The following is a 141882-nucleotide window of genomic DNA, read 5'->3' as shown; positions in this document are numbered from 1 at the left end:
ACTTCAGATGTGCCTACCATGCCAAAATGCTAATATGGTTACCTGGAATTTTAAGCTTCATTATTAGCATTTTAAAAGGTGATATTAGCATTTTGAACATGGCAATCTAGGCCTCTTTTTGACTATGGAGAAAACATGTTTTTTTTTTCTCTTGGCCAAGGCCATTTCTTTTGGTATGCAAGAACTTGTCACTTCAATACTAAACAAAAGAGAGCGCTATTTTGAAAGTCATTTGCAACACATTTGTATTCAAAGTTAATACATTTGCAAGTTTTAAAGAAAGAAACCCATCTTACTGCTGGTTCGAATCTCTCCAAGGCTCAAGGTTGATGCAGCCTTCCATCCTTTCTAAGGTAGGTGAAATGAGGACCCAGTTTGTGGGGGCAATAAGCTGACTTTGTATAAATATACAAAAGTATGAAGGCTATTGCTTAACACATTGTAAGCCGCCCTGAGTCTCCGGAGAAGGGCGGCATATAAATCAAATTAAAAAAAAAAAAATCTGGGAAAGAGTAATGTAATCCATAGATTTGCCTTTATAGATTTGACTTTATCCACCTAATAAATGAGTTTTGCTTTGCCTGTATTACTAGGTTAAATATATTTTTGGGTGGGCAACAGACCTCCAAGTTCCCTTGTCAATCTTAACAAACAATCCATCTCTGCCCCCAACTCATATTATTTAGTAATCACTAACATTCAGCTCTCAATAGGTGCCATCTTTAAGTTATTCATAGCCAATAAATGATTCCCAAGAATCAAAAGTAGTTTTAACTCTGTCTTGACCAATACAGTAATACCAAAAAAGATACAGATTTCACTACAGCTTTCTAGAAGGCTGAAATTCAACAGGTAAGAATGTGCAGAGAAGTGGGGGGAAAGTGTCTTCCCCAACCAGATGTGAGCACAACCACATCATTATTTTGAGAGCCAGCTTGGTAGGATTAGCCCTCTATCCCTCTATCCATCTAGCAACAGAATTCACCACATGGCACATGGGAAGATTACATCACCCAGCAAAGCTCAACCAAGCTTGGGACTCAGGACAGACCACAGAGTTGCCCCTGCATAGCCCCATGGGAGTCTGACAACCAATCAGAATACAAGCTCAAATTCAAAGCCCAACAGAGAGCATAAAACCTAGGCACTCTCAGCATCTCTGCCCTTTTTCTGCCCAGGAACTCAAGCCATGTGTTCCTGTTCATCAGTAAACCTTCATTCCAAGCAACTTCCATGAATCCAGTGTCTTTTTCCCCACTTGGAACTGAACCCAGAAGAATATTTCTTCCAACAGTATAACGCATTATGATAGATATTTGCGGATCACTGTGGATCAAGGCACAAGTACCAGCCTTTTCTGCCTTAATATTTCAAAAAGCAAAGTTTTAATTAGTTGTCTTTCTGGTATTCAAATCAAATCTGGTCTAACATCAAATCTGAAATGTAAATATAAATTTAAATACATTTGTATGTGCAAAACAGTAATGACAGCATATCATTGTAGGAAGTTAGCACCCACCCCTTTCCTGGAAGAGTGAAATATTTTAGGAAATATGAAAAAGGCAGAATATTATATTTCCCTGGATGAGAAATATGAGAAGCATATTTTACAGACAAAGCAGCTCCCACCTTCCTGCCCCCCCACCCTTTGTCAATGGGTCATTAAGGCCTGGGCCAGTCTATTCTACATAACAAAGATCTGCCTCCTTCAGGCAGAGACATAGTAGGAATTGCCAAAGATAGGATTAGCCCTCTACACAATAGCAGCAGAAACTCACATGTGACCTGGGAAGCACATGTGACTATCAGCCAGCAACGCCCCCTGGGAGTCTGACAACCAATCAGGATACTCTTTTGGGGCCCCAAGAAATGCAGAGCCAGAGAGAGCATAAAAACCCGAGGATTTACTGTATCTGCCCTTTTTCTGTTCAGGAACTCAAGCCATGTGATCCTGTCCACCATTAAACCATCTTTCCAAGCAGTCTCCATGTTTCCAGTGTCTGTTTTCCCCACTTGGAGCAGAACCTAGAAGGATGTTTCTTCCAACATCATCATTGGTGACGCAGTGGTTAGAATGTAATATTGCAAACTAACTCTGCTCATAGACTGGAGTTCAATCCTAACCAGCTCAAAATCCCTTTGCGAACTGGTAGTAAAGATAAATAGAACCCACCCCTGGAGCATAGGCTTCACTCAGGTCCACCAATCCAGCAGGAAAATACTCAAATCCCATTGGCCGACCTGTCTGACTGCTCTCTATAAAAGGGCAAGCAGTCAGACGAACCGGCTGCTGGGTTATACTGATCTACTAATAAAGAGCTGTTGTTACTGTTAGCACTGAGTCCTGTCTCTTCCATCGCCCGATCTAACACATGTGATCCTGTTCATCAATAAACCTTTCCAAGCAACTTCCATGAATCCAGTGTCTTTCCCCCCACTTGGAACTGAACCCAGAGTTAATATTTCTTGCAACAAAACCATATAGTCCCTACAACGCTGGTATACAGGCACTCCTGGACTTAATGACAACAATTGAGCCCAACATTTCTGTTGCTAAGTGAGACAATTGTTAAGTGAATGACTGCAGTTGTTAAGTTAGTAACACAGTTGTTAAGTGAATCTGGTTTCCCCATCGACTTTGCTTGTCAGAAGGTTGCAAAAAAAAAAAAAAATGAGAACAGGATCCCAAGACACTGCAACCGTCATAAATGTGAGTCAGTTGCCAAGCATATGAATATTGATCACGTGACCATGGAGTTGCTGCAATGGTCATAAGAGTGAAAAACTCTCATAAGCCACTTTTCTCAGTGCTATTGTAATTTGGAATGGTCACTAAACAAACTGTTGTATGCTGAGGAGTATGTGTAAATGAGGGGTCCTTGGTGCTCTCTGAGCTTGCTTGTTTTCTTGCAGAGACGTTTCATTACCCTAACTAGGTAACATCATCAGTGCTACTTGTTAGGAAATGGTTATTTGTCTAACTAGTTGGTCAGGCAATATATAAACCAACAATGTATGTTTGCAGTCAGAAAGGTATTATATTGCTTTAAGACTATATTGCATTATCCTGTATCCTGATTGGCTAAGCTCTGTAGCCAATGTACTTAAGGGAAGTCAGGATCATGGCTTGTGTGGATACTACACCATTTTACCTGCTTATTTGCTGTTAACTCTCTACCTGATCTCTCTGCATGATCGCTGTTTGATCATAGCTACATGTTGCTTTCTACTATTTATTGAATGTTTTGATATTGAACTTGTTCCTGTTTTGAAACTCAAGAAGAACTGTTTTATTGTGTATGACTACAACTGGTAAGAAGACTTTGTACTTGAAATATCCCTGGATTGATCTTTTAACTCTCGTCTTATCTGTGTATGACTTGGATTATTTTTTGGACTTTGCTTTACTTTTTCTAAAAGTAAAAGACTACAACAACTCAGTGTGTTTGTATGTTGACTGTGATTGTTCACAACCGCTCCCAGTCGCTTTTCATGCGTTTACTCAAAGGGTACTCTGATCAATAACCTACAACATCGGTTATGAGCCAAGAATATCCTTAACATTACTATCGTAGCTACTAGCACTAATTTATTTATTTATTTATTTATTTATTTATTTATTTATTTATTTATTTGATCAAATTTGTATACCGCCCTACTCCCGAAGGACTCAGGGCGGTGAACAGGCACAAAATAAAACACATAGTTACAAAAGTTAAGAGCAGAATTAAAGCCAAATTAAATATTTGAGCCCAAGACAATTTAAAACATCCCAAAAATTTAGAACAAATCTAAAATTTAAATTTAAATTTAAAAATTTTAAAATTAAAAATTAAAAGGGGGGAAAGGTCAGGCCAGGCCGGCTTGCTGAAATAGAAAGGTCTTTAGAGCGCGGCGGAAAGTGCGCAGGTCCGGGATCCTACGTATCTCCGGGGGGAGCTCATTCCAGATAGTAGGTGCCCCCACAGAGGAGGCCCTCCCCCTGGGGGCCGCCAGTTGACACTGTTTGGCCGACGGCACCCGGAGGAGCCCCTCTCTATGAGAGCATACCGGCCGGTGGGAGGTTGATTATGGTAGTAGGCGGTCCTGTAAATAGCCAGGTCCTAAGCTATGGAGCGCTCTAAAGGTGGTAACCAGAACCTTGAAGCGCACCCGGAAGACCACCGGGAGCCAGTGCAACTCCCGCAAGAGATGTTACGTGGGAGCGCCATGTCGCTCCCATAACTACCCGCGCGGCCACACTCTACGCCAGTTGGAGCCTCCGGGTGCTCCTCAAGGGGAGCCCCATGTAGAGAGTGTTGCAATAGTCCAGGCGGGAAGTGACGAGGGCATGAGTGACTGTGTGTAAAGAGTCCCGATCCAGAAAGGGACGCAACTGGCAAATCAGGCGAACCTGATGGAAAACCCTCCCGGTCACAGCCGTCAAATGCTCTTCTAAAGACAGCCGTGAATCCAGGAGGACGCCCAAGTTGCGAGCCCTCTCCGTGGGGGCCAGCGATTCGCCCCCAATAGTCAGCGATGGCGTCAACTGACTATATCGGGACGTCGGAAACCACAGCCACTCGGTCTTAGATGGGTTGAGCCTGAGCCTATTCCTCCCCATCCAGATCCGCACGGCCTCCAGGTACCGGGACATCACTTCAAGGGCATCGTTGGGGTGGTCTGGGGTGGAGATGTACAGCTGGGTGTCATCAGCGTACTGGTGGTACTTCACCCCAAAACCACGGATGATCTCACCCAGCGGCTTCACATAAATGTTGAACAGGAGGGGTGAGAGGACCAACCCTTGCGGCACTCCACATATGATGATGTTACCTAGTCTGCAAGAAAACAAGCAAGCTCAGAGAGCACCAAGGAAACCCTAATTTCAACCCTGAGCTACAAATTTTCTCCTTTATTGGCAAATTAGTACCTGTAAATATTTGCGCAATTTGGTTTTGGAGACATTATGCAGGATTGGGCCTAGGAGATATTAACAAAAAAGGGGAAGAAAACCTGAGCAAAGGGCTGAAGAAACTTTAACAAGAGGAAATGGTACCTATTGCTTTAAATTAGCCAATTGCTTTTTTTTTTTTTTTTTAATCAGATGACCTAGGGCAGGAGAAAACCAAACTAAAATAAAAAGCGCAAAGCTCCTACTGTGGACAAAACCACTTCAGAAGAAAATCCCTTTCTAATCCAATATTAGCTTCCTACCTATAAAGGAACATTACAGGACTCGCTAAATGCACCTCCTCGGCTTGTCTGCTTTCCAGCCCCCTCCCCCTGGCCTTGCTTGGGTAGGATCTTTCTGGATTTCATTTTCACTCATAGTCTAAAACACACAGCAACGGACTCTAGACCCTGGAGGGCTAAACATTTAACAAGCTGAGGGCAACGGTCAGCTGTACAAAATCTACCTCCAGAGCCTGATTCTCAGAGCAAGCCATCAATAGCTCCAAGCAATGGAGGGACTGTGGACTTACCTGCTCTACCTCTATGGACTCTTTGTGGATGCCGTGTTCCCATGTGAGAATCCAGTGAAGTTGCATGCTAATGAACTGAACCGGGACCAGGTAACCAAAAATTTAAAAATCCAGGCAGGATGCCACGGTTAATAATTGCTTTTTGTTGCGGAAAACCACCTAAATCCAACAATTTCCAAATGGTGCATCAGGTGAATGGCAGGCACATAAAGAGATGGAGGAAAAACATACAAATGTACTGTGTATTATTGTTGTTATTCTTTCATTACACTTCTATCTCATCTTTCTTCCGTATCAAGGCATATGTAGCCCTTCCTTCCCCAGCTTTTCCCCACAACTGATCTATGGGGTATATTGGGATGAGAAGGAATAGCTGGCCCACATCACCTAGTAAATTTCCAATAGAATGGAATAGATTTATGTTGATATCGATTGTTTCCTGATTGCTTATTTGTACCCTATGACTTTCATTAAGTGTTGTACCTTATGATTCTTGATGAATGTATCCTTTCTTTTATGTATATTGAGAGCGTATGCACCAAGACAAATTCCTTGTGTGTCCAATCACACTTGGCCAATAAAAAAATCTATTCTATTCTATTCTATTCTATTCTATTCTATTCTATTCTATTCTATTCTATTCTATTCTATTCTATTCTATTCTATTCTATTCTAATAGAATTCTTTATTGGCCAAGTGTGATTGGACACACAAGGAATTTGTCTTTGGTGCATATGCTCTCAGTGTACATAAAAAGAAAAGATATTATTCGTCAATAATCATAAGGTACAACACTTAATGATAGTCATTAGGTACAAATAAGCAATCAAATCATACTAGGAAACAGAACAATATAAATCGTAAAAATACAAGCAACATGGTTATAGTCATAAGTGGGAGGAGATAGGTAATAGGAAGGATGAGAAGAATAATAGTAATACAGTCTTAGTAAATAGCTTGACAGTGTTGAGGGAATTATTTGTTTAGCAGAGTAATGGCATTCGGGGAAAAACTGTCCTTGTTTCTAGTTGTTCTGGTGTGCAGTGCTCTATAGCGTCGTTTTGAGGGTAGGAGTTGAAACAATTTATATCCAGGATGCGAGGGGTTTGTAAAGGTTTAAGAATAGCCTCAAACCAAAATCTCCCTTTACCTAGTCCAGACTTAAACACTATAGTTGGTGGACCTAAATTTTATAAATCTCAATGCTCAAAAATAAATTAGTCTTTGATGAGTTTTACTAATATGTACTGTGTATTTATACATTTGATCTACCTCAATCCTCAATAAATTCAAAGTTATACCAAGAAGAAGTGAGTTGAAAATAAATAGCTTTCTGGTGACTGGAAAGCCCACTTTTTGAGACCGGTTTCAACCTTGGTTAGAAAAATCCTTTGCAAATGCAACCTAGTATTGGTATGATTTAAATGTCAAGAGTGGGGTTTTGGAAAGAGGCATGGGGAAAAAATGTCCCCAATGAAAAGCAGTTTTAACCGAAGCAAGACCAGTCAAGACCAAGATATTTGCTGCCTGAGGTCAATATTGCAAATCCCGTGTACTTTTCTAGTAACTAAAGCAAACCATAATTTATGGGAAAGTTCTTTTGTCCTCTGTCTTGTTGAAAATAATATGGCCTCAGACTTTCAGGGGGAAAAAGAGCAAACCAAATGTTTTTGCTTTCAGAGCTGCTATAACAAAAGCAATGAACAAACCAGAGTTTATCCTGAGTTCCACCTCTGGGACCTGAGAACTCCTGTCCATGATTAGAAAGCTTTCTGTTTGATCATTCGCAGATTATAGTTTGGTCCAGAAATATCTATACCAGTTTTCTCCAATCTTATCACCCCAGATACATTGGGATTACCTAGAATTCTCAACTAAGCCATCTCGTCTAGAAAGCGGAAATGAATATGGAAATACAGAGACAAATTCCTTGTGTGTCTAATCCAGGAGTGAAATCCAGCAGGTTCTGACAGATTCTGGAGAACCGGTAGCAGAAATTTTGAGTAGTTCGGAGAACTAGCAAATACCACCTCTGGCTGGCCCCAGAGTGGGGTTGGAATAGAGATTTTGCAATATCCTTCCTCCAGGAGTGGGGAGGGAACGGAGATTTTGCAGTATCCTTCCCCTGGCACGCCCACCAAGCCACACCACACCACACCCACCAAGCCATGCCCACAGAACCGGTAGTAAAAAACTTTGGATTTCCGCACTGATCTAATCACATTCTCAGCCAAATAAAGTATTCAATTCAATTCAAGCCACAATTTGGGAAGTTTCTTTAAATCACAATGAGTGAAGATGGTTTATGATTGTGTGTCCACATTCATAAAAGTTAACTATAGCTGGATTAATCTATGGGGAGAAAATTCTAATCAATGGAAGTCTGAACAGAACAGAACAGAACAGAACAGAACAGAACAGAACAGGAATAACAGAGTTGGAAGGGACCATGGAGGTCTTCTAGTCCAACCCCCTGTTCAGGCAGGAAACCCTACACCACTTCAGACAAATGGTGTCCAATCTCTTCTTTAAAACTTCCAGTGTTGGAACATTCACAACTTCTGGAGGCAAATTGTTCCACTGATTAATTGTTCTAATTGTCAGTAAATTTCTCCTTAGTTCTAGGTTGCTTCTCTCCTTGATTAGTTTCCATCCATTGCTTCTTGTCCTGCCCTCAGGTGCTTTGGAGAATAGCTTGATTCCCTCTTCTTTGTGGAAGCCCCTGAGATATTGGAACACTGCTCTCATGTCTCCCCTGGTCCTTCTTTTCAGTAAACTAGACATACCCAGTTCCCGCAACCGTTCTTCAAATGTTTTAGCCTCCAGTCCCCTAATCATCTTTGTTGCTCTTCTCTGCACTCTTTCTAGAGTCTCAACATCTTTTTTACATCGTGGTGACCAAAACTGGATGCAGTATTCCAAGTGTGGCCTTACCAAGGCATTATAAAGTGGTATTAACACTTCACGAGATCTTGATTCTATCCCTCCGTTAATGCAGCCTAGAACTGTATTGGCTTTTTTTTGGCAGCTGCAGCATGCTGCTGGCTCATATTTAAATGATTGTCCACTAGGACTCCCAAGACTGCACCGGCTTTCAGTTCCTCTGATGATTTTTATCAGATAAAAATATTTTTTAAAAAGAACTAAAGATAGAGAACATTTAAAAAAGGATAAGTAGTCTATCGAAGAGGTATATTAGGAGTGGCTTGATAGCTGTCTTCCATGACTTGAAGGGCTGTCAGAGAGAAAAGAGAATAGACTTATTCTCTAAAGCCCCAGGGAGCAGGACAAGAAGTAATGAGTGGAAGCTTTGTCAAAGAGAGATCCAACCTAGAAGCAAGGATGAATTTTCTGACACTGAGAACAATTCATCAGTGGAATAGTTTGCCTCCTGGAGTTGTGGGTGCTCCATTACTGGAGGTTTTAAAGAATAGACTGAACAACCATTTGACCGTGATCAAGGGTGGAATTCAGCCTGTTTGGGCGAATCGGATGTTAATTTTAATCTGGTTCACCAAACCAGTACTTGCAAGGACTGATTGATCCCGCCCACCCCACCCTGCCCCTCCCAGGAGTCTCCACGCGGCCCATTTTAGATGCCAGGCAAGTGCAGGGCCTGCACGGAGGCTCTGGGAGGGTGAAAAACAGGCCTACCGGAAGTACCGGAAGTCCAGAAACGGGCTGTTTCCGGCCTCCAGAGCCCAGGGGAGGCCATTTTCACCTTCCCGGAGGCTCGAGGAAAGCCTCCGGAGCCTGGGTAGGGTGAAAACACCCCCACACACACCATGGTGCAGGAAACCGACTAGGCCATGCCCCCATGGCCATGCCCCCTCCCCCAGCAACCGGGCAGGGAACCGGTTGCTAAAATTTTTCAATCCCACCCCTAACAGTGATGGTATAAGATCCTCCTAACTTGAGGAAGCAACTGGACAATAGAATAGAATAGAATAGAATAGAATAGAATAGAATAGAATAGAATAGAATAGAATAGAATAGAATAGCTTTATTGTCACTTGGAATGTACACTAATCAGCATACATTAAAACAAAATTTTCATTGCATACAGCTCTCAAAGGGTCACCACCTCCAATATACACTACATAACCATGAAAGAATGAATAAATAAATACAAAATTATGTATATTACATGACACAGAGAAACAACACAGTCTAGATGACCTCCGAGGTACCTTCCAGCCCTATGATTCTATATTCTAGATTCTCTAATATAGGCTTGATGTTTATGTATGCGGTAAATCTACCATATAACTTTGACATTATTAGATAGGAATCTTTTTTAGTGAATCCTTCAGTATATACAGTGCATGTGAGAATGTTGATTTAAAAGGATTGTCCAAGGAGCGAATCTGTCATTAACAAAGGCCAAATAGGTTATTCTTCCTGGGGAAAAGCAATGTTGGGTAGGGACTATTTCAGGGGTGAAATCCAGCAGGTTCTGACAGGTTCTGGACAACTGGTAGCGGAAATTTTGAGCAGTTCGGAGAACCGGTAGCGGAAATTTTGAGTAGTTCCGAGAACCAGCAAATATCACCTCTGGCTGGCCCCAAAGTGGGGTGGGAATGGAGATTTTGCAATATCCTTCCCTTGCCATGCCCACCAAGCCACACCCACAGAATCGGTAGTTAAAAATAATTGGATTTCACCACTGGACTATTTTGCTTATTTCCCTCTGTTGCACTGACATACCATCATTCAATTTGTCAAATTACACAGAATTCTACATTTAGTAACAAGAAACCCGTTGAAACACTTAGTTCTTTCCTCACCCACTCTTTTCTATTTTCTCTTCCAAGCCTGAACTGACAATATTTTGTATTCTGGCAGTTGACAATGTGTCAAAAGACATGATTGCTGGAGAAAGAACTGTCCTTTTCTAAAATACAGGTAGTCCTCGACTTATGACCACAAATGAGCTCAAAATGTATGTTGCTAAGCAAGGCATTTGTTAAGTGAGTTTTACCCCATTTTACAACCTTTCTTGCCACACACAACCAGTTGTGAATCTGGTTTACCCATTGATTTTGCTTGTCAGAAGGTCGCAAGAGGTGACCATATGATCTTGGAACACTTCCATCATCATAAATGTGAGTCAGTTGGCAATTGTCTGAATTTTGATCAAGTGACCACAGGGAGGCTGCAATGGCTGTAAGTGAGAAAATCATAAATCACTTTTTTCAGTGATGTTGTAACTCTGAAGAGTCAGTAAATGTTGTAAGTCGAGGACTGCCTGTAAAGTGTTCCAACCTAGGCTCCCTTAAAAAGCAGGAAGCAGGAATTGGTCCCGGCAAAACCTCTTTTATTTACACGACTGCGAATTACTTTCATTCATAGTCAACAAGGTTTCTCCAAAAAGTTTTTCAAAGGAATATTTATCAACATACCTTATCTCGTTTGGCAAGCTGCCACGTAACTTGTTTCCACATTCAGAGCAAGGCAAAACTCAGCAGAGAGTCTCTTAGAGTCATGAACAGAACTTTCCACCAGCGGTGGGTTCCTCCTGGTTCGGCCCGGTTCTCCCAAGCCAGTAGCAGTGACGATATGACATCACCGAACTGGTTCTGCCCCCCTGCCCCCCCGCGCCCTCCCGCCCCCCACGTTATTCTTACCTTTTATTTGGCCCCACCCTCAACTATTGCTGCCTCCTGAGTCCCAGCTGATCGGCTAGAGGGGAAAAAACTGTTTAAACTCTTGCCACAGGGCTTCAAAGGGCTGCCCTACAGCTGATCAGTGTTAAAAGAAAACAAATGAGTAGACCGGTGCCTGCAAAAATACATGAGTAGATCAGTGCCTGCAAAAAGACATGGGTAGATCAGTGCCTGCAAAAATACACGGGTAGATCAGTGCCTGCAAAAATACATGGGTAGACCAGTGCCTGCAAAAAATAAATGGGTAGATCGATACAGTTCTGCAAGCAGTTAAAAGCCTGGTAGACCAGTACCCCTGCTAAATCCTAAAGAATTGTCACATGACCATCAAGCCATGCCCATAAAATAAGCCATGCCCACAGAACCGGTAGTAAAAAATTTTAGAACCCACCTCTGCTTTCCGCTCTTGAAATGACCAAAAGAACGAATTGTTTCCTGCAAAAGCCCCCTCCCCGTTCGCTCTTCTTTTGTTTCCTATGGGAGGGGCCAATCATCTCCAAGATGTGGTTTTACTCCAAGGTTGACCCTGCTTTCTGAGTTGTTCTTGTCTTCTGGCAGCTCTGCACATGTGCACACTGGGAACAGGCTCCAGCTGTTCCTCTACCTCGCTGCTGTCTATCTCCCTCTCTGCCTCCGACGCAGAGCCCTTATCCAAGCTTTCCCCAGCCCCCAGGACTGGCCCAAGTTCCTCCCCAACCTCCTCACTGTCCGACTTTGCTGCCAGCTCCTCTGGTCGCCGCTGGGCCACAACATAAAAATTATGCTTAAGAATAAAGCTTGGGGATTTAGAATCACCTCTACTGCTCTCTTAATTTATCCTGAAGTAACCAAATCCTCATTTTTGCAGTATCTTGGCAGGTGGCTCTTCATCGCAGCTGCATCATCATCATCGTCATCATTGGAGACATTTGCCTATGTTGACAGCACCCTGTTTAGTATGAATCAGAGTGAGGGCCCAGAGCGGTTGCAACTACGGGCTGCCATCCGACTGTAAGTTCAACTTTTCAAAATTTAACACACATAGACATTTTTAACCAAGGATGTAGTCCTTCAGTCTCCGGGATATCTCTTCGGGATCTATACATTATCCCAGGATAAGATCTGAACCAAGAATCTCTAGAATATATACAGATAATCCTCAATTTACAACAGTTCATTTAGTGACCGTTCGAAATTACAAAGGCACAGAAAAAAGTGACTTTTGACCATTTTTCAGAGTTACGACCATTTCCACATCTCCATGGTCATGTGATCAAAATTCAGATACTTGGCTCACATTTACGATGGTGATAGCATCCCGGGGTCATGTGATCCTCTTGCAGTCTTCTGACAAGCAAAGTCAATGAGGAAAGTAGATTCATTTAACAACCTTAACACCCGCAGTGACTCACTTAACAACTGTGGCACGAAAAGTCGTAAAACGGAGCCAAACTCACTGAACAAATGTATCACTTAGCAACAGAAATTTTGGGTTACATTATGGTCGTAAGTCGAGGAGCACCCGTATTGCATTATTAATGAAGATAAGAGCCTCTTATGTGCACAGGATGTGTAGAGCAGTGTCTCCATGTTGGCTGGGGAATTCTGGGAGTTGAAGTCCACAGGTCTTAAAGTTGCCAAAGGTTGAAAAACATTAATGTAGAGACCAGGGGGGAAATCTACTTACCTTCCCTACCGGTTTGGAAGTGTGTGCTCCATGTGTGCAATTTTGGACCCTCTGTGCATGCACAAAGCCTTCTGCGCATGCGCAGAGGGTAAAAAACAGGTTTTAACCAGGAAGTAACAACATCCGGGTGGATGGGCGGAGCCTCAAGCTGCTGCCGCTTCCGGTTCTCCAAACCACCTGCTGCCGCCACTACCGATTCAACCGAACCGGTCTGAACCAGTCGCATTTCACCCCGGTAGATACTCAATAATTTTGCTATGCAAATCCATGTCACCATCTTGGGAGCCTTATTGGGGTTGAGCTAGGACAGAGGTCGGATTTTATAGTAATTTAACTTACAACACTTTGTTTAGTGACCATTCAAAGTTAACGTAGCACTGAAAAAAAGGAACGTGGTCATTTTTCACACTTACCACTTACATCCCTACGGTCATGTGTTCAAAATTCAGATGCTTGGCAATTGACTCATATTTATGACGGTTGCAGGGTCCCTTTTGCGACCTTCTGACAAGCAAAGTCAATGGGGAAGCCGGATTCGCTTAACAACCCTGTTTCTAACTTAACAACTGCAATGATTCACTTAACAATGGTGGCAAGGAAGGTTGTAAAGTGGGGCAAAACTCACAGCAAATATCTCGCTTAGCAACATAAATGTTGGGCTCAATGGTGGTCGTAGATTGAGGACTACCGGTATAAAATTCGATGAGGCCACAAGACGGAACGGAATGTAAACATTGCCCTTGGGCTTTACTCAGAGCAAAAAGAGGTATAATCATAAGCACAAAATAGCTAGGATTCCTTCCATGCAGCCCGAGGTCTAATAGAAAAAGAGAAATTTAAGTTGCTTTCATTCACAATTTCAAGGTGAAAAGGTCATTTGTCTGTAACAGCTTTATTGCAGAACTGTAAAAACGAGAAGCGACCCTTAAGGCATCTGGTCCAACCCATCCCTTGATACAGGAAATGAAAAGAGAACATCTCCAAAAGCAGAATGTTGGTCTTTGCCAACAGAAGAGAATATTTGTAGCTCAGGGTTGAACTGTGGGGTTCTTGGTGCTCTCTGAGCTTGGTGGTTTTCTGGAGACGTTTTATTACCAAACTAGGTAGCATCATCAGTGCTAGGCTTGGTCTTTGCTTTGAGACCTCCAATGAAGGGGAGAGATCTCCCCTTTCTCTGGGAATTAGTTCCCCTGTAGAAGAGATCCTATATTAGGATGGCTTTCCTAGCATTCAGCTGGCATTTGTCCTGGCATAAATAGAAACCATTGAAGGTAATTAAAAAAGGAACAAGTTGTTAAAGAAAAAAAAAATGAAAGAAAAATGTCACCTGAACTAGACAAAGGAACCTGGGTCTGAGCACATGGGAAAACTCAAATCCCATCAGCACAAGGACTTGGGGGGAAGGACAGAGGTGGGTTTCAGCAGGTTCTGACCAGTTCTGGAGAACCGGTAGCGGAAATTTTGAGTAGTACGGAGAACCGGTAGTAAAAATTCTGACTGGCCCCGCCCCCATCTATTCTCTGCCTGCAGAGTCCCAACTGATCGGGAGGGAATGGAGATTTTGCAGTAATCTTCCCCTGGATTGGGGAGGGAATGGAGATTTTACAGTATCCTTCCCCTGCCACTCCCACCAAGCCACGCCCACTGTTGTGTATGTATCTATTTTGTGCGGGAAATTCAAATGCATAGTGAATCCTGATTGGTTCTTGGTTGCCTCTGGAAAGTATATAAAGAGGACTGTTGCCTGTGAGTTTTTGCTGAAGTCTCACCCTGAATTAAAGAGCTGTTGTTACTAGCCTGCTTGTGCCTCTCGTTATTCCGTGCTACAACACCCACCAAGCCATACCCACAGAACCAGTAGTAAAATAATTTGAAACCCACCACTGGGGAAGGGGGGGGTGTTATAAGAGGTCCTGAAGTCACTCTACTCCAGGGTCTTGAAGGCCAGACAAGGAAAAATGGATGGAAACTGAACAAGAAGAGATTCAACCTAGAAATAAAGATAAATTTTCTGACAGTGAGAATAATCAACCAATGGAACAGCTTTGTCTTCGGAACTTGTGGGAGCTTCATCGCTGGAAGCTTTCAAGAAGAGACTGGACTGCCATCTGTCAGAAATGGTGTAGGGTCTCCTGCTTGGGCGGGGGGGTGGACTAGATGACCTACAAGGTCCCTTCCAACTCTGTTATTCTGTATCCAAAACTGGCAGCTTCCATCCATCTAGCTAGCAGCCTAGTTGAGGGCCCAAGTCTGGAGAAGTGTGCATGTGCATGTGAGAAAGAGCAAATGTACCTTGTGTAACCAGTAACATTTTGCTGCTACTTTCAATTCACATCTCCTCCATGTATTTGAAAAACCTGATGTGTCTCAGTATTCGGTTGAAAGTGATTTGTGTGTGTGTGTGAGAGAGAGAGAGACCCTAATAATTTCTGGGCTGTTGACCAGGAGCTGTGTGTCTTGTCTATTCTAGACACACCTATTTGAGGTAGAAAGCAAGGGAAGCTTAGATGATCTGCATGCCTCAACAGGGTGTGCGTGAGTGGGTGACCATAAAATAACCTGGGAGTGCCTGTAACAATGCTTAAAAGCATTTTGTGAAATATAATTGCCTCGTGGATAAAGACATACAAAAGTGGTTCTATTTTTCATACTGCTTTTCCTCAAAACAACGGACGTTCTGTAAGTCTTTTGAGAAATTACAATTTGCCAAACTCACTGCTGCAGTAGTGGGTTGCCCCTCCGGTTCGCACCGATTCTATAGAACCGGTAGTAAAACCGGCGGGAGACCCCGCCCACCGACCCCGACGTCACTAAAACGCTTCTGTGCATGTGCAGAAGAGCATGCACGCACACGCGGCCCCGCTGCGAACCAGTAGTAAAGGTAAGTAGAACCCACCTCTGCACTGCTGCCATTATTCTGACCTAGACTTCCCCAGCAGCACGAAGCCGAGGCCTCGTCCCAATAAACCCCTTTTATTTAATTTACAGTGAATTCCTCTCCAGCAAAGTCTTTCCTCTCCCACAGTCTTTCAAGATAGTTCACAATTACCGACCTTTATCAGGCTTGGAGAGTGGCCAGGCCGATATCTTTCAGATGCCGCAATACTTGGCAAGAATGCAGTAATGAACTCATTGTCTCCTGCAAACTCCACTCCCCTTTCGCTCCTCTTTTATTCCCTCTGGGAGGGGCCCTTCATCGTCCACCTGTGGCCTTACTCCCAAGTCGACCCTTGTTCCTTAGCTGTTTCCTTCATCTGGCAACTCTGCACATGCGCACACTGGGAACAGGCTCCAGCTGTTTGTCTGCCTCACTGATGTCTGACTCCGAAGGCAGCTGATAGCTGGCATACGGCCCCATCTCTGCCTCCGACGCAGAGCCCTCGTCAGAGGCTTCCCCAGACTCCAGGACTGGCCCATGTTCCTCCCCAATCTCCTCACTGTCCAAATCTGCTGCCAGTTCCGCTGGCCACTGGCGGGCCACAATAGTAGTCATAATTAGCTTTTATGTGTTGAACCCTGACAGAGAAAAATTCACTCCACAGATAGTGCTCAACTTACAACCACAACTGAGCCCCACATTTCTGTTGCTAAGCAAAACAGTTGTTGAATGAGTTTTGCCCCATTTTACAATGTTTCCTGCCACTGTTGTTAAGTGACTCACTGCAGTTGTTAAGTTAGTAACATGTTTGTTAAGCGAATCTGGTTTTACCCATTGACTTTGCTGGTCAGAAGGTCGTAAAAGGGGATCACATGACTGCAACTGTCATAAATGTGAGTCAGTTGCCAAGCATCTGAATTTTGAAAGCGTGATGCTGCAACGGTTGTTAAGTTATGAAAAAAGGCCATAAGCCACTTTTTCCAGTGCCATTGTAACTTCAAACAATCCCTAAACGAACAGTTGTAAGTCACAAATACCTGCCTTTCTATAAGCAGGGAGGGAATTCCATGTCAGGATTGTGAAACTGAAATGGGAGATTTTGAAATGAACTAAAGGAGGTTCTCCGATGAGATTAAATTGTGAAATTGACTACAGGACCAAGAAAGTACAGGTAGTCCTCAATTTATAACAGTTTAGTGACCATCTGAAGGGGCCATAAATTGAGGACTACCTGTATCAAGAGAAGGAGGTGCTTATTCTCTACTTTAAGAGACTGGTACTCAAGAAAAGATTGAATTCTTTAAAAAGCCCACTTCCGATACCTAAAATTAGAGGAACTAAAGTTCAGATCTGCGATCAAATAGTAGAATACAATATAGTAAAGCAACAAAATAGAACAATAGCTGGATTGCAGCTGCACTGCAACCGCAGTGCTTTCGGTTCCCAGAAACAGGCACTTCCCTGTCCCCTATTATTGCCTTCCCAATTATGTAATATGCATTCTGCAAATATTATACACTGTGTGTGTGTGTGTGTGTGTGTGTGTGTGTATACTGTGTGTATTATACACAGCCCGGAAATAATTACGGTCACACACACACATAAATCACTTTCCACTGAACACCGAAATACATCATGTTCTTCAAATACATAGAGAAGATGTGAGAAAATATATATATATAAACCAGGGGTGAAATGTAAAATTTGTTACTACTGGTTCTGTGGGCGTGGCCAACTTTTTTTAAAAAAAACTTTTCAAAGCATTTTTTCTAATGCTTTGAAAAGCCTCTGCCGATCAGGCAATTCAGCTGGGATCTTCAGAGACTTTTCAAAGCATTTTTTTTACCACCTCTTCAGCCAAGAGGTTGCAGAACAAAATGCTTTGAAAAGCCTCTGAGGATCCCAGCTGAGCTACGCAATCATCAGAGGCTTTTTTTTAATACTTTTAAAAGCATTTTTTCGTCGGAAGAGGTTGTAGAAAAAATGCTTTTAACAGTTAAAAAAAAAAAAGCCTCTGATGATCGTGCGGCTCAGCTGGGCATGGGGGTGTGGGGCGCAGAGATTTTTCCTACCGGTTCTCCGAACCACCTGCCGCCATCACTACCGGATCGGGTGATCCGGTCCGAACGGGGAGTATTTCACCCCTGATATAAACCGATATAAATATATATTGAATATCCTGTATGTTTACTCAGTACCTATTGTATTTTTATAGAAAGTGCCATATACAGGTAGTCCTCAACTTATGACCACAATTGAGCCCAAAATTCATGTTGCTACGAGAGACATTTATTAAGTGAGTTTTGCTCCATTTTATGACTTTTCTTGCTGCCGTTGTTAAGTGAATCACTGCAGTTGTTAAGTTCGTAGCACGGTTGTTAAGTGAATCTGGCTTCCTTGTTGACTTTGCTTGTCGGAAGGTCACAAAAGGGGATCCTGTGACCCTGGGACACTGCAGCCGTCATAAATATGAGTCAGTTGCCAAGCCTCTCAGTGTTGATCATATGACCATGGGGATGCCGCAATGGTCACAAATGTGAAAAATGGTTGTAGGTCAGTGATGTTGTAACCTTGAACGGTCGCTAAATGAACTGTTGTAAGTCGAGGACTACCTGTATATCAAAATCTCCATCCTGTCATCGTTAAAAGTCAAGTTTAGAATTCCACCTTGCGTTTTCTATCACCATCACACACATCTCCTTTGCCACCACCTCAGAGATGCACCCAGTGGTGAAATCCAATTTTTTTTTACTACCGGTTCTGTGGGCGTGGCTTGGTGGGTGTGGTGTGGCTTGGTGGGCGTAGCAGGGGAAGGATACTGCAAAATCCCCATTCCCACCCCACTCTGAGGCCAGTCAGAGATGGTATTTGCCGGTTCTCCAAACTACTCAAAATTTCCGCTACCACTTCTCCAGAACCTGTCAGAACCTGCTGGATTTCACCCCTGGATGCACCCCCTCCTACAACTGACTTTTTTAAAAGCGCATTTAATGTGTCAGGTTCTTCCCCCAGCTTTCTCAAGTCACAGTGATTCTTTCCAACCACATCTGAAACTTGTCTGTCCTTCCGCCCATTTACGGCTCACCCGTATTTTTTCCCCCTGCCTCTTTTCTTCCTAGGAAAACAGGCCAATGCGTTCCCAAATCGTGGAATTATTTGCTTAGGGAAGAAAGTGCTGATCTGGCTACCGAAGGTAAGGCTCCAGTTTTTTTTTCCTGCCAGTTTTGCTGATAATTTTGTTGTTGTTATTTTGTCTTTTAATGACCCCGTAATCCCTTGCATCGTGGTGGACTCAGGGCAACTAAATGGAGCTGAGTGTTTATTGGCCGGATGCCCTTCCTCTCGCCAATGCAGACTACACAGCTGATATTTATTCATTGTGCCCAGAGAGAGAAATACCTGCTGCTACCTAGGATCGAACTCACAGCCTCCTGATTGAGAGGCGAGCCATCTTTGCTGATAATGTTACCTTCAAAGCTGATCTTAAAAGCAATATATGTTATATAGCCAGATTAAGATTCTGAAGCATAGATGCAGGGAATAACTGCACCACAAGGTAAATAGGAATTCATGGCTTTGACAAAGGTGTCAATTAATTTCCTACTGAAATCAATAAGATAAGTTTATCTGCACTAGTATTTCCCACTGGCATCTGTGGGAACTGGAGGGCTCACCTACAATTGCATTTAATGTAGGACAGGGCAGTCCTTGACTTATGAAGGTAATTGAGCGAGCATGACGGTTGTGAAGTAGTTCCTAATGTGACCGTGCCTTTTTTACCAATTGTGTGTGTGTGTTGATTGTTAAGCAAATGCCATGGTCATTAAGCAAACCTGAAAGGACAAGCAATAAGAATTAGTTTAACCTTTGCTATTTTGCTTCTGTAAGAAATGCTTCTGCTATGAATCTAACATCTTGTTTTTCTGTACAACCCAGTGCTTGGTGCTTGTCTCAAGCAAGCGGCTGTGCATGCCATTGCCTTTCAGGGTTCAGACATCAGGCAAATATGGTGGTGTTCTGGCTACACTTTGTGTTGCTAAGCATCCAGCCTCTCTCTTCCTTGCTGCATTGGTGCCAGTAACAGATAAGGATGGTAGAACAAAGAGCTACCCAGGGATGAGTTAAGATTGATGAGGAGAGCACGGACACGCAGGGTATAAGGAATGCTTTATAGATAAGGAAGGCATGGGCCAGGGACCAGGGTTGGGAACCAAACTGTTGTCTCTGATTGGCTACATGGATGTATAAGAAGTTCACCATACTGACTTCTGGCTGATGTCACAGTGGTATCGGACATGAGGAGCGGGTCTCCATGCTCCCACACCAAGTTCTTCCTGTTGGAGGGCTCCAAAAGGAGCTAAAGCCACCATGTAGGTGGTGAAGAAAAGAGGGGCACCCTGTGGTTCTGGGAGAGCAGCAACTTTCTTGCTGGACTCAGGGTTTCTTCCCTTTCCCTTGATGAGAAGATGCAGCCATCATGGCTGCCACAAAGCTGGGATAGCTGAGGCAACAAAGAAACGTGCAGGAGCAGTGCAGATGAACAGTGATTGGAGCTGGATAAGAAGATTCACCCAGCTCCAATTTATTTATTTATTTAGACCCTAACTTTAAAAAAAAAAAAGAAAGAAAGAGGAAAATCCAGGAAAAGAGACTCTTAGAACTATTTTTTTTTTAAAATAGGGCATTTAAAAAAAAAAAAAGAACTTCGCCATACTCTTTCCAAGTGTGGCTCTTCCTTGCATATTTGCGGCATGCTATTTCTTTTTCTTTTTCTATTCAGCTATTTTCTTTTGCAAAATAAAAGCTGTTACTTTTTCCAAGCCTCTGCTTAAGTCTCTCTTTGGCACTTTGACTTGAGTACATTTTGGACCTCCCAAACCCATTGTTTGCTGTGGGGCATTGTTTGAAGCTCGGAAACATTGTAAATTGTGGTCAGGTGTCTGTGGATGGTGCCGTAAAATACAGCTGCTTGCCAAGCCCCCAAAATATGGTCACGGGGCTGTGGTGGAGGGCCCGGTTGTCAGAACTTCAAGTTCAGGTCATAAGTACCTTTTGGGAGTCCATCGTAACTTTGAACGGTTGATAACAAATAGGTTATAAGTTGAAGACTACCTGCATTTTCATAACTTCCTTATTTGCTCAATGAAAAAAATCCACTTTTGATCCTACCCTATTTTAATCTCTGTTGTGGCAGTAAAGAATTTGACAAGTGTTTGAAGGCACTTGTCTGCAGGCTTTTTGCATTATAAGCTATTCTGCACCTATGTATTAACAGCTGTGAGTAACCATATAATTTTTTTAAAACAATATTTGTATTTCTGCTGAGTTGCACTTATAGAATCTCGCCTTAGGCTGAATATTTTCTAGCATCTGGGGAAACCTGTTGTTATAGTTGTTAAAAAAGCCTAATTTAAAAATAACAAAGCTGTGGATTTATTTTGATGCATTTTGATGAAAACCAACCAAAAATATAAAAACGGGGTACTGCATCTATTAGGTAAAGGTTCCCCTCGCACATATGTGCTAGTTGTTCCCGACTCTAGGGGGCGGTACTCATCTCCGTTTCAAAGCCGAAGAGCCAGTGCTGTCCGAAGACATCTCTGTGATCATGTGGCTGACATGACTAAACGCCAAAGGCACACGGAACGCTGTTACCTTCCCACCAAAGGTGGTCCCTATTTTTCTACTTGCATTTTTTAGGTGCTTTCGAACTGCTAGAGTGGCAGAAGCTGGGACAAGTAACGGGAGCTCATCCCCATTATGCGGCACAAGGGATTCAAACCACTGAACTACCGAACTTTTGAGTGACAAGCTCAGCGTCTTAGCCACTGAGCCACCACATCCCTAGTGCATCTATTAGTCCGATATATATGGCTGAACTATCACTCCTGCATCAACCTAAATCAATTTTTATTTTTTAAAAAAAGATAACAATTTAATTGGCCAAGCAATGTCATTTGATACATATTTTTACATCATTGATATTTTTTCTGGAAGTTCTTAAAAATATATTTTTTTCTGGAAGAATAAAAGATGCAACATCAATAGCTCACAGCTATTGCAGTTTTTTAATGTAAAAGTTTTCCCAAGGAAATTATTTTACGTGTGTCAGATTTATGTACAGGTAGTCCTCGACTTACGACCACAGTTGACCCCCAAAATGACTGCTGCTAAGTGAAACAGTTGTTCAGTGAGTTTTGCCCCATTTTATGACCTTTCATGCCACATTTGTTAAATGAATCATTGTAGATGTTAAGTTAGTAACACGGTTGTTAAGCGAACCTGACTTCCCCTTTGCTTGCCGGCAGGTTGCAAAAGGGGATCGATCACATAACCCCATCATAAATATGAGTCATTTACCAAGCATCTGAATTTTGATCATATAACCATGGGGTTGCTGCAACAGTCATAAGTGTGAAAAATGATCATAAGTCATTTATGTGCCGTTGTAACTTCAATCGGTCACTAATGAAGTGTTGTAAGTTGAGGACTACCTGAATTGTAGTCTTCTGTTTCTCTATCTGCTTCATTAAATAAGGAATTGGATTTGACCTTCTGGATATTAATGCATGCTGCACCCATTTCTGCATTTAGTTATAGATTCACCTTTGGTTGTTGATACTGTTTACGTGTGAATTCCATAGATTAAAATAAGAGCACACCCTGACACACTAGCTTTCTACCTGCAGGGATGTGTTTTTATAAATTGAGAGAGGCAATTCTCTTGCTCACTTTCTGAAGGCAAGCAGATCAAGAGCTTTGTTGGCCAGTATTGTTCTCCTGGATATGTATGCCAACCTGCTGTTTTTTTTCCCCTCTGGATTTCCTGCAACAGGCCGGCCTCACATGAGGACAGAATTGTTCTCCGCCAAGTGTCCCAACACCATCATTGTCCAGGAGACAGATCAGGATTATCAAAGGATCCTTTTCTACTGTAAGTAAGATCCTTTTGCTCTGATCCCTAAATCCATTTTTTTTCCCTTCTTCTTAAGAGTTAAGGCAGTGCAGCCCTCTCCAACCTCATGACCGATACCTCACACGTCTTTTATTCGTTTTATTGTTTTTACACGGGGTTTTATATTCTGTAAGCCGCATTGAGTTGCCATGTGCGAATAGGTGGCAATATAAATTCCCTAAATAAATAAATCTCTCCAACCAGAGATATTCATGGCAATTTTCATTTTTGCTGAGAAAATAGGTTCCCCAACTCATAGGTTGAGATCCAGATTCTTTCTTGATCTTGAACTGCTTTTTCCTTCTCTCTCCAGCCCGGATCCTCCATCCTGAAGAACACTGCGTTGCTGATTTCTGGAACAAAGCTTCTTGCCTTGATATGAATGAATTCCTCCTTATACCCAGAACTCAAGGTAGAGCCTCTCTATGGACCAGCAGCTTGTCCACTGTGAGCACAAGCACTGTATCCTGGCAGAGGGCAAAACCGTAAAACAATTCCTTTGCCTCCCAGAAGGTTCCCTGACTTGGCATCAATTTAATGAAAATTAAAAGTTCAACTTAAGGAGAGTGAGTTTGGTCCAGCCGGTTAAAACATCAGGTTAGAAAGCAGGAGACGGGAGAGTTCTAGTTCCATTTTAGTGATGAAAGCTGGCTGGGTGACTTTTGGCCAGTCCCTCTCCCTCAGCCCATGGCGTCAGGGTTTTTTTTTTTTTTTTTAATTTGATTTATATGCCGCCCTTCTCCAGAGACTCAGGGCGGCTTACAATGTGCTAAGCAATAGCCTTCATCCTTTTATATATTTATACAAAGTCAGCTTATTGCCCCCGCAACTGGGTGCTCAATTTACCTACCTTAGAAAGGATGGAAGGCTGAGTCAACCTTGAGCCTGGCGAGATTCGAACCTGCAGTAATTGCAGGCAGCTGATCTTAATAACACTGTACTACCAAGGCTCTTACTACCAAGGGTTGGGCAACAAGCTGGCTGATCAATTCCAGCTGCAACCAATGGAACCAGTCCTTGCACTTACAGGAAAAGGCTAGGAAGAAACTGGCATGTGACAAGGGCCCAGTGCCAATCTCTAGCACTATCTTTATTCACAATAGCAGCAGAGGTGGGTTTCGCATCATTTTACCACTGGTTCACCGCACATCGAAAATGTGAGTGCTTTCCGCGCATGCGCTTTGCTTCCGCGTGCAGCTTGCACACATGCGTGCGGCTTAGAAAACGTGGCTAAATAGGATGGCATAGTACCGGGGGGGGGGGGGGGGTGGGCAGGCCCACCTGCAGGTCACCACTACCGGGGAGAGAACTGAAACCATGTGAAAGAATAAAGAGAGAAAAATAAGAGGGGACCTAAGGAAGCATAGAACATAGAATAATAGAGTTGGAAGGGACCTTGGAGGTCTTCTAGCCCAACCTCTTGCTCGAGCAGGAGACCCTATACCCGTGATGGTGAACCTATGGCACATGGAGCCATATCTGTGGGCACACAAAGCATTGTCTTAGCTCAGCTCCAGCGTGCATGTGCACGCTCGCCAGCTGATTTCCGGGCCTTACAGGCCCACCAGAAGTCGGGAAACAGGCCCTCTGGAGGCCCTCTGGGGGGGGAGGGAAGGCTGTTTTCACCCTCCCCAGGCTCCAAGAAAGCTTCTGGGGCTTGGGGAAGGCGAAAAACAGGCCTACCGGGCCCACCAGTAAACGTTTTGCCGTCGCATGCCAAAAGCGGGGGGAGCGCACGCATGCGCGGGGGGTGGGGTGCAGGGGGCATTGAATAATGGGTGTGGGCACACACACGCGTGACCCCCGCTTTTGGCACTTGACGGCAAAAAGGTTAGCCATCACTGCCCTGTACCATTTCAGACAATTGGTTATCCAGTCTCTTATGTCTCTATTTGTTTTCTTTTGCATCCCCTCACTTACTGTCAACTTGCCTCTGCTTCGCTTCTTCTGACTCTTTTGGAGGAGAGTTTCTCAAGCTTAGCATTCTGGAGAGTTAGAGGATTTTGATTAAATGTCTGATTTGTTACCGGCTATATCCACCAAGGCAGCCATTTTGCAAGAGTGCCATTTCAACATTCCAAGATGTATACCTGCAGTACTTGCTTGTGCCTGGAAGACGATCATTTCATGTTCTCCGGGCGAGTGCTTTCCCTCTTTCCAAAAATAGTTGGTTTGTCCTTTTCTACGTTAGTCTAACTCAGAGGTCTTCAAACTTGGCTTGTGGACTTCAACTCCCAGAATTCTCCAGCCAGCTGGGAGTTGAAGTCCACAAGTCTTAAAGCTGCCAAGTTTGGGGACCCTTGGTCTAACTGATCTTCTAGGACCCCTGATTTCAGGGATCTTCCTTAATAGAACAAGAGCACCATTTTGAGGGCCCACAATAATCCAAACCGTGTTACATTGGATACATTCTGGGGAATCAAAATGGTAGATCCAGCACGATGTACAAAGGATAGGCAGAAGATGTAAGGTGTTCTAGGGATCCACTCTGTTGCTGACCTGGTCGGGATGCTAGAGAGATCCAGGTGTTGATGGTGGCTTTGTCCCCCTCTGAAATCAATAACCCCTACTCCTCACTGTTGTACCCAAACAACAGGGCATCTCACAATGCATTGAAAACTTTTCTTATGGCATTATTTCTTTATCTCGTGTAATTCAACAAGGGCAGTTGTTCCTTTTTTACCATGAAGATATTTTCTGCATCAGACGCTATAATGTTTTCATTCAGTTCTGCACAGATGGTTTAGCACCACCTTAAATTCGATCCTTCGGCCTCAAAAATTAAATCCCAGAACTGGTTATCCTTTGTTAAAGAGGAGTTACTCATGGTGTGTAACTAGATATATGTAAAAGCTTGGCATATTATGACAGTTTTGATCTCTTGTGACAATTTAACTGCATTACTCAAAATGCATTTTGGATTCCAAAGGTTAGAATCACAACTAACATGGAGGGAGGGAGGGAGGGAGGAAGGGAGGAAGGAAGGAAGGAAGGAAGGAAGGAAGGAAGGAAGGAAGGAAGGCAGGCTTTTGTGCAAAAGTAACCATTTCTTTCTGTCCTTTGTCTTAGATGCCTGTGAATTCCAGGAAACTTGACCTCTTTGGTAAGATAAATCTACCCCATACCACATTCTACTACCCAATAAGAGAATATTTGTAGCTCAGGATTGACATGAGGTGTCCTTGATACTCTCTGATCTTCATGCAGATCTTTCATTACCCAAACTAGATAAGATCATCAGCACTGACAATGTTACCTAGTTTGGGTAATAAAACATCTGCAAGAAAACTACCAAGCTCAGAGAGCACCAAGGACCCATTCTACTATCCATCTTCAAATCAAGTTCACTGTCTTGATGATTTTGTGGCTTTATCTTGCAAATTTTCCATAAGGTAAATCCTTCCTTCCTCTGTCAGCTTGATTTTATGCAGCTTTGAGGGGGGGGGGGTTCTTTCTTTCTTTTGCCTTGTTTTATAATTTTGTGTCTTTTCATTTTTGCGTTTAGTTGAATTTTTAAAAAATGTTTACAAATTATTTCAGCGAAAGGGGGTGGGGATGAGAGAGATGAGAGATGAGCCTGAGTGGCGCAGCAGACTAATGCTACTATTAAAGGTAGTATTTAGCTTCCAGCTGCCTGCAATTACTGCGAGTTCAATTCTCACCAGGCTCAAGGTTGACTCAGCCTTCCATCCTTTCTAAGGTAGGTAAAATGAGAACCCGGTTTGTGGGAGCAATAAGCTGACTTTGTATAAAAATATACAAAAGTATGAAGGCTATTGCTTAACGCCTTGTAAGCCACCCTGAGTCTCCGGAGAAGGGCGGCATATAAATCAAAATAAAATAATAATTTAAAAAATGATTGGAGTAGGGCTGGGCTTCAAAAATTTTAGCAAGGGGTTCTCTGCCTGGTTTTGGGTGGGCATGGCCATGGTGGGCGTGGCCTGGTCGGCCTCGTGCACCATGCAGGGGGGCGTTTTTGTCCTCCCCAGGCTCCAGAGGCTTTCCTCGAGTTTCCAGGAGGGCGAAAACGGCCTCCTCAGGCTCCGGAGGCCCTCTGATGGCTGGAAACAGGCCCGTTTCTGGCCTTCCTGAACTTCCAGTAGGCCTGTTTTTCGCCGTCCCCGAGCCTCCATGCGCACCCTGCACTTACTTGCATCCAAAACGGGCCGCATGGGGACTCCTGGGAGGGGCGGGGTGGGCAGGGCCAGCCAGGAATGGGATTTGGGGGTTCTCCGAACTACATAGAATTTTAGCTAAAGGTTCTCCCGAACCCCTGCGAACCCCCAGCAGCCCACCCCCGGATTGGAGTGACAAAGAGAGAGAGAGAAGGCAGATAGGATAGAAAGCAAGCTGGAGGGTCAGGGAGGATGATAAAAGGTGAGGAGATGAGAGAGAAAGCCACTGGGACAAAGAGAAAAATATGGTGTGATGGGAGAAAGTCGATTTCTTTGTTCAGCATCGTATTTCCATGTATAATTAATCTCACGTTAAGTCTTTTGGACATATTAGAAGACTCCCCAGGGCAAGATTTCATGTTGTATCTCTGGATCCTGGCGATATATCCTGAACCTTTGGGAGGGGAAGAAGCACAGTGAACTGTACACAAAAAAAATTGTATTGTCTGAATGAGACAATTGATGAGATCCCAGACAGAGAAATAGGAAAATTTATGTCTGGTTCCAGCCACTCCCAGCTGGAGTTTTAAAAAATGAGAATTAAAAATGACGACACAAGAAAATAAAGCATCTTTTTCAATAGTCCTGCAGCAAGGAAAGCCATTTTCTAGCAAACACGTGAATTCCTCGAAGGGTTGAAAAAAGCTGCTGTAGATGCGCAAAAGGCAGGCAAGGGGAACCTCCTTGGGTTGATTGGCAAACTGCTGAAGCCTAAGAAATTTGCCAATTCTTATAGCCTGGTTTGTTTTAAAAGCAGGTTTCTAGCCCTTAAGACCGCAAAACTGGGCCTGAGCATGGACAGCAGACATTGGTGAGATCTCAAAAACTAGTTGGGAGAACATGATTAGCTGCCTTTCTCTTATCAGAAATAATTAAACTATGCAAAAACTGTACATTTGCATATTATACAGGTAGTCCTTGAGTTACGACCACAATTGAGCCCAACATTTCTGTGGTTAAGACATTGTTTAAGTGAATTTTGTCTTATTTTATGACCTTTCTTGCCACAGCTGTTCAGTGAATCACTGCGGTTGTTAACTTAGTAACCTGGTTGTTAAGGGAATCCGGCTTCCCCATTGATTTTGCTTGTCAGAAGGTTGCAAAAAGTTGACAACTTTTTTTTATTATTGTTCTTTTTCTCCCATCAGCTTCACATCCAGCTCAGCAGAAAGGAATCGCCCCCTTGAAGCTGATTTGACTCATCTGCTTGGAGAAGCAATTACTTAATAGTTTTAAATAAAATTTATTTTCTAACGAGAAAACACTCGCTCTTCCTTATTTAAAAACAAAGCAAGCCCGTGAAAATACAGGTAGTCCTCGTCTTACAACAGTTTGTTTAGTGCCCGTTCAAAGTTACATCAGCACTGAAAAAAGTGACTAAGTCTTTTCCACAGACTTGGGGTTCATATTTATGACCTGGGGTGAGATGATCCGCTTTTGCGACCTTCTGACAAGCAAAGTCAGTGGGGAAGCCGGATTCCCTTAACAACCCTGTTACTCACTTAACAAATGCATTGGTTCACTTAACAACCGAGGCAGGAAAGGTCGTAAAATGAGGCAAAACTCACTTAACGAACGTCTCACTTAGCAATGGAAATTTTGGACTCAATTGTGGTCGCAAGTCGAGGACTATCTGTATAATGTGGAGGCCTAAAACACATTTGGACTCAGGAAAACTGAATCAAGGGGACGGCACATTTGAAGAAAATCAGTATTTGCAAATTCCAGCATGAAGTGATTAATCCACCCATCTCAAAGGAATGTGCAGATAAAAGCTTAGCCCTTTACTGCATTTCTCCAATTCTTGCAAAGATGTTTTTCTGGGCACTTCAATCATTTCAAAAGAAGCATTTAAGCATTTTAAGTGTTTCTTTAAATGTTACAGGATAAACAGATTAAGAGTGGGAAGGGACCTTGTAGGTCATCTAGTCCAACCCCCCCCATCCAAGAAGACCCCACCTACACCATTTCTGACAGATGGCAGTCAAGTCTCTTCTTGAAAGCTTCCAGTGATGAAGCTCCCACAACTTCTGAAAGCAAGAATTCCATTGTTCCATTGGTTGATTGCTCTCACTGTCAGAAAATTTCTCCTTGTTTCTAGGTTGAATCTCTCCTTGATCAGTTTCCATCCATTATTCCTTGTCTGGCCTTTGGGTGCCTTGGAAAATAGCTTGACCCCCTCCTCTCTGTGACAGACCCTCAAATACTGGAAAACTGCTATCATGTCTCCCCTGGTCCTTCTCTTCACTAGACTAGCCATGCCCAGTTCCTGTAACCGTTCTTCATATGTTTTAGCCTCCAGTCCCCCTAATCATCCTGGTTTCTCTTCTCTGAATTTTTTCTAGAGTCTCAACATCTTTTTTATAGTGTGGTGACCAAAATTAGATGCAGTACTCTAGGTGTGGTCTTACTAAGGCTTTATAGAGTGGTATTAGTACCTCACTTGATCTTGATTGAATCCCTCTGTTAATGCAATTTAGGATTGCATTGGATAGAAACAGACCTGAACAGGAACTCTTTAACTTACAACCATTTCTTTAGTGACGATTCCAAGTTACAACAGCCCTGAAAAAAGTGAGTTACAACCAGTCCTCGCATTTATGACCGTTGCAGCATTCCCATGGTCACGTGATCGAATTTTAGGCACCTGGCAACTGGCATGTATTTGGGATGGCTGCAGCATCCCGGAATCCTTTGATTCCCCTATCTGCGATCTTCCTAGCCAGCTTCTGATAAGTGAAGAATGGAGGAAACCAGATTCGCTCAATGACCACATGATTCACTGAACAGCTGCAGGGATTCCCCTAATAACTGTGGCAAAAAAAGTTGTAAAGTCGGGAGCAACTCACTTAACAACCACCGTGCTTAGGAATAGAAATTCTAGCCCTAGCTGTGGTCGTAAGTCGAGGACTACCTGTAGCCTATATGTGCCATCAAAGGCAAGATCCCAAGAACAGCTTCACTTCAGCAATAAGTTAAAATCAGTCTTCTAAAATTGGGCCAAACATTGCCCAAAAATCTGTCATCCACACGACACACAGGAAATCAGAAGGGCACCATGTTTAGGAAAGTGGTGCAAACAACATTGAACTCATTGGGCCAGCATTGCAGATTTTGTGACTGGGACCTTGCATTAATCCATCGTTTTTAATTGTGGTTTAGAAAAAAGCACACATCTGGCTGAATTCAAGCTGCCCACACCACCATAATTCTTCACATATAAACTGCAATAGTTAGTTTATAACATGGTAGGACAAGACCAAACAGGCCACAGGCTGACTTAGCAAGATATATGATTTTAGTCAGCACAGGTAGTCCTCGACTTACAACAGTTCATTCAAAGTTACAACAGCATTGAAAAAAAGTGACTTTTGACTATTTTTCAGTTACGACCTTTGTCGCATCCCCATGATCATGTGATCCAAATTCAGATGCTTGGCAACTGGTTCATACTTGTGACCGTTGCCGTGTCCTGGGGTCAGGTGATCCCCTTTTGTGACCTTCTGACAAGCAAAGTCAATGGGGAAGCCAGATTTGCTTAATAATTACTAACGTTATCAACTGCAGTGATTCACTTAACAACTCTGGCAAGAAAGGTCGTAAAATGGACCCGAACTCACTTAACACATGTCTCACTTAACCACAGAAATTTTGGGCTCAATTGTGGTCATAAGTCGAGGACTACCTGTACTGTTGGCCCTGTAACTAGGACTGGTATTAAGAACTGAGCACAGACCCTATTCTTGTCATAGAACTCTTGGTCTTCAAGGAGACCGAGAAACATTTCTTGTGGCTTTCCAGGGCAAAACCCAAAGGCAATTAAACCTTTCCCTCATCTGCCAGTTCTGCACTGCAAATGCCTCACCTCCTATCTCAACTCTCCTAAATAATTTGCTTTTCCCAGCTCGAAAGGAATTGAGTAAAATTGTGAGTGAAAACTACCAAGGGGCATTTTGCAAGAGAGAACCAGGAAGAACTCAGAAATTAAACATCTCTCCCACAGTTTCACTTTCCTTCTCCCTCAGTTTCTGGAACAATGACAACTCAGATTTTAAGAATTACACGTTTCAACCCCAACGATGTTAAGTAAAGAATCTTTACTGGCTACTGGAACCCCCATTCAGACATGTTGGAAAGACGGTTTAAGCTGCCCGTGTGCCAAAGCCTTTATCCAAACTGTCATGAGGACTAGCCGCACTAAGTTCATTGATTCATCTGGCTGTAATTAGATATAACCGTTTCATCTGGCTGTGATGAGATATAAGCTACCGTACTCGTTGAAATTTTCCTTTTATTTAAATATAGAGATATATTTTAACATAACTGGAAAAATAACCAGATCGAGAACAGAAGCATTTAATGACAAACAGGGCTTGGAACATATGCAGGTTAATTCATGTACCCCTCTCCATCCACACACCCTTATTCCATGCAACTTTTTCCCCTATCGGTCAAACATTTCTTCCCAAAAAAAAGAGAGCCATTTCTCCCATACCCCAGACAGCAATGTTCTCCTTCAAAAAGGCCATAGAGAACATCTAGACTCTTAGAGTGGTGCAAAATAACATTAGGAACCAGGAAGAGGTATAGTTCAGCTCTGTGTGTAAAGGAATGGCACAATTGAGGAAATGGGAAGAATCCTTTTTATCACATGTGTTATTTCTCCCCTTTTGCACTTCCACTATTGGCAAATGCTTTTTCACAGTTTTCTTAATAAATGATCCAAGATTGTATATGAGTATAATCCTACTTGGCCCACCAATTGGTGAACATAACAATACTGTACTGCAAGAGATCTGGTAAAATGGCATGTTTTGGTGTGAACGTCACAGTACCTTTTGGCGAACGCCTGGCACGTCACAGTAAATTTGTAACACCTTCAACACATGCCGTTTTGGAGGTGTCACTTTATATAAATTAAAAAACAACAACATGTACTTGGGAGTTTGGCAAAGAGTGAGGATGTCATCGTTTTCCCATGTCAATACTTCTAAAGCCTATATAAAAAATATTTTTTAAAAAATAGTCTATGTACAGAGGGAATAATCAGGATAGAAAATCATCTTTTAATTTCCTTCTATGGGTGTGACGTTAGGACACATGTAAGAGAGAATCAGAAAGGCAGGAAAAACAAGCTCCGGTTTCTTTTTAACAGGGCTTTTTTGGTGGGAATTAATTCTACTGCTTGAGGGGAAGAAAAGTACAAATGTTCTCTCCACCTGCCAACAACACACAAGGTCATTTCAAATGTCCCTCAAGAAGAGTTGGTCTTGTGCTGCTTTCTTCTTTTTAAAATGGGGGAGGGGGGAGTTTTTTTCTCCAGCCAAAGGGGAAGAGGTTACTTTAAAAAAAATTATTAAAAGCCCCTGTGTTCTTAAGATACATCTTAATTAATTCTCTTCCTTCCTTCTTCCAGCTTGGCCTGTCTTTGGACTAGACCAGGGGTCTCCAAACATGGTAACTTTTAAGACTTGTGGACTTGAACTCCCAAAATTCCTCAGTCAGCATAGCATAGAGCTGTGATGGTGAACCTGTGGCACGTGTGCCAGAGGTGGCACACAGAACCCTCTCTTTGGGCACGCATGCCGTCTCCAGCTGCTCTTCTGGTTTCCGGTCTTTGTGGGTGCTGGAGCACTGGAAAACAGCCAAAAAACAGGCCATTTTTCAGGGCCTTTTGGGGGGCGTTTGGCCCAAAAAATGCCCACAAAATGGCCCCCAAAACGACCTGAAAATGGCCCCAAAACGCCCTTAAAATGGCCTGAAAAACGGTCTGAAAACAGCCAAAAAAACGCCCAAAAAGCAGACATGTGAGTGCTGGCCAGCTGGTTTTCAGGTTTCCGGCGCTCCGGTGCACACACATGCACACGTGTTCCAGTTTGGACACTCAGTGCCGAAAAGGGTCACCATCACTGGCATAGAGGAACTCTGGGAGTTGAAGTTCACAAGTCTTAAAAGATACCAAGTTGGAAGGCTCCCGGACTACTAGACTACATCAACCCAGCCATCAGCGCACAAATGGGAGTTGATGGAATTGTAGTTCCCTAATTTTGGAGGGGGCTTGGCTGGGGTTGGGAGACAAACTTTTGCGCTCAGGAGAGGAGGAAGATGCTGGTGATTTTGCCCTAGTTCTAAAGCCCCTCCAGTCTTCACACTGAAACTACAGTTTGAGCCACGCTTCAGTTTTGCTATTTCGGAAAGGAAGGAAGGATGTGCTGGGTTGAGTGGCTGCCCTGCACTCCAGATGCGCATTGTGGAGAAAAAGAAAAGAGGGAGAAGTTGAAAGGCTCTTTTGTATTGCAGGGTATTGCAAAAGGGATTTTTTTTAAATGAGTCATCTGAAGGCATGGCACCAGAGGCGCTATGGATACGACTGTTCTGGCAACCCATTGGAACAGTCAGCTGCCAAAGCCCCAGAGCCTGGGAAGAGGTTTTGCTTACTTGTATTTTCCCAAGGTTAGCCGACGTGTCATGAGGCCTCCTTCCTTCCCTTCTCCCAGCTCTTGCGTGCCAAATTTAGTTTTGGAAATGGCATGCTGACAACCGCCATGCAATATGATGTCCCATACTGCATGGGACATCACTGCCTTTGATACAATATTCTCCCCATTTCTCAAGTTTTCCCCAGCTGATAATTAGGATAATAGAAAAGCTACACTGATAAAGGCTGGCTTCCATTTGCAAGAAGGAAGTATGTGTGGGGTATAGATGCCTCTAGGAAAATGAATTTATGAGCATTGCTCATGACAAGATAATTTGAGTCAAGGCTTCACAGCATCTGGGACTGTGGAAGTGACACATCGTGCATCATAAAAGGGATTTTGCAGTAGGCTAAGCTGAACATTCTCATGGGATGGTTTGCTGATAGAAGAAAAATGTTGAATCTGGACAACCGGTACCACTGCCAGATAACTTGGGCCATGATGGAAAAGCCTGAGAATTGTAGTTTATCATCAATCTGGGAGGCCACAGATTGCCCATCCTTGTTCTAGATCAAGAGTTTCCAAACTTGGCAACTTTTAAGACTTGTAGACTTCAATTCCCGGAAATCCTCAGCCAGTCATGTTGGCTAGAGAATTCTGAGAGTTGAAGTCCACAAGTCTTAAAAGTTGCCAAGTTTGGAGACCCCTGTTTTAGACGAAAGCATGGACTTTGTGCTAGAATCTGGGTCAAGCAAGAGCAGGGAACCTAATGCCCTCCATCTGGATTCTTTTTGGATTTAAAAACCCATGGAGATTACAGTCATACAAATCTTAGGAGGGTTTCCTGCTGTAGAACATTTCAAAGGAAGTGAAACATGCCAACCTTAATTGAAGAACAAACTTCTGCAATTAGGAATCTAACATATCTTACCAGAATCAGCTTCCTCACCATTCTTCCTCAAAAAACCACATAAAAAACCCTATATTCAGATTTCCCCCAGAATACCAGCCCCCTAACTTCTCTCTTGGCTTCTACCTCCTGTGATGTTCAACATCTACTTTCTATTCTTCCTGCTTTTAAGGACAACCTGTGCATAGACAGTTGAAATGACCTATGCGGGGGGTGACTTCCTTTGAGATAAAGCAATTCAAGAAATCAAAAACAAATCACGTGAAAACATATCAGTGATGGACCTGTGTTATCCTGGAGACAGCTTAGCTACTATTCACCATTCTGTATGCTCGGTGAGACCACGGAAAGGGAAATATACGTGAGTCACCGATTCTGTATGTCCGCATGGACAATATAAAACTAAGCCACTAAGACTTTGGCTCCCCTTCGATAAGGGGATGTGGACCCTGGTTCAGTGATCTAAATATTGCCAAAAGGTGAGAAAGGAGTCAAGAAAATAAGAGGAGCCAAAGTTTCTCAAAACTGGGTAAAAATCTGGTTGCTGGTGAAAGGGGAGCCCCGGGCAATTGGGGTTATTGAAACTGTAGGCTCAGAACTGCTTCTCCCTGAGATATGGGATGGAAGAAACAGAATATTATTCTAATCGTCTGTCCCCACCCATCAACAATTCTACTAGAATGAGGTGGGAAAAGCCAATTCACCCAACATAAAAAGCAGCAATAGGTCCAGCTCAGGAATGAATTCAGAGTTTTTATTTCTGCTGGTATTCTGCAAAGGGGTGGCAGATATTTAATCTTCCTGGGTTCCCTGTCACCCGGAGTTTAAGACTTCTATTGATCTTCTACCCTTCTTGCCAACTGCACTAAAGCCATCTGCCTTTCAGATGTCCACTTCTCAATCCTCTGGAAGGTAGACCTCACCTTCCCATCCACTGGGCTACATATCTTCCAGATACGGATACAACTATTATGTCTTCTCTTACTTCTCCCTGGCAAAAGAGGGTAGATCCTTGGATACAGTGGATTTTATCCCCAGAACATTCAACTACTGGCTCTTCTCTAGGCTTTTAAAGGAGCCATTGCTTTTAGTCCATCCAACCTGTTTTAAAAAGCAACTGTTTGCTCTTACTGGCTAGACCAGGGGTCTCCAAACTGGGTAACGTTAAGACTTGTGGACTTCAACTCCCAGAATTCCTCAGCCAGCCATGGAATTCTGGGAGTTGAAGTCCACAAGTCTTAACATTACCAAGTTTGGAGATCTCTTTGGGCAAGACCATATAGGAACAGCAGGTACTCTTTATTTTCAGCTGCCTATTCTTGATGGTCTTCACCAGGTCACTGCCGCCCAGAAAGCAATAGGAGGCCAAAGCCAGGAAAAATCGTAGGCTCTTGTAAATATGCAGGAACTGGCTATATTTTGGATGTTATTTGCTTTCTTTTGAAAATATATTTTACCTGGGCACTACAGATTCAAACCAGAGGTAAAGATGACTCCTATCAAGAAACCCAAAAAGAGAGTTAATAATTTCTGTCACCTCTTCCCTTCAAAAACTACAGTTCCCAGAATCCTCTAGGGGTAGCCATCACACCCAAACCAGGCTGCGGTTGGTTTATGTCTTTAAGGTAGATGAATCTCACACCTCTTCCCTCTGTGATTTTTGCTGAGCCCCACTAGATGATGATAATTCTGGATGGATCCCATCTTTCCTTGCAGCCACTGAGAAGTAGAATTTAGAACAACCTATATGGGGAAAGTTCTGCGGATGTAGTGCTTATTTTTGAGTCATTACTCGTTTTGAGAAATACCGTTTCTCCTTATTACCTTTTTCTTCTCCCAATTTCTGTCCAGCCATCTTAAATACAAGATAAGTTACTCCTTTTGATTCTCCAGGGCCCCACTTCAGTCAATCTCTTGGGCTTCAAGTCCTGGCCCTGACACAAAAGGTAGGTCAACACAATGTTCTTCCTCATAGTGGCGATTCTTGCTTACATCCATTAGCCGCGGACTGCTCTCCTTCTCGATCTGTATTGAGTCCGGCAGCTTGTTTGTCCTCTTGAGACTCCAACGATTCAGCGCGGATGCTGACCCACAAAACCAAGGTCTGTAAAAACCCATAAAGACAGGCAAATTGCAACAGATACTCTTGGACCAACCAAAGAACCAAGTACATCCCATAGGCGCTGACCAAGAAACAGGCCAAGCCGTGGAGCCAAACCTTCACGGGTCCTCCAAATCCCAGGATATCCATCACCAACCGGAAAGCCGGGGAGGATGCACAGAGCAGAGTCACCACACACAGATCAAAGAGGTGGCGGGTGAAGTTGAAGCAAATCTGGAAGTGCTCTGGAGACTCCACCGATGGCTTGTGAGGAGACACATATTGAGGTATTCCAGCAAACAGCGAGTGCCCTCCAGCCGCTGAACCTTGGCCCCATCCAATCATTTCCAAAAGCCGACGGCCACTCCACCATCTTGCCTTGGGAGGTCCCGTGCATTTTGCGGAAACCTCCGGTTTTACTTTCAAATGCTCCTCCTGGCTGAAGTCCTGCTTTCCTCTCCACCAGGACAGTCTAGGGAGCCATGACTTGGCTCTGTTTAAGAACATTGCACGGGGAATAAATCCTGGTTCTCTCCAAAGAAGGCCTCTAGCCCAGGATGTCTATTTTACCAGCCACGTGGAAAATGAAGATTAAAAGTCAATTTGGCTGAAAATTTTCCCGGAAAGGACTCCCACTGCAAAGAATGCTGATTAACTTGGTGGGTTTCTCTGTGTCTACTTTCAGCTTGATTAGTAGTGTTTCAAATCCTCAAGTTGCTGACTCATTCTTCAAGTAAACCACAACTGAGCTTGTCCATAAATTAAGGGTCATCCAGGCTTACGGTTGTTCCGGACGTTGGCTGTTGGGAATATAATTTTCTCTGTTCAGGAAAATAGAGATGGTGAATAGCACTTTACTTAAGAGCAAGTAGAACTGATTGCCACATCATACAACTTCTTCTAGCATTATGGACAAACTGGATAAAAGAGGAGGTGGGAATTTCTCCTCCGTGTTTTTACAAAAAAAGCATATTGTTGCTTCAATAGGAAAAGGAAGCCACAGTACGGTATCTCCATCATTCAGGCGCTCCAAAATATCACTCCATGCTAATTCCAGTCAAAAGTGGGTCTTTGCCTCTTTTTAAAATGGAGGAGGCAGTTTCAAATTGATGAACTAACTGCCTAAAAGAGAACAAGCAAGGGAGGAAGAGTTGGGGTATGGCAAGGACTAAATTACTGTTTCTCAATCTTGGCAACTTGAAAATGGGTGGACTTCAACTCCCAGAATTCCACAACCAGTCCATACTACCTGGGGAATTCTGGGAGTTGAAGTCAACCCATCTTTAAGTTTACCAAGGTTGAGAACCACTGGACTCGACTATAAGAAACATATAAGAGAAAGCCTTAATTGGCTTTTTGTCATTTTAAAAGTGATAGGATAGTGGGCACAACTGGTTCTCTGAAGACAGTGAACATACAAATATTCACTTCAATTATTGTGACCTATTATTTTACTCTTGTGTCTGGAACAGCAGGTATAATAATGACTTACTCCAAAAAGTTTGATGTGAGGGCAAATATATTTTATATTATTTTGTATATTGAAAATCAATCTACACATTTTCACTCATCCCATATCAACTCTTTTCTGTCCAATTTACTCAGTCAGTTTTCCATTTTATCTGGTGCTCCTTGAGATGTGTTAAGAGAATGCAGGTTATGAGTTGAATTTCTGAATGCACCGAGATACAGAAAAAGGGACAGTTTGTAATTCTATAATTATTTAGCCTAATCTCTGAGTAATGGAAACATTGAGAGAGGGGAAGTATGTTCAAATATTCTCACATTTATTCTTCTCCCCACCTCCAAAGAACCAAATTACATTTTCACTTTATGGAAAAAGCAGAGATTAGACTAAATCTGGAATTAAGAGTCTGTCTTCCTGCCTTTTTTCTGTCTCTTAATGTATTCACAATTTAACCTACATCTTGATTTGCTATTTTCCATATTTGCTCTCCTTCCTTCCCACTGAATGCCAATGTGATGTCGTGATTTTGATTTAACATCAGCTGTAAATCCATTTATTCTGATTTAGCATTAGAAGCAGATTTGGCTACTATGACTTGCTCAATAAATTATAATTTAACAATCCTGATTTAGCCACATGTGGGAACTCGGCACCACTTCTAAGCTGTTCCAAAATGGAAGAAGCTGTTTTATGTCTGCAAAATCTTTCTTCCCTATAAAGCAAGCTTGAATTCAGGACAGAACAACTCTTTTGGAATGGGGTGAACTCAAAATATGAAATGAACCTAGAGAGCTACAGACTGGCAGCACAAAGGAATATTCTCGCAGCGTAAGAAATCATCAAGTCAAAACCTGTTTTTTTAATCTTAGGAATATCTGTCTTGCTGTGGCATCACTGGATTGCCCCAACCATCTCTTCAATCCTCAAAATGCAAGAACGCCATTCCCAAAGTGTAGCAACTATAAGATCTGCTTGTGAAATTTTGAGTGCTCATCATTATTCAGAAGTAACTCCCACTGAGATAAATAGACTTTGCCCTAAGGGAAACAGTTATATATTTTAGCTACCTCTAATTTGGTGGTAGTGGTGGTGAAGAAGAAGAATGCATGTAAAGATTATAATGAAAGCAGTATCTCTAAGCCAGGGCTTCTTAAGTCTCTGTGGATTTCAATTCCCAGAATTCCTCAGCCAGCCAGCCAGCCAGCCAGCCAAGATCCCAGAATTCTGGGAACTGAAGTCTTTTAAGTTTGGAAAAAGTTTAGAGAAGAGCAACTAAGATGATCAAAGGCCTGAGACTTAAACCATATGAAGAACAGCTGCAGGTTTTGGGTCTGGCTAATCTAAAGAAAAGAAGAATTAGGGGTGACATGATAGCAGTATTTCAGTATTTCAGGGACTGCCACAAAGAAGAGGGATCAAATTATTCTCCAAAGCACCAGAGGGCCGGACAAGAAAGAATGGTTCGAAAGAGATCAAAGAGAGAAGCAACCTGGAATTAAGAAGAAGCTTCCTAACAGTGAGAACAATTAACCAGTGGAACAGCTTGCCTTCAGAAATCATGGGCGCTCCATTGTTGGAGGTTTTTAACAAGAGACTGGACAGTCACTTGTCTGAGATTGTATACGTTCTCCTGCTTGAAAAGGGGGCTGGACTCAAAGACCTCCAAGCTCCCTTCCAGCTCTGTTCTCTTCTAACAATTCTAACAAGTTATCTTAAAGTTGCCAAGGTTGAGAAACACTGCTATAAACAGACAGAAATTCTTTTCTCCTTGTCACTGAGAATCTGTGATGCATCCTTACATTAAAATTAGGGAGGGAAGACTTTTTGGGGCCTCAGTGCAAATATTCCTTAAACCAGTGTTGCTCAACCTTGGCATGTTTAAGATATGTGGACTTCAACTCCCAGAATTCCCAAGCCAGCATGCCGACTGCAGAATTCTGGGGGTTGAAGTTCACAGTGGATAGGGAATTCTGGGAGTTGAAGTCCACATCTTAAAGTTGCCAACGTTGTAATAATAAATGCCTCAGACATTTATCCGAAGGGACATCTCACCTATTCATAGAACTCCGTTCACCTTGAACCCTTTTCACTGAGTTTTTGGCTCACCGTTTTACAGTTTTCCGTATCTATACCTCTGCAAACAGCCATCTCAAAACATTGCTTTAATTTATCAGATAGCACTAGCATGTTTTGAGAGCCAAGCTATCAAGAGTGATGGCTCCTTGAACTTTGCTCTCTTCCACGCCAGCTCTTTTGGCCAATTTCAGCTGTTACTTTAAGCTTTTCCACTTCCTTAGCAACAAGAGAAAAGGTTTGCTAGAGCAACCTCACATAAAAAGGAATTTTTAAGAGCCACCTCACACAGAAAGGAATTTTTGAAGAGGCCAAATTGGAAAGCTGCTTAGGAGAGCAAGGCGGTTATATAAATTAAAATAAATAAACCTGAGGTACAATGCTTACCTTACCATTTTAACATTACCTGAAGGTGCATAATGAGATCTGTGTCAAAACACTCCGATTCCTTATTGTGGGCCTTTCAAAAAGAGGGGAATAAAATCTAATCTGCAGCCATTGTCTATCTATGTCTTGTGTTGGATATATATATACCCAGCTAGGCAAACCATCCATGCAGGTTTCTGCAAAGCACTATTTTTAAAAAAAAAACACCCCTAGGTGGAATTTGCACACTAAACTTCGAGTGGAGCAAAATGTTTGAGGCAGGCATCCAACTCAGCAATGAATGAAGAGGGGGGGAAAGGGGGGGGTTGCTGGCGGACTGATATTATATGATCTATTTATAGCATCCTGCGCTTGCTGGAACTGCCTTTTCAGGCCTGAATTGCCCATCCCGAGCAAGCTTTGGCGGAGGAGAGCCGTTTCTGGCCTCCCTTCTCCAATCCCCTCCCCTCCTTTCCCCCCAATTCAAACCTGGTAGGAACAGTCTCTCTCTTTCTCCTCGTCCGCGCATCGAATCAAACGATCGAGCTTATCACCACCACCCCGCGATCACACCCACCTACCCCAAATAGGCCGAGCACCCCCCCTCCCAATCCACAACCCCCTCGCCCGGCTAGAAGAGGCCGCACCGTGTTATGACCCACCTTGATCGACAAACACACTCACACACATATACACCCGGGCGGGAGCGCGCACTTGCGCGCAAAGGTCTCCGGAGCAACTTTTCTCCCCTTTTTGGATCGCGCGTTCCCAGGCGCGCTGCTTCTAAAAAAGGGGTCGAGGCGCCCCCTCCTCACTTTCCAAACTGCTGGGAAGAGGGGAAAAGCTTTGCTTTTTTTGCAATCTCGCCTCCTTGACGCTTCCTGGGGCTTCCAGCAGCAGCAGCAGCAGCGCCAGCAAAACGGGAGACCGTCCCGGGGGGGGGGGAGAAATCTTTGGACCCGCCAAACCCGGAGGGAAGGAGAGAAAGAAAGAATGAGAGAGAGAGAGAGAGAGAACGAAAGGAAAGAAAGCAAGAGGGAGAAGCGGCCCAGCCCTCGATGCAGAGAGGGAGGCGCGAGGAGGAGAAAAAGACGAGCTCCCTCCTTGTTTGGCTTTTCCAGCCCGACCGGATTGGGAGAGGCGCCACCCGAAGAGGTGGAGGCTTTTGCGTGGGGGGTGGGAAAAAGGAGGGAGCCTCTAGATCTGGCCGGCCCAGGAACCGGAGCGATTGAGGATCTGGCAGGGGATCGCAGGTTTCCGATCCAACCAGCGTAGGACCCCGGCAAGGTCGAAGAAGAAAACCCGGGAGCGGGATCACTTGGCTTCTCTTGGAGAGGCCAAGAAAAAAAAAAAAAGAGTCTTTTCCCCCAACTTGGGGGCTCGCTCTCCAAGCGGCTTGCGGGCTCCCCGCCTCGTTTGCTGCAATTCCCAACCGGCGGCAGCTGCTTGCAGTTGGGAGGGTTGAGAAGCGAGAGGCGGGGGTGGAGGAAGGCGGAGGGAAGGAACAAGCCAGCGGGGATGAGGCGAGAAGAGGCCCTGAGGGCGGCGGGGGAATCGTGTGTGGGTTTTGTGAAGCTGCGTTTGCGGCTTGCGCCCTTGATGGAGATGGCGCGGTGTGCCTCGGTGTAGCAAGAACCAGCATCGATCTTTTCCGAGGCTCTGCTTTCTATCTATCTATCTATCTATCTATCTATCTATCTATCTATCTATCTATCTATCTATCTATCTATTTATTTATTTATTTTTATATGCCGCCCTTCTCCGGAGACTCAGGGCGGCTTACAATGCGTTAAGCAATAGCCTTCATACTTTGTATATTTTATACAAAGTCAGTTTATTGGCGCCACAAACCGGGTCCTCATTTTACCCACCTTAGAAAGGATGGAAGGCTGAGTCGACCTTGAGCCTGGTGAGAATTGAACTCGCAGTAATTGCAGGCAGCTGGATGTTAAATGCTGCCTTAGTAGGAGGCATTAGCCTCCTACGCCACTCAGGCTCCTTAAATAATTTATTTATTATTTAAATTTTTATACCGCCCTTCTCCCAAGGGACTCAGGGCGGTGCACAGCCAGCAATAAAACACACATATACATAAAATTTAAAAACAATTTAAAATATATTAAATAATTTGGCCCCAATATTTTATTATTAAAAAAAAACTAACTGCTTCTCCCTGCCTCCTAGCTGGGCTTTTTTTTTTTCCGAGGCTCCCTAGAAAAAAATAAAATAAAATAAAATTCTGACCCGGTCGAACTTCTCGAGTGTAGCGGAAAAAAAAAGAGCTTACTTAAACCACCACCATCACCTCTTCCAATCAAAGGGAGGAGTGGGGGGAAATGGATGTGGGATCCGCAAGGAAGGGGAATTTTTAATTTTCCTCTTTTTCTCCAAGGGTGAAAAACGAAAGCGGGTGGTTAAAATAGTTGGAATTGCGTTTTTAAGGCTCAATCAATCCCCACAACTTCAAATCGAAGTCGAACTCCAGAATAAACAGACCACGTGTTAAGGATGGAGGAGATTAATAATAAAAATGCAGAGAATTAGCAAATTAGGTCTTTTAAGGATTGCAAACAAATAAACAACATTAAAGTTTCTTTCTGCTCATGTGAGAAGTTTTCAAATTTGGCAACTTTAAACTGGGTGGACTTCCAACCCCCAGAATTCTCCAAAGCCAACTGGGGAATTGCGAGAATTTGAAATCTTCAGTTTAAAATGGCCATGTTTGAAAAAAAAAAACTATGCTCTGAAACAGGGGTCTCCAACCTTGGCAACTTTAAGCCTGGTGTACTTCAACTCCCAGAATTCCCCAACCCTGGCTGGGGAATTCTGGGAGTTGAAGTCCGCCAGGCTTAAAGTTGCCAAGGTTGGAGACCCCTGCTTTAAAAGACCCCCCCATCCCGCATAGGGGCTGCATGAATGGCTCTCGCATGCAGGGAGACCTTTGTGGTTTACAAATATCTCCAAAAGCAAACAGGAGGGTAGGGTAACCTGCTACTAGGCTGAGTATCAGGCTACCAGATCAGACTCCCACGTCTTTAAAATGTCAGTAGGGATCAAGTTACATTACCTTTCCCAAGGCCTGTCTGGAACTCACCTACAGTCCCTTTAAAGGGGAAAATTCTGAAAAATGAACTCGTTAGATTAGGGCAGGGGGTGTCAAACTCAATTTCTATTGAAGGCCGCATCAGGGTTGTGTTTGACCTGGGGGGGTGGCCAACTCAATGACACTCGTGTGGGGGGCCACCTCTGGTGGCCAAGTGCTGAAGACTTTCCTCAGACCTCCTTCACTCTAATTATCCTTCCTTTCCTGTCCTGTCCTGTCCTGTCCTGTCCTGTCCTGTCCTGTCCTGTCCTGTCCTTTCCTTTCCTGTCCTGTCCTTTCCTTTCCTTTCCTTTCCTTTCCTTTCCTTTCCTTTCCTTTCCTTTCCTTTCCTTTCCTTTCCTTTCCTTTCCTTTCCTTCTTTTTCCTTCCATCTTCATTCTCCTTTCTTCTTCCTTCCCCTCTTTCCTTCTTTGCTCTCGCAACCCCACCCCCAAGCTCTTTTCACTGACAGAGGCACCGTGGGGCCGGTTCCTTACTTTTTCCAAGGCGGCCCCACAGGCCAGTTTTAAACACTCTGCGGGCCGCAGAGCCATGAGTTTGACACCCCTAGACAGGGCCGGATTTTCCTATAGGCTAACTAGGCTTCAGCCTAGGGCTTCAAGATCAAGAGGGGCCTACATTCAAATTGTTAGCAAAATTAAAATTACACTTTCACTATAGGTGAAAGGGCCTCATAAGTGGAATAGCCTAGGGCCTCTTTTCATCTAAATCCGGCCCTGCCCCTAGATTAGGGCATCGAAAGAATGTACAGGTAGTCCTCAACTTGCAACAGTTCATTTAGCGACCGTTCAAAATTACAACACTGAAAAATGACATGACCATTTTTCACACTTACGACCTTTGTAGCAGCCCCATGATCATGTGATCAAAATTCAGATGCTTGGCAACTGGTTCATACTTATGACCGTTGCGGTGTCCCAGGTTTATGGATCCCATTTTGGGACCTTCTGACAAGCAAAATCGATGGGGAAGCCAAGATTCACTTAACAACCGGGTTACTAGTTTATCAACTGCAGTGATTTTTTTAACAACTGTGGCAAGGAAGGTCGTAAATTGGGGCAAAACTCACTTAACAAATGTCTCACTTAACAACAGAAATGTTTGGACTCCATTGTGGTCATAAGTCAAGGACTTACCTGTAGGCTTGTCTCTACTGATGGATGGGGATATACTGTGGTTATTTTCTTCACTGGTAAGCTTTTTCGGCTTGTGATGATTAATTGCATGATTATGTTTCTGCCTAGATCAGAGGTCTTCAAACTTGGCAGCTTTTAAGATTTGTGGATTTCAACTCCCAGAATTATGGGAGTTGAAGTCCACAAGTCTTAAAGCTGCCAAGTTTGAAGACCTCTGCTTCCTAGATGATCGAGGTGAGGCCACAACATGGATTTTATCCTCACGTGTGATGGCAGGAAGTGATTTCATTCTCAACCATGATCATTGTTAAAATCATTTTTTTCCCTTCTGAAATGGAGGGGGATTTGGGAAAATACTTCATTAACAACTAAGAGTTGTTTTTCTTAAGTCTGTCCCTTCCCTAAGCTTACAAAAATCCAAGGAAGCTGGGAGCTTAACGTAGCAAGGAACCGTCCTAAGGACTTGCAAATTCCCAGTTTGTTCACTCTTCATTGCAAATTTCCAACTAACCAGAAGCGTAAGGAGCGACAGCTGCATGTCAGATTAATAACTTTTAGAGCTGTTTTTAAAAGCACCGAAAGGACTTGCAGGCAACTACAAACTTGGCTCTCCATTACAGGTAGTTGACTTACAACGGTTCATTTAGTGACCGTTGTAAGGAGTGAAAAATGTGACTTATGGCAGTTTTTTGGTTATGACCTTTGCAACATCTCTGTGGTCATGGGATCAGATAGCTTAGCACTTAAGACTCATATACCGCTTCACAGAAACCTGACGGTGCTTTACATCCCCCTCTTAAGTCGTTTAGTCAGTCTGTTGTGTCCCCCTCCTCCAATCAATCTAGGTCCTCATTTTACCGACCTCAGAAGGATGGAAAGGCAAGTCAACCTTAAACTGGTCAGAATCAAACTCCTGGCAGTGGGCAGAATTATCCTGCAATATGCAATGTATAATATCTAACCCACTGCGCCACCACAACTCTTTTGGCAACTGGCTCATTTTTAGGACCTTTGCTGTGTCTCAGGGTCTCAGAAGATCACCTTTCGTGATCTTCTGACAAGCAAAATCAATGGGAAAGCCAGGTTCACTTAACAACCAGGTTATTAACTTATCAAACTAGTGATTCACTTAACAACCGTGGCAAGAAAGGTTGTAAAATGGGGCAAAACTTCAATGTCTCACTTGACAAGAAATTTGGGGCTCACCTGTGGTCATAAGTGGAGGATTACTAGTCACTGAGCTGCTGCACAGGCACAAAATAACAAGACACACAGCAGCTGCTCTCTTTTGCAAGTAGTGTCTTTTGTTAATCTCTACATAAGAGAGAACTCTCAACAAAAGGTAATTCTTTGTATGTGGCAGACAAGTTTCAACTGGGAGGATCAAGGAGTACCTTTATTAGAAAGTTGTGTTCTCACCAGACACAAACCCTGGAAAGATTGCAGAGAAGTGTCAAATAAAACTGGTCATCTCACACATTCCATTAAATTAGGCCTCTCTACAGGGAGTTGTTTTATGACTGCTTGCTCAGCAACAGTTCAAAATTACAACAACCTTACCTTGGGGCTACTTATGGCCCCGTTTTGTTCTTCTCCTCATGGTCACATGACCAGATTTCAGGCACTGCAACATGATCATTTATTATTTCCAGTGTCCTATAATCACATGATCATGCTTCACAAATGTTTTTATTGAATACTCGCGCTTCCATGTTTTGGCAATTATATAGCATAGCCATTGTTTGCTTAATGTCCATAGCAAGCCATGCTTGCTTAATGATCGGTGTTCATTTAATAACCATCTTCATTTAACAAACCGGGATGATTTGTTTAATGACTGCCGCCAATACAACTGTGGTAAGCAGGCTCCATTAAGGTCATAAGGGCTACTTGTACACGGCCCAGATGAATCAATCATGCATCATCACGTACTCATAGCTGTTATTAACCAAATATTCACTACAAGGCCAGTTGTAATCGCTCGGGCCTTAGTGTACAAGTGACTTGGTCCTCTTACTACTGGTTTTACATCCATCTGAATAAATACTTCACAAGTATCTGAAAAACATCCAGATTCATTCAGTTTTGTTCCATATAGCATCAACCCTGTGGACTCCCAAGTTTCCTCTTTCCACTACGTATTCAAAATGGAAGTGATTTATATATATATATATATGTACTAATATAGGTGCAGGTATATTTTTATGTATGCATATAGCATGTGTGTGTTATGTATGACAGTAGATATATATACTGTGTCTTGAGAGCAGGCAACAGAATTTCATTTTTAATGTGGGCCAGAGTGCTCACAGTAAAAAAAATGACAAAAGTTATGTTAGGTACAATGGAGCCATAATCCTAAAAAATGAAACACCAGCAAAATGTTTATTCACAAGACTAGTTTAATCAGTCACCCTTAAGAGCTGGGCTCCTTTATTACCAAAAATAATAAGAGGGTCTCAAAGGGAGGGAGGGAGAGTGAGAGAGAAAGAGAGAGAGAGAGAGAGAGAGAACAAGCCATAGCTAAAACATGACTAACTTTCACTACTAGTTTACCTGCCAGAAGATACCAGCAGGGATGGAAGTAATGTTAACATGCAGACACAGTTGAAAGCCATGAGGAATACACAGGGGAGGGGAAGAAAAATATTAAAAGTGGATTTTAAAATGGCATGAGAGAGGCGTTATAAAAGGAAGCTCGTTTTCGTAAGTTTCTCCCATTCGAGGGAGTCAGCCCATTTAAAACAAAACACAATTTTTGAATGCCACGAATTCACAAGAGCAACCCCCCCAACCTCAGCTCCCTCCCCGTTGTGCTTCCTGTCAGAGCACTGGGGAAGAGCTGACTGGAGAACAGAGTGGAGTAATGCAACATACGGAAATCCCCCCTCCCCCCCCCAAAAAAACACCCCTTGCTGGTAGGCAGGCAGTGAGAACATCCGTCTGAAAGTCAAGTCTCTTTTTGTATTAAAAGCATCAACAGGAGGTTGCTCCTTTCGTCTTGGATGCCGGTCGAGCTAGGAGGCTTCCAACCCCAAAGAGCTCTCTCTCTCTCAATGAGCAATGGAGGTTTGCTGTGATCGGCCTTGTTTCCACTACTACACGTAGCTAAGTGACAGAAGCTCTTCCGTCCCTGCCACAGGACCGTGATGGGTTTGTATTCCAGACAGTCAAGTCACTTCTTTCTCCATCAGGTGAAATTAAATGTGAAGTTTCAGGAAAGTGGCAGAGGTCAGGAATTAAAACCAAGGTCAACATGGAGAGGCGAGCCCCCCCCTTTTATCGGGTCTGTTCAACTGAAAAAAAAAGAGAAAAGGCATCAGGCAAGAACAGGGCAAGTGAACGGCTCCCGACTAAATGAAAAGGGCCCATTCGTTATATCGAAGCAAATCGATATAACGAATCCCTCTGAAGAACAGAAAATCCGTTTCCTATGCTCGCTCATTTCACAACGTCTGCCCCTTAAGATACCTCAACTTCTTTATCTTCACTCAAAATCCAATGTCGTTCTGTTCCCCCAGCTTATAAAATGGATAAAAACCATAAAAGAACTTTGTGTCTCTGAAATAACAATTTGGTTTATTTATTTATTAAATTTATATATCACCCATTTATCAAGCAAACCTGGGAGGCATAACATAAAAACAGGGGTGTCAAACTCAAGGCCTGGAGGGTGCTTAGATCCAGCCCGCAGGGGCCACCCTGGAAACAATGAAGGACCGGCCCGTGGAGCCTCTGCCAGCAAAAACAGAGCTTGGGAGGACAGCTCCGTCTTTGGCTGCAACGGCCTCTTGCAACTCTCTGCCAGCGAAAACGGAGCTCGGAAGGGCCTCGCTCAGCCACCCTGAACTCCGTTTTCGCTGGCAGAGTGCTCAGGCCGCCATAGACACCCCCAACACAAGTGACATCAAGCTGGCCATGTCCCCCCCCCAAGTCAAACACAACCCTTATGCTGCCCTCAATGAAATTGAATTTGACACCCCTGATATAAAACATTCAAATGATAAATATTAAGATTAAAATGAACATAAATCAGCTAAGGAAGAACCAATACACAAAAGGGTGTGTTCTTTAATCCACCATATTAAATCACTAGAATATAAGTACCGTATTTTTCAGACTATAAGACAAATTTTTTTGTCTCCCAAAAGGGGTGAAAATGTCTGTGCGTCTTATAGACAAAATATTGCCAAAGCCCACCTACTGTCCGTTTTGTTTTGTTTTTTTGCCTCCACAAGCCCCATTTTCAGGCCTTTTTTCAGCCCGTTTTTTTGGCTTTTTAGAGGCCGTTTTTCCAAAAAAATTGCCCCCCCCCAAAAAAAGCCTAGAAAATGGGCTGAAAAAAGCCTAGAAAATGGGCAGAAAAAAGCATTGAAAGTGGGCAAAAAAAAAAAAAAAAAAACCTGGAAAAGGCCCAAAAAAAGGCCCGAAAATGGGATGTGCGGAGGCCAAAACTTTTTTTTTGTTGATTTCCTCTTCTAAATTTAGGTACATCTTATAGTCAGGTGTGTCTTATAGTCCGAAAAAAACGGACTATAAGGACTATTAAACCAAGGTCTGAAGAGACTACAGGTAGTCCTGGACTTACAAGTTTGTTTAGTGACCATTCAAAGTTACAACAGTACTGAAAAAAAATGGTGTATGATCATTTTTCTAACTTGGGACTGTTGAAGCATCCCCATGGTCACATGATCAAAATTCAGATGCTTGGCAACTGACTCATATTTATGACGGTTGCAGTGTCTCAAGGTATTGTGATCAGCTCTGACAAGTAAAGTCAATGGGGAAGCCAGATTCACTTAACAACCCTTTTAAATAACTGCCATGAGTCACTTAACAACTGTGACAGGAAAGGTTGTAAAATGAGGCAGAATTCACTTAACTGGTTCGCTTAGCAACATACATTTTGGACTCAATTGTGGTCTTAAGTCATGGACTATCTGTATACTGACTCTTCTATATGTTTACATTGTATTTACTAACATCAACTTTTCATTTTCATCTGGAAAATATAAAATTTTACTCTGCAAAATGTTAGCAGGCATCTATTATGCCATCAGCCATGTGTTTCACCCCACATCATCTTTCTGGCATACTTATTTGTAAGGATGCGGTGGGCTGGGCTAAAACACATTACAGGTAATCCCCGACTTACAACAGTTCGTTTAGTGACAGTTCAGAGTTACAATTGCACTGAAAAAAAGTGACATGGCCGTTTTTCACACAACCTTTGCAGCCGTGCTTTTGATCACGTGATCACAATTCAAACACTTGGCAACTGGTTCATATTTATGACCGTTGCTGTGCTTCAGGGTCATATGATTACCTTTTGTGACCTTCTGACAAGAAAAGTCGACGGGGAAGCCAGATTCCCTTAACAACCGGGTTACTAATTTATGAACTGCAGTGATTCACTTAACAACTGAGGCAAGAAAGGTTGCAACACGGGGCGATACCTGCTTAACCAATGTCGCACTCCGGCAACGTAACTTTTGGGCTCTATTGTTGTGATCATTAAGTTGAGGAGAATCGGTAAAACACACTTACTGTAGGAAGAGATATCGATTTCGTCAGGCAGTTCACTGATGTTCACTTCGAAGCGATCCTGCACTTCATTTAGGATCTTAGCATCGTTCTCATCTGATACGAAAGTGATTGCCAGGCCCTTTGTGCCAAAGCGACCAGCACGAGCCACCTAGAATCCAGAAATGAGAAGACGGGAATGAATTTTTTTTCCGCAGGAGCCACAAATAGGATTCAAACCCAGCCAAGGACGGTACAGGACTAAAAACAAAGCGGTTTCAACCAAGGGCATTTACTCAGGAGCTTGAAAAGAGACATCAGAAGAAAGTCAGAGACTCTAGTCTGAGCAACTCATCATTGCAACTACACCTTGGACTTTTGTACCCATCCCCAATTTGGGCACCCAAATTTAGGAGGTTGCTTTTTGGACAGCTCAGCTTACCCGGTGCAAATAAGTGTCTGAATCCTCGGGCATATCGTAGTTGAAAGCGATGTTGACCCGCTCGATATCCATACCACGACCAAACAGATTGGTGGCTACCAAGATACGACGCTGGAAATCCTTGAACTGCTGGTACCGTGACAATCTGTGAGACAGCAAATACATGGTAATGTTCTTCACTAGGAAACTCCACCCATAGTTCTGAGGCATTACATTACATTACATTACATTACATTACATTACATTACATTACATTACATTACATTACATTACATTACATTACTTACTTACTTACTTACTTACTTACTTACTTACTTACTTACTTATTTATTTATTTAATCAAATGATTTTGAACGCCATGCTGGTCTTTGGGAGACATTCCAAAGTCCAGCCTGAAAAGGTGGAACCGGCAGCCCAATTTAAGATTCATCAGATCTTTTATAAGGTGAAATGTTATATATAACCTCCAAAAAAACATATTGGCCTCTTAAGCTTCTCCCAACTAAAAAATTAAAATAGGGGACTTTTTTTGGCCCATTCAAATTGTCCATGGACTATACAGTGATATTGGCAATCTCTCATCCCTAAGTTACACATTTTGAACTCTTGCTTCTTAAGATGTTCAATTCCCATTACTGTGATCTAACCCACCAAGACCTTTCTTCTTTCTACACATATTATACACATATAAAATGCAGGGTTTGTAAAAGTCGTTGATTTGAAAATGGAATATCTCAAATCTCCTCTGGAAAGGTTCAGTATTTATAAATGTTCTGTAGGTGATCTGAAATTTCCGAGATAGGGCATTCCACACCTAACACTCGTTTCAGGAGCAGGCTATCTGTGGAACACATGAATCTGCTTCTGGTTCAGAGAATCTACATCTGGAAACCATCAAACTGATCCCCAAAGCAGAAAATGCAACATTCCAGACTTCTGAAAAATGTGGGTTCTAAACCCCTAATATTCAGGATCTAACACTGCTCATTTTGATGTCCGTCTGAAAAGCAATGTATGCTAAAAGCGCAATCTTTTTTGGAACCTTTCAAATGAGAAACAGACTTTTTTCTCCCCAGGATACCTATTTCTTTCTCTAGTACCGTCTCATACAAATCAAGTTTTTGGCAAGATAATTTATAACAGCTTCTGCAGGGGCCATTGCTCAGGGCTTAAAGCATCATCACTGAAGAAATCAGAGACTCTAGTCTGAGCAAATTCATCACAGCAAAAGGACCCTGCAGGCAGCTGAACCCAGAAGCCCATCCCGTCACAGCCTCACCTCTCTTCCTGGGGCATGCCCCTATGGATGGCAATGGCTGGGAAGTTCTGCTCCACCAAGAGCTGGGCCAGAGCTATGCAACGCTGCACGGACTTCACAAAGATGACCACCTAGGCAAAGGAAGAGGAAAGTCAATCCCACCAAGTTCATAGGAACACCAGTGAACCTTCTTTAATTGTATTTTGTTGAAACCCCCTTGGACAACTCCGGAGTCTGTCAAAAAGTGGCATTTTATTCTTCAGAGCAACGCAAACAAAACCCGTCTGGCAAGGATACTTTTTTGCCCAAAATTTAGATAAGACAGTCGTAGCAGAAGCAGCCAGCTCCCAGCATTCCATTAAGATCCTCAAACTGTCTTTAAAGATGAAGATACTGTATTTCCCCAAAAGTAAGACAGGGTCTTATTTTCTTTTGGGCCCCAAAATAAGCATTAGGGCTTATTTTCGGGGGGGGGGAGGTTTCTTATTCTCCCCCCCCCCCATGTATGGGAAGCCCAGTTCTGCTTGCTTGCAGCGGGGTAGGAGGCCGCATGTACTAGTACTGCTGCCGTGAGGAGGGGTGGTGGTGGAACTGCCCTACGTTTCCTGCACTGGCTTACCTCAAGGCCCCCGCGGCCAGGCCATCCATGCCCTGACACCTGCCTTGCCTCACAGCCACAGCACCGACACACCATTCGACCTCCTGCTCCGTTGCAGCCATGAGCAAGCAGAAGTGGGCTGGTGGCCACGTGGGCTCCTGCTGTACATGGGTTCTGGTGCCGCTGCCGCGAGGCAGGTGTCAGGGCGTGGATGACCTGGCTGCAGGGGCCTTGAGATAAGCCAGTGTATGGCACATGAGGCAGCTCCACTACCACTCCACTTTATGGCAACACAAGCAGCTAGATAGAATGGGCGGCCAGCTGTGCACTTAAGGTGGGCTAATTTTGGTTGCAGGACTTATATTAGGCACATGCATAAAAACATGGCAGGACTTATTTTCAGGAAAACAGGGTAGTTCTTGGCTTATGACTGCAACCAGTGCAGCATTTTCCTTGTTCAGCAGATGGCTGTTAGGTTAATCAAGCCATTGTTAAGGTAATCTGGTTTACCTAACTTTGCTTGTTGGAAGTAGACTGAGTAGGTCCCAAATGGATCACATGATCTAGGAACACTGCAACTGTCATAAATACAGGTAGTCCTTGACCACAATTAAGCCAAAACTTGCAGTTTCTAAGTGAAACATTTGTTAAGTGAACTTCACCTCATTTTATGACCTTTCTTGCAACAGTTGTTAGTAACACGGTTGTTCGGTGAATCTGGCTTCCCCATTGACTTTGCTTACCAGAAGCAAAAGCTGATCATATGACCCCAGGATACTGTAACTGTCATGGGTCACGTTGCCAAATTTTGATCAGGCGACCATGGAAATGCCACAATGGTCGCAAAGTGTGAAAAATGGTCATGTGTCATTTTTTCCCCCAATGCTATTGTTAACTTTGAACAGTCACTAAATGAACTGTTGTTAAGTCAAGGACTACCTGTACATGCTGGTTGCCAAGTGCCTGAGTTTTGATCTTGTGACCACGGGGGATACTGCAATGGTTGTAAGCGTGAGGACCAGTTGCCACATTTTATTCAGTGCCTTTATAACTTCAAACGCTTGCTAAAGAAGCGGTTATAAGTCGAATGGCTACCTGGACTGGGTTTAGCCAGCTCTAGGCCCTCTTGCAGCCACCACTCCCTCCGCCCCCAAGACAGGCTCTGTTTCCAGAAAGCACCTGGTTGAACTCCAGCACATCAAGCAGGTCAAACAGCTTGCGGTTCTTCTCGTTGTCTTTCAGTTTGACATAGTACTGCTGCAGACCGTGCAGCGTCAGCTTGGTCTCGTCATCCACGAAGATCTCCATAGGCTGAGAAGCAAATCCAGGGCCAGTTAGACCAAGGTAAGACTGACCTGGGCTTGGAGGGGAGAGGGGTAGGGCAAGAAGCACAGATGTGCACAGGAGCGACTTTCTCTATCACTCAGGTCCTGTTCTTTAGGACAGGTCCAGAAAACCAAGGCTGGCTAACTCCTTCCGGCAAGAACACTCGGGCAAAAAAAAAACCAACCACATGCCCCTAAGCAGTGCGCACTGGGAAACAGCGTTCTCCCTTCTCAGCCAAGGATTTATCCTGCAAAACGTTCTGTGAACGAGGGCTAACGTCACCTTTTTAAAATATATGTTACAAGACATTAGTATTGTTACCTTAAAAAGACGTTTTGAATCACATCAGGACTCTGTATAGTTTTCAAATAATCCCCTTTTCAAATAGGGATTCAAAGCTTCAATAATCCCCTTTTCACTGCCTGAAAAACATGGCAAACACCCACTTGTAGGGAAAAAGGGGATTTACTCAAATACTCCAGCTACCTTAACTACCACTGGTCACTTCTCCAAGACACATAATGTTTAACCATGCAGAAGGTTGCATCTTAACCTGCTTGGCCTAAAGGGGTAACAAGATCTGGGCAACAAAAGAAAAGGAGCTGCCATTCCTTTCCTTCCATATAACAGAAGACATCATTTTTGATTTGCTGTATCAGACCAGTAAATCACCTGATTTTGAACTCAAAGACCCCTGGGCCAACTCATTCCAGGATTAACTAATATTCTTAACGCACTCTAAAAGCAGCGGGTGGGGAACAATGGCCCTTCGAGCAAGCAGGAATTCTGGGAGTCGAAGTCCGCAAGTAATCAAAGGGCCATCGTTCCCCACCCCCTTTTCTGCCTCGTAATTTAGGGGCTTCCCTAGGGAAAATGCCCAGATTATTGCCCTCCCCACTGAGAAGGCTCTGAAATAAACCCCTTTCCCACATGGCACAGGGAAGGGGGAAGGAGAAAAGAGGGTTACAGAAAATAATGCTTTTTTGCCCGTTCCAAAAAAGGATAAAACTTCTCCTCCGGGTCACCACACGTCCGCTCCACTGGGCTGCCTCCGATTGTTCGGATCCCTCGGGGAGTCTTTCGCCGCAGGTCTCCAGAATGCGTGGGCAGGGAGGGGCGGGGCAAGGAAGGGCAGGATCAGGAACACACAGGCCGCAGTTGTGTCTTGTGCGTAATGTGTGTATCAGGTTAACGCAGGGTGGCGGGAGGGTGTTGGGGAATAAAAAAAAAAGGCTACCACTTGCCTGGGTGTGTGTGGGCCAGGATCTTCTGAACGTGGGTGCGTGTGTGGGCCAGGATCTTCTGTGCACGGTGCTGACACAAGCAGGCAAATTCCACGCAGAGGGAGGGAACTGGTGTCGAGTGTCAAGTATCCCTCGACACCACCGGCGGAGCCGTGGTGTTACTAGAGGGGCTGAGAACTGGGGCAGCAAAGGAGCGCTGCCCATGTTGCGCCGCTTGCCAGGTGGGAAAGCATAAAGAGGATCCCTTCTGGGACGGATCCGCCCTGAGTAAAATGTAGATGATCTCTAAACTAAGTGTGCCAGAGGGACAAAATCAAGATCATAGCTGAAGTGCTGTTCTGACCCTATTGGGAGAGGTGCTGTCGCTCGTGTGTGCAAAGGAGGCTCTTAGCGTCACCCGAATGATCTTCCGGAAAGTTATGTCTCCTACAGATGCCTTAGCAGAACTGGCTAGGTGAGGGGCACCAAGGGTGCAGCCCAATGAGCTGTAAAGAGTGGTAGTGTTCTCCGTGCCGGCCCCCTTCTCCTTCCCTGGATGGGGAGAGGGAGGGAGAGAGGTAGGCTGACCGGCCAGGTGGGTAAAGAAGGTAGAAGGGTTTTAATTACGTCTTGCATGAATTTGCGGCACACTGGGCGGATTTCCTTGCCGAGAGTAGCACTGAACATCATGACCTGCTTTTCATGCAGGGTCATGCGGAAGATCTCCTGGACATCTCGACGCATATCTGGGAGGAAAGAAGGGCCAACAGGTTAACAATAGCTACTTGGGTTAAACACACACACACATCTCAAAGCCTTGAAAAAAGAGCCCTGGTGGTGCAGTGGTTAGAATGCAGGCTAACTCTGCCCATTGCCAGCAGTTCAATCGTGATCGGCTCAAGGTTGACTCAGCCGTTCATTCTTCTGAGGTCGGTAAAATAAGGACTCAGATTGCTGGGGCAATACGTTCACAAAGATAAACTGCTCAGAGAGTAAAAGCACTATGGAGCAGTATATAAACCTAAGTGCTACTGCTATCAATGGATATATCTATGACAGGCAGCCAAAGTCAGAAAATACTCCTAGTAAGCTAGCAATGGCCTGAGAAGAAGGGAGATTCTTGCTATTCTTCCTCGCCTTCATAGAAACTCAGTCTACAAAGGGCACAATGTATATTTCTGGCCGCTCGAAAGCCCTGTCTTTTCTTTCTATTCCACAATACCCTCAATACTCACCAAGCTGCTCAAGCATTTTGTCACATTCGTCCAGGATGAAATGCTTGATATGTTTGAGGTTAAGGCTCTTGTTGCGGGCCAAAGCCAGGATGCGGCCCGGGGTCCCCACCACAATGTGGGGGCAGTTCTTCTTCAGAACCTCTTCATCCTTCTTGATGGACAGGCCCCCAAAGAACACTGCCACCTATGGGAGTGAAGAATGAAAGAATACTGTCTGGCACGGTTGCTAGATTCTGCTTAATCAACCACCTGAGTTTTCAGGGGTGGTAAGCAGCAGAATATTATGCCAAATCTGACATAGCCCTAGAAAACTTTTCGATCCTTTCCTATTTTTGTTTGCTCAGACCAAGGAAGAGATGTTAAGTCTTTCTCCAGTGCCTAGAGCAGTGGTTCTCGACCTTTTCTTTACCACAGACCCCCTTAAAATTAATTTTGTGGCCACTGACAGCCAAGACTTAACTCAAATTTAAATCATAACATTTCTTCAAGCCTTCGCGGATCCCCCGCGACAACACTGCAGCCCTCCAGGGTCCATAGACCACAGGCTGAGAACCACTGGCCTAGATGACAGATGAGATGGAACAGAGATGATGGATCATAGCAAGATGGAGGTGCTGTTTTGTTTAGAATCCATCAGCTTCCAGAATGCTTTTTTAGGTCTGGACAGGCTAATACTACCCCTAGAACAGCAGATTAACAACTTGGGTCGTTCAGAACTCATGTCCTCTGGTGGAACAGTAAATGGTACTTGTGCTATTCCAAGGGTTCCCAACCAGGGGTGCTTGCACCCCCTGGGGGTACAAGACATTATTCCAGAGGGTGCAAAAACTTGGGTTTAGAGGTTTCAAAATTATAGTGTAAATGCATAATTATATGCATATAATTATTTACTTTTATAAGGGGTGGGAGAATATATCAGAAGCGTTCTAGAGGAGCAGGGTATAGAAAAGGTTGGGAACCAATGCAGCCTTTTCTAGACTGGGTAACTATGGTATCAGTAATGTGTCCTTAACTTGAACTTGGATACCGCAATCTGTTTTGCTGAGGATTGCTCTGGAAGACAATTCAGAAGCTACAATCATTGAGTACAGCTGCTCCCTTGCTGTAGTCAACACCGTACAGAACAACGTTGGTTTTGCAGGAACTGCACTGACCAAGTTTCAGGCATTATCACCCGTTAAGTTCTTTTTATGGTTCATATCTTTTTTTTTAATGATCAAACTTCTATGCCGCCCATCTCACCAAGGCAACCGTTACCTTCTAACCCAGGTATATTCTGCCCGCCCACTCAAATAGCGTCTCAAATTCCCTAGTCTGTGAGAAATTAAAGGGGAAAGTGCTTCAAAATAAGCCTTTTTAGGAGCAGCCCGATGTTAACCCTCCCTGCTGAGGTTAGAATGGCTCTTTCCCCCTTATATTTTTGAAAAGCAGTTAAGGTCACATCACTGTATGTGTTTTTTATTTACTGAGCACATAGGAATATCGTTCATGTCACATGGCTTTTGTGAGCTGCCTAGGATCACGAGTTGGCATATAAATATAAACAAAGAAATAATTCTCTATTATTCTGTTCACTCCCATGATAGCAAACAAGAGCAGAATCTTGATGATTCAGAACAGGAACAACTTCAACTGACTCTCACCTTGACACTGGGCATGTACTTGGAGAACCGTTCGTATTCTTTACTAATCTGGAAGGCCAGTTCACGCGTGTGACACATCACCAGCACAGAAACCTGTGAAAGAGGGCAAAAATAATTTGTAATTTCTCCCGTCACCCTTGCTTATTTGTAGCCCACCTGTGTGATCAGGCTTCAAACATCTGTGCCCATCTATCATCAGGGGAGGGGGGAGTCTGGATTTCATTGACATACCTGTCCTGTTATTGGTTCCAACTGTTGAAGTGTAGCGAGAACGAAGACAGCAGTCTTGCCCATGCCAGATTTGGCCTGGCACAGGACATCCATGCCCAAGATTGCCTGGGGGATACACTCGTGTTGCACTGCATTGAGAATAAGGGCAGAGTTAATAGCTGGTGCCACTGAGATCGCAGAAGCCCAAGTTCTCCACCGAATAAGTACCTCGACTCACCTTCTGAAGGGTGCTCAAAGCCACAATCAACAATGGCACGCAAAAGTTCTGGTTTTAATAGGAAGTCACGGAAGCCAGAACTGTGGATGGAGACATAGGATCCCTTGACGTCTTTCTTAGATGGGACATCCACCCCTTCTCCAGCTGCTTGGTTTTCCACCTCATCATCTTCATAATCCAGCAGCTCATTGTCGACATCATTCTCGGTCATGGTGATGCCTCCCTCTCTAAAAACTGAGATAAAGGCTTAAGTGAGCCAAAGTGTTTTAGAAAGGAAATTCCCAACATTATCAATATACTGCAGAACACGAATAAACAAAGCATTACAAGCCACAATGACCTCTAACCCTTTCAAGAAAGCAGTCATGTTTTTAGCACCATACCATGAGGCATCTGCAAGACTAAGACATCTACATTCATAACTTAGCCCAAGGCCCTTTCTATTGCATGGTATTATAACTCTACTCCAAGTTATTATGGCACAAGATTTAAATTCATTTCACAAGGATTAGGGGCACATTCGGGGCTTCGAGAGCAAGTGATAAACTCACTCAATGGCTATCACAAGAGACTTGCCTATTCACAAAATGGCTACCACATTAAACCATTCTATCACAAAAATAAATTTAACCCAAGATATACTCCCATTGTATAGAGCTTTGTTAACTTGTTTCTGCAAATAAATAATTTTAGTGATTTCAGCAAATGATGCCATTTTTGTATTACCAGAATCTTTTAAAAAGCCAGGTAAGATACATAGTAGTCCACCTCAGGAATCCCCCCCAAATTATCCTTGGTTGCAGGAAGCTATATCGTGGTTTACCATTAGAAGCAAACATGATATGCCCATCATCTCACTAAGTAGAAAAAAAACATTAGCAGAATTTCATTCTTTATAAATTCTCTTGAAAATTATTCTGGTAAAAAATGGTTTAAGTTAAAGTATCCTGAAGACTTATCAGAATATATATATTCTAGCTAATTAAATAGGACAAATGGAATACCTCTTACCCTTAACTGAATTTATGCAAGCAAGGATTCGATTGTTACTTTCTTTTGCTAATTTTCAATAATTTTGAAGAATCCTGTACAGGTACTTGTAAAGAGTACTTGTAAACTGAAAACCTAGATCTGGGCTGCAAAAATCCAAACAGCCACCAAGGGGAAGTGAGATCCAGTTTAATTTTACTGCCATCCAGTGACTACCTGATTTTGCAGAGAAGATCTGATAGACACAATGAAATAAATCTACAAGCTACAGATTATCAATCATCCATTGTTATTATACCGAATGTTAGCATAAGTACTACTATTGTACACAGATTTACAACCAGGGTGGATAAAAATCAATGATTTTTTTAAAAAAATCAAAAAAAATCAGATTTTTTTAAATTTAAATCGGATTTTTTTTATTTTTATCAAATTTATTTTAATAAAAAACTTTTGGGGTAAAAATCTATTTTAAGATAGTTTTCTATTTAAGATACATAAATAATTTAGTTTATTCAGCATGAAATGGAGCTTAGTTATGTAGCATGAGGCTGTATATTCTGCAACACTGGGACTAGGTGAGTCAACAGTGGGTCAAAGGAGTAGCAGAGATGACAGTTGCTTTTTAAAAATTATGATTTAAATAGAGTTGATTTAAATCAAGCCTTTTTACTAGTGATTTAAATCATGATTTAAATCAACTTGATTTAAATCAAATCCACCCTGTTTACAACCATTCATTCAGCAATTGTCCAAAATTACAATGGCACTGAAAAACATGAGTTATGATCTGTCCTCACACTTATGACTGTCACCATATCCCAGTGTCAAATGATCAAAATCTGGGCACTTGGCAAATAGTATGCATTTAAGATGGTTGCAGCTTCCTAAGCTTATGTGATCGCCAACTGCACTCTTTCAGCTGGCTTCCAACAAGCTAAATCTCAGGGGGAAGCCAGATTCACTTAACGTGATCCACTTAATTGCAGTTATTTGCTTAACAATAACCAAGTTATTTGCTTAACAACCATGGCAAAAAGATAGTAAAACTGGGCATAACTCACTTAACAATCACCTTGCTCAGCAATGGAAATTCTGGTCTTAAGTCAAATACAGGACTGCCTGTATGTTCCTTTTGTAGGAAACATCAAAGGGTTGGAATGCATATAAAAGTGTAAACTCTATGCACGTAGGGTTTAAGTAATAATCTATACCTTAAGACAGGGATAACCAATAAGCAACCTCTGCAAGTCTAAGTACTGCTGAACTCCCAATATTTGCAAAAAGCAGGACAAAGATGTTGGAAGTACTGTATTGCAACAGTTTAGCTGCATGGGGTGCACCTCAGCTTCCATGTTTCCCTGAAATAGGCAGATTCCTAACAACCATTTGCAAATCCCCCCCCTTAAATCTCACTCTGAGATCAGCTATCAAAGCAAGATCAGTAAGGAAACCCTTAGGAACACCTTCACCTGTCTTTTCTGATCACTACCTGGAGCCATTAAGAAATCCTGGAGAAAAGGGATCCTGTGTATTTTAACACTTGAATTTCTCAGGGAGTTTAACCTTTCAACCAAGGAATTAAGCTCCTTACAGCCATTTAACCCTGGGCAGCACCCCCCCCCATCTGCATGAATGCTAGTACCCATTAACGTGTTTCCCTTGTTCAGCAGGCAACACGACGTATGAGAAGATGCAGCTATTTAATCCCAAAAATAAAGAGGAAGCAAATGCAGGATGCTCAGGCTAGCAACAGTTAATTCTTAATTCCTACAGTAAAAATATGAAATCATGTATTACAAAGCCAGTTTGGGGGGGGGGGTGAAAGAACCTCCAGAAATCACTGCATCCGCCTCATTAGACAATATTTTAGATTTTTCTTCCTTTACAGATAAGGCCCCCGTTTTTTAAAAAAATGGAGGGGGTGGGTGGTGGTACAAAAACTGCCGTAGTATATAGCTGTAAGATTAGTTTGTCAACTAGTTCTTGGCTGGGATGGAGCACAAGAGATCTCTCGATCTAACGAACCAGGCCTAAAAGACGAGAGTAATAGCGGGTGGCCGATGTTTCTCGATTACGATCGGCCCAAGAAACGCACCAAACGCGCAAGAAAAGGCGCCATCTTTAATTTCAGGCTTTTACTACAATGACAGGGTGTACGGCGCACGCTCCCCATTGTAAATTTGGGCGCGGGGATAAAAAAATGACCATCCAAAAAAGAAAAATCGGAAAGGCAAATGCCCGAAGAAACTGTACCTACCTCGATATACGACGGATGACTAACCGGAGCGCCGATAAAAGGGCGATTATCAAAGAGAGCTTACCTTACACAAAGGGGAGGGGTTCGACGAGTTAATGCCGAGACGCGGTCACAGCGGAAAGAAAGCCACTTCCGTCAAGCGATGGGCGTAAGCGGAAGCTACTGGAGGGACCTGCGGTGAGGACCCCGCGCGGTTTGTTTGTGTTTTTTTGGCGCCTTTTGTCTAACTGAGTGCCCGATAAAAAAAATAAACTTTAAAAAGATGATTACATCTATCCTATTTTAAAATAATAATAATTTGTAAACGATGCTACTATTCGTTAGTTTTCATTCGATCCTATTTTAATATAGGATTTATCGGGATAGATTTTTGCAGGCGTCCTCCCAGTGGGAGTAAATTGGTGCTGGCTCACCATTGGTCAGTAAAGCCACGTGGTTCACTTTTAAATCATTGTGAAAGGTTGGGTTCTACGCGTTCCCAGAAAGGAATTACGTAACTCTTGTGCAGCAGTATTAAGGCCAATAACTCAACGGGGGTGGTTCTGCAGAAGGCACCAGTTAAATTTCTACCCTAATCTTATAATTAAAAAAAAAAAAACAGAATTGGAAGAGATCTTGTAGGTCATCTAGTCCAACCCCCTGCTCAAGCAGGTGACCCTATACCATTTCTGACAAGTGGCTGCCCAGACAATTGGAATAAAGATGCTCAAATTTCTTGCTGAGAATTTTCCACCTAAAATCTTTGGCCCAATCCTCTCATGGATTGTTTATTCTAGCGTTACTTCATGCTTTTGTACTTCCAATAGCAGCCCATTCAAGGTATACAAGAGCTTGGGAGCTAAAGCAAAATATAAAGATTTCTAATAATTGTCTATGGAGATTCTCAGTCATCCAGGTTGTGGCTGTCCCAAATGTGCTTTTTCAAAAGGCAACTGGACTTTTCTTTTTTTTTTTTCCTTGAAGAGGTTTCACTTCTCATCCAGGAAGCTTCTTCAGTTTCCTCCCCCTCAGAATTGAAGAAGCTTCTTGGATGAGAAGCAAAATATCTTCAAGGAAAAAAACAAAGAAGTGTCTGATTGCCTTTTGAAAAAGCACCCTTGGGATTTCTAACAGTTCCTATTGGCATTTTATTTCCATTCTCACTGGCTGTGACTTTGAGGTGCAGCAATCTGTGGCATGATGCTGAACCTCTGCCCCAAACAATAAATTGTACAGTTATTAATCCAATCTTCCTCGAGACTCAAATTATCAGGCTCAAATTATCCCTACTTTGGACATGTTCCCATACTGGTAATTTTTTTATCATTGTTAACAGGGATAGCTACTGAGCTACAAAACAAATGTTTGGAAATTACTTCTGTGACATCAGAGAGCTGATATTTGTATAATATGTTCCAAGTAGGGTAATTTAAACCTGGTCATTTGTGCCTCAAGGCAGAACTCTGAGTTATTTTATTTTGTGAACCATCTTCTTGGCTGTCCATGGTATTCTGAAGAGTCTTCCCCAACACCAAAGTTCAAATGTCTCCATATCGGGTGAAATCCAGCAGGTTCTGGAGAACCGGTAGCGGAAATTTTGAGTAGTTTGGAGAACTGGCAAATAGCACCTCTGGGTGGCCCCAGAGTGGGGTGGGAATGGAGATTTTGCAATATCCTTCCCCCAGGATTGGGGTGGGAATGGGGATTTTGCAGTATCCTTCCCCTGCTGTGCCCATCAAGCCATACCCACTAAGCCACGCCCACCAAGCCACGCCCACAGAACTGGTAATAAAAAATCCTTCTCAGGTAAACATCAAAAGCACTGTCTTGAATAAAAATTAAATTATCTTCTTTATGTGGTCTTTTGACAACTTATCTGGAAGCTGGAATATATTTTCCTTAGGTCTTATACTGCTTTGGGCAGAAGCAAAATGTAGTTCCTTAATATATTAGTGCTAGTCCAATGTTAAATGTTATACCGTAGACATCATCCAATTAGAATCAGTTATTCCTCTCTTGAATGATACGTCCAAATATATATTATACATATATAATGTTGCAGGATCCAGTCTGGGTCAGTCACCGACATCAGAGGTTTAATCTTCTAAACTTTCAGACTCGTGCTAGAGCCCATCGTCAGGAAACCTCTCTCACCAGAATATGTTATTTCTTTGCGCTAAACTCATAGTTTTTTCTGCCAAATTTACAAGGATGAAGGTAGATCAGGGATCATGAGTCTGGTAGAAAGAGTTCATGAAAGATAGGTTGAGCCTCTAGAGAACTCAATAATAGTTTGAGCAGACAAAAAATGCCAAGTGGACTCCAAAGCCTCTTCTCATCACGAATCTATGACTTCAAGCAGAAGAGATTTAGCCCCATGTTCCACATCCTATAATCTGTGCGGTAGCCTTCCAATGTGTCTTTTATAAATTGTTTATAGTGTGCTGTGAATAGAAGTAACAGTTCTAGTTCTAGTTCTAAGTTGGATCTCTCTTTGTTAAGTTTCCAAATGTTACTTCTTGTCCTGCCCTCAGGTGCTTTGGAGAATAGGTCAACCCCCTCCTATCTGTGGCAGCCCCTCAAGTATTGGAAGACCATTATCAAGTCACCCTTGGTCCTTTTCTTTGTTAGAAGAACAATAGACTAGACATCCCCAGTTTCTGCAATTGTTCATGATATGTTTTGTCCTCCAGTCCTCTAATCATACTGGACGCAGCCAGTATTCCAAGTATGGTCTTACCAGTGCAGTATAAAGCAGTACTAACTCTTCACGTGATCTTGATACTTTCCCTCTGTAGATGCAGCCTAGGATTGCATTGTCTTTTTTTGGCAGCTGTAGTACTCTTAAGGACTCCTAGATGTAGACTTGCATGATAACTTGTATTGAGATGTGGTCATAAAAACAGTGGGCGTGCTAGCTGCAAATGATAAGAGGTGTAGTCCTCGACATCCAAAGAGCTGGCAGCCCTTCAAGAATCAGGATAGGAAACCAACACAGAAGAATACTAGACCTATACTTTGTTAAGTTAGACCATAGTAATTGTATGCTGTAGCTGGCCTGTACCGGCTTGCAAGAGCAGATGGTCACGATTTTGGGAATTTTGCAAGCTGGAAGAAATCAGAGCTGAATGACAATCCTTAATAGGCCAATTGGCTGTTCCATTAGCTAGTGGCGTGGCGGCGTGGCGGCACTGGAGTTGGCAGAGCCGGTTTTAAAACATTTATCAGCATTCCTCTGGGCTATAATAACAAAATCTTGCATGCCCAATTGAGTATTTATTCCCCTCTTTATAATCCAAGGAAGGAGCCAACCTAATATTTTTTCTTCTCCTGGGCTCCAGGCACGTTTCTCTAAATTGTGTTTTTCTAATGATTTCTGAACAGGTTCATCAAGTTCATTTTCATGACTCCCTACCAGAGAGCACTGAGATGAGGGAAGTTTTGTTTAAATTAATCAGCTGTTATCTACCTTTTCCCATTAATTTGCAGGTGTGTATTTCATCTCGTCTCTTAGGACAAAAAAATCTATTTTTTCCACTTTTTGTTTTCTTTATGTCCTTCCTTCTGCCTGAAGACACAATCCGAATATTGCCTGCAAACCAGAGGTGAAATCCAGCAGGTTCTGACAGGTTCTGGAGAACTGGTAGCAGAATTTTGAGTTGTTCGGAGAACTGGCAAATACCACTTCTGGCTGGCCCCAGAGTGGGGTGGGAATGGGGATTTTGCAATATTCTTCCCCCAGGAGTGGGGAGGGAATGGGGAGTTTGCAGTATCCTTCCCTTGGAGTGGGGAGGGAATGGAGATTTTGCAGTATCCCTCCCCTGCCGCGCCCACCAAGCCACGCTCACAGAAACGGTAGTAAAAAAAATTGGATTTCACCACTGCTACAAACTCTTCTTGAATTCAGCTCACAGTTCAATTCAGCTGCAAATACACAAAATGCATATCTTGCAGGAATTGGGTATGTCTACTTTAATGAAAAAAAGGATTAGAGGTGACATGATAGCAGTATTCCAATATCTCAGGGGCTGCCACAAAGAAGGGAGGAGGTCAACTTATTCTCCAAAGCACCTGAAGGCAGGACAAGAAGCAATGGATGGAAACTAACCAAGGAGAGAACCAACCTAGAACTAAGGAGAAATTTCCTGACAGTGAGAACAATTAATCAGTGGAACAACTTGTCTCCAGAAGCTCCATCACTGGATGTTTTTAATAAGAGATTGAACAACTATTTGTCTGGAACGATTTCTTGCTTGAGCAGGAGGTTGGACTAAAAGACCTCCAAGATCCCTTCCAACTTTGTAATTCTGTTATTCTTCCATCCCAGATGCCTTTCTCTCCTTCTCCAGTATTTTGTTCCAACTGAAGGATTCATATATGGCTAGATCATTTTAAAACAGATTCTAATTGGGTGTATTAGAAAAACCTGCCTTGTTGTAACTTCTTGATTTTTTCCAACCTCTGCTTGCCTATGTTAATCCTTTTTTTTTTCTTTTTGCATTTGGCTTATGTGTATTTAAAATCTTTTCAATTGCCTAAGATGTCTGTGCCAGAATTCCCTAATCTGGTGACCCAAATTGCATCACCCAGAGAATAGTCTAATATTGTTAAGATATTTAAATTTAATAGCTGGAGTGGGATGGGTGGGTTGTGCAGTGAGCCAAACACACAGTTTTGTTTGAGCGGTTGGAAAGTACTGGCTCCTGCCTGAGGCAATCTGCACTGTGATTGGTTGCTGTGGGTGGAGGGGGGGGTTTCCCGATTTTCCCGCCTTTTTCTTCGGAGTGCCCTGTATGCTCTATGATCCCGACTATCATGTCTGCTGTAAACATTGATTTAAAATAGCAATAGCACTTAGACTTAACAGTATGTACCGCTTCACAGTGCTTTACGGTCCTCTCTAAGTGGTTTAAAACATATTTATATAAAACCACATGTTTGTGTCAGCGTCTCTGACTTCACATTTGCTGTGCAATTCCATGACATACACTAGTAAGAGACAATGAGACATGAACTGCAAAAATGTTTGGATTATGGCAGATTAGGAAAGACAAATCTTGTTCTGTTGGAAGGAGCAGCCAGTCCACATACTTTTAAACCAACAACTGCAGGTTGCCCTCGACTTTCATTTAGTGACCGTTTGAAGTTACAGCCGCATTGAAAAAAGTGACTTATGACCATTTTTCACACTTAGGACCGTTGCATCATCCCCATGGTCACGTGATTTGCATCCAGATGCTTGACAACCAACTCATGTTTATGATGGTTTGCAGTGTCCCAGGATCAAGTGACACACACCCCCTTTTGCGAACGTCTGACGAGCAAAGTCCATGGGGAAAATCAGATTCACTTTTTTTTTTTTTTTAATTTGATTTATATGCCGCCCTTCTCCGAAGACTCAGGGCGGCTTACAATGTGCTCAGCAATAGCCTTCATCCTTTTTTGTATATATTTATACAAAGTCAGCTTATTGCCCCCACAACTGGGTCCTCATTTCACCTACCTTAGAAAGGATGGAAGGCTGAGTCAACCTTGAGCCTTGGCGAGATTCGAACCCTGCAGTAATTGCAGGCAGCTGGTCTTAATAAGCTTAATAACAGGGTGCCTTAAACCCTTGTACTACCAAGGCTCTTGTACTACCACTTAACAATTGTGCTCCTAATTTAACCATTGTAGTGATTCACTTAACAAATGTGGCAAGGAAAGTCGTAAAATTGGCCAATACTCAACAAATTTATCACTTAACAACATAAATTTTGGGCTCCATTGTGGTCATAAAGTGAGGACTACACCTGTACCACGATCCCGCCTGCTGCAGAACTGTCAAAAGAAAAACAAACACTACATTTTTTCCCCCTTGTTTAACTGCCTGCCGTTTTTATTGAACTGTTCAGTTACAGATAAACAAGATTGTCGAGATCATAGGAAGGAAACAAATTAAGCAGGGTACAATGGAGCATAAATAGAACCTCTCAGTCTCAGCACACAAATACATGTAGCAAGTAACACAAGGGTAACCTTGCAACCTTCACATTTCCAGACATGTTTTTTCATGCCACAGGGTTGTGTAATACAGAAGGAAATATCCAGCACTGGGTTGTGAAAGAAAGTGGACCTATTTTGGAGGGATCAGCTCTTCGGATTTTACAGCCCCTTTAAAAATGAAAACTAAGCCAAAAAACCCAAAACAACTACAGGTAGTCCTCGACTTACATCCAGATGCTTAACGACTGTTCAAAATTCCGACGAAGCCTGAAAAAGTGACAATCTGGATTCAAAGTTCGCATGCACACACCTGTGGCCATATGATCGCATTTTGGATGCTTCCCAATTGGCTTGCTTATAGCTCATTGCAGTGTGCTTGTGGATGCGTAAGCACGAGTTACGATGTTTTTTTTTTGTTGGAAACTAGCATTTACTTCCAGTTTACTTCCAGAAAACAACGGAGATAGCAAACAGTGGGTTTACTTTATGACCATGGCATTTGCTTAATGACTACTGCAAAAAAAAAAATATCATAAAATCAGAAGCGGTCACATAATGACTTGCTTAATGACCCGTCACAGTTATAACCATAATTGCAGGCTCGATTATGGCTGTAAATTTAGGACTACCTGTAATCCTGGGGAATAGAGAATAATCTATAGATCTACTTTGAAAACCGGTGTGTTTGTTTGTATGTAGTGTGCAGTCAGTGTCCAGTAATGAATAGAAAGTTGATTGCTTGCTTTTGCATCTTTTGGGCATAATGGATTACTTAGACCAGGGGTGGGCAAATGTGGCCCTTTAACAACCTGTGGACTTCAACTCCCAGAATTCCTGAGACAGCCAAGCTGTCTCAGGAATTCTGGGAGTTGAAGTCCACAGGTTGTAAAAGGGCCACATTTGCCCACTCCTGACTTAGACTATCAAATGCAATTCACAGCCTTGATTCAAGAGACAATAAAAGAAGGAGAAAGGATGAATGAGAAGCCTCAGGGAGCACAGGATGTTTGACCTGTTTGATTCAGTGAAGTTATAGGTGGAAATAGAGAACTTCGGTATTTGGGCATCTAAAGTGTATTGTGTGGAGAATAAGGAGTACATCAATAGTCCATCAGACAACTGCAGGCAGGGGCACTAGGCCCTTTAGACAGCCAGGCGGTAATTGGGGTGAATTAGGGGCTGTACATTCCATATAGTAGTGAGAAGGTGACGCAAGACCTGGTCCTTGCCCCGAGCCTGCCCTCCATGCATAGCTTGCAGTTTTTTGCGGGTCTGAGCCTCCACCTCTGCGGACAGATTCCCCTGCGAGCCCAGAGCCTAGAGAAGGGGGGGAAAAAAATCAAGGTTGTTCCAAAATAAGGAGAAATGAAGCACTAATACAGGTAGTCCTCAAATAACAACAAGTTCATTTAGTGATGGTTCAAAGAGTGATGTGGTGGCCTAGAGATGGAGCTCTCGCTTCACAATCAGGAGGCTGTGATTTCGATCCTAGGCAGAGGCAGATATTTCTCTCTCTGGGCACAATGAGAATTTATCTGCTGAACAAAACTCCGCGTTGGTGACAGGAAGGGCATCTGGCCAGTAAAAACTCAGCTCCATTCGGTTGCCTCCACCCCGCAGGTGATTATAGAGTTGTTAAAATAATAATTATAAAGAAGATGATGATTTAGTGATGGTTCAATGTTACAATGGCACTGAAAAAAGTGGTGTGACCATTTTCCAGTTAAAATCTTTGCAGTATCCCCATGACCAGGTGATCAAAAATTTAGACACTTGGCAACTGGTTCATATTTATGACTGTCGCTATGTCCCAAGTTTATGTGATCCCCTTTTGCGACCTTCCGTCAAGCAAAGTCAATGGGGAAGTCAGATTCAGTTAATAACTGGGTTACTAATTTATTAACTGCAGTGATTCACTTAACAACTCTGGCAAGAAAGATTGTAAAGTGGGGCAAAACTCACTTAACAAATATCTCACTTAACAACAGAAATATTGTTGTGGTCGTAAATCGAGGGCTACCTGTAAAGGGAAAGGCTCAAATAAGGAAATTTAATTTGAAATGAATCCAGTATTCCAAATAAAAACTGAATATGTTTCTTCCTTTCCACTAGGATTGTGGGGAATGGAAGGATTTATACTCCTTGCAGACTGATGACACAGATAAACCTCCAGGTGGCCTCAACGACTGTCTAAAAAGGATGAAAATGACCAGCTGTCTGCAAGGAGTATAAAGCCTTCCATTCCCCACCCTCCAGTCAGAGCTGAAGAAGCTTCTTGGATGAGAAGCGAAACGTCTTCAAGGAAAATCAGAGCCTTGGTGGCGCAGCAGACTAAAGTGCTGTTAAGTAGCACTTAGCTGCCAGCTGCCTGCAATTACTGTGAGTTCAAATCTCACCAGGCTCAAGGTTGACTCAGCCTTCCATCCTTTCGAGGTAGGTAAAATGAGGGCCCAGATTGTGGGGGCAATAAGCTGACTTTGTATAAAAAAGAACACCGCTTAGGGGGGCTGAAAGCCCTACTAAGCAGGTATATACAAAAGTATGAAGGCTATTGCTTAATGCATTGTAAGCCACCCTGAGTCTCCGGAGAAGGGCGGCATATAAATCGAATAAATAAATAAATAAATAAATAAAAACAAGAAAGTCCAGTTGCCTCTTGAAAAAGCACCTTTGGGACAGTGAAGGGTTATATGTTTTGTCGGTCTTCCCAGGTAATCCAGATGGGAAACAACAACCAGATGAGCTAATTCTACTTCATTGTAAGGCTACATTAACATAAATGTGTAAGTCTGAAAATAAAACCTTCCCACCACCATTTTTAATGCTTGATCCATTTCAGTGGGTCTTTCCTAAGTTTCTTCCTGTGACCGTTAGGCCATTGTGGACTCCTGCTTCTCTTGTCTGGTTCTTTTCTAGGCAGCATCTCTTTCCTTCATCCCCCAAGGTCACTCACACATTCCATTACATCTTTAGATGCATTTCTATTCGGGGATTTATTTGTATTTTGTTTTCAAGGTGGCCAGATTATGGTCTTATATACTTGGACTTCAATAGGAAGCAAAACATCTGAGGCTCACCAAATATCTCAAAAACCTTGATGCAAAACTCCCTATCTTAAATTGCAATGGAAAGGCCAACTCCAGCTTTCATCTATCCAGACCTCTGTACCACCCTTTCTCTCTTCCTCCTCTCCAAAATTCCCACCAGGCTTCTTAGAAGCTCCTACTCCATCATCAACATCCCCTTCTAATCTTTTATTCCCCTCCCCACCCTTCCTCTGTGTTTCATCACTGCAAGGCTAAGTAAGCCCCAACCCCTTCATCTCACCGCCTGTTGTTTTTGCTGGAATTCTCTCTCACGCTCCAAGCGATACTGCTCAATTTCAGCCTGGGCTTCTTCTTTGGCCTGCTTCAGCCGCCTGGCCTTTCCTGGGATGGAGAAAAAGAAGCCCAAGGACAAAGCAGAGATGACCTTTCAAGGCCTAGCATTCCTCAAAACATCCCTGCCATTCCTCTCCACGAGAAACTGAAAGATGCTGCCGTTCTCCACTTGAGAACGTGGGTACTCTGCTGGTCAGCCTCCACCCCACTTCCAGCATCTTCCCTAACAACCGGGAGCTCCAACTCACGTTTTCGGGCCTCGGCCACCTTCTCTGCAGCCCTCTTCTCTGCCTGCAGCAGCTGCTGAATTCCCTGGGTCTGGCTAGCCATGTTTCTGTAGCAAATAGATGCGTAGCAACGATGCTGCAAGAGGCTCTGGTGATGCCTTCTGCTTCCAGCAAGAGTGGGTACCACTTCTGAACAAAGCACTTCAAGGTCCTAGTGCCCGACTGCTCCAGCGTTTCTGCTGCTTAATTGTTGCCAAGATGCAGGTAGTCCTCGACTTACGACCACAATCGAGCCCAGAACGTTCTGTTGTTCAGTGAGTCGTTTGTTAAAGTGAGTTTGGTCCTGTTTTACGATCTTTCTTGCCACGGTTGCTAAGCAAATCCCTGTGGTTGATCCTAACATGGTTGTTAAGTGAATCTGGCTTCCCCATTGACTTTGCTTGCCAGAAGATTGCCAAATGTGATCATGTGACCTCGGGGACACAGCAACAGTCGTAAGTATGAACCAGTAGTGAAATGTAAAATTTGTTACTACCGGTTCTGTGGGCGTGGCATGAGGGGGTAATGTGACTGAGTGGGCGTGGCCAACTTTTTTTTTTTTTAACTTTTAAAACCATTTTTTTCTACAACCTCTTCTGCTGAAGAGGTTGTAAAAAAATGCTTTTAAAAGGCTCTGCCGATCAGGCAACTCAGCTGGATCGTCAGAGACTTTTAGAAGCATTTTTTCTACAACCTCTTCGGCCAAAGAGGTTGTAGAAAAAATGCTTTTAAAAGCCTCTGACGATCCCAGCTGAGCCGCACGATCATCAGAGGCTTTTTTTTTTAACTTTTAAAAGCATTTTTTCAGCCGAAGAGGTTGTAGAAAAAATGCTTTTAAAAAAAAGCCTCTGATGATTACGCGGCTCAGCTGGGCATGGGAGGGGCAGGGATTTTTGCTACTGGTTCTCTGAACCACCACCCGCCATCGTTACCGGATCGGGCGATCCGGTCCAAACCGGGAGCATTTCACCTCTGGTATGAACCAGCTGCCAGGCATCTGAATTTGAAACACATGATCACAGGGCTGCTACAAAGGTCGTAAGTGTGAAAAATGGTCATAAGTCACTTTTTTCAGTGCCATTGTAACTTTGAACGGTCACTAAATGAACTATTGTAAGTTGAGGACTACCTGTACAAGTTTGCTTCTCTCTAGGGCTTTGAATACTTGTGTTTAGCATAGCTGTCATCTGTCCTCATTAGCAGGCAAAGCCAGTCGTGTTAGGAGGACAATAAGATGAAAAAAAGCAGTGTTGTCCCACTTAAGAGCCAAGGACAACAACATGGTATTCAACATGAATAGAATAGAATAGAATAGAATAGAATAGAATAGAATAGAATAGAATAGAATAGAATAGAATAGAATAGAATAAACAGAGTTGGAAAGGACCTTGGAGGTCTTCTAGTCCAACCCTCTGCTTAGGCAGGAAACCCTACACCACTTCAGACAGGTGGTTATCCAACATCTTCTTAAAAACTTCCTGTCTTGTGTGACGTGGTCATTTTTCTCCTGCCATCTTCCAAGAAGCTCAGGGTGGCAAGATCCTTCTTTTGTTTCACAACCACCCTGTGAAGTAGTTTAGACAGAAAGATGAGGCCTGGTGGTCCAAGGTTACACAAGGGGCAATTTTATGATAAGACTCACAGCTTCTAGACCAGTGTTTCCTAACTTTGGCAATTTTAAGAGGTGTGGAGTACAACTTCCAGGATTCCACAGCCACCATGCTGGCTAAGGAATTCTGAGAGCTGAAGAGCCTTGGTAGCACAGCAGACTAAAGTGCTATTAAGTAACACCAGCTGCCTGCAATTACTGCAAGTTCAAATCTCACCAGGCTCAAGGTTGACTCAGCCTTCCATCCTTTCGAGGTAGGTAAAATGAGGACCCGGATTGTGGGGGCAATAATCCGCCTTTGTATAAAAAAAAACACCGCTTGGGGGGGCCGAAAGCCCTACTAAGCAAGTATATGCAAAAAGTATGAAGGCTATTGCTTAACGCATTGTAAGCCACCCTGAGTCTCCAGAGAAGGGCGGCATATAAATCGAACCAATAAATAAATAAATAAATAAATAAATAAATAAATAAATAAGGCCACAATCTTAAAACTGCTGATGTTTAGACCAAGTGTTACACTGCATCACTCTTGGAAATAAGCAAAATGGTCCTATCCCCATAGGAACTAACATGCATCAGAATAGAATAGAATAGAATAGAATAGAATAGAATAGAATAGAATAGAATAGAATAGAATAGAATAGAATAGAATAGAATAGAATAACAGAGTTTTAAGGGACCTTGGAGGTCTTCTAGTCCAACCCCCTGCTCAGGCAGGAAACCCTACACCACTTCAGACAAATGGTTATCCAACATCTTTTTAAAAACTTCCAATGTTGGAGCATTCACAACTTCTGGAGGCAAGTTGTTCCACCGATTCGTTGTTCTAACTGTCAGGAAATTTATCCTTAGTTCTAAGTTGCTTCTCTCCTTGATTACAGCTTCCACCCATTGCTTCTTGTCCTGCCCTCAGGTGCTTTGGAGAATAGCTTGACTCCCTCTTCTTTGATGATCTCCAAGATGATCTCTAAGATTTTGTTTTTAAGTGAAACTGATGAAGTATGCTTTCAGAACAATTCCATCTGACAAGGGCAAGCTGTTCTTAGTTATGGGGAAAGAATTTCAATAACATTTCAAAAACCTTGAAAGCATCAGTTCCTATAACCACCATTACTATAAGAACTAAGATTATGTGAGGTGCAATCTGAAATATCCTGAGAAAATTGCCAACTCATCTTAACAACTGTACTTAAAATTGTTATTAATTAATTAAACTATGAGATTTTTCACAGTCTTCTCATTCTTGAAGTCTATTATCAGTTCTAAAATGTCTTTAGAAATTGGGTGGACGCATTGTACTTACTAGAGATAAATCACTGGATTAGAAATCTTAATTGTTGGATTTACTTTGTTAGAACAGGGTGATCTAAGCCAGGTTAATGCCCAAGATTCCGTAAAACCTTGATAGTACAGTGGTTTAGTGCACCCTGTCATTAACACAGCTGCCTGCAATTTCTGCTGGTTCGAATCTCTCCAAGGCTCAAGGTTGACTCAGCCTTCCATCCTTTCTAAGGTAGGTGAAATGAGGACCCAGTTTGTGGGGGCAATAAGCTGACTTTGTATAAATATACAAAAGGATGAAGGCTATTGCTTAACGCATTGTAAGCCGCCCTGAGTCTCCGGAGAAGGGCGGCATATAAATCAAATAAAAAAAAAAAAACCTTAGCAACACAGGAAGTACATTTAAAGCATATTTTATTAAAATTTATATGGAGTCACGCTAAGTGACTCCAGGAGGCTTAACAAAAATAAAACGCCAATACAAAAGCCAATGAATCCCCATCCCCCTGGTGACAACTATCAAACCAACCACTTGGGGGATTCATATTACCATGGAATCACCAGGCCCATTGACGAAACTACATCATGAGGCCTTTTGAAAGCATGTGCCCAAATTTATTTCTGGAAGGATGTCTGTGGAGATTCTCAATCATCCAGGTCATGGTTGTCCCAAAGGTGCTTTTTCAAGAGGCAATTGTACTTTCTGTTTTTTCTTTGAAGACGTTTCACTTCTCATCCAAAAAGCTTCTTCAACTCTGACTGGATGGTGGGGAATGGAAGGGGTATTATTCCTTGCAGACAGTTGGTCATTTGCATTATTTTAGAGTTGTTGAGGCCACTTGGAGGTTTATCTGTGTCCTCGGGGGTCACCTGAGTAGCCATCTATCTCATCTACAACACAGTCCTTTCAACAGTTCCAAGAAGCCTCCACACCCACTTGCACTACGCGGGTGACCCTGAGGATACAGATATACTTCCAAGTGGCCTCAACGATTCTCTAAAAGAATGAAAATGACCAGCTGTCTACAAGGAATATAAATCCTTCCATTCCTCACCGTCCAGTCGCAGCTGAAGAAGTTTCTTGGATGAGAAGCAAAACATCTCCAAGGAAAAACAAGAAAGTACAGTTGTCTCTTGAAAAATCACCTTTGGGACATTCTGGAGTGATGATGTTCTACAGGGAAGAGGCTACCACAGAGAAGGACCTTTTTCTTGATCCCACCAATGAAACTCCTTAAAGGGAAAAGTAACATACCCTCTCTCTGGCCTGGTGGGTCAGGTATATTTGGGAAAAGATGGCTTTTCAAATAACTTGGGTATGGCTTTAAAGGTGACAACCAGCACCTTGAATTGGACCAGGAGGCAAATCAGCAGCCAATGTAGCTCCCTCAAAAGTGGTGACACATGTGGAAATCTTAAACTTGCACACAACCATGCAGGCCACTGCATTTTGAATCAATTAAAGCTTCTGGATACTTTTCAAGTGCAGACCAATATGAATGCATTGTTGTAGTCAAGACGGGAGGTGATTAGGGCTCAGGTGCCTGTATCCTGAAATAGGCTGAAGTTTAGAGTAGAGTAGAGTAGAGTAGAGTAGAGTAGAGTAGAGTAGAGTAGAGTAGTGTAGAGTAGTGTAGAGTAGAGTAGAACAACAGAGTTGGAAGGGACCTTGGAGGTCTTCTAGTCCAACCCCTTGCTCACGCAGGAAACCCTACACCACTTCAGACAAATGGTTGTCCAATCTCTTCTTAAAAACTTCCAGTGTTGGAGCATTCACAACTTCTAGTGCCATGTTGTTCCACTGATTAGTTGTTCTGTCAGGAAATTTCTCCTTAGTTCTAGGTTGCTTCTCTCCTCGATTAGTTTCTACCCAAGTCGGAATGATACACTCACACTTTTAAAAATACACATTTTGTTTAATTAGTTATTTTAAACAGCTATTTTTAATTAGTTATTTATTTTACTAATGTAAAGTAAAAGGAAAAAAGGAAAAACAGAGAACAGAGAACAATCCAACAGTAAAGAAAAAAAAAAAACCATAAAAGTAGTTTCCAATTTTCTTTACAATTATTAGAACACATACAAAATTACCTCATACTTTATGGTTACAAAAACAAACTTACTTCTTTCTATTATCTATCTTTCCTAATCATCCAAACCATAAGGAATGTTCATTTTTTTCCCATTTCACGAAAAAGTCTGTAAGGGCCTCCCAGTCAGCAATAAAATAGTTTAAAAAAATAAATACTAAGCCTTTTAATTAATTTCTCCAGGGGTGTGGGGAAGTTTATACACAAACAAATATATACAATATAAATTATGACTCAAGAAGCTGAAATCTGAGATAAACCTCTGCTTATTTAACAAAAGGTATCACATTTCATTCATTCCATTCATCTTTTATTTTACATATTTAGTAATCTTCCAGTAACTGAAGAGAGTTTACTTCCAACGTCTGGATAAAGGCACTCCTCATAAAAATCAAGATTGAAAAGGCAACAACATAAAAATCAAGATTAAAATAAATAAATAAAACTGCTACGGTAGAAATAACGATTCCTTCACCTCCCCTTTTTGAGTTTTCCTTCCTTAAGACAATTTATTATGTCTTGTAGTTTCTTTGGAGGACATTTTGCAAGGATTTGCTTTTATTGGCTGTGGCTCGAGCCCTCCTAGGATGTGGTTGTGTAAAAATCAGAGCCCATTAAATAACTAAATAAAGGTTAGCACGCCCTGGATCATTCCCACCCTATAGCTTGCTGTCTTTCTTTCTTTCTTTCTTTCAGCACCTGTCAGTTAAAACTGTTGTGTTCAAAATCAAAAAAAAAAAAAGGCCTTGCTCGAATTATCAACTACTAAAGCTTTATTCCATGACGCTTCTGATGAGTGGGTGTAAAATCTATAGCGTACATCCATGCCCTTGAACTCAGATCAGATTTCTTCTTCCAAGAATTAGTTTCATGGCATCAATTATGCTACCTGACTGTTGCCTGGAGCTCAAGGTGAGCTTTGTAGCTTTATTAACTGCATCTGACTCTTGTATGGGTGGTCCTGGTGTTAGGAATTACCGCCTTATCTTCTTTTTAACGATGAAAAGAATTTGGAGACTGGAACCAAGCTGGCCACCCACCAGGGTGTCAGAATTGCTTGACTGATTATCTGCTGTTCTAGTTGTTTTCGACTCCTAACACCCACATCAAAAAGGACTTGATGCTTTATAATCAATCGATTAATTAAAAAAAATGTTGAAAATAAAACGACTGTCACACCAATAATTAAAAAAAACAATTTTCCAAAACTTGGCCCCCTCAAACAAGATTGCACATTAAAGGAAAGGCGGAAAAATAATTCCCCAGAGGGCTAAACTGATCCACACATAGTCACAATATGGACTTTATAGAGAAACATCAGATAATTGGAGACCTAAGTTCTAAAAATCGACTCACAAAGAGATGTGTGAATGAAAAGAAGCAAAAATGTTTGCAGATTATCCTCCAGCCCAAAGGGGCCACAACTTTATGGCATAAAGAAAAAAAACACATCCATGAAGATTCATCATTAAAATATAAACCAGGGTAAGCACTCCAAGTGGTTACCGCAGCATTTCTCAAGCTTAGCAGCTTTAGGTTGGCAAACTTAAGGCTGGAATTTTTAGAGTAGAAATGGGAAGAAAATCTATGAATTACAAACCACCCACAATCCATCCTTAAAATACAGGCCACCAAAATGCAGCCATTTTGCTGATCTTGAGATACTGGAGGAGTAAACACTAAGGGTTGTTTTTTTTTTGAAGGTGGGGGCTCAATAGAGCCCATGGATTTTGCATTCCTGCAATCCGTCAGCAAAGAAGTAGCCGATGCAGAGAAGTCATTTCAGTGAAGAATATTTTTAACAACTCAAAGGTGCTTTTTCAAGAGGCTTTTCCTTCTCATCCAGGAAGCTTCTTCAGTTCTGAACTTCAATCAGAACTGAAGAAGCTTCTTGGATGAGAAGCAAAATGTCTTCAAGGAAAAACAAAGTCCAGTTGTTGCCTCTTGAAAAAAAGCACCTTTGGGACCACCGTAACCTGGACGACCGAGAACTTCCATAAATATTTTTACCTCAAAACTGTCCCCTGCTTGTTCGCCTCTCTGCCCACCCCCCCCTTTTCTTTTGTGCTCTTAAAATTTACAGTCCAACGTTTTTTATAAACCATACAGGCAACTTGTCCCATCTGAAAAATGGGGGCACAGGTTTGAAATACATTCATTTGAAATCACAGATGTTGGCAACGCAGAAGAAAAACTGGCTTGTTCTCCCACATACCCTGCCTGCAAACCTTCAGGCGCGTTTTAGGGTTTTTTGGGTCCAGCAAGTGGACATCTTCTGCTCTTGATTCCATTTTATTGTTCAGAAAGTCAGTCGAAAGTGCATAAATTTATCCCTCACAAGGTCTGCCTTTGTGTTTCGTTCCAGGGATCTGGCCCATCCCTACCTGATCTACCCACAATTTCTATAAACCTATGCACATTCATAAATGTGAGAAAAAGCACAGGAAAACAGATTCAACCTCAGAAAATCAGAAAGAAATAACAGAGGTTCGGGGGGGGGGGTGTTGTCCATTAGACAGGCACAAAGAGAAGTGCAGGGCACGATTGGAAAATAAGTATGTGGTCCTCTTTAGCCGCCCTGACTTCTACTGAGACATGCCCAAGCTCTCTACCCATGTCCTTCAATTGCATTCTTTAGATCCCCAAAACACCAGTTTGTTTGGTTTCTCCCCAGTCCAAGCACACATTTTCTTTTCCCTCCCATGACAAAATTTGAAAATGTTTAAGATGCCCCAGAAAGGAGGGTCAGAGCTGCCCGTTGAGGCTAATCTTGGCCACAGAGATACTTTCTGTATATTCGACCTCGCCCTTCTCGTAAATGATAAAGAGGCAGTGGTCATCCCGCGGAGAATTTCCCTCCAGGGTGGTCATGGAGGAATAGCCACTGGAACCTCTCCAGATCAGCAAGGGTTCTTTCCACCAAGAAGACCCATTGGTGAAACTCCAGCGTAGCGTCAGGTTGACCCCTGCAATGGAAAGGAAAAAAAAAAATTCAGTGTCGAGCTTATAAAGCGGTTACTTCAAACGGTCACTAAATGAATGGTTGTAAGTTGAGGACCACCTATGTTTCTTAAACTTGCAAATACAGTATTCAGATGCATGGACTTCAACTCTCAGAACTCCCCAGCCAGCAGGCTGGGAGTTAAAGTCTGCATAGCTTAAAGTTTCCAAGGTTGAGAAACACCGGTTTAGAAATATTTGCACATTTTAACAAGAAGTTTCACTCTTCCATATTCTGGACATTCTCCATAGAGGGGGAGGGATATGACACCACATATCTCCTGTTTACAACACAGTCCTTTCAGCAGTTCCAAGAAAGATCCACACCCATTTGCACTATTCAGGTGACCCTGAGGATGCCTTAATTTCTTGGTGATCAAGGTAATCTAATTCAGAAAATCCTAGGTGACACCTGGCTGGCTGGATAGCTATGCCTGCTGTTTTAAGACTGGGGGGGGGGGAGGGGGAAAGCCTTTTAACTGCTGCAGACTGTGCTGTATTTAATGCAGCACAGTCTGCATCAAATGTTATAAATAATAGTATCACCCAGATAGAATTCACAGTACCTCCTACTTGGATGAATTTGCCCATGAATCTCTGGAAGATCCTGAAGGTATACTACAATTAGTGATTATTAACCTTTATAAAGTAATGGTCTTCACCTGTAATTTTGGTTCCAAGGTTTAATAGGGAAATTAACAGAAGTAGCAGAAGGTTAAGCAAAGTGCCCAACAAATAGGAGTACTACGGATACAAAAATCTCTTGCGTCAATTCCAGACCTTACAATGTGTGTAGGGACAGGAGACAGTTGCATAAAAGAAAAAGAATCAGCGAAAACATTTCCCACCCTCAGGAATTTGAGTGAATTTGGCCAATTGTGACATAATACACCAAGGTTAAGCAAATGGTAGCATTGTGCAACTTGTACGCCCAGATGCAAATATATAAACAGAGAGAAAATCCCAATCTTTTGATTATTTTTACTCACGCAGCTCACGATGAGCTGGATTGGTGAAGAAAATCAGACCGGATTTGACAAGAGCTCCTGCAGCCACTGCGGGATCTATTAGACCCTCATCAAATCTCACGTTCTCCAACGGAAGGGTATCGCAACCGTCGTAACTGCGAACCACTATGCGACATCGGCAGTGGTAGAAATTCTCATTCCGGGCGTTCACCACCACGGAGCCATCTGGCAGCTCATAGGGCTGTTCGAAAAGGAGACCAATGAGAAGCTGAGAAGATTTGGGATAAGCAATCATATTCTTTCTTTTCCTCTGTATTTGGGTAGGACCTCACACTTTCTATTGGCGTGGTTTGTGAGCCACAATGACTAGGTTTCCAAGCCCTGCTAAGCCATATAGAGCAGGGGTGTCAAACTCATTGAGGGCCATTTCAGGGTTGTGTTTGACCTTGGGGGGCCGGGGTGTGCGTGGCCAGCTCGACGTCACTTGTGTGGTGGCCCGAGCACTCTGCCAGTGAACACGAGCTCCTGAGCTCCGTTTCGGCTGCGACAGCCTCCTGCAACCATCTGCCAGTGAAAACGGACCTTGGGAGGAGTTCACGCAGCCCTCCCGAGCTCCGTTTTCACTGGCAGGAGGTCGTTCTGCAGGAGGGTCCTTTACTGTTTCTAGAGTGGCCCTGCGGGCCAGATCTAAGCACCTTGTGGGCCAGATCAAGGCCCCCCAGGCCTTGATTTTGATACCCCTGATATAGAGCATGATTTTTAAAGCAAAATCTTTACTACACAGAACACATGGGCCTGTAGATGAAATTAAGATGATTTGGGATAAACACTTAAGATTCTTTTTTCTCCTCATTTGGGTAAGACCTCACACTCCCAATTTGTTTCAACCATCAAGGTTTATGCCATAGAAAGAAAGAAATCTTAATTGTCATTTTAACTGAAAGCTGCCTAGAGTCGGCTTTGACAAGACAAAGTCGTAAAACGGGGGCAAAGCTTAACAACTGTCTCACATAGCAACAGAAATATTGGGCTCAATTGTGGTCGTAAGTCGAAGACTAGCTGTAGTATTGGCAGTTCATTAGCCAACCGATTTCCACCTCACCAGAGCCACATGGACAGAGCCATTCAGAGAAAGAAGAGATGAGATGTTAAAACAGCTGAGGCATCACCTCAAAACACAGCAGTGTAAAATGCATCTCAGTTTGGCCCAAGTCCCTCGCAGTGGTCTGCCAATTTCTAAGGATTCTCTTACATTAATATTCAAACCATCCTTGGATGCATCTTTATTGTCTGAATATGGTTCCTCCTGAACTTAAGTGGGATGAAATTCTGAATGAATTTAGACAGGGTCACGTTGCCTGGGTTTCAAATCGCTTTTCTGGAAACATGAAATCCAGTTTACCTTTCTCTTTCAAATCCATTTCAAATGTAGAGAACTTACTGACTTTCCATTTGACGGAAATTCTCAGGAATCCTACAACTACAAGGTGAGATAATCTCCTGCAATTTGTAAAAGGAATGTAGAATTGACCTTGGGAAAGTGTAAGAGTGCTGATCAGAGAGGAAGAGGAGCTGTGAAGGAAGGAAGAAGAAATTACACAGTCCACAGATTGAAGGAAATGTGAGAACGAAACTCAAAATACAGGTCGTCCTTGACTTACAACAGTTCGCTTAATGACTGTTCAAAGTTACAAGGGCACTGAAATGAGTGACCTATCTATGACTCAGGGGTGAAATGCTCCTGGTTCGGACCGGATTGCCTGATCTGGTAGCGATGGTGGCGGGTGGTTCAGAGAACCGGTCGCAAAAATCCCTGCCCCCTCTTCAGCCGAAGAGGTTGTAGAAAAAAATGCTTTTAAAAGGCTCTGACAATCCCAGCTGAGTTGCCTGTTCGTCTGAGGCTTTTTTTTTTCTTTTAAAAGCAAAAAATAAAATGTTTTTAAAAGAAAACAAAAGCCTCTGATAATCAGGCAACTCAGCTGGGATCGTCAGAGCCTTTTAAAAGTAGTTTTTTTACAACTGGCCGAAGAGGTTGTAGAAAAAAAAAAAGTTGGCCACACCCACCCAGTCACATTACCCCCCCACCAAGCCACACCCACAAAACCAGTAGTAACACATTTTACATTTCACCACTACTATGACCATTGTTCACACTTATGACAGTTTCAGCATTCCCATGGTCACATGGGGTTTACATTTGGATGCTTGTCAACTGGCTCACATTTATGACAGTTGCAGTGGCCCCGGGGGGGGGGGGGTCACGTGATCCTCTTTTGACAAGCAAAGCCAATGGGGAAACCAGATTCGTCTGACAACCGTGTTACCAATTTAACAACTGCAGTGATTCGCTTAACAAATGTAGCAAGAAAAGTCGCAAAATGGGACACTTTAACAAATCACTCGGCAACATAAAAGTTTGGGCTCAACTCTGGTCATATGTTGAGGACTATCCGTAACTCACCTTGGCTTTATTTCGTATAAGTGGGGACACAAAAGACATTTGTTCGGGCTTTCAATGGTACTGACTACAATAAAATGTTTTATAAATGGCATTTGGATCCTAAAAAGTTAGCTTGTATGTATCCGAATTTGCAATCTAAGTGTTGGAGATGCGATTGTGATTTTTTATTTATTTTTTATTTAATTTTAATTTGATTTATATGCCGCCCTTCTCTGGAGACTCAGGGCTGCTTACAATGCGTTAAGCAATAGCCTTCATACTGTTGTATATTTATACAAAGTCAGCTTATTGCCCCCACAAACTAGATTCTCATTTAACCTACCTTAGAAAGGATGGAAAGCTGAGTCAACCTTGAGCCTGGTAAGATTCGAACCTGCAGTAATTGCAGGCAGCTGTGTTAATAACAGGGTGCCTTAGACCACTGTACTACCAAGGCTCAGTGATGATGCCATTTATTATCCATATATGGTGGACTTGTAAAAAAGTTAAAAGTATTTTGGATTAAAATATGGTGGATTATCCAAAATATCCTTAAAAAGAAGATAAAGTTTACTCCACAGTTGTTTTTGCTGGGTATAATCACAGATTGTACGGTTATAGAGACTAAATTGATCTTAAATTTAATAACTGCAGCAATATTGGAAGAAGGAAGATTTGCCTACTATTGAAAAATGGACATTAAAAGTAACGAATTTAGCAGAAATGGCGAAAATTTCAGCTTATTTGAAAGATCACTCACAAGAAAGATATATATCGGAATGGAGAAGATGGATCGATTATATTCAAAACAAATATCAGACTAAAAAGTATCAAATAGCTTATGAATGAATAGAAAAATTAAGAGTATTTATATTTAGTTAAGTAAAAGGGGAGTTAAAGTGTCAAGGGGGGGATAGGAATCCATAGATAGTTAAACTAGTTTAGTATATGATTGTCAACTGTTATACCCTGTAATAAAATAAAATAGCATTCCTACAATTCCTGCAATATCTGTTTCTTTGACTGGGCCTACTTCAAGGAGCTGAACACAATCCTGAAAACTTGTTCCAGGACAAGTTTTTCTGTCCCTTATTATAAAGCAAACAAAATTAAGGTAGGATTTTCTTTCTCGTGATCTCCTTCAGTCTCTGCTTTGCGCAGTTTGTTCTTCAAGTTCCTCCTTAATAGCTTACTCAGCAGTTCTCTCACATTTCCCTCAAAATCAAGTACAAATGTCCGCCATCTGCAAATAACGTTCTAAACCAGTGACGCCTTTGATTTCTTTCTGAGACGTAAAACTCAATAGCCAAGGTTCGACCTTCGCAGTTGTACTGACCTGGCATTCGTCAGGATTAAAGTCACTGAAATTCTTCTGCCCTCCGTAAGGAATGCCATGCAAGGGCTGTCTTCCGTAATACCAGGTCAGGCCGTGGTCATCACTGAGGAGGCAGGAGATCCCATCCAGCTCTAAAGTCCCATGACCACAAACAATTAATCGTCCCTTCTCGGGCTCGTAGCGTTTCTGCAAACCAGGACAGATTGGGTTAATGAAATGGAATGTAGTAAACTCGATCTCCAGATGGGAGGAGGTGTTGTGGTCCGCCAGCAGCCTGTGGGAGCTGGCAGTGGAGTCAAACAGTGAGGAGGCTGGGGAGGAACATGGGCCAGTCCTGGAATCTGGGGAAGGCCCGGACGAGGGCTCTGCCTCGAAGGCAGAGATGGAGCCAGAGCCATCTGGGAGTGATGCGTGGACTCCGGAACCCCCAGAGAAGGACAGCAGAGAGGCAGGGGAACAAGGGGAGCCTGTTCCTAGTGCATGCATGCACAGAGCTGCCAGAAGGCAAGAGCAGCTAAAGCAAAAGGGACGACTCGGGAGTAAGGCCAGGAGATGATTGGCCCCTCCCATAAGGCTTAAAAGAGCAACAGAGGCACTTGGGCCTTTTTGCAGGAAAGCAACGTTGCTAACTCTGTTTCTAGTCGGCATCTCTTGTTTGTTTCTGAATTTCGTGGGGCTTTGCCAAATCAGGCCTTTGGCAGGGTGTCAAAGAAGATAAAGGTTGGTGACTATCCTGAAGGACTTCTTCCGAAGGACTTGTTTTGCAACTAATTAGGACTCAGCTGGGAATGAACATAATTCTCAGCTATTACAGTAAAATAGGTTTGTGTCTTGTAATGCTCAGTAAGCCTAGGTCACAACAGGAAGTGCATTTCAGAGGAATAACAGAAACTCCAGATGTGTGAGGTGAAGAAAGCAACTCTCAGACATAAACAACCAGATCCACACAGGAAGAGTTCAATTAGCTACTTTGTTGCTTATCTCTATAACCCAGGAATCTTCTCTGGATAAGGTTCAACAGTATTCAGTGGGGGAGTCGGACATTGCCCACGTGTGCCTATGTCAGGGGTCTGCAACTTTAAACACTCAAAGAGCCATTTGGATCCGTTTCCCACAGAAAACACCGGGAGCCACAAAACCAGGGGTGAAATCCAGCAGGTTCTAATAGGTTCTGGAGAACCAGTAGCGGAAATATTGAGTAGTTCGGAGAACTGGCAAATACCACCTCTGGTTGGCCCCAGAGTGGGGTGGGAATGGAGATTTTGCAATATCCTTCCCCTGCCACACCCACCAAGCCATGCCTACAGAACTGGTAGGGAAAAATTTTGAATTTCACCCCTGCACAAAATCCTTCCTGTGCCTGACTATTTCTTGAGCGGCCACAAAACTAGCGTATGTAGTTGAATTAAACGTTCAGTTTTCTTCTGAAACTTTTCTTTTCTTGGATTTATCCATGGTTGGTCTACTGGGGGTTGAAAAGCTCAATAAATTGTGTGCCGGTGGGTGTCGCACATTGGTAGTTGTGACGCATATTTTGAGTGACAGGGAGCCACAGCAGAGGGGTGAAAGAGCCACATGCGGCTCCAGAGCTGCAGGTTGCTGACTCGTGGCCTATGTAGAGATTCCAGACTAATTCCCCACTTGATTCCTCCCCCTGGCTCAGCCAGTCTCTGTCGGACACTAATATTCTCAGAGTGGATGCTTGATGTAGATAGCAGAGTACTTCAGTTTTTTGTTTTTTTTTTAAATTTGATTTATATGCCGCCCTTCTCCGGAGACTCCGGAGACAATGCGCTAAGCAATAGCCTTCATTCTTTTGTATATTTATACAAAGTCAGCTTATTGCCCCCACAAACTGGGTCCTCAATTTACCTACCTTAGAAAGGATGGAAGCCTGAGTCAACCTTGAGCCTTGGCTAGATTCGAACCTGCAGTAATTGCAGGCAGCTGGTCTTAATAACCAGTTTAAGTTTGGCAAGATTCTGTGTATAGGTTATGGAACAATAAACAACTCTGCTTGGAAGCGATACCGGGTGTCTTCCCTGGTTTACTGGGCCTGACAGCTAGGAATGTGAGCACTTAATTGCCGTTTTCTTCACCACTGCACTGCACTGCTTCTCTTCTCCATCCCTTTCTCAAAAGAGAAAGAGAGAGTGCACTTCATTCTTCCATGAATATGCTACCTCTGCTTAGGATTGGACACCTATGCCCGTATTTTATATATGGAGATTTCTATGGATTTTGATATCCACACATCCACGTTATTTCTGTGTCCTTTTCTCCTCTCCTCCTACAGTTAAAACTGGGTTATCTGTGTTCTGACCTAGGCTCCCTTAACAAGCAGGAGGCAGGAATCAGTCCGGGCAAAACTTCTTTTATTTATATCACTGTGAATTACGTTCATTGGGTGTCAGCAAGGTTTGTCCAAACAGTTTTTCAAAGTAATATTTCTCAAAACACCTTATTTTGTTTGGCAAGCTGCCACATAACTTGTTTCCAACCGCAGTACAAAGCAAAACCTGGCACAGAGTCTCTCAGAGTCACTGAATGAACAAATTGTTTCCTGCAAAAGTCCACTCCCTGTTCACTCCTCTTTTATTTCCTATGGGAGGGGCCAATCACCTCCAAGCTGTGGGTTTTACTTTTGAGTTGACCCTGCTTTCTGAGTTGTTCTTGTCTTCTGACAGCTCTGCGCATGCATACACTGTTCCTCTGCCTCGCTGCTGTCTACCTCCTTCTCTGCTTCCAATGCTGGGAAAGATTGAGGGCAAAAGAAGAAGGGGACAGCAGAGAACAAGGTGGCTGGATGGAGTCACTGAAGCAGTCAGCATGAGCTTAAATGGGCTCCAGAGGATGGTAGAGGACGGGAAGGCCTGGAGGAACGTTGTCCATGGGGTCGTGATGAGTTGGACACGACTTCGCAACAACAACAACAACAACAACAAGCCTTACAATCAAGTAGATGTCAGGTTTTGATGCTATCTCAAAATAAATGAATTTCCAAACTGCCGATCTTTGAGGAAATTTTCTCTTTATTGAGCATAGTGACCGACTGTCCCTGGCTCTTTCGCAGTCAGCACTGACCTTTGCCCCCAAGCCCTCCCTTTCCGATCCCCAATTCTCTGCGTCTCATTGGCTATCTTCCAAGCCACTCTCCTCATCCCATCTCCGTCAGATCACAGGAATGTGCCCCCTCCTCCCATCTCCGAGGAAACAGAATCTTCAAAGGAATTAAGTAGGCAAAAGTTCAAGCTTCTCCTCTCCTATTCATATGTCAGCGCTGGAACGCTGACAGTAGAATTAATTCATCTGCTCCTATTCGCTGACTTATTTATATCTGTAAGGGGTGGCAGAAATTTGCTGTTTTGTAAAAATGGTGGTGGATAAGGATCAACACTAGCGTTGATTCCGATGCTTGCTACAGGCTCCATTGCCTTCCAGGCCCACATCATCATCGCGACACATATAAACAGGGGGTAAGGAAAACGGTGAATTAATTCAGCACAATAATTTCTTACCACCTCTTTTTTTGAGGTGTAGGCTCACCTGGATGCCATAGCCCGGTCCAGGGGCAAACATGATCGTGCCGACTTCTTCAGAGAGATTCCGGGGACGGCTCCACGTGACACCATCATCCAAGCTGCGAATGATCATGACGCTGGCAGTGGAACACCCGCGGAAGTGTGCACAGAGAGTATAGATCAAGAACACAGTGTCCTTTTCCCAATCTATCACCACAGCTCCAAGGTTGAGGCCGTCTAGAAGGGAACCATCGTCAACTATGAACGAAGTTGGGCTCCAGTTAGCACCTAGAAGGACAGGCAGATCACGGATTAAATTTCTCTGCTAGGCTTTTCCAGTCTGATACCAGCCTCCTCTTGGATTACCAAGAGCCGCGATGGCGCATTGGTTAGCGCACAGTACTGCAAGCTATTTACAGACCCCTGCATCCGGGACATAAATTGTTTCAACTCCTACCCTCAAAACGACGCTATAGAGCACTGCACACCAGAACAACTAGACACAAGGACAGTTTTTCCCCCGAACGCCATCACTCTGTTAAACAAATAATTCCCTCAACACTGTCAAACTATTCACATTAGGCTGCATTACTATTACTATTAGTCTTCTCATTGTTCCTATCACCCATCTTCTCCCACTTATGACGGCATGACTGTAACTTTGTTGCTTGTATCCTTACGATTTATATTGACATTGTTTCCTAGTATGATTTGATTGCTTATTAGTATCCTATGACTATCATTAAGTGTTGTACCTTACGATTCTTGACGAATGTATTTTTTCTTTTTATGTACACTGAGAGCATATGCACCAAAGACAAATTCCTTGTGTGTCCAATCACACTCGGCAAAAATAGAATGGAATGGAATGGAATGGAATGGAATGGAATGGAGTGGAGTGGAGTGGAGTGGAGTGGAGTGGAGTGGAGTGGAGTGGTGTGGTGTGGTGTGGTGTGGTGTGGTGTGGTGTGGTGTGGTGTGGTGTGGTGTGGTGTGGTGTGGTGTGGTGTTGTGTTGTGTTGTGTTGTGTTGTGTTGTGTTGTGTTGTATTCTATTCTATTCTATTCTATTCTATTCTATTCTATTCTATTCTATTCTATTCTATTCCTGCTGATCACCAGCTGCCAGCAGTTTGGCAGATCGAATCTCACCAGGCTCAAGGTTGACTCATCCTTCCATCCTTCCGAAGGGTAAAGTGAGGACCCAGATTGTTGGGGGCAATATGCTAACTTTGTAAAACCACTTAGAGACGGCTGTAAAGCACTGTGAAGCGGTATATAAGTCTAAATGCTATTGCTATTACTAGCAAGAGTTGCACTGCCCTGTCTGAGTTAATTGGATATGTAGTTGGTAGAGGATTATTATGGCTTCTTGGCTGGAGTACGATATATATATATATATATATTTAATTTTCCAAGATTCTGGTTTACATTTTTCATATAGGTAAAAGGTAAAGGTTCCCCTCGCACATATGTGCTAGTCGTTCCTGACTCTAGGGGGCAGTGCTCACCTCCGTTTCAAAGCCAAAGAGCCAGAGCTGTCCGAAGATGTCTCCGTGGTCATGTGGCCGGCATGACTAAATGCCAAAGGTGCATGAAATGCTGTTACCTTCCCACCAAAGGTGGCCCCTATTTTTTCTACTTGCATTTTTTACGTGCTTTCGAACTGCTAGGTTGGCAGAAGGTGGGACAAGTAACGGGAGCTCACTCCATTACACAGCACTAGGGATTCGAACCGCTGAACTGCCGACCTTTCTGATCAACAAGCTCAGCGTCTTAGCCACTGAGCCATATTTATGGTTATTAGAAGCTACCCTGAGTTTTACGATATACAGGTGGTCCTTGACTTACAATAATTCGTTTAATGACCAAAGTTACGTCACTGTGAAAAAAAAAATGACCTATGCCTGTTTTTCACATTACCATTACAGCATCCCCAGGGTCATGTGATGAAAATTCAAACACTTGGCAACTGGCATGTATTTATGACGGTTGCAGTTTCCCCGGCTTACGTGATCGCCTTTTGTGACGTTCTGACGAGCACAATCAAATGGGGAAGCCAGACTCACTTAACAAGCATATTACTAACTTAAGAACTGCAGTGATTCAATTAACAACTATGGCAAGAAAGGTCGCAAAATGAGGCAAAACTCACTTAGCAACTGTCTCGCTTGGCAACAGAAATTTTAGGCTCAATTGTGACTGTAAGTTGAAGACTTACCTATAAGCAGGGTGGATAAAAATCAATGATTTTTTTAAAAAAAAATCAAAAATATCAGATTTTTTTTTATTTAAATTGATTTTTTTTATTTAAATTGGATTTTTTTGATTTTTATCGAATTTATTTTAATAAAAAACTTTTGGGGTAAAAATCTATTGTAAGATAGTTTTCTATTTAAGATACATAAATAATTTAGTTTATTCAGCATGAAATGGAGCTTAGTTATGTAGCATGAGGCTGTATATTCTGCAACACTGGGACTATCGGTGAGTCAACAGCGGGTCAAAGGAGAAGCAGAGATGACAGTTGCTCTTTAAAAATTATGATTTAAATTGAGTTGATTTAAATCAAGCCTTTTTACTAATGATTTAAATCATTATTTAAATCATGATTTAAATCAACTCGATTTAAATCAAATCCACCCTGCCTATAAGGTGGGCAGCCATATAAATATCTTAAATAGGCAAAATCCTTTGTGGTGGGAAGATAAAAACCTCTCCCCTGCTCTGTGAAATGTTGTAACCAAACAGTGTCATACTTTTGTTCAGCTTGTTTTAAGTGGGGTTTAAGGTATGCAAACCACAGAGCTTTGAGGATGTCCATTTCCATCCAGTCTCTTCATCACCTGACTTGTACAGATAATCCTCGACTTACAACTGATGTCAGGGTTCCAAGTAACACCCCACCAACAGAAATGAAACTCTAAAGCAGGCATTCCCCTCAAAATTCCAATTTATTAGAGATGTCATATTGGCACATCTGGAAAAACCCGAATCTGAAAGGCCTCCGGGTTTTCCCCACCCAAAAGAAAATCCAAGTCTCTTCCCCTGCACCCACATGTCTGTCACATGGTCCAATCAATCCACTGTCCCAACTGGAGATGTTACCCAGTCACGCCTCTCCAGGTGCAGGCTGAACGTCCTTGACTCCCAGGGAAAGGAATGTTGTTTTTACTATACATCTCACCCTGTCTCCATCCAACCCCCCTCCCATTTCCCACAGCATGCCCATCCACCGAGTGTGGCAGTCCTGAAGATCCAAAGTAAAAGATGGCCTCCAGGGCTAACAATTGATTCACTTAACAACAGTGGCAAGAAAGGTGGTAAAGTTACAATTTACAGTTACGATCTTTGCAGCATCCCCAGGATCATGTGATCAAAATTCAGATGCTTGGCCAATGGTTCATATTTATGACTGTTGCTGTGTCCCAAGGTCATGTGATCCCCATTTATGACAAGCAAAGTCCATGGGAAAGTCAGATTCACTTAATGACCAGGTCACTAGCTTACCAACTGCCAGTAAACCACTTAACAACTGTGGCAAGAAAGGTCGTAAAATGGTGCCAAGCTCACTTAACTGTCTCATTTAGCAACAGAAATGTTACGGCTCAACCGTGGCCGTACGTTGAGGACCACCTGTAAAAAGCAGAGGGTTGGACTAGAAGACCTCTGAGTTCCCTTACAGCCCTGTGATTCTGGATGAATTCAGCAATCATCCCCAAGAATTAGAGCTCTAGTTTCTCCTCTTCGGGCATCTACCGATAGCAGTAGAGCAGTGATGGTTAACCTTTTTGGTGCCGAGTGCCTAATGCACACACGCATGCCCAAATCCCCAAAATGTAATGCCAGCCCCCCCGTGCATGCACATGCATCCCCATGCATGCGCGTGCATCCCCCATGCATGCACCTCCCTGCACATGCGCCCCTGGCACCCTATTTTGGTTTCCAGGCTGGTGCAGGTGGCTTTCCAGGCCCAAAATGGGGCAAGGGGAGGCCTCGCGCACCCCCCGCAACCCCGTTTGTTTTCCAGGTTGGGGCAGGCGGCTTTCCAGGGCCAAAACGGTGCAGCGCGAGGCCCCCGTGCCCCGTTTTGGGCCTGAAAAACCTCCTGCACCCCCCTGTGCATGTGCCCTACCCTCCGCGCATGCGCGACTTAGACCCGAAGACCAGCAACGTCTGGCGGGCCCACAGAGAGGGCTCTGTGTGCCACCTGTGGCACACATGCCATTGGTTCATCATCACGGCCCTAGAGACTTCTGCCCCTGAGACAGAAACCACCGTCCACTCCCATCCCTCGTGCTTCTTAAGCCACAGACAAACCTTTGTCTACTGATCTGCGAAGGGCTATGAATTTAGCTCCACTGTCAGAAGCAGAAGTCTTCCTGGCTTCTGAAAAGGCCAGAAGGGTGCCGTAAGGTGTCGCTGTGATGAGAGGGATCCTGAACGTGTTTACCTCCCCGATTGCTCCGCCACTGACCCAGAGCAATTGCTCCATGACGATACGAGGTTTCACCTGCCGAGACAAAACCAGGGAAGTCCATCAGGCCTTGGCTGCAAGGAAGCAATGGAGACACCATAAGCATATCTGTTATCTGTAAAGTTTGGTCTCCACATGGACCCCTGTGCTTTTTTTCTTTATGCCAGGATGAGATAGAAATGTGCGCGTTCTTGAGATTCATAATCCCCACAGAAAGTGCTAACTTCCTGTCTGAAGAGAAAACCAAGGTTGGGTAAATGATTGTTTTTCAATCAAACTTGGTTAAGCAGATGCAAAAGAGACCGAAGTTCTCCTTTATCTTTAACAGAAGGATTTGTACCAAATTAAGTCTGTTTGCCTTTGGACCCAAATCCTGAAACACAATAAAAATAAGTGAGAAACAATCTAGACAGCATACTAAAAAGCAGAGACATCACCCTGCCAACAAAAGTGTGTATAGTCAAGGCTACGGTTTTCCCAGTTGCAATGTATGGCTGTGAAAGTTGGACCATAAGGAAGGCTGAGCGTCAAAGAATTGAGGCCTTTGAACTATGGTGCTATGGTGCTGGAGAAGACTCCTGCAAGTCCCTTGGACTTCAAGACGATCAAACCAGTCAGTCCTAGAGGGGATCAACCCTGACTGCTCTTTCGAAGGCCAGATCCTGAAGATGAAACTCAAATACTTTGGCCACCTAATGAGAAGGAAGGACTCACTGGAGAAGAGCCTAATGCTGGGAATGATTGAGGGCAAAAAAAGAAGGGGACGACAGAGAACGAGGTGGCTGGATGCTGTCACTGAAGCAGTCAGCCTGAGCTTAAATGGACTTTGGAGGATGGTAAAGGATAGGAAGGCCTGAAGGAAGGTTGTCCATGGGGTCTCGATGGGTCGGACACGACTTCGCAACTAACAACAATAAAGCTAACACTCTTCCAACTGCACAGCTGTACTGAGGTTGAATGCAATGAGACTTCCTTAAATGAGTGAACAAATGGGATAGAAACTGAAGAGAGAACTAGTTGTCAGCAGCTTGAAATTTAGGGAACAACTTCACTCAAAAAATGTGCAAGAAAGTAACAATTTAACCACAAGGCATAAAAAGGAAAAAAAAAACATTTCCAATAAATGTAATTTCAGTTACAATAGTCAAATGTAATACAAACTAAGAACAAGAAAAGAAAGTGAAAATGCAAAGGTCGGAAAAAAAAGAGAGAAAAAACTAAGCACAGAAAATAGAAAAAAAGAAATGCAAAAATATAGTTAAGAGAAAGAAAACATATAAAAGTTTACTTCCAAACTACATCATAACAAAATATAAAATATTTTTGTAACCCTTCATCGTCTTTTAGTTCTTTAGTTCATCTATGTTTTAGCTACAGACAAATCCATAAGGCAGTTCTAGCAGAAAATCCAAAAAGGGTAGCCAGAAGTAGCAAAATATCTTAATTTAAACTTGATCAAAGAAACCAATGTTATATTCCTTCCTTTTACTTCTAACAGCCTGAATCTTTAATCTATTCAAGTAATGCTATAGAGTTTGATTTCTTTTCTTGATTCTTGTCACAAGATTCTAAAAAATAAAATTAAATAAATTAACAGGCCTCTTTTGTAAATCTAATACAAAAAAAAATATTCAGGTCACTCTTTCAGGTAAAATAAAATAGACTTTATTGTCATTTTTTTACTGTGAGCACACTGGCCCACATTAAAAATGAAATTCTGTTGCCTACTCTCAAGAGAAAGAATATATCTGCCCAAAACACCTACATAACACACATATACACATGCTATGTACATACATGAAGATATATCTGCACCCATACATATAGATACATACATATATTAATCACTGTCCATTTTGAATACATAGCGGAAACTTGAGAGTTCACGAGATCGATGCTATATGGAACAAAACTGTGACTGAATTTTGGTTTATTATTTGTATTTCTCCTTGGATTTTTAAAGTATCAACCAGTTTCTTTTATATGTACAGTGAGACATCCTCTTTCATGTCACTCTTCTAATTATTTGCAGATCCACTTTCAATGCCATTTCTGTCTTTTCAAATAAAACGCGTTCCTCATTTGCTGGGTTCTTTTGTAACATCTTTTGGGCACAGTCTAGCCCAGTGGTGAAATGTAAAATTTGTTACTACTGGTTCTGTGGGTGTGGCTTGGTGGGGGGGGCGTAATATGACTGAGTAGGCGTGGCCAACTTTTTTTTTTTACTTTTAAAACCATTTTTTCTACCACCTCTTCAGCTGAAGAGGTTGTAAAAAAAATGCTTTTAAAAGCCTCTGACGATCCCAGCTGAGTTGCCTGATCAGCAGAGGCTTTCTTTTTTTTTTTTAAAAGCCTCTGACGATCCCAGCTGAGTTGCCTGATCGGCAGAGGCTTTCTTTTTTTTTTTTAAAGCCTCTGATGATCCCAGCTGACTTGCTTGATCGGCAGAGGCTTTTTTTCCTTTTAAAAATATTTTTCTATAACCTCTTCAGCCAAAGGGGTTGTAGAAAAAATGCTTTTAAAAGCCTCTAATGATCCCAGCTGTGCCGCACGATCATCAGAGGCTTTTTTTTTTTTACTTTTAAAAGCATTTTTTCAGCCAAAGAGGTTGTAGAAAAAATGCTTTTAAAAATAATAAAAAAAAAGACTCTGATGATTGCGCGGCTCAGCTGGGCATGGGAGGGGCAGGGATTTTTGTTCCCGGTTCTCCGAACCACCCGCCTTCATCGCTACCGGATCGGGTGATCCAGTCCGAACCGGGAGCATTTCACCCCTGGTCTAGCCGTAGAAGCAAACTTTGATACTGACATTACTAACTTCTGATTCCATTTCTCCACATATCCTTTGGTATTTTCAATGTTAAAATAGTTTGTGTCATTTCATATTCTCAATTAATTAGCTGTGTATTTTTAGGTAATATCTCAAAAGTAGTTAACAAGCAATTTCTAAACATGATTAGAAAAGGAAGTTTACAAATATAGCGGCTTTTAAAAGGTGTTGACTGTGGTTGTGAACAAGATAGTTATTTCCATTGTCTCCCAGTGCTCAAAACCCAGTGGGAACCACTGTTGTGGTCTCTTTGAAAGTAACAACTGTTCAGAGTTCATGTGGGCTATCTCCTCTCCTGGTCCAGAAAAGTTCTGAAGAGCTGGTCTACTCACCAGCTTTTCATTACAGGTAGTCCTTGACTTACAACAGTTCGTTTAGTGACCATTCAAAGTTACAACAGCACTGGAAAAAGTGACATGACTGTTTTTTCACAATTACAACCTTTGAAGCAGCCCCATGATCACGTGATCAAAATTAAGATGCTTGGCAATTGGTTCATATTTATGATTGTTGCCATGTCCCAAGATCCCCTTTTGCGACCTTCTGACAAGCAAAGTCCATGAGGAAACCAGATTCACTTAACAACCGGGTTATTAACTTATCAACTGCAGTCATTCACTTAACAACGGTGGCAAGAAAGATCGCAAAAATGGGGCACAACTCACTTAACAAATGTCTCACTTAACAACGGAAATTTTGGACTCAATTGTGGTTGTAAGTCAAAGACTACCTGTATTAATCACCGTCGTTGGCTCTGCTTTTCAGTCTGCCAAAAATCCCCATCAGAACTAAGCATATTTAGAAGTCACAAATGAAAAGAAAAAAACAGAAACACTCAAGGTAATGGAACACTATATATAACAAAGCAAATTTAATACTTTGATAATAGTGCAGAAACGATAACATTTCAGATTTGATAAAAAATAAGGGGAGGAGGACTCAAACGCTGAGCTCTGTGGAGGAAAAGCGTGATATGGAATATTATCAACCCGACAAAACCTTCAGACAAATTTCCATTGCTTCTTACGTATCCTTGACATTTCCTGTTAACTGCCAGGCACATGTGATCAGAAGTGAAGATGAATCATTTTGCAAACAGCAGAATATTTCTTGACTCCTACAGACTCACCTCATCTAGTACTAACATGAGTTGGGAGTTAAAAATATAGGAGATTTGTATATACACCTCCCCCCATATACAAATATTAAGTATGGTTTTTCAAAAGTAAACTGGGGCATACATTAAGAGGCCTCTCAGGATAATATTATGCCCTCCAAAGTTTTAAGGGTAGCCAGCAGCCCCTCCAAAATAATTATCGGTTTATAACTGTTATTGTTAATAGACTTGACTTCCAACAGTGGTGATATTCAACTTTTTTTACTACCTGTCCTGTGGGTGCGGCTTGGTGGGTGTGGTGTGGCTTGGTGGGCGTGGCAGAGAAAGGATACTGCAAAATCTCCATTCGCACCCCACTCCAGGAGAAGGATACTGCAAAATCTCCATTCCAACCCTACTCCAGGTGAAACACTGCAAAATCTCCATTCCCACCCCACTCCAGGGGAAGGATGCTGCAAAATCCCCATTCCCTTCCCACTCCTGGGGGAAGAATGTTGCAAAATCTCCATTCCCACCCCACTCTGGGGCCAACCAGAGATGGTATTTGCCGGTTCTACGAACTACTCAAAATTTCTGCTACTGGTCCTCCAGAATCTGTCAGAACCTGCTGAATAGCACCCCTGACTTCCAAACCAGTTGCTTAATGACTAAAGATACAATGGACTAAAAAAAAAGTTTCATGACCCCTCCTTATGACTACCGTAGTGTCCCTGCAGTCATATGATCACCTTCCGGACACTAGGCAACTGGCTCGCATTTACAACGGGTTGTAGAATCCTGAGGTAATGTAATTTTATTTTGTGTTTTTGTTGTTGTTGTTGGTGTTGTCTGGCAAAAAACACCCATTGGATAAACTGGATTTGGATTTATGACAGTGTAATCTGCATCAAAGCCACGATATCTGATTTAATGACCACTGTAAAAATGACTCTGGTCATGTGGTGACTTGACTTACAAATGCAACAACTTACAACCAAAATGCCAGGCTCAAGTTGAGGACTTTTTCTACAGCTATTTTTCCCCCCTGTGCCTTGAAGTCAATCTTAACCCTCGGTGACTACATGGGTAAATACCCCAGCTTGGAAGTGCCTTGCACATTTTTCGTTCCTGGGGCTGAGAGAGATGGACTGGCCCAAGCTGGCTTCATGTCTAAGGAAAGACTAGAACTCAGATTTATATTGTGTCTTTTATAGCTAACTGGCCCTCAGCTATATTATAATTAATTATTTTTTAACAACTCTCTAGATTTTTCTCTTGCATTTCATAGACAACTAAAAGCGGCAAACATACTAATATTCCTTCCTCCTCCTATTTTCCCCACACAATCCTGTCAGGTGAGTATGTGTGGCAGACCAAAGTCACCAGTCATTTTCATGCATAGAACTAGAACTCACAGTCTCCTGGTTTGTAGGTCAAACCACGGAATTAAACTGGCCCTTTTAATATTTTAGCCTAGCTTACATCTTGAATTGCAACCCTAGACACCCCCCAATCAAAGATCAGAGGCAGCCTTCTGCCTTAAAACTGTTACACGTAACATGCCGACTCAGCGCACCCACGTAACACCACTCCTGCGCAAGCTGCACTGGCTCCCGGTGGTCTTCCAGGTGCGATTCAAGGTGTTGGTCACCACCTTTAAAGTGCTCCATGGCTTAGGACCGAGATATATACGAGACCGCCTTCTGCCATCAACAACCTCCCACCGGCCAATACGCTCCCACAGAGAGGGGCTCCTCAGGGTGCCGTCGGCCAAACAATGACGACTGGCGACACCCAGGGGGAGAGCCTTCTCTGTGGGGGCACCAGCCCTCTGGAATGAGCTGCCCCTAGAGCTTCATCTTAGCCCCGACCTGCGTACTTTTCACCGCGCCCTTAAGACCCTTCTGTTCCAGCACGCCGGACTGGTCCAATATGAATTTTAAATGGGTGTATGTGTGTTTTTAAATTGAGGGCCAATTTTATATATTCGATTTTAATTGGTTTTAAATTTTATAAATCTATGTGTTTTTAATATGGCTGTACACTGCCCTGAGTCCTTCGGGAGAAGGGCGGTATAGAAATCTAGTAAACTTTCAAACTTTCAAACTATAACTTAATAAAATCAGGGTTTAACAAATGAGGGTGATTCATGTAGTTGTAAAGTTAAACCTAAACAAATTATATCTTGGATTAACACAATGCAGGAATCCTATCTTTTTTTCCTTATCATATAGGCCAGGGGTCTCCAACCTTGGCAACTTTAAGCCTGAAGGATTTCAATTCCCAGAATTCTGGAAGTTGAAGTCCACCAGGCTTAAAGTTGCCAAGATTGGAGACCCCTGATCTAGGCTGAGATCACCCTCCCTTAGGCACAGAAGTTGGCTGGGGGACTTTTAAGCTAATTCTCCTCTCCTCAGCAAGGTAAAAATCTGATAACATTATTTTAAATTGTCCTTGAAGCGTACTACACCCATAGCCAAAGAAGCCCTCCTATCAGCTGATAATCAGACTCCCTCTCAAAGCATCCATGCAAGATCTTCGCGCAAAATCAATTTTGGGGTGGTGTTATTTTTCCCCCCATCCGTTCAATCATGTCCGATTCTCAGGGACTGCCTAGAGACAAAATCCCTGCAGTTTTCTTGGCAAGGTTTTTTTAGAAGCTGCTTGCCATTGTTTCTTTTCTAGGGCTGAGAGGAGGAATTGGCCCAAGGTATCCTACTGGCTTCATGTCCAAGGCAGACTAGAACTCATAATCTCCCAGTTTTTAGCCTGATGCCTTAACCAGTGGTGAAATCTAAAATTTGTTACTACCGGTTCTGTGGGCGTGGCTTGGTGGTGTGTGTGTGTGTGTGTAATGTGACTGGGTGGGCATGGCCAATTTTTTTTTTTTACTTTTTGAAGCATTTTTTCTGCAACCTCTTCGGCAAAGAGGTTGTAAAAAAATGCTTTCAAAAGGCTCTGACGAACCTAGCTGAGTTGCCTGATTGGCAGAGGCTTTTTTAAAAAAGCCTCTGCTGATCAGGCAATTCAGCTGGGATGGTCAGAGGCATTTAAAAGAAAAAAAGGGTTTTTTTTCTTTTAAAAGCCTTTGACGATCCCAGCTGAGTCACGCGATCATCAGAGGCTTTTTTAAAAAAAAATTAAAAGCATTTTTTTGGCCGAAGAGGTTGTAGAAAAAATGCTTTTAAAAGTAAAAAAAAAGCCTCTGATGATTGTGGGCTCAGCTGGGCATTGGGGGGGGGCAGGGATTTTTGCTACCGGTTCACCGAACTACCCGCCTCCATCGCTACTGGATCGGGTGATCCGGTCTGAACCGGGAGCATTTCACCCCTGCACTGCACCAAACTGATTCTATTTTGGTGTTAGTGGGTTCCCCCTTCTTCTCCCATTAAGAGGTTTTAGTGTACAAATACCACATATTACAGTGTCTCATTGATACAATCAGGGCTGAGATCTACCAAGTCCCCACTGATATTTTTAAGCCATGGTAGTTTCTGTTTTATTTATTTATTTATTTATTAAATTTATATACCGCCCTACTCCCGAAGGACTCAGGGAGGTGAACAGCCAAAAGATTAAATACACATAGTACAAACATTAAAAAACCATTTAAAAATACATTAAATACTTTGTCCCAAAGCAAATTTAAAACACCCCAATTTATAAAACAAATTTAAAAGCAATTAAAAGACAGGTTAGGCCAGCCCAGCCTGCTGGAATAAGAATGTTTTAAGGGCACGGTGGAAAGTGCGCAAATCTGGGATCCTCCGTATCTCCGGGGGGGAGCTTGTTTTCCTAACCCTAACCTTTCCTTTAGACTGTAAGCCTCACTATTCAAAATTATTCTATCTTTGGAAGTGGGAGAGCAAAGTTATTTCTAGGCTCTTCTCCTTAACTTCATCCTGTATTAAAACTGTGATAGCAGGAAGCACATTCTGGTTTCTTCATAGACAAACCAAGACTTAACAAAGAGACAGTGAAAAATATCCCGGTCTATTTTTCTGCCCACCCAAGAATGGGAAACATGCAGGTTAGTAGTGCAGCTGTCAGGGGCAAAAGGTACAGAGACCAAAGCACAGGGCAAAAAGGAGCTTAGCAAAGAGTGAAAAATGTGAAGGGGAAATAAACAAACCGAACAGAAGTTGCTAGGCTCAGCATAGAAAAGAATGTAAATTTGTTTTGTAAGAGAAACTGCTTATACATCTAGATCTGGTTAAGTCAAAAAGGCATCTGTCACACAGACATTATGTATAAGTAGTCCTCGACATACGATCACAATTGAGCCCCAAATTTCTGTTGCTAACTGAGACAGATATTGAATGTTGGCCCATTTTACGAATGTTCTGGTCATTGTTGTTAAGTGAACCAGTGCAGTTGTTAAGCTAGTAACAGGGTTATTAAATGAATCTGGCTTCCCCATTGACTTTGCTTGTCAGAAGGCAGCAAAGGGCACTCATATGACCCCAGGGACGCTGCAACCGTCATAAATATGAGCCAGTTGCCAAGCGTCTGAATTTTGATCACGTGACAACGGGGATGCTGCAGTGATTGTGTGAGAAATAGTCATAGGTCACTTTTTTCAGTGCCATGGTAACTTCGAATGGTCACTAAACAAACTGTTGTAAGTCGAGGATTACCTGTATACGAGCAATCTTGCTAATTACAGATAGTCCTTGACTTAATTGAGCCTCAACTTACAACCATAATTGAGAATGTGAATGCAGGACACTGCAAACGCTTGTAAATTCAAGACGGTTACTGAGCACTCAAATTTCGGTCACGTGACTGCAGGGAGTGGGGCAACTGGCTGTCTGAATTTCAGAACCAGGTTGTAAGTTGGGGGGGAGGGACGGACGGACCATTGTAACTTTGAACAGTTGCTAAATGGTTGTAAATTGAGAACCGCCTGAGTGATTATCACGGAATTGTGCAGTTTGAGATAGTTAATAAATAGTTCAATTTCCTAGAATAGCCATGCTGAGCCTAGTGTCATCTAGATGGGTTGGAACTGTAATGCTCCTAGTTTATTTATTTACTGAATTGATTTGCCGATGAAACTTTGCTTTACAAACCTTAACCCTAACAATTCAGAGCACTACGCTCGCTCCCACACAGGGCTCAGAAGCTGCCAGTTTAAGATCTTCCTAAAACTGTCCTCTGACATGTAAACCCTAATTATGCCCAATCAGAGTAGGATAGCTCAATAGACAAGCACAAGCAAACAAAATCTCCCTCAGCAACATTTGAAGTCATTCTCTTTACTAATCCTATCATTTATAGTAGCCCCAGGGGAGAGAGTTGTCTTAAGCCTACGTTAGCAGTATATATATATCATTATTATGTAAAGTCACTGGTAGGATTTTAGCTGAGGTTTTAAAGGACCTTGCAGAGTGCTCTGTAAAGATTTTTAGAAGATTTTAAGCTGGGATTTTAACCAGGATTTTAAATATTTTAACCAACTTATTTACAATGACGCGGGAAAACACCCGAGATTTTAATTTTTTGCATTATTATGTAATTATATATATATATAATTACAAATTATTCTAAAAATACGAGTTCCAGGTATATTAGTAAAGATATATATATATCAAATTTATATTTCGCTGATAAAGAAATAAAGGGAGACTAGTATAGATCTATTTCAAGCTATTTAGCTCTCATCAGTTAAGCCACACCCTTACTTGGATTCGAACTTTATTTCTTTATCAGCAAAATATAAATTTGGTATAAAATGGTTTGTCGTGAACACGAGTGCTTGAGGGCTCCTGGATTGGAGCTGAAAGGCGAAAGGGATGCAGTATGCTCCCTCCCACATGCTGGGGTAGACCAGGTGCCTCGACAGAAAAACACTTTATACATACATACATACATACATACATACATATCTCAAAAGGAATCTGGTAGTACATTTTCCTTAAGTGCAATTTATCTCAAATGTAACTAATTTTGGTTCCCTTTATTTAACAGATTTATATCACTAACCGTTTTGAAATGGGACTCTGGGCAGCCAGCACCACTTAAAACAATAAAAACAATATTGTTGGTTTTGGAGACCCAGTCTGGTAGAGTGGTGAAGGCGCTGGCTTTAGAAATCAGAGGACTGTGAATCCCAGGCCTCTTTTTGGCAGGAAAGTCAGCTGGGGAACTTCAAGTCCATCCCTCTTTCTCTCTCAGTCCAACCCACTTCACAGGGTTGTTGTGGGGAAAGCAAGAGGCAGGAACGGTGGGGATGCTCACTACCTTGAGTCATATGTTTAAAAAGGCAGAAAAAACATCAAATAATTTAAAATTGCCCCTGAATATTACTACACCCATACTCAAAGGAGCTCTATTATCAGCTGATTGTCAGGCTCCCTTTGAATGCACCCGAGCAAAAGACTAACACAAAACGATTCTGCTGTTAGTATTCTGGTATTAATGGGGTGGGGACTCCCCCCATCTTCTCTCATTAAGAGATTTTGGTGTAGAAATACTGAATATAATGTCTCTAGTCCAATCGCTCAGTCTCTTTCAACCTCACAAGGTTGCTGTTGTGTGGAAAATAGAAGATTGGGAGAGTTAAATACTGGTACGTTTCCTGCCTTGAGTTATATATATATTTTAAAAGGCAAGATAAAAATGTAATCATCATCAAAACATCAATATGGTCACCAAGGATGAAGCGGACAAGACAACAAAGAGAAACTACTTTCCGGTCCATCTCACCTCAATTTCAATCCTCTATATCAGAGGTCTTCAAACTTGGCAGCTTTAAGACTTGTGGACTTCAACTCCCAGAATTACTTCAACTCCCAGCATAGCTCACTCCCAGTGAGCTATGCCGGCTGGATAATTCTGGGAGTTGAAGTCCCCAAAAGTCTTAAAGCTGCCAAGTTTGAAGACCTCTGCTCTATATCAATCTAGCCATTCTGACAAAGAGAGCTGAAACCTTATCTGTTAATAAAATGTGCTGGTTGGGAAAGATGCCAGCAGACTCCTTGGGAGGCGTTTTTTTGTAAATAATTTCATTTCATTTCATTCATCATTTCATTTCATTATTTCATATCATATCATATCATATCATATCATATCATCATATCATATTTCTATGCCCCCCAACTCCCAAGGGACTCTGGGCGGCTTACAATAATAATAATAATAACCACACTAGACCTGATTGGAAGGATGACACCAGAAACTGGGAGGCTCTGAGTTCTAGTCCTGCCTTTGGCATAAAGCCAACTAAGTTGGGCGACCCTAGGCTGGAAGTTGTGGGTGCTTCCATCCCAGGAGGCTTTTAAGAAGAGAGACCGGACATCCATTTATCTGCAATGGGATAAGGTCTCCTGCTTGAGAGGGTGGGGTGGGGGTTGGACTAGAAGACCTCCAAGGGTCCCTTTCCAACCCTCGAGTTGCTTCTTCGCCAGCTGGGATATGAAGCGGTCCACCCCACGCGCGTGTCAACAATCCGGAGCAGCTAAGCAAGCCGGCTAAACAACCACAACAACCCTGGCTATTGTTAAGTCATCGAGTCGTGGGAGTCCGGGTTGTTGTTTTTTTTTTTTTTGCAGGTTAGCCAAGGATTCTCGGCTCCCGTTGGAGGAGCAACCCTTCTCTGCCCTGCCAGGCTCCCCATCCCACCCGTCCCGCAACGCAGGAGGCATCTCGGGGGGCTTCGCTTAGCTTCTCCATTCAGACGACCCCAGCGGCCAAAGCGGGCATCTTTTCCTCCCACCCACCCCATTCCCCCCCTCCCGGTGGAGCGACGCCACGCTGGCGTTACCTGATCCGGAGTGACCATCCCGGAGACTTGCCACCACCACAGCCCCAAGCACAGGAGCCCCCAAACGAAGGGGGTCCTCCGGCGAGACCCCGAACCGTCCCGGAGAGGCGATCCCGGCTCGAAGCCGCAGCCAGCCTTCATCGCCTGTATGCGTGTGTGTGTGTGTGTGTGTGTGTGTGTGTATTGGGCGGAAGTGACGAGAAGCAGATTCTTCTGCTACCTCTCTCCGCACTCCTGCGGGAAGGATCAGACTGGGTGGGTTTCGGCAGATTCTGACCGGTTCTGGAGATCCAGTAGAGGAAATTTGGGGTAGTTCAGAGAATCGGTAAATACCCACCTCTGACTGGCCCCGCCCACATCTATTTTCTGCCTCAGCAGAGTTCCCAGCTGATTTGGGAGGAAATGAGGATTTTTGCAGTAACCTCCCCCTGGATTGGGGAGGGAACGGAGATTTTATAGTGTCCTTCCTCTGCTATGCCCACCAAGCCATACCCATAGAATCGGTAGTAAACAAAAAATTGAAACCCACCACTGGGAAGGATACTGCAAAATCTCCATTCCCACCCCGCTCTGGGGTCAGCCAGAGGTGATATTTGCCTGTTCTCCGAACTACTCAAAATTTCCGTTACTGGTTCTCCAGAACCTGCTAGATTTCACCCCTGGGTTGGATGTATGTTTCTTTTTTATTATTATTATTATTATTTTTTAACTAAACGTAAAAAAAAACCCAAATAAAAACCATCTTCAATTACAAATACAAACAGTGTGTCCGTTGGTTACAAACTTTTGTGTGTCTTCATCGTATTCATATTGCTTAACGCATTGTTAACGCCCTGAGTCTCCCGAGAAGGGCGGCATATAAATCAAATTAAAAAAAAAAAAAAAGGAATAAGGAGCCGACTAAAGTGCTGTTAAGTAGCATTTAGCTGCTAGCTGCCTGCAATTAATCTCACCAGGCTCAAGGTTGACTCAGCCTTCCATCCTTCCGAGATATCTACCCGGATTGTGGGGGCAATAAACTGACTTTGTATAAAAAAGAACACCGCTTGGGGGGGGGGGGCGAAAGCCCTACTAAGCAGGTATATACAAAAGTATGAAGGCTATTGCTTAATGCATTGTAAGCCACCCTGAGTCTCCAGAAAAGGGTGGCATATAAATCGAACCAATTATATATATATAATTCAATTATATATAGTTCAATTATTTATATTTATTTATATATATATATTTATATATATTATTTATATTTTATATTTATATATTATTTATATTTATATATTTATATATTTAATAAATATATATAAATATATAAAATATATAAATAAATATATAAAATATATAAATAATATATAAATAATATTTAGTCAGCTGGCGCCATTGCTGGCTATTGGGGGCGAATCATTGGCCCCCACGGAAAGGGTTCGTAACTTGGGCGTCCTCCTGGATTCACGGCTGTCTTTAGAAGAGCACTTGACGACCGTGACCGGGAGGATTTTTCATCAGGTTCACCTGATTCGCCAGTTGCGTCCCTTTCTAGATCTGGACTCGTTATGCACAGTCACTCATGCCCTCGTCACCTCTCGTCTGGACTATTGTAACGCTCTCTAGATGTGGCTCCCCTTGAGGTGCACCCGGCGGCTCCAACTGGCGCAGAGTGAGGCTGCGCGGGTGGTTATGGGAGCAGCGTGGAGCTCCCATGTAACACCTCTCCTGCGCGAGCTGCACTGGCTCCTGATGGTCTTCCGGGTGCGCTTCAAGGTTCTGGTTACCACCTTTAAAGCGCTCCATGGCTTAGGACCTGGTTACTTACGGGACCGCCTACTACCATCAATAGCCTCCCACCGACCAGTACGCTCCCACAGAGAGGGGCTCCTCCAGGTGCCGTCGGCCAAACAATGTCGGCTGTCGGCCCCTAGGGGGAGAGCCTTCTCTGTGGGGGCACCGACGATCTGGAATGAGCTCCCCCCAGAAATACGGAGGATTCCGGATCTGCGCACCTTCCGCCGCAAGCTGAAGACTCTTTTATTTCATCAAGCTGGCCTCACCTAAATCTTCTCCCTTTTAAGTGTAAATTTTAAATTTTTACTGTATTTTAAAATATGGGTATTTTAAATTATGGGTATCAATTCAGCCAAATTTATTTAATTCATTTTATTCGATTTTAAATTTTGTATTTGTATGTGTTTTATTTCATGGCTGTTCACCGCCCTGAGTCCTTCGGGAGTAGGGTGGTATAGAAATTCAATAAAATAAATAAATAAATAAATATTAGATTATATATATACATACATCTATTATCCTGATTAATCATATATTTAACTATGTCTGTTTCTTCCCTCGTTTCACACCAGATATTCTGAAATTGAATTAATTTATATTATACCATTCATATCATCCACTTAAATCACTCCAATAATAGTACATCTTTATATTATATTTTTATATAATTCTACATTACTTGAATTAAAAAGATCATATTTCATTTCCATATTTTTTTTATCTAACCAATGGATGCATTTCGTTCTAGTTCCCTAGTGCAGAGAAGAGCAACCAAGATGATTAGGGGACTGGAGGCTAAAACATATGAAGAACGGTTGCAGGAACTGGGCATGGCTAGTCTAGTGAAGAGAAGGACCAGGGGAGATGATAGCAATCTTCCAATATTTGAGGAGCTGCCACAGAGAGGAAGGGGTCAAGCTATTTTCCAAAGCGCCTGAACGCGAGACAAGGAATAATGGATGGAAACTGAACAAGGAAAGATTCAACCTGGAAATGAGGATAAATTTTCTGTCAGTGAGAACAATCAACCACTGGAACAGCTTTCCCTTCAGAAGTTGTGGGAGCTTCATTTCTGGAGGCTTTCAAGAAGAAATGTTTCAAAGTATTCATGAAACCATAACAAAGAACCACAGGGAGATAAAGGAATCAATACATTATATAGTTGTGAGACCAGAAAAAGCTCAGCAAATAACAATGGAAAATGAACAGGTAACCCTGGAAACAGAAGAGAAAATAGAAAAAACAGAGGAGATAGAGCTGATAAAACAACAAATGAATCAAAAAGACAAGGAGAAGGCAGAGATAAAAATGGATGAAATAGATAAAGCAGATTACACATTAAGAGACCAAAAAATAGAATTGGATAAACTGAAAGACATTCCAGAAGTGGGGGTAGAGACACTGATAGATGTAGTGAAGGTTTGGGAGCGAGAGATAGAGGAAATATTTACATTAAATATGAATGATGCATGGAGATATAAAATACCAAGGGAGGAGTATGGAAAGCATGCCAAAAAAATCAATAAGAATTGAAATACTAAAACGAGCAAGAGATGAGGGATAAAAATAGAATACTTATCAATATAAGATTTGTACTAATAAAACTAAGGGCCTGCTAAGGGAAAAAAGGAAAATGGGGATTTTGCAGTATCCTTCCCCTGCCACACCCACCAAGCCACACCACACCACGCCCACCAAGCCATGCCCATAGAACCGGTAGTAAAAAAAATTGGATTTCACCAATGATCCAATCCTAACAATTTACAGGTAGTTTTCAACTTACAACTGTTCATGGAGTGACCGTTAGAAGTTACAACACCAAAAAAAGCGACTGTTCAAAGTTCCAACGGCACCGGAAAAAAGACTTATGACTGTTTTTCACACTTATGACCATTGCAGCATCCCCATGGTTATGTGATTTTAAATTTGGATGCTTGATACCTGTCTCACATTTATGACGGTTGCAATAGCCTGGCATCATGTGATCCCCTTTTGTGACCTTCTGATGAGCAAAGTCAATGGGGAAGCCAGATTCACTTAACAACCTAATTAACTAATTTAACAACTGCAGTGATTCACTTAACAACTGTGAAGAAACATTGTAAAATGGGGCAAAACTCACTTAACAAATGTCTCACTTAGCAACATAAATTTTGGGCTCAATTGTGGTCATGGGTCGAGGACTATTTGTCCTACAATAACAAACAGTGTACAAAAAAGGAGAAAAAAGTGGTCAATTAAATTTAAGATTTCAATTTCAATTTCAATTTCAATTAAATTTAAGATTTAACATTACGATCCACCCTGCCTTTTCTTGTATCCCCTTTTCTTGTATCTCTTCATTTCAATAAAAGAATACAGCTAGTCCTCCACTTACAACAGTTTATTTAGTGACCATTCAAAGTTACAACGGCACGGAAAAATGCAACTGACAACTATTTTTCACACTTCTGACCTTCGCCGCATCCCCATGGTTACATGATCGAAATTCAGACTCTTGGCAACTGGTTCATATTTATGACCGTTGCCATGTCCCAAGGTCATGGGATCCCCTTTTGCGACCTTCTGACAAGCAAAGTCGATGGGGAAGCCAGATTCACTGAACAGCTGGGTTACTAACTTATCAACCTTATCAATCAATGTTATGTTTTATCTTGGCTGTTCTCCGCCCTGAGTCCTGTTGGAGAAGGGCGGTATACAAATTAAATAAAATAAATAAAATAAAAATCAATCGCAGTGATTCACTTAACAACTGTGGCAAGAAAGTTCGTAAAATGGGGCAAAACTCACTTAACCAATGTCTCACTTAACAGAAATATTGGGGTCAATTGTGGTCACAGGTCAAGGAACTACCTGTAACAGAGTTGGAAGGGATCTTTGGAGGTCTTCTAGTCCAATGCCCTACTCAGGCAGGAGACCCTGCCTACACCATTTCGGAGTAATGGTTGTCCAATCTCTTCTTAAAAACTTCCAGTGTTGGAGCATTCACAACTTCTGGAGGCAAGTTGTTCCACTGGTTAATTGTTCTAACTATCTGGAAATTTATCCTTAGTTCTAGGTTGCTTCTCTCTTTGATTAGCTTCCATACATTGCTTCTTGTCCTGCCCTCAGGTGCTTTGGAGAATAGCTTGATTCCCTCTTCTTTATGGCAGCCCCTGAGATATCAGAACACTGCCATCACGAATGAATGGAGATAACTACAATCAGTCTATAATCATTGGAACTGCTTTGCATTCAGAAGTTGTGGGTGCTCCATCACTGAAGGTTTTCAAGAAGAGATTGGACAGCCATTTGTCTGAAATGGTACAGGGTCTTCTGCTTGAGCGAGGGGTTGAACTAGAAGACCACCAAGGTCCCTTCCAACTTCGTTGTTCTGTTACGGTTCTTTAAGTTTTGTTGTGGCCCAAACATGATTTCATCAGATCCCTGGTTTTTGTTTGTTTGTGGAATCCCAAAGGAGATGCTTGTTAGTTGTGTAGTCAGGGTGGTGGTAAGTTCCAACCTCAAGGTCTTCAGAGCACTTTCTTTGTACATTTCCTGCTTGTCTCCTTGAGGGTTTAACTAACAACACTCCGACTTGGCAACAAACAAGCATCTCATTTGGGATTCCGTTAACAAGTACCCAATAGCATTCTTCTCTCCTGTCAACTTTTGAGTAGAAAGAAATATACACACAGACACACACACACACACACACACACACACACACACAGGGATCAAAGCAAAGAAAGACACTTACTGACCTCCTTTATTAAGCACTGGAGCAAGTGTCAAATTGAGGCATAAGTATTGATTTATCATATTTATAAACGTCCATGCTACATATCCAGGGGTGGGCTGCTGGGGGTTCACAGGGGTTCAGGAGAACCTCTGGCTAAGATTCTGTGCAGTTCGGAGAACTCCCAAATTCCACTCCTGGTTGGCCCCACCCACCCCGCCCCTCCCAGGAGTCCCCACGTGGCCCGTTTTGGATGCAGGTAAGTGCAGGGCATGCACGGAGGCTCAGGGAGGGCGAAAAACGGGCCTAATGGAAGTTCGGGAAGGCCGGAAACAGGCCTGTTTCTGGCCTCCAGTGAGCCTCCGAAGCCTGGGGAGGCTGTTTTCGCCCTCCCGGAGGCTCGAAGAAGCCTCCAGAGCCCAGGAGGGCAAAAACGCCCCCCTCACCTTGGTGCAGGAGGCTGATTGGGCCAAGCCCACTATGGCCACACCCACCCAGCAACCAAGCAGAGAACCCCTTGCTAAAATTTTTGAAGCCCACCCCTGCACTTATCTCACTGAGACAACTCTGGGTTGCCTTACCATAAAATACCATAAAATACCATGAAAACATTTAAATTGATAAAATAAAACCATAATTTAAAATTTCCATTAACCGCAATGAAGAGGAGGAAAGAGTAAAGTGACCAAGGGGAAGAAATGGGAGTCTGTCTAATCTATTAACCACCTTCAAGTTGCCACTTCCCCATTTGAACCCCTAGCCATCTGGCAGAACCAGCTCTTTGGGCCCTTTTGGAAGAGTCAAAGGGTGGGCACGGATCTTCCCTGGAGGGGTACACTGTTCCAGAAGGAGAGTGCCATGACAGAAAAGGCACTTTTCCTGGACCTCAGGAAATTCTTCTGAGTGATAGGGTCTGCAGCAAGCCTCTTCATCCAGCACAGGATAATCCCAGCAGGGTGAGACAATTCCTCAGATAACCTGGACCATGCCATGAAGACCATGAAGACCTTTAAAGGTGACAAACAACACCTTGAATTGAACCTGGAAGGAATAGCAATAGCCCTTAGATTTACATACCGCCTCACAGAGCTTTACAGCCCTCTCTAAGCGGCTTACGGAGTCATCCTATTGCCTCCCAACAATCTGGCTCCTCATTTTACCCACCTCGGAAGGATGGAAGGCCGAGTCAAACCTTGAGCCGGTGAGAATCGAACTGCCGGCAGTCGACCGTCAGCAGAATTAGCCTGCAATATCACATTCTAACCACTTGCACCACCACAGCTCTGGCAAACTGATAACCAGTGCAGCATGCAGGACAGCAGTGTAACATAGGCCACTGGAGGGGCCCCAAGAACTGAACCCTCTGAAGCTTCATGTTGCGGCCTGTCAGCCGCCACCCCCTCCAGCAGCCGAATCAGATGAGAAGGAGTGAGGGTCAGCATCAAGGCAACCTGAGAGCTCCGAGGGGGAAGAGGGAATGGAGCTGTCAGAGAGAGAGAAACAGAGGCGGAGCCTGGGCTGCCCATCAGCCCTCAGATGGAGAGTCAACAGCCCCCAGGTCTGGAGATGGCTGATGAGAAAGAGGAGGAACAGCTGGGTCCTGTGCCTGACGCGCAGATGCACAGAAGGCAGAGGAGAGGAGAGCGGTGTTTGTTTGTTTTATTGTTTGTTTTATTAGATTTATATACCGCCCTACTCCCGAAGGACTCAGGGCGGTGAACAGGCACAAAATAAAATACAAAGATACAAAAGTTAAAAAACATAATTAAAACCAGATTAAATAATTTAGCCCGAGACAATTAAAAATCCCAATAATTTAAAACAGATTAAAATTTCGATTTAAAAGAATTTTAAAACAGGGGAGAAAATTAGGCCAGGCCGGCTTGCTGGAATAGGAGAGTCTTAAGAGCACGGCGGAAAGTGCGCAGATCCGGGATCCTCCGTATCTCTGGGGGGAAATCCGTGGGCCAATCCTTGGGACAGAAGAGCCGCCGCTGCTACCGAAGCCCCATCCTAGGTCTGGGGATAAAAGACAGGGAGCAGAGAGCCACCAGAAGAGCTTATAACTAGAAAAATACTGGAGTGCGCAGAGATGACCAAACTAACCCATGAAATAAATGACGATGAGAATTCAGAATACTATACCGTGTGGGGAAGGTGGTATGAATGGATGAGTGATAAAATGAAAGGAAGAGAAAAAGGTGTGTTAAATAAAAGTAAAAAGTAACTTAAATGACACCAGAAATATATTTTGTATATAGTTAAAACCACTGCACTAAACCACTAGTTAAAACCAATGTTAAATTAGGATTTATTATATAGTCTTATAGTGGAAGGTTGCTTTGAAATGTTATATTAATATACATAAAAGATTTGATTTAAGAGATATATGTATGGGGGGGGAGAAAAAGGGTAGATTTATGAGCAGAAATTGCTAAACTGGGAGATATAATAATATTATTATGCTAAATTAGGAGTTATATATAATGTTATAGTAGAATGTTATTTCGAAATGTATAGTATAAGGGGGATATAATATTATTAGAAAGAAAGGGTCAGCATAGGGGGGATGGAGTAAGGGGATGTTAAAGTAGTATATAATCTGTTATGAATTCGGGTTTTATTTTGAAGAAGCCACAGGGGGAGGGGAGGGGGAGGGGGGGTTAGGGAGGAGGGGAAAAAAAAGGGGGGGGGAATTTGTATTTGAAAAACTTTTTCAATTAAAAAAAAAACCACTGCACATCTGATATTAATGGAAATGTTAATATATTTATGTTTTTAAACTTAATAAAGTTTCTTTAAAAAAAAAAAAAAAGACAGGGAGCAGAGATGAATAGATGTGGCAGACAACTATTAATTTCCCTGCCAGACAGACTTATTAGCCTGTGGTGAAAGAGAAACTTTTTGCTGAGGCTGCTGGCGCTCCTAATAAAGGAATAATTGATTTAATTTCAGAGGGTTTGGGGAGCTGGGTCAGAACATTTCCAGATACTCTTCCAAGGGGAGCTCTGGGTAGAGCACGTTCCAGCAGTCCGACTGGAAGAAGACCAGAAGACCACTCAAGAAGACTTGAGTGACTGAGCACAAGGTCTCCTGATCTAGGAAAGAATGCCAACTGGCACACAATAAAATTGTTGCAAAGGCTCTCCAAGCCATGACTGCCATCTACTCACTGGGCAGGAGTTACAAGTCCTGGAGAACACGTGAGTTGCATGCCTGGTCCTGCAACCCACAGATCCACATGCCCAAAGTATGTTGGATGGCCCCAAAATAAAATATTAAAATGTATGGCTGGAACGACATACTATTTTAGAGATTTAAAGATGTGTGTGGTTTTGGCCTACTATACGGAGGTTTGACGAGATCCATTTAGGAGTTTTGCAATATCTATAACCTTGCAGATTTTATTGAATCCCTATTAATACAATTAACATGGTTCTCTTGATTTTGTTTTTTACACCTGGAGTTAGATATTTTACTGCATCGATAAGCTGAACCCTACACCATAAAAAGAACTCAGACTGGCAAGGGAAGATAATAATTGACAATTATTATACAAATGGGCTTTTTTGGCTGTCAGTACTAAAAGGAAGATGAAGGGGGGAATCAGCTATTTGGAGAAGGTGGAAAGATACACGACCGGCAGAAGGCAGATCCTGTTCTGTGATATTAATATCCTCTTTTGAGAAAGAGATACGTTTGATCAGGATACGGATTCACAATGAATTGCCTGACTTTGGGGGATATATCAATAATGAAAACTTAGCAGTCCAGCCTTAAAACAAAGGTTCCCCCCCACAGAGATTGCTGAGGAAATTGAAGAGTAAAAAATAACACAGCATTAAATAGCTAGTTTTCCCAAAGATCTTCTTTAAAAAAGTGACATTTTCTAATTATTTCATAAATACGCTGGGGAAATGAGCAAAAAGGATTAAATTTTTAGATTGTAGTAAATCACTTAGGGTGGGGACAGCTTAGAAACTGCACTGTTCAAAACGATCTCTCCAGATGGGAAAAATGGACATGAACAAAATACAGGTGACTCAGTGGAAGCACATGTGAAGTTGTGTAATGAATGAGCAATAGTAATAACCGCAATTCTTAATTTTACATTGCCGAAAAGAGAAGAACAAGCATTTGCTGTTCAGTGTCTAGTATAAGGCAGTTTCCTGTATCACAAAGGGCAAATAAGTGCTTAGATCCTTTTAGAAAGGGAGAATAAGCCTACTATACAAGCTAGAATCAAAGTACACAGTTAGTTCTTGACTTACGACCACAGTTGAGCCCAAATCTTTTGTTGCTAAGTGGGACAGTTAAGTGAATTTTGCCCCATTTTTACGAACTTTCTTGTCACAGTTGTTAAATGAATCACTGCGCTTGTTAAATTAGTAACACGGTTGTTAAATGAATCTGGCTTCCCCATTGACTTTGCTTGTCAGAAGGTCACAAAAGGGGATTGCGTGATCCCAAGACACTGTCATAAATGTGAGTCAGTTGCAACCGTCATAAATGTGACTCAGTTGCCAAGCCAAGAATTTTGATCACATGGCCATTGGGATACTGCAACCGTCATAAATATGGATCAGTCGCCAAGCATCCAGATTTTGATCACGTGACCACGGGCAATGGGATGCTGCAAGGATCATAAGTATGAAAAACGGTCGTAAGTCACTTTTTTCAGCGATGCTGTAACTTTGAACGGTCACTAAATGAACTGTTCTTAAATGGAGGATTTATCTGTAATCTGAAATGCACCTGTGAATTGGGGGGGAAAAAAAACCCCATAAAAATAATCATGTATATTCTTACAAAATGAGTGCGAAGAGAATAAAAGACAAGCACATCCTTTGAGGCTTTAATTCCATTTAAAGACGCTTTCCAAACTTCTTTCTTTTTACAACAAGTGACAAAATTCATACCCAAGGTATACCCATACTCAAGGTATACAGAATAAATACCTAACACCATACTCAAGGAATGAATCGGCTAGGGGGGCATATCTTGCAATCAGCATTTTCAGTTTACTTCAGCCTCTGCAATTCATGAACAAAGACTGCATAATTTTATTTTACTCTCAATTCAGGCCCGTGCGTGTAACTATTAATATGGGTAGTCCCGATCCAGGGGTGAAATGCTCCCGGTTCGGACCGGATCACCTGATCTGGTAGTGATGGCGGGTGGTTCAGAGAATCGGTAGCAAAAATCCTTGCGCCCCACCCCCTAACCATGCCCAGCTGTGCCGCACGATCATCAGAGGCTTTTTTTTTTTACTTTTAAAAGCATTTTTTCTACAACCTCTTCCGACGAAAAAATGCTTTTAAAAGTAAAAAAAAAGCCTCTGATGATCATGTGGCTCAGCTGGGATCAAAGCATTTTTTCCTGCAACCTCTTGGCTGAAGAGGTGGTAAAAAAAATGCTTTGAAAAGTCTCTGACGATCCCAGTTGAGTTGCCTGATCGGCAGAGAGGCATTTTTTAAAAAGCCTCTCTGACGATCCCAGCTGAGTTGCCTGATCGGCAGAGGTTTTTCAAAGCATTAGAAAAAAACGCTAATTTTTTTTTTTTAAAAAGTTGGCCACGCCCACCCAGTCACATTAACCCCCCCCACACACACACCAAGCTACACCCTCAGAACTGGTAGTAACAAATTTTACATTTCACCCCTGTCCCGATCCTTCTAAGATGGTTCCCTACAAGGAGCCCCTATATTAAGTGCAATTTCTAGATCAGTTAAGGTTATTTTGCTGAGGAAAAGTTTCTTCTGGTCCCACTAATGCCGGGGGCTCAAGCAGAAGACCCCGAATCCCAACGTGAAAAAAAAATCTCAAGGCAAAATAGTCTATTTTGGGCACAGTTCTCTGCATGGCACAGTTTTAATCGTCTCTTAGTCGCAGGAGGGTCCCAGAGGTCGTTGGCACACTAGAGAGAATGAGAAAGAGATCGTCAACATTAAAAGCAGGAAAGAAACATAGCCAAGCTGCATGAAAATGGTATGAAAAGAAATACAGTGAACACTTTTGTATTTTGTATTTCCTGTCGCTAAGTTCAGATCTTCACCACGGCTATCCCACATGGAAGAGTTTGTCCTTTGATGGAACAAGGCAATCATTTAATCATTAAAGCTCTCTGGTGAAGTATTATAATCCCTCCCAGTGCAGCCAGAAACTGCTTTGCAACAATGCTCTTCCATTCATAGCAAAGCAAGGACAGGAAACAAGGTTTCCTCACATCCTGGACATAAATAGTTTCAACTTCTACCCTCAAAACGAGGTTATAGGGCACTGCACACCAGAACAACTAGACACAAGGACAGTTTTTTTCCGAACGCCATCACTCTGCTAAACAAATAATTCCCACAACACTGTCAAATTATTTACTAAGACTGTATTATTATTATTATTCTCAACCTTCCTATTACCTACCTCCTCCCACTTATGACTATAACCATGTTGCTTGTATTTTTACGATTTATATTGTTCCGTTTGTTTCCTAGTGTGATTTGATTGCTTATTAGTAACCTATGACTATAACTAAGTGTTGTATCTTATGATTCTTGAATGTTTTTTTCCACTCTTTTTTCTTTTTTTCCCTTTTATGCACACTGAGAGCATGTGCACCAAAGACAAATTCCTTGTGTGTCCAGTCACACTTGGCCAATTAACTATTCTATTCTATTCTATTCTATTCTATTCTATTCTATTCTATTCTATTCTATTCTATTCTATTCTATTCTATTCTATTCTATTCTATTCTATTCTATCCTATCCTATCCTATCCTATCCTATCCTATCCTATCCTATCCTATCCTATCCTATCCTATCCCTATTCCTATTCTATTCTATCCTATCCTAATTCTTATTCTATTCCTAGCTGAAATCTCCATAGTTCTGTTATATTTCAACCAACTCTCAGAATTGCTCAATGCGATGGTAAGGTAAGATGGTAAGATAAGATTTCAAAATGGATAGCAGACACAGGATATTTAAAATGAACCCGATAGGCAAATATCTAGGAGTAACCTTAGAATCCCAAGGACAGATTAGATAGCAGAAGATCTGGCCTTCGACTTTTGTGGCTGCCCAGTTTTATCTGTAAAAGCATTCTCAAATTCTAGGATCTGACTGGATTCCTTAAAGACTTCTCAAGAGGAATGTCGAATAACAATGGTATGGAGACACGTGAATGGGCTTTTGAGACTCCGAAATGTTTAACCCACTGATCCTCTTGTTAAAACGTGCCGGTTTATCTCTAAACCGGTGCTTGCCAACCTTGGCAACTTTTAAGATACGTAGACTTCTACTGTCAGCATGCTGGCTGGGAAATTCTGGGAGCTGAAGTCCACATATCTGAACAAGATTCAGAAACCCTGTTTACCTATATCAGTATTCCAACTTGGGTTCTTTGGAAGGGAAAGAATAAATAAATCCCTTTATTTTATTTCTGAGAAGGTCAAAAATCCAAGGGGGGGGAGAATAGTCCTCAACATATAACCACATTCGGGACTAGAATTTTGATTGCTAAGGAAGGGGATTATTAAGTGAGTTGTGTGGCCTGATTTTACAACTTTTTTTGTTGTCATGGTTAAGTGAATCACTGCAGTTTCTAATCTAACTAAATCATATAAGGTAAAGGTAAAGGTAAAGATTCCCATCGCACATATGTGCTAGTCGTTCCCGACTCTAGGGGGCGGTGCTCATCTCCGTTGCAAAGCCGAAGAGCCAGCGCTGTCCAAAGACGTCTCCGTGGTCATGTGGCCAGCATGACTAAATGCCAAAGGCACACGGAATGCTGTTACCTTCCCACCAAAGGTGGTCCCTATTTTTCTACTTGCATTTTTTACATGCTTTCGAACTGCTAAATTGGCAGAAGCTGGGACAAGTAACAGGAACTCACTCCGTTACGCGGCACTAGGGATTCGAACTGCCAAACTGCTGACCTTTCTGATCGACAAGCTCAGCGTCTTAGCCACCGAGCCACCGCGTCCCTTAACTAAATCATGTAGTATTATGCAAATCCAGCTTCCCCATGGACATTGCTTGTCAGAAGCCAGCTGGGAAGGTTACAAATGGCAATGACATGGACCCAGGATGTCACAGCTCTCATAAATGTACGATGGCTGCCAAGCATCCGAATTTTAATCATGCGATCGTGGGGATGCCGCGACGGTTGTATGCGCGAGGATCGGTTGTAAGCCACTTTTTTTCAAAGCAGCTGTAACTTCAAACAGTTGCTAAATGAATTGATGTAGGATTGCCTGGGTGTGTTCCTGGAAGCCGTAAATAGAAGGGAACGGAGACAAGAAAGAGAAGAAAAAGGAATCTAATACCAGTCAACCAGCTGGGCTCCAATGATGTCGTGAATATGGTAGGGAAGGCCCAGTTTTACCGCATTGGGTGCTTGACGGCTCTGCAAATCAGACAGTAGGACTTCCTTGTATTTGGATTTCTGGATCATCCCCAAAACGGCTTTCCTTCCTGGGAAGAGAAGAATGGTCAGCGAGCAGCTGCTTTCGGAAACATACTGTCAGAGCTGCCATCCTATGCTTCAGCTTTGCTTTTGCTAGCTGTCAGTCTGCTATGCACTGCGGGGGAGGGAATTGGATGGGAGCGGGGAAGATTATGAATTCATTGTGCCTTCCAGAGACACCATCTCTAGGGTCAAACCCTGAGAATGGAATGCAATAGCTCAGCAACCAAGCAGCCAGTGGTGGGTTGCTACCGGTTCTCCCCAGTTCTTGCGAACCGGTAGTGGAAATTTTGAGTAGTTCGGAGAACTGGTAAATACCACCTCTGCCTGGGCCCGCCCCCAATCTATTCGCTGCCTCCTGAGTCCCAGCTGATCGGCTAGAAGGAAAAAATCAGGGCTCACTTGACAAAGAAGAGAAAAAAACCAAGACACCGTAGCTTTAAATTGAGAAGCCAAGAAGCCTCCCAAATGATCGGCTAAAACCGATCCGCTCCTTGTAAACTGCTTGGTGGTGGTAGATTGGCAATTGAGGCCAAGCTGCCTTAAAGCGGTTTCCGATGCTCTTGGTGGTGGCAGAGCGGCAAAAAACTGTTTAAACTCTTGCTGCGGTGCTTCAAAGGGCCGCCCTACATCTGATCAGCGGTAAAAGGCAGTGTGGTGGTAGACCAGTGCACTCCAAAAACAAATGGGTAGACCAGTGTGCTCCAAAAACAAATAGGTAGAACGGAACACTCCAAAAACAAATGGGTAGACCGGTACAGCTCTGCAAGCAGTTAAAAGCCTGGTAGACCAGTACCTCTGCTAAATCCTAAAGAATTGTTTGTCACATGACCATCAAACCACACCCACAAAATAAGCCCCACCCACAAAACCGGTAGTAAAAAATTTTAGAGCCCACCACTGCAACCAGCCCTCCTTCGAAGAGACAGTTCCAAAAACAATTTATGCAAATATAATTGGACAAGAAGGGAATAGGGGAGGTGAGGAATTGGACCAGGAAAGTTTAACTGGGAGGTTTTGGCAAGCGAACTTCAGTTCTGGCTTTGTCATTCTGTAATCCACTTGGCTCTTATTTTTTTTTTTTTTTAATTTGATCTATATGCCGCCCTTCTCCGGAGACTCAGGGCGGCTTACAATGCGTTAAGCAATAGCCTTCATACTTTTGTATATTTTATACAAAGTCAGCTTATTGCCCCCACAAACTGGGTCCTCAATTTACCCACCTTAGAAAGGATGGAAGGCTGAGTCGACCTTGAGCCTGGGGAGAATTGAACTCGCAGTAATTGCAGGCAGCTGGATGTTAAATGCTGCCTTAGGAGGCATTAGCCTCCTACGCCACTCAGGCTCCTGAGTATAGCCCTCGCTACAAATGGAGTCAAGGGTCTTTTTTTGGCTAAGGGACCAAGTCAGCGCAGGTCTGACAAATTCCAGCATTAGAGTCGAGTTCAAGACTGGACATCCTGCACTGGATAAGGTAATGGAGAACTGTTCTTTTTTCCCCCTTTTTCTTGCAGCAGTTTGAAAGTTTGCAATTTAGTTTGCAAAAACAAACCTTCAAATGAAAGAGCCACTCTAAATTGTAATGGTTTCACGAATTTAAAATGCGAAGAAGTTTCTACTACCCAAAAAACCTGAAATATAATTTGCTGGTTCTGGATGCAAATTTGGGACTTGCTTAATCTAGTGAAATCTTGCAGGTTTCAAAAGTCACAGGCTCAGAGTGATAATGTGATTTGTTTATTTTGCTTCTTAGCATCATGTATGAGTCCAGCCAACAAACTACAACTATTGCTTAGCACAATGTGTGAACAGACACACCTTTGATGAAGCATTTGATGAAGCGGCCTGCTCCAGGCACGGCAAGCCACCAGCTCCCGGCATCACGGACAGTCAAGACGCCAGCATTCACCAGCTGCCTGAAGAAAAGGCAGAAAGGGAAAAAGTAAATGTCCATTGTGATTTATTCCACGACTAACAATGTATAGCTGATTTGTGGACTAATCTCTTCTGCCTTTTCAGATACGCGAAGTCAATGGGGAAGCCAGATTCACTTAACTTACTGTGTTATTAACTTAACAATGCAGCAATTCATTTAACAACTGTGGCAAGCAAGGTTGTAAAATGGGGCAAACCTCACTTAACATCTATCTTGCTTAGCAACAGAAATGTTGGGCTTGTGGTCATAAGCGGCTTTTTTTTTTCCTCCCTCCCCTCCTCACTTTTCTTTCTCCTCCTCCTCCCCATTGTGTCCTACTATTTGCTTTTGTACTCTTGTATTTTATTCTATAATCTAATAAAATATTATAAATTGAAAAAAAAAAAGAAGACAATGACTATCTTTGTATGAGTTGTCAAACAACATTCCAAGGTGTCTACCACAGGGGTGAAATCCTACTGGTTCAGACCGGTTTGGGCAAACCACTAGGGATTATGGGCATCAGTTCGCCAAACCTGTAGTAATTACCACTCCTTGGCCCCACCCATGCCTGGCCGATTGCCGCTCACCTCTTCCGGCCGCTCGATATTCCACAGAATTCAATGTTAAATGCAGCAGAGAAAATGCTAACTTTTCTCCCTCCATTCGCAACGGAGCTGCTGCAGCCTGTCCCTTTAAGGTAGCCCCCAGGAGGGAGAGGGACAGGGGTGGGGGGAAGCAGCTGGAATGGAGCCGTTTTTGTGAAAGGCAGGAAAATGGGGAAGGGAATTTTCCTGCCTGTCATCCATTCCTCAATCTCAGCACAGACTGAGGGAAGGATGGTAGGCAGGAATATTCCTCTCCCCATTTTCCTGCCATTTGCGACAAGGAGTGGCTGGGAGGGGAGGAGCCGGTGAGGAGCCCCTCGATGTGACATCAGTCAAGTTGGCCATGCCCACCCAGTCACATGACCTTCCCCCAACAAGCTACGCCCACAGAACCAGTAGAGGAAATTTTTTAATTTCACCCCTGATTTACTGTGTTTCCCTGAAAATAAGATTGGGTCTTATATTATTTTTTGCTCCAAAAGATGCATTAGGGCTTATTTTCTGGTTAGGTCTTATTTTGGGGGAAAATACGGTACTAAATGCTTCTGTCTGGCTGACAATCTTAACTGGGGCTTATTTTGGGGGTAGGGCTTATATTACGAGCATCCTGAAAAACGATGCTAGGGCTTATTTTCCAGTTGGGTCTTATTTTTGGGGAAACACAGTAATTAGCCACTGTGGGAAACAGAACCCTGAATGAGACAAGACTACGACTTGATCCTGTGAGATTGAAGTTCTCCCAAAGAACTTGCCTTTTGTAACAAGAGCGTGCATTCTCAGAAAGCAGAGAGACATATTTGTCTTTAAATCACTAGCAAAACCATGTAGCGGTGTTTTTTAACTTCGGCAGATTTAAGATGGGTGGATTTCAACTCCCAGAATTCCCCGACCAACAGACACACAATGAATGAGCTTAATTTGGAGAAAAAGTTGGCAAACAGTGAAAGGGGGGGGGGGAAATAGGTACGGAACAGCAGGAAAATTGGTAGCCCAAGGGACTCTTCGTCTGCTTACGTGATTTCTGTGTCCCTAAAGCCAAAATCTTTCAACATCCTTTTCTTGTCGAAACTGATGTCAGGGCAAACGGTAAGGACTGAATCTAAAAACTTCTTCACTGTCCTGGCAAACTCCTTTCCCGATATAAATTCCTGCACCTGAGAAAAAATAAAATAAGACCGTCATCACCAGCTTGCTGGCTCTTTGGCTCTTCTACCCCATCCATGCCCCCCTTTGGTAGAAGCCAACCTTAGATACGTAGCTGTCTGTGAATGCCACCACAAAAAAATCCGCTTCAATGCTATGCTGAAACATTCGGATCCGGCCCTCATTTTTCAGCTGGCTCTACAGAGAGAAAAAAGAGTTTCAGAGTTTGTTTCCAGAAGCAGATATGGCATGTGAATTTTGAGGAAGAGACAAAGCGGAACATAAAAAGCTGAGCAAAGCTGTTGTGAGCCAGACCCAAGTAAGTAGTAATCGATGCAAACAGTTCCAAAACGAACAGACTTTATTAGAACAGCTGAGAATTAACTCATTCTCAGCGTAGTCCAAACTAAATTAAAGCAAACTCTTCATAATACTTCAGTCTAATCACCAACCTTGGTATAATTAGGCAAACTGCCAAAGGCTTCTTTTGGGAAAAGTTCAAAAGCAGAAGACGCCAACGTCTTTTCTGACAAAGAGCCCAAACGCTGTTGCTGGCCTTTTAAGCCTTATGGGAGGGGCCAATCATCTCTTGGCCCTACTCCCGAGTCGTCCTCTCTGCTTTAGCTGCTCTTGCCTTCTGGCAGCTCTTCTCATACATGCACTAGGAACAGGCTCCTCCTGTTCCTCTGCCTCTCTACTGTCAGCTCTGGAGGCTCCGGAGTCCGCACATCACTCCCCGATGGCCCTGGCCCCATCTCTGCCTCCGACACAGAGCCCTCATCTGGGCCTTCCCCAGCCTCCAGGACTGGCCCATGTTCTTCCTCAGCCTCATCGCTGTCCGACTCCGCTGCCAGCTCCGCAGGCTGCTGGCGAACCACAACAAAAGCATCGGCGAATATGGCAGGAAAAAACAGCAATTATCTATAGCCATCGGACATTAAAACAAACTAAACCCATCTTATAGTTGAGTTCACACAATAAACATGTTGTTGGAGTTCTGAATTTTTTTAAAGATTCCCTCAATACGCTGAACCAAAATTTTTTGGCTTGCATAGCAGAGCTACCGTGCTTCCCCAAAAATAAGACCCTGTCTTATGTTTTTTTGAACCCCGAAATAAGTGCTTGGCCTTATTTTCAGGGATGTCCTATTATTTTGGAGTGCATGGAGCAAAATGGGGCTCCTCTTGCCACCTTACCTGATTTCCAGGTCTGTCTCCCTAACCCTAACCAGGGGAAATGGTGGGGACTGGCTGAGCATGTGTTTAGATATTTTCGGGGAGGGCTTATTTTCGATGGGGTGGGGGGGCTTATTTCAGCACATGCACTCAAAAGCCGATTGGGCTTATTATCAGGGGATGTCTTATTTTAGGGGAAACAGGGTGTTAAAAAAAAACAACCTGTAAGGAAAGTTAAAGCTAAGTAAAACTAGGATATGCTGCAGTTGTGGTTCCTGGTCTTTTAACTGACCTGGTTTAGTGTGCTTTATGAATCCACTATTGTGACAAAAGTAGTTTGGGTATCCTTCCTTTTTCTGGAAGAAATATACCCTTTCTTGAAGGCCAGTATCTTCAAAGCTTTATTTCACTGGGATACTGAAAAGCGAGTGAGGGAAAGGGCAATCATCAATTAAAGTTAATTTTCCTTCACTATATCAAGATCACGTGAAGTGTTAATACCACTTTATAATGCCTTGGTAAGGCCACACTTGGAATACTGCATCCAGTTTTGGTCACCACGGTGTAAAAAAGATGTGGAGACTCTAGAAAGAGTGCAGAGAAGAACAACAAAGATGATTAGAGGACTGGAGGCTAAAACATATGAAGAACGGTTGCAGGAACTGGGTACGTCTAGTTTACTGAAAAGAAGGACTAGGGGAGACATGATAGCAGTATCCCAATATCTCAGGGGCTGCCACAAAGAAGAGGGAGTCAAGCTATTCTCCAAAGCACCTGAGGATAGGACAAAAAGCAATGGGTGGAAGCTAATCAAGGAGAGAAGCAACTTAGAACTAAGGAGAAATTTCCTGACAGTGAGAACACTTAATCAGTGGAATGACTTGCCAACAGAAGTTGTAAATGCTTCAACACTGAAGTTTTTAAGAAGATGTTGGATAACCATTTGTCTGAAGTGGTGTAGGGTGTCCTGCCTAAGCAGGGGGCTGGACTAGAAGACCTCCAAGGTCCCTTCCAACTCTGTTATTATTATAATAACATGCCCTTATTATTATTATTATTATTATATGCCCCACCCAGATGTTTAGCTTAGAAAAACAAATGCTAAGATAGAGTGGGAAGGGATGTGGAGGAGGAAAAGTGATAAGCAAATGGTATGAAGATGAGATGAAGAAGCTGAAGAGATGTTTGGAGAGTGTCAGCTATTACAAGCAGGGCTCCTATAGGGCCACAAGCTATGATGAGCAGCATATCCTGGTAACAGAATCGCAGAGGTGGAAGGGACCTTGGAGATCCTCTAGTCCAACCCCCTACTGAAGCAGGAAACCCTATACCAGGTGTCAGCAACCTGTGGCTCTGGAGCCGCATGTGGCTCTTTCACCCCTCTGCTGTGGCTCCCTGTCACTCAAAATATGCATCACAAACACTAATACGCGACAGCCCGGCACGCGATTTATTGAGCTTTTCAACCTCCGGTAAGCCAACAGTGGATAAATCCAAGAAAAAAAAAATTCAGAAGAAAACAGAATGTTTAATTCAACTACATATGCTAGTTTTGTGGCTGCTCAAGCAATAGTCAGGCACAGGAAGGGTTTTGTGACTCCCGGTGTTTTCTTTTCTGTGGGAAACGGGTCCAAATGGCTCTTTGAGTGTTTAAGGTTGCAGACCCCTGCCCTATACCAAGGGTGTCCAATGGCCGGCCTGTGGGCCGGATGTGGGCCCACTTCAGCTCCGTGAAGGGGAAAAACGTTGCGAAACATCATGTGACGGCAACGTGACACGGTGAGTTTGATACCTGTGCCCTATTCCATTTCAGACAAATGGGGGAAGTCCTGACCGGAGCTTGGAGCTTTGCTGGGAGCTCAGTAGCAATTAGAACCACCACGGCAAATCTCATCCCGCACTTCGTCCAAAATAGAGTAAACACTCTAGAAGGCTGGTGGGTTACTTTACAGATTAAGAGACTTTTGCCTGGACTAAGTAATTAAAGGACTAAATATTAAAGGTATATTTAGAAGGGTGGAGAGCAATAATAACCTGTTGCTGGGGAAGGTGTGCCTATGTGCTGCAATAAAATATTGTGTACAGATTTGCTAGGCTGTGATATGTGTCCATGTGTACGTGCATGTGATCTATCTATCTATCTATCTATCTATCTATCTATCTATCTATCTATCTATGTACCGGTATCTATCTATCTATCTATCTATCTATCTATCTATCTATCTATCTATCTATCTATCTATCTATCTATCTATCTACCGATATCTATCTATCTATGTACCGGTATCTATCTATCTATCTATCTATCTATCTATCTATCTATCTATCTATCTATCTATCTCCTTAATCTCTACCTACACTGACACCAAACAGCACCAGTTCGACTGGAGCAACACAAAAATCATCGCCCACGCTACCATCGGCCACACTCGTGAATTCATCGAAGCCGGGCACTCCACAAGCAATTCCATCAACAGACACATTGGCCTATAACCAGCCTACCAACTCTTCAAAATCCAAATCAACAGCACCAACCCTCAACCACCTCATGCAATTTCCCCCTCACTCACACACACTTATCAGTTCGTCCTCCAAAGGACCCTGACCTGAGGTAATCTCCTTATCACAAGACCCATCACAAGACTCACAGATGACTCATCACAAGAACTGTCAGAAGATACACCCACACCTGAGCCCTTATAAACAGAAAAACACCGACATCCCCTAAACTCCACTGGAGATGTTAACTAGCCTGGTAATGAAATGTTCGGAAACCAACCTACAAGCTTGGAAGATGAATCTTTACCCATACCCACACACGCACACCCACACAATGGATGGGGCTTCGCTTGGGCTGCTGTGACCACCATCTTGGCTGTGTTACCTCGCTGCTGATGTTGCCGTATCCCAACCAGGGAGAAGGTTCTTACCAGATGTCTGTCCACAACCGTACGATCTTTGACAAGACTGTAGATCTGATGCTTCAGAATCAACGGCGGCAGGCAATCTTCAAATACTTTGCGAGGGAAGAGAGATACCAGATTCTGAAGAGCAGCTTCGACTGCCGCAGGGCCCTCTGAGAAAAGGAACAGCTAAGATAAGAACGGAGAAGTCTCACGTCTTAGCATTTCCATAAAGACCTCCTCTGACTCCATTTACAAACTCCCTCCTTTTTCATTCACCTGCCCCAAAGCAGGTGCTTCGTGCAAAGTGCATTTCACTCTTTCTCACCCTGTCCTGAAGGCTCGGATCCGTCACTCGGAGCCAGCCGTCGCTTCTTGGCCTTGAAAGTATCAGAAAGGAGCTGGTGCTTCCGCTTCATAGGGCTGGAAAGAGTGAGAGCGAAGGCTTAAGATTGAGTACGTATGTAACCAGTCTGTTGATTTTTGCTCATTTGGCTGTATAGATAGAGTCCTCCACTTACAACAGTTCGGTTAGTGACCTATCAAAGTTACAACAGCACTGAAAAAAGTGACTTATGATCATTTTCACACTTACCACCATTGCAACATTCCCATGATCACATGATCAAAATCCAGACGATTAGCAATTGATTCATATTTATGACGGTTGCAATGCCCCGGGGTCACATCATCATCTTTTGTGACCTAACAAGCAAAATCAATGGGGGAGTTCGATTCACTTAACAACCATGTTACTAGCTTAACAACTGCAGTGAAATCTCTTAACAACGGTGGCAAGAAAGGTCGTAAAATGGGGCAAAGCTCACTTAACAAATGTCTCATTAGCAGAAGAAATGTTGAGCTCAGTTGTGGTCGTAAGCCGAGGACTACCTATAATGTTAGCCAAATGTTTTCTTTGTTATTCCCCATTCATTCTATATCATTTCCCATTTTCAAATTTTTCCTTTTGTTTAACGCATTGCTTTGCTTCTGTGCAAACAGCTTCTGTGCGGCTTCTCACAAACTGTATTCCCTCTAATAACCCCATCATCCTTGATTCTCATTCCAGGAAACATTCTGCCACCTTTTTTTGTATTTAAAATAGTCTCTGGTAAATCTTTGGCATTACAAACCCTCATGCTTTCCCCATTTGCTTGGCGTATTTTAAAAACTGCTGGATTTTACATAATGTTAGATCGGCATGCAGCAATTAAGCAAAGTACCTCTTCCCTTAAAAATCCCAAAAGTGCTTTTTTCAAGAGGCAACTGGACTGATTTTTCTTTGAAGCCGTTTCGCTTCTTATCCAAGAAACTTCTTCAGCTCTAACCTGGATGGTGGAGAATGGCAGGATTTATAGTCCTTGCAGACAGCTGGTAATTTGCTTTCTTTTAGAGAGTCATTGAGGGCCCTTAGAGGTTTATCTGTCCTCAGGGTCACCTGAGTAGTGCAAATGGGTGCAGAGCCTTCTGGTAACTACCGAAAGGACTGCTTTGTAGACTGGAGTTAGATGACTACTCAGATGACCCTGAGGACGGATAAACCTCCAAGTAGCCTCAATGACTCTCTAAAAAGAATGCAAATGACACAAGCATAGAAATAAGCAACTGTGTACAGATAATGCTCAATTTACAACCACAATTGAGCCCAAAATTCTGCTAAGTGAAACATTTGTTAAGTGAATTTTGCCCTATTATACAACCTTTCTAGCCACAGCTATTAAGCGAATCACCGCACTTATTAAATTAGTAACACGGTTGTTAAGTGAATCTGGCTTCTCCATTGGACTTTGCTTGTAAAAAGGTTACAAAAGGTGATCACATGACCCTGGAACACAGCAACCGTCATAAATATGAATCAAGCATCTGAATGTAAATCTCATGACCATGGAGATGCTGCAACATCTGTAAGTGTGAAAAACAGTCATAAGTCACTTTTTTTCAGTGCCGTTGTAACTTTGAACCGTCATTAAATAAACTGTGGTAAGTCGAGGACTACCTGTAGGAGGAAAAGCAGGCAAGGGGAGATTTACACCTCTCTCCTAAGATTTTACCCCACTTCTCCCTCCTTTGAAACAATACAACAAAACATCACACAACTTAAACTGATGATACCAACTCTTCATGAGTGAAAATGTATTTTACTTCTTTCAGACTCTCCTCCCAGCTCCCTTATGTGACTCAGCTCCAAAACGTTTCTCCAGCAAAAGCTTTCACCTAGAACTAAGGAGAAATTTCCTGACAGTGAGAAATAAAAAATAATCAGTGGAACGACTTGCCTCCAGAAGTTGTGGATATTCCAACACTGGATGTTTTTAAGCAGATATTGGACAACCATTTGCCTGGTGGTGCAGCAGACTAAAGCACTGTTATTAACAGTGCTGTTATTAACATCAGCTGCCTGCAATTACTGCAAGTTCTCACCAGGCTCAAGGTTGACTCAGCCTTCCATTCCTTTCTAAGGATGGATCTAAGGAAGGATGGATCCTTTCTAGGTAAAATGAGGATCCAGATTGTGGGGGCAATAAGCTGACTTTGTATAAAATATACAAAAGGATGAAGGCTATTGCTTAACGCATTGTAAGTCACCCTGAGTCTCCAGAGAAGGGTGGCATATAAATCAAATCAAAATTTTTTTGTCTGAAATGGTATAGGGTTTCCTGCCTGAGCAGGCGGTTGGACTAGATGACCTCCAAGTCCCTTCCAACTCTGTTATTCTATTCTATTTTATTTCACAGGCAACACAAGTCTAAGCATCAACCCTGTTTTTCTCATTCTTCTTCCTAATAAATTTTATATTTGTTAAAGAATAAAAGAGGATAAATATGTACATCTAGTAAGGTTAGAATTTAGGGATAAATGAAAAAGGGGTTTATATATGAAAGTATAGAAATACTGAGGTAGATTCAAAAAAGAAAAGAAAAGGGGGGAAGACGATATTGACAAAAATTGTAATTGAGTAAAATGTATTTGAATTTGACTAATTGTATAAGATAAGAAACGACCAACAATCTGTTCAAAAAAGAAAGAAAGATGTGGGTGAAGGTGGGAGAGGAGAAAAGAAAAAAAAAACCAATAAAACTTGTTTTTTTAAAAAAATCTCTGTTTTTCTTTCTGGCTGCTACCTGCATTTATCCACCTTTCACCTCTGAGCTCCTCCCTGTCCTCAATTTACACATTTTCTTCCTGAATCATAACTTTCAGAATCCCACAGACTCCCCCCCACAACCTTCTCTCTCCCCTCCCATTGATTTCACTCGAATTGAGGCTGCATTACGCCTTTCCTACCCCTCTCAGTCCTCACTCGCGTCGTCTCGCTTGCTGGTCGTCGGCAACAGATAACGTCACGTTGTTTGAAGAGCCTTTTTGGAGCCGCCCTTCGTCTTTGGAGTAGGCGGGAGAAAAATAATTTGACTGGCAGAAGGGAAGTCCAATGGCTTCCTCGTCCGGCTAATGGCCCTCTTTAAAGGAAGAAAGGCGGGCTTGGCTCTTCTTCTAATCTAGAACAATGTTTCTTGAATTTTTGCCTCTCCCAGAACCCCAATTTATAACTTTTAAAAATTATGGAGAACCCCCAAAAGAGTTTCTGCTTATGCGGGTTATGTTTATTGATGTTTTACCATATTAAAATGGACGCATTTGTAGAATTTATTGAAACATATAAAAATATTAAACCCATTCCATATTAATATACATATTTTTCGTGAAAAAACTATTTTTTAACAGTTGAAAATAATAAGTGACGCTAAAATTTTTGCAAATGTCTTCAGTATCTGGCAATTTTTTATTTTAAATTTTGCAGACCCCAGAGAGACTTCTGAGGTCCTTCGAAAAGAGTTTAAGAAACACTGATTTAGATCAGGGGTCTCCAACCTTGGCAACTTTACGACTTGTGGGCTTCAACTCCCAGAATTCCTCAGCCAGCGCATCCTGGCTGAGGATTCTGGGAGTTGAAGTCCACAAGTCGTAAAGTTGCCAAGGTTGAAGATCCCTGATCTAAATCAGTCTTTTTCAACCCCAGCAATTTTAGGATACTGGTTGGAGAATTCTGGGAGTTGAAGTCCACCCAACTTAAAGTTGCTGAGGTTGGAAAGCAATGATTTTAGACTTATAGGAAAGACAGACACTGGGCTGGAAAGATATGGATGGCCCTGAGATGGGGCCAAGATTGCCCCCCTATGGTGATCATGCAGATTTCTGATGTCTAAATCTGATATATGTAGCAATTTCCTGGTGATTAGGGTTGTTTTTTCCCCCCACGATCAGAATTGTTTTATGAAAGTTTGGGTGATAGTAGCATCTCATTGATGCTGAAACAAGACTTAAAATGAAAATTTACATTATGTGCACATTTACCTTTTGCTTTTGGCAAAAACTCAAAAATCAAGTGATGTATGTTTCTGAATTGTTAGACTACAACCTTCTTTCTGTGTCCTTGGTCTTGAAATGTCTAGCCAGCGAAGAAGCGGTTTTGTGTCCCCTGCTACTTTACTCTTCCTTTCCACTCTAGAGAGTTCTCAAAGCTAAGCAACGCTGCTTAAACGAGTCTCCAGTGACAATAGTCTAATGTTGTATCAGCAATCAACTTTCTTTCTTCTGAGCAGGCTGGAGGGGACCACATCTGAAACAAAAGAAAGTTGCTTTTTCTATTCCATGAGTGACTGACTTTCAAAAGCATAGACAGCCACCACTTTCTTCTATTTTGATGCATCTCTGTTTTTGACCAAAAAATTAATGTGAGGTCTAAGTTTATTGCATATGAAAAACCAACTACTTCAGATTTTTAAAAATGTTTACTTTTTTTTTAAATGAAGGGGAAGCAACTCTGTCTGACTCACTGGATCTTCCAGATGGACTGCTAAAAAACACTTCATTCTTCCAAAATGATTTTTCAACTACCCAATCTAACTTATACCACTGAATTAGCGTAAAATCAGACAAGACTGACTATGCTCAAAAATATATACTAATACAAAACAGTAGTTTTAAAAAAACATAATATGAATTTAATAATACTCTAACCGTCCCTCCCAATAATTAACTGCATTGACATGAATACAATTTTCAACACCTTCCAAAAAGGATCAGAACAGGGTCCATGGGAATTTGCCTAAAATACTTTCCCCATGTCCTCCAAATGTCTCACACTACAATTCCCATTATCCCCCAGGCTGGGATTGCAGAACAGAAGCAAAAGCCACCAAATTAGGAAGGTCTAGTAGTTAACTAGTGTTTTCCAACCTTGGCCCCTTTAAGAAGTCTAAACTACAACTCCCAGAATTCCACTGGCTGGGAAATTTTGTGACTTGAGATTCACGCATTTTAAAAGGGCCGAAATTGAGGAACTGCAGGAAACCTTAAAGGCGCCGGAAAGAGAAAGCAGGCTTCGACTGCCATCTAGTGGCTCTACATTTAAATTGCAATTGACTCTGAAAAAAAAAAGAAAGGCAGGGCTTTCTCTGCTAACTGGCGCCCTTTGATGATGCAACTTAGATGATGCAAATAAGCGAAATTGGGCTTTGTTTTTGGATCCGAAAACCAGCCGCTCCGACTGGGCTTGTGTGGTGGTTGAACGTTAGGCGTGCGACCCCTACGAGGCTGCAGGCATTCCCGGCGCTCGGCAGTGACGTCACGGCAGGTAAGCGGGGAATTCGGAAGAAGGAACAGGGAAGGCTCCGTTGGGATTTCCCTTGTTTCTGATGATCGTGATCGGAATCCAAGGCCAGGTCAGAGGGCAAAGGGCAGAGGTCAGCTCTTAAACTCTCCTGGGGGGGGTGATTTAGGAGCCAGGACTTTGGGTTTTTTCCCCCAACTTTGTTTTACAGGTAGTCCTCGACTTACGACCACAATTGAACCCATTTCTATTGCTAGGCGAGACATTTGTTAAGTTAATTTTGCCCCATTTTATGACCTTTCTTCTTGCCGCAGTTGTTACATGAATCATTGTATTTATTAAGTTAGTAACCTGGTTGTTAAGTGAATCTGACTTCCCCATTATTATTATTATTTTTGCTTTAATTTATATGCTACCCTTCTCCGGAGACTCAGGGCGGCTTACAATGCGCTAAGCAATAGCCTTCATACTTTTGTATATTTATAGAAAGTCACCTTATTGCCCCCACAATCTGGGTCCTCATTTCACCTACCTTTAAAAGGATGGAAGGCTGAGTCAACCTTGAGCCTGGGGAGATTTGAACTTGCAGTAATTGCAAGCAGCAAATGTTAATAACAGTGCTTTAGTCCACTGTACTACAGGCTCCTCCTTTGACTTTTACATGTCCGAAGGTAGCAAAAGATGATGACAACACACACAAAGACACACACGCTGCAACTATCATAAATATGAGTCAGTTGCTGAGCACCTGAATTTTTGATCACATGACCGTGGGAATACCGCAACGGTTGTAAATGTGAAAAACGGTCATAAGTCACTTTTTCCAGTGCCGCTGTAACTTTGAACGGTCACTAAACGAACTGTTGTACATCGAGGACTACTTGTAATGTCAAATATTGGGTTAGAGTTTTAAAAGTTCCTTTCTGTCTTAGTTGTTCCAAAGGTGCTATTTTTCAGGAGGCAATTGGACTTCCTTGCTTTTTCTTTTTGAAGATGTTTTGCTTCTCATCCGAGAAGCTTCTTCAGCTCTGACTTGATGGGGTAGGATCCAGTCAGAGCTGAAGAAGCTTCTCGGATGAGAAGCGAAACGTCTTCAAAGAAAAAAAAACAAGAAAGTCCAGTTGCCTCCTAAAAAAAGCACCTTTGGGACAACCTTGACCTGGATGACTGAGAATCGCTACAGACATTTTCCATCTTAGCCTTAAACGCAGAGGTGCACTAAGCGAGGACAATTTCTCAGGTGTGATATTCTGAAGGCAGAAGTTTCATGCTCATTCTTTTTATTATTAGACACAAACCCTTATGAAGCACACAGCCAGTTCCAGGTCTTTCAACCAAGAGGATCACGAGGATGAATCCAAAGTCAAGAATCCAAGGAGCGATTCCAAGGCGCCCCTTACTTTGCCGGTTGCTCCCCCTCTGTATGACGCCCCTTTTCCCTTTTACCGGCGTCCAGCTGAAATGGGACGCTTTTCCCTAGATGCCAAGCGGTGCTTCCATGGAGATGCCCGTCAGATGCGCTACTATGTTCCTCCCCCTGCCGAAGGCCCCTCCCCTGGATTTGACTTGCGCGATGGCTACCGCGACCGCTACGTACAGCGAGATGACAGCGTCCGTGAAGGCCTGGACCATCTGCTGCAATGGATTGTGGAGAACCGGAAGCAGTTACAGACTGAGGACAAAGGGTGAGAAAGAGTTAGAGGAAGTGCTGGCCAGAGAGTGTTTTAATCAGTTGCAAGGCTGAAAGTCTCTTCTTGTACAGGTACCGTGTTTTGGTTTTAAGTACCGTCCATGTGATGTAAATTAGTGCTGGTGTTGTTATTAAAACGAAGGACTATGACTCAGCAACTACAGCCAGCCAACCTCAGAACCCGAAATCCAACCAGGACTCAGAAAGGTATTTAAAGGCCAGTGTTCCCCAAGACAAGCACAATCCAAAGCGCACCAAAGATGTCTCCTCGAATGGGAACTGAAACGTTGGCAACCAAATCGCCAAGGTCTGAGCTCAAACCAACAACATAACTACCAATCCGAGCTACTAATATTCAGAGACATTTCAAGGGCAAACTACCGTATTTTTCGGACTATAAGACACACCTGACTATAAGACGCACCTAAATTTAGAAGAGGAAATCAAGAAAAAAAGTTTTTGGCCTCTGTGCGCCCCCATTTTGGGGCCTTTTTCAGCCTTTTTTTTGGCCCATTTTTTTGGCTTTTTTCAGCTCATTTTTGAGGCTTTTTTTTGGCCTGTTTTTTTTTTTTTTTGCTTTTTTCGGCCCATTTTTTTCTTAAAAATTTGCCAGAAAGCCTAGAAAATGGGCCAAAATAAGCCTTGAAAATGGGCCGAAAAAAGCCTCAAAAACGGGCTGAAAAAAGATTCAAAAACGGGCTGAAAAAAAGCCCGAAAATGGGGCGTGCAGAGGCAAAAAAATGGCTGGTGGGTGGACGGGGCTTCGGCAATAATCGGTCTAAAAGACACACAGACATTTTCACCCCCTTTTGGGAGACAAAAAAGTACGTCTTATAGTCCAAAAAATATGGTGCTTTCAAAAATCTTGTCAATAAAATTGTAAGGACTAGTTTAGGCAATCATTAGAGGTGAACACTGACTCGAAGGCATACCCCAAAATAGTTACCTTGCTTTGGTTCTACTGGGATTTACACAGACCTAGTTTCATTGGTTGGTTAATCATAATTTCTCTTTTCTTTCTTTCTCTCTCTCTTTCTTCCCTTTCTCTCTTCTCCTTTTCCTTTTCCCTTTTCTCTTTCTCTCTCTTTTTCTTTCTCTCTCTCCCTTTCTCTCTCCCTCTCCTCTGCAGAAAGCTCCTGAATGCTGACTTTGTGACTTGGAGGGGGCATCTTACCAAAGTGCTGACCACCCCATACGAGAGTCGGGAGGGATGGTTGCTGGCTGTCACTCTCTTCCGTGGGACTTCGTACATTAGCGAGTTTGAAACGGAGGCCGCCCGCAGAGAACGGGAGCAGCGCTCAGAAATGCTAAAGGAGCTCACATATATGGGATATAAATTTGAGCAATATATGTGTGCTGGTAAGGTTTCTGGAGAGCTCCCAGCTGTGAATTGAAAGCTAGGTCTTTAGGGACGATGCTTAATTTTTTTCCCCTCAATTCCTGAACTGAGCTGGTGGCTGCTGACTTTTTCAGAGTGTTTGAATTATTGGGAATGATGCAGGCAATGTAGGAGGAGGGCCATGTTTGTCTGTAGTAGCCAAACTCAGAAAAATAAAAATCTGGGAGAAACCGTGAGACACTTTCTGTGGAAATGGATATTAATCAGTTAATCCAGCTAATGTTTGACTGAATGGCTGCAATGATGCAATGTAATGTTTATTTGACGCTACAGGCGGTCCTTGACTTGTGCCCATCTATTTAGTGATGGTTCAAAGTTACAACAGCTACTGAAAACGTCTGTGACAAGACTGAATTCGCTTATGCTTCCTGTGAATGTCATTGCTTTTCAACTTGCCAAAGAACTGGGGGGGAGGGCAGGGGAAGATGGAATACGAAGGCTCCAGATTTCATCCGTGAGAGCCAAGCACCCACCAAGGACACTTCTACAGGTGTCGGCCAAGACATGAACTGTTCTTAAAACAAAAGAATGATTCATAACTGGACAATGTGACTTGTCCAATGGGAGGAGGGGAGAAAGCTATTCTTTAACCACACAGCATTGCGTAGGAAAAGTTAGAGCTGATTTTGCTTTCTTCAGTGCCGAAATGATGTATTCAATAAAGTTTTGCTTTTGGGATTTCAAAGTTCCTGAAAGTGCCTGCTTTTGTTGGGTTCATTAGTTGCACTGATGACAGTCTGGTCTTCACACTTATGATTGGTCCTTGCACTTCTGGCCCCATCCTACCAACCCTATGTTCACACGATTGCAATTTGGGGTTTTGGCATCTGGCTCATATTTACAATCGATAATGGTGCCTTGTGATCATGTGATCCTAATTTGCAAGTTTTTTTGCAAGTTTCGAGCAAAAACTATCCAAAAGAATAAGTTTGCACTTACGACCATGGGGTTCACTTAATAACCATGATGATTTGTTTAACGACATCATAAAAATGGTTCTAAAATCACGTCTGACTCATGACAGAAATTCCAGTTCCAATTGCGGGAGTAAGTGGACAATTGCCTGTTCAGCTTCTTGAAGGAATGACCTTAGGTAACTTCCAGGAAGTGAACCTTCTTCTCCTTCTTCTTCAGATACTCCCGATGGGATTCCTGATCCAACTGGAGTAGTGAACACAAATGAAGCTTTCTGCACAGTGATTCGGTCCCGCCTGGGAAGTCACTCACTTCTCTTCTCTGGAGAGGTAGATTGCACTGATCCTCGGAGCCCTTCACCACAGCCACCTGGTTGCTACGTGGAGCTGAAGACTAGCAAAGTCATGCACAGCCCTGCTCAGAGGAGAAATTTCTACAGGTAAGGAAGGAGGAGTCAAAATTGTGTTTCCTTCTTGATGCTTGCGCCTGTCCCCCTTTTTTTACTCCCCAGCTAGACCTATCACACAGCTATCCCTTCTCTGCTGGCTCCTAGGCTGGGGGAGGAAAGTGGCAATTGGCACAAAATGGCAAGCCTAGAAAAACAGAGGCAAAGTCCGGAGCTTGAGTTTGGCAATGAGAAGGAAGCAAGATGGACTACTGCCAGTGGAAATAGAGTTGCATGCAGCTCAAATCTTCCGCAGTAGACCCATAGACAGTGGGAACATCTGTCGGAATAGTTGTTCTGGTTGGCTCCTTGGGATCTGAATCAGTAGGGAGGAGATGAGTGGTTTCCTAGACCTTGCTCAGCTGCCATAACCTCAAATGGTCACTGAGCGAGGACTACCTGTATGCCATGTCCTAAGGTGTTTGTAAGGGATGCAGTGGCTCAGTGGTTAAGACGCTGAGCTTGTCGATCAAAAGGTTGGCAGTTCAGCGGTTCGAATCCCTAGTGCCGTGTAACAGGGTGAACTCCCGTTACTTGTCCCAGCTTCGGCCAACCTAGCAGTTTGAAAGCACGTAAAAAATGCAAGTAGAAAAATAGGGACCCCCTTTGGTGGGAAGGTAACAGCGTTCTGTGCGCCTTTGGCATTTAGTCATGACCACCACATGATCATGGAGACGTCTTTGGACAGTGCTGGCTCTTTGGCTTTGAAACGGAGATGAGCATCGTCCCCTAGAGTCGGGAACGACTGGCACATACGTGCGAGGGGAACCTTTACCTTTAGGATGTTTGTGCCAGAGTTCCCTAAACTGGTGACCCAAATTGCATCGCCCAGAGAATAGTCTAATATTGTTAAAATATTTAAATTTAATAGCGGGAGCGGGGGCGGGAGGGGGGGAGTTATGCAGTGAGCCAAAAACACAGTTGTGTTTGATTGGTTGGAAAGCGCTGGCTCCTGCCTGAGGCAATCTGCACTGTGATTGGTTGCTGTGGGTGTGGAGGGGGAGTTTCCCGATTTTCCCGCCTTTTTCTTCCGAGTGCCCTGTATGCTCTATGATCCCGACTATCATGTCTGCTGTACATATTGATGTAAAATAGCAATAGCACTTAGACTTAACAGTATGTACCGCTTCACAGTGCTTTATGGCCCTCTCTAAGCAGTTTAAAACATATTTATTTATATAAAACCACATATTTGTGTCAGCGTCTCTGACTTCACATTTGCTGTGCAATTCCATGACATACACTAATAGGAGACAATGAGAGATGAACTGCAAAAATGTTTGGATTATGGCAGATTAGGAAAGAGAAATCTTGTTCTGTTGGAAGGAGCAGCCAGTTCACGTGGTTTTAAACCAACAACCATAGATTGTCCCCGATTTACAACAGTTCGTTTAGTGACCGTTCAAAGATACAGCGGAAAAAGTGCCTTATGACCATTTTTCACACTTACGACCGTTGCAGCACTCCCCCATGGTCATGTGACTTATATTCAGAGGCTTGGCAACTGACTCACAGTTATGACGGTTGCGGTGTCCCAGAGTCATGTGATCCCCTTTGTCGACCTCCTGACAAGCAAAGTCCATGGGGAAACCGGGTTTCCTTAACAACCACGATACTAATTTAACAAGTGCAGCGATTCACTTAACAAATGTGGCAAGAACAGTCGTAAAATGGGTCAACACTTAACACTTAACGAATTTCTCCCTTAGTGACATAAATTCTGAGCTCCATTGTGCTCGTACGTCGAGGACTATCCTGTAGCCAACAAAAGACTGTAGTTCCAAATTGTGGTTTATTTTTCCAAAATTAAACCATGATTAATCGATTCTTTGGCTCACTTTCCAAGGAAACAAAGCACTTTTCAGTTTACTGGATGGGGTTCATTTAAATGCAGATATACGTTCATTAACAATCATCTGCCTTCTTTTCTTTTCAGGCACAAGATAATCAAGTGGTGGGCCCAGTCTTTTCTTCCAGGGGTGTCCCGGATTGTGGCAGGCTATCGAGGGCCCGATGGCTCAGTTGTGGGGCTGGAAACTTTTGAGACTATGAAAATATTCAAACTCATTCGGGTAAGTTTAACCTTGGGAAAGAGACACCCTCGAATCCACAGGATCCAAAATACCAAGATGGCGGCTGCAGCCACAAGGTCAAAAAGCCACACTGCTTTTTTTCTTACAAGTCTTGCACACCCCTGAATTACAAGTTGCCCGATACAAGCTTATACAGGTAGCCCTCGACTTACAACGTTTTTCATTTGGTGACCGTTCGAAATTACAACAGCCCTAAAAAGATTGACTTGTGACCATTTTTCACACTTAACGACCGTTGCAGCATCCTCATGGTCATGTGATTTACCTTCGGATGCTTGATAACTCTTTCATATTTATGACGATAGCAGTGTCCTGGGGTCATGGGATCCCCTTTTTTGACCTTTTGACAAGCAAAGACAGTGGGGAAGCCAGATTCACTTAACCGTGTTACTTAATTTATCAACTGCAGTGATTCACTTAACAAATGTGGTAAGAAAAGTCGTAAACTGGGGCAAAGCTCATTTAACAAATTAGCAACAGAAATTCTGGGATCAATTACAGTCGTAATTTGAGGACTACCTATAGGCTTCTCTGATGCAGCTGACATTGATTCTACTAAACATCTTTAAAATGCTGGATATATCTTTGCGGTTTTGTTGTGTTGTGTTCTTATTGGATTTTGTTCCTTGTCATGCCTTTTTCCCATTGTTCTTGTTTTCTTTCTTTCTTTCTTTCCCTTTCTTTCTTTCTTTCTTTCTTTCTTTCTTTCTTTCTTTCTTTTTCTTTCTTTCTTTCTTTCTTTCTGTCTGTCTGTCTTTCTTTCTTTCTTTCTTTCTTTCTTTCTTTCTTTCTTTCTTTCTTTCTTTCTTTCTTTCCTATCTCGCTGTGGGGCTATTTTATGTGGCTTACAATAGTAAAAAGGAGAAAAGTGAAAAGCCGTGTAGAGAGAAGTAACATAATAGGACAATAAATTAAGCAATGGCAAAGAAATACAACAAATAAATAAGATATGATAACCAAAACAAAGGATAGATAGAGAGCAAAGTGAGGGGAGGGGGAGTCTGTCATAAATCTAGCAGCCACCTCCAGTGTGGAATTCTCCCATTTGATCCATTTTATTTATTCATATCCCATCTTTATTAATTTTTTTTATAAATAACTCAAGTGGCAAACTTACCTAACGTTTCTTCTTCCAGTTTTCCCCATAACAACAACCTTGTCAGTTGGGTTGGGCCTGAGAGAAAGATACTGACCCAAAGTTACACAACCCACTTTTGTGCCTCAGGCAGGACTAGAACGTAGGGTTTCTCCAGCCCCTTTCTTTTCAGGCTATCCTTCTCCTCTAATTTTATCTGTAGATGTAAAAGTTAAGAGTGTCTCTTATGAAGTGGGTTACTCAAAACTCCTCCAGGTGGTCTAAACCGGTGTTTTTCCATCTTGGCAACTTTAGGATGTGTGGACTTCAATTCCCCAGCCAACCATGCTGGCTGGGGAATTCTTGGACTTGAAGTCCACACATCTAAAGAGCCTTGGTGGCGCAGCAGACTAAAGTGCTGTTAAGTAGCACCAGCTGCCTGCAATTACTGCAAGTTCAAATCTCACCAGGCTCAAGGTTGACTCAGCCTTCCATCCTTTCGAGGTAGGTAAAATGAGGACCCGGATTGTGAGGGCAGTAAGCTGACTTTGTATAAAAAAGAACACTGCTTGTGGGGGCCTAAAGCCCTACTAAGCAGGTATATAGAAAAGTATGAAGGCTATTGCTTAACGCATTGTAAGCCACCCTGAGTCTCCAGAGAAGGGCGGCATATAAATCGAACCAATAAATAAATAAAATCTTCAAGTGGTCAAGGGTGAGAAATGCTGGTCTAAACAGAAACTATCATTGCTCTCCTGACCAAGGAGATGTCAAAAAACGAATCTAGTTTCCCCATTGACTTGGCTTGTCTCCTCAGGGTGCCATCGGCCAAATTATGTCGGCTGGCAACACCCAGGGGGAGGGCCTTCTCTGTGGGAGCCCCTGCCCTTTGGAATGAACTGCCCCCAGAAATGTGTAAAATCTCTGATCTCCGTGTATTTTGCTGTGCCCTCAAAACCTTGTTGTTCCGCCAGGCCGGGCTATCAATGTAAAGATTTTAATTGGTTTTAAATGTGGGATTTTAAATTTGGGGGTTTTATTATTGAGCCAATTATTTAATAATTTTAATTATTTTTTAAATTTTGTCTGTCTTTGTGCTTTTAATCAGGCTGTACACCACCCTGAGTCCTTCACGAGAAGGGCAATATAGAAATAATAATAATAATAATAATAATAATAATAATAATAATAATAATAATAATAATAATAATAATAATAATAATAATAATAAAAACAAAAGCCCCACTTATTTCTAAGTTACAATTTCTTCCCTACTCTGACAGGACGATCGAGGCTGTTGGAAGCCAGCTGTGTGCATGAATTTCTGTGCTGCTTTTTTAGCGTTTTTGAAGACCGTGGTGACGGAAGACAATCCAAAGTGAGTAGTCGTCGTTTTGACACACCTGGCAGGAAGCCATGTTCATTCACCAGTTGACTAGATCAAGAAATGGAGCCGGAGGGCCTCTGGAAGTTGCTAAATGGTAACTCCCAGCAACCACAACTGGTGTGGCCAATGACAAGGGATGCTATCGTGTTTCCCCAAAAATAAGACCCAATCTTATATTTTTTGGGGGCTCCAAAATAAGCACTAGGACTTACTTTGGGGAAACACGATTCAGGATGATCAGCCCAGCTGGGCGCCTCATCCCGCAGCGTGCACACAAAAGGCAGCAAGCACGCACAGACTGACGGTATCCGGCAGCAGCTTCAGCCCGCAGGTCCCTTGGTCGGAGCACTCTGGGGCTGTGCAGCCCGCACAGCACAGGTGAGTTGATTCCCTGTCCAAGCAGCAGACGGAGGCAGAAGGCAGGCGATCCCAACGCGCCACGCAGGCAAGCCGAGAGACGAGCCTCCCGTGGCCGGCTGCCTACTCCAGTCCACTCTTGGCTTTCCCGTGGCTTCTGCAGTGCATCCAGATCACGTGCCTCCCCCTGCCTCTGCCTGCATGACACTGTTGGCCTGCATGTGCTTGCCGCCACCTGTGCTGACCACAGAAATCCCCCTTCACTAGGGCTTATTGGGGGTGGGTGGGTAGGGCTTATATTAAAGGTAAAAGTTCCCCTCACACATATGTGCTAGTTGTTCCCGACTCTAGGGGGCGGTGCTCATCTCCATTTCAAAGCCAAAGAGCCAGCACTGTCCGAAGACATCTCCGTGGTCATGTGGCCGGCATGACTAAACGCCAAAGGCGCACAGAACGCTGTTACCTTCCCACCAAAGGTGGCCCCTATTTTTCTACTTGCATTTTTTACGTGCTTTTGAACTGCTAGGTTGGCAGAAGCTGAGACAAATAACGGGAGCTCACCCCGTCACGCGGCACTAGGGATTCGAACTGCTGAACTGCCTACCTTTTGATCGAAAAGCTCAGCGTCTTAGTCACTTAGGCACGCTTAAAAATCAGGCTTATTTTTGAGGTAGGTTCTATTTTCAGGGAAACAAAGTAGACGATATCAGCAATATCAGTGTACAAAGCTGATCATGAAAAGAGAGAGACCAGCAATTCTAGATTCTGCAACCATGGTGATGGACGATGAGAATTATTTCTCAGGGAACTGAACGTTTGCTGCCCTGATATCAAAAGTTTGCTTCTTCTTTCCTCTTTTTCCAGGTTGGTTCATCTCTTTGCTTGGAACCCAGGGCACCCGGTTTCCTACACAGTGCATCAGGATTCTCAATACCGTTTCCTGCCTGATTGGTACGTGGAGGCTTTGAGTGCAGAGAAGTCCCCCACGTCATGACTTCCAGACTGATGCACTGGAAGCGAAGCTGGTTTTTGGATCAAGATGCTACTGCATCTTGCGGGCCAAGGTGGATGATGGAAGAAAACAGGCATCAAGAAGCCAGTTACCTGCCACTTGGAGAACGGGAAGACGGGCTGATGGCATTGCTGTGATAACAAAGGAAGGGAAAAAAACCAACTGCTTGTGCATTGTTTCCTATATGTGCTTCTGCAGCATGTCATTTGTGGTTTACAAACAATGAAGGAGCAAGAGTGTCATGAACTATGAGTGTCCTTTTGTTGATTGATGTTGTGTCCGAGGCTTCCTGAGTCATTAAAAACCTCTTTTATTGCAACAGCTGTGAATTACGTTCATTCACAGCTGAGTCCCAATTAGTTGCAAAAAGTCCTTCGGGAGAAGTCCTTCGGGATAATCACCAACCTTTATCTCCCTTGACACGCTGCCAAAGACCTACTTGGCAAAGCCACACGGAGTCCAGATTCAAACAGAGATGCCGAATGGGAACAGAATTAACAGTGTTGCTTTCCTGCAAAGGGCCCATGTGCCTTTGCTCCTCTTTTAAGCCTTACGGGAGGGGCCAATCACCTCCAGGCCTTACTCCTGAGTCATCCCTTTTGTTTTGACTGTTCTTGCCTTCTGGCAGCTCTGCGCATGCACGCACTAGGAACAGGCTCCTTCTGTTCCTCTGCCTCTCTGATGTCCGACTCTGGAGGCTCCAGAGTCCAGGCATAACTCCCAGATGGCCCTGGCCCCATCTCTGCCTCCAGTGCAGAGCCCTCATCCGAGCCTTCCTCAGACTCCAGGACTGGCCCATGTTCCTCCCCAGCCTCCTCACTGTCCGACTCTGCTGCCAGCTCCGC

General features: G+C 42.9%; 6 protein-coding genes and 1 non-coding gene across 10 annotated transcripts; 2 read left to right on the top strand and 5 right to left on the bottom strand.

The window, feature by feature from the left end:
* The first annotated feature begins 5416 nt into the window (after positions 1 to 5416).
* On the top strand, positions 5417 to 28061 carry APOM (apolipoprotein M). Its single transcript, XM_070933400.1, has 7 exons — positions 5417 to 5555; positions 11979 to 12121; positions 18795 to 18868; positions 22511 to 22609; positions 22944 to 23042; positions 25700 to 25733; positions 27954 to 28061. Exons 1-6 carry the CDS (start codon positions 5445 to 5447, stop codon positions 25723 to 25725), a joined length of 552 nt encoding a protein of 183 aa, XP_070789501.1. The 5' UTR covers positions 5417 to 5444; the 3' UTR covers positions 25726 to 25733; positions 27954 to 28061.
* An 18704-nt stretch (positions 28062 to 46765) lies between these two features.
* On the bottom strand, positions 46766 to 61467 carry DDX39B (DExD-box helicase 39B). Of its 2 annotated transcripts, none has more exons than XM_070936639.1 (11): positions 61392 to 61467; positions 58078 to 58311; positions 57861 to 57988; positions 57630 to 57722; positions 55987 to 56170; positions 55379 to 55497; positions 53382 to 53513; positions 51626 to 51735; positions 50347 to 50491; positions 49929 to 50076; positions 46766 to 47677 (listed from the first exon to the last, which is right to left on the bottom strand). In XM_070936639.1, exons 2-11 carry the CDS (start codon positions 58286 to 58288, stop codon positions 47661 to 47663), a joined length of 1287 nt encoding a protein of 428 aa, XP_070792740.1. In that variant the 5' UTR covers positions 58289 to 58311; positions 61392 to 61467; the 3' UTR covers positions 46766 to 47660. The 2 variants fall into 2 exon arrangements, with proteins under 2 accessions (XP_070792740.1, XP_070792741.1); XM_070936640.1 differs by having other exon boundaries at positions 61328 to 61414.
* LOC139313484 (small nucleolar RNA SNORD52) lies at positions 50198 to 50266 on the bottom strand. Its single transcript, XR_011600095.1, has one exon. It is a non-coding gene; the product is annotated as a small nucleolar RNA SNORD52 (small nucleolar RNA).
* Positions 61468 to 68340: 6873 nt separating the features above from the next.
* On the bottom strand, positions 68341 to 71025 carry ATP6V1G2 (ATPase H+ transporting V1 subunit G2). Its single transcript, XM_070933398.1, has 3 exons — positions 70920 to 71025; positions 70619 to 70719; positions 68341 to 68608 (listed from the first exon to the last, which is right to left on the bottom strand). Exons 1-3 carry the CDS (start codon positions 70999 to 71001, stop codon positions 68435 to 68437), a joined length of 357 nt encoding a protein of 118 aa, XP_070789499.1. The 5' UTR covers positions 71002 to 71025; the 3' UTR covers positions 68341 to 68434.
* Positions 71026 to 75862: 4837 nt separating this feature from the next.
* NEU1 (neuraminidase 1) lies at positions 75863 to 103544 on the bottom strand. The gene is made up of 6 exons (XM_070933397.1): positions 103349 to 103544; positions 91502 to 91694; positions 87208 to 87470; positions 83662 to 83847; positions 79907 to 80126; positions 75863 to 78883 (listed from the first exon to the last, which is right to left on the bottom strand). The coding sequence occupies exons 1-6, from the start codon at positions 103487 to 103489 to the stop codon at positions 78663 to 78665; spliced, it is 1224 nt and encodes a 407-aa protein (XP_070789498.1). The 5' UTR covers positions 103490 to 103544; the 3' UTR covers positions 75863 to 78662.
* Positions 103545 to 113686: 10142 nt separating this feature from the next.
* WHR1 (winged helix repair factor 1) lies at positions 113687 to 128427 on the bottom strand. Its single transcript, XM_070933396.1, has 8 exons — positions 128339 to 128427; positions 125382 to 125476; positions 125081 to 125226; positions 121078 to 121173; positions 120847 to 120986; positions 119128 to 119225; positions 117170 to 117317; positions 113687 to 114762 (listed from the first exon to the last, which is right to left on the bottom strand). The coding sequence occupies exons 2-8, from the start codon at positions 125470 to 125472 to the stop codon at positions 114717 to 114719; spliced, it is 765 nt and encodes a 254-aa protein (XP_070789497.1). The 5' UTR covers positions 125473 to 125476; positions 128339 to 128427; the 3' UTR covers positions 113687 to 114716.
* A 2116-nt stretch (positions 128428 to 130543) lies between these two features.
* Positions 130544 to 141283, top strand: DXO (decapping exoribonuclease). 3 transcript variants are annotated; one of them, XM_070936638.1, is made up of 7 exons: positions 130544 to 130688; positions 132121 to 132349; positions 133484 to 133713; positions 134888 to 135107; positions 137050 to 137185; positions 139565 to 139659; positions 140890 to 141283. In XM_070936638.1, exons 1-7 carry the CDS (start codon positions 130544 to 130546, stop codon positions 141017 to 141019), a joined length of 1185 nt encoding a protein of 394 aa, XP_070792739.1. In that variant the 3' UTR covers positions 141020 to 141283. The 3 variants fall into 3 exon arrangements, with proteins under 3 accessions (XP_070792739.1, XP_070792738.1, XP_070792736.1); XM_070936637.1 differs by having other exon boundaries at positions 130600 to 130688; positions 131955 to 132349; XM_070936635.1 differs by lacking the exon at positions 130544 to 130688 and adding an exon at positions 130718 to 130776 and having other exon boundaries at positions 131955 to 132349.
* The last annotated feature ends 599 nt before the right edge of the window (positions 141284 to 141882 follow it).

Source organism: Pituophis catenifer, unplaced genomic scaffold (genome assembly GCF_029215685.1).
Source record: "Pituophis catenifer annectens isolate HBS135680 unplaced genomic scaffold, rPitCat1.0.hap2 SCAF_2, whole genome shotgun sequence".
Lineage (NCBI taxonomy): Eukaryota > Metazoa > Chordata > Lepidosauria > Squamata > Colubridae > Pituophis > Pituophis catenifer.
The sequence above is the reverse complement of the archived record's forward strand: the minus strand, read 5'-3'. Positions and strand labels throughout refer to the sequence as shown.

What these genes read in the sequence shown, in the direction of transcription:
- APOM (XM_070933400.1), top strand. Translation starts at nt 5,445, where the DNA reads ATGGAGGGACTGTGGACTTACCTGCTCTACCTCTATGGACTCTTTGTG. An exon ending in TGCTGATCTGGCTACCGAAG is followed by an intron (nt 18,869 to 22,510) that starts GTAAGGCTCCAG and finishes TTCCTGCAACAG; the next exon opens with GCCGGCCTCACATGAGGACA. An exon ending in CCTTATACCCAGAACTCAAG is followed by an intron (nt 23,043 to 25,699) that starts GTAGAGCCTCTC and finishes CCTTTGTCTTAG; the next exon opens with ATGCCTGTGAATTCCAGGAA.
- DDX39B (XM_070936639.1), bottom strand. Translation starts at nt 58,288, where the DNA reads ATGACCGAGAATGATGTCGACAATGAGCTGCTGGATTATGAAGATGAT. An exon ending in CTTTGAGCACCCTTCAGAAG is followed by an intron (nt 57,989 to 58,077) that starts GTGAGTCGAGGT and finishes TTCTCAATGCAG; the next exon opens with TGCAACACGAGTGTATCCCC. An exon ending in GCCGCAAATTCATGCAAGAC is followed by an intron (nt 53,514 to 55,378) that starts GTAATTAAAACC and finishes TTTGCTTCTCAG; the next exon opens with CCTATGGAGATCTTCGTGGA.
- ATP6V1G2 (XM_070933398.1), bottom strand. Translation starts at nt 71,001, where the DNA reads ATGGCTAGCCAGACCCAGGGAATTCAGCAGCTGCTGCAGGCAGAGAAG. An exon ending in GGTGGCCGAGGCCCGAAAAC is followed by an intron (nt 70,720 to 70,919) that starts GTGAGTTGGAGC and finishes TCTCCATCCCAG; the next exon opens with GAAAGGCCAGGCGGCTGAAG. An exon ending in TCCAGCAAAAACAACAGGCG is followed by an intron (nt 68,609 to 70,618) that starts GTGAGATGAAGG and finishes CCCCTTCTCTAG; the next exon opens with GCTCTGGGCTCGCAGGGGAA.
- NEU1 (XM_070933397.1), bottom strand. Translation starts at nt 103,489, where the DNA reads ATGAAGGCTGGCTGCGGCTTCGAGCCGGGATCGCCTCTCCGGGACGGT. An exon ending in TTAATCCTGACGAATGCCAG is followed by an intron (nt 80,127 to 83,661) that starts GTCAGTACAACT and finishes CTTTTCGAACAG; the next exon opens with CCCTATGAGCTGCCAGATGG. An exon ending in TCCAGCTCATCGTGAGCTGC is followed by an intron (nt 78,884 to 79,906) that starts GTGAGTAAAAAT and finishes TTTCCATTGCAG; the next exon opens with GGGTCAACCTGACGCTACGC.
- WHR1 (XM_070933396.1), bottom strand. Translation starts at nt 125,472, where the DNA reads ATGAAGCGGAAGCACCAGCTCCTTTCTGATACTTTCAAGGCCAAGAAG. An exon ending in CGGTTGTGGACAGACATCTG is followed by an intron (nt 121,174 to 125,080) that starts GTAAGAACCTTC and finishes TTCTCTCTGTAG; the next exon opens with AGCCAGCTGAAAAATGAGGG. An exon ending in CAGACAGCTACGTATCTAAG is followed by an intron (nt 120,987 to 121,077) that starts GTTGGCTTCTAC and finishes ATTTTTTCTCAG; the next exon opens with GTGCAGGAATTTATATCGGG.
- DXO (XM_070936635.1), top strand. Translation starts at nt 130,750, where the DNA reads ATGATCGTGATCGGAATCCAAGGCCAG. An exon ending in TTACAGACTGAGGACAAAGG is followed by an intron (nt 132,350 to 133,483) that starts GTGAGAAAGAGT and finishes TCTCCTCTGCAG; the next exon opens with AAAGCTCCTGAATGCTGACT. An exon ending in GTGACGGAAGACAATCCAAA is followed by an intron (nt 139,660 to 140,889) that starts GTGAGTAGTCGT and finishes CTCTTTTTCCAG; the next exon opens with GTTGGTTCATCTCTTTGCTT.